The 144,179-nt window shown below is 41.8% G+C and overlaps 1 long non-coding RNA gene across 1 annotated transcript; it reads right to left on the bottom strand.

Annotated features, from left to right (window-relative positions):
* Positions 1-292: 292 nt before the first annotated feature.
* On the bottom strand, positions 293-64,197 carry LOC101154436 (uncharacterized). Its single transcript, XR_176563.3, has 3 exons — positions 64,064-64,197; positions 11,634-11,737; positions 293-2,302 (listed from the first exon to the last, which is right to left on the bottom strand). It is a non-coding gene; the product is annotated as an uncharacterized lncRNA (long non-coding RNA).
* Between the last annotated feature and the right edge of the window lie 79,982 nt (positions 64,198-144,179).

The raw sequence follows: 144,179 nt of genomic DNA on the forward strand, positions 1-144,179 counted from the left end.
ATAGTGAAAGCTATCGGTTGGCTGGCCATGAAAGTGCACACTTGCAACTACACTGAATTTCGTATAAATTTCCAGGAACTCCTCATTCCTCCCAAATATGATCCATGGACATCTAGATGAAGGACGCTTGGCACAGAAGCAGTACACACTTGATGTTTGTCTACTCTGGATGTCATTAACCTTGGGTCCACTAAGTCTTAGTATCTATAATAAACAAAACCTGGGATTATTTAACTTAGTGTTTTAGTAAGCTGACAAAACACATTCTGTGAATGAATGAACGACTCCAAGGTCAGTAATGAGAATGCATCCTTTATTCTCCATTATTAGCAACATCTCTGACCTTGTCTCCTGCAGGCACACTCCGGCCCACGTGCTGCTCCTGGCTCCCAAACCACTGCACTGACCTGCCTTTATGAACACTGTGTTCATAAAGTTGATGTTCACTGAAACTTCCTTAATTCCCTGAGTGTGCTGCCCCTTGTAGTTGCCACCTATGAGATAAGTAGGTACTATCATTATTTCCATTTTACAGATGAGGGAAGTGGGGGTTAGACAGGGTAACGAATTTTCCCAACATCACACAGCTAGCAGTATATACTGGAAAATACATACAGTGTTTCGGAGCTGATGGCCTGTCCTTCCACAGGAATGATGCAGTCCTTATCCAGGAAAGCCAAGAGAAAGGAAGAGATGCATTCTGCCCTGGTCTTCTCTGTCTTCTTCCCACTTTTGAGGCTCCATTTGTCCCATGCTGGGATCTCTGCTTCTTTATCCAGAGATTTGCAGATTTTATGTAACACTGAATTGTCTCCAAATACTTCAAGCTCACTTTAAAAACATCTTTATGGAGACTTCGCTTCCTTTCTGCAAATTTCTAGTTGCCTGTTTTACATGTCAGGAATGGCTGAGTGATGCTCCGGCTCTCTCACCTGAATTTTGTCTTGCATCTCTGTTCACTTTGCCTGTTGCATTGTCTTGCCATCTCATTCTTTCTAATGGAGAAGTAAAGGAGGGACTCTGTTCCTCCCCATACCAGGAGGGTATTGATGTTTGAGGTCCAAACTGAAAACCCATCTCCTCCTTCCCACTGCTATAGCAGCGTTAGCCCTGGGGTTCATTATCTAGCCAGTTCACACCTTCTAAAGTGGGGCTCTGAAAGTGTCTTACTTCCCTCACAGACAAAGCAATTCTCAAGCCTCCTGAGATCACCCACCAACCAGAGCAACCGCTGTCACTTGGAGGTGCAGGTGAATTCTTCTAATTGTGACACAAACTCTTGAAACTGTAAAAGCTGAAAGATTAAATGAGGTTATAACACTCAGAAGGTTTTACAAGTAAAAGTAAGTCAAATCAATAGGTCTTTATTTCATATCTGTAATGGTTTAGCTCTGCAGGAAGTGTTAGCAGCTATATGAATTAGGAAGAATTTAGAAGACAATCCCTAAACACATGAAATGTCCAAGTAAGAAGATAACATATTTATCCAAATATTTAAAGTGAAATGCTCCAGATATGGGAAGCTTACAGTTTTCAAGCAAAGCTTTTTAGAAAAAATTATGGAACTATTTTAAAGGGAGCTAAACATTTCTTTGCCTTAGGCAGAATATACAGAACATAGATTCACCTTTTCTGTACATCTCTAGATGATCACGAATGTCAAATATCACACTACACTGTGATTTGGGGATTTTCATGTGTATAGGGTGCCTGCAGCTACACTAAACGTCTTAAAGCTACCACAATGTTCACTTCATATTTTTGCTTTTTATAGGCTTTCTTGGTCTCCTCCTATGTTCCCATCATTTTCTTGCTTTGAATCTGTAAGAATCGAGTTGAATCTTCTCCATTTTAAATTTTCCATAGGCTGAGAAACTGTTTAGCCAAGTTTGGATAAAATTGTATCCAAAGTAAGAGTATACAAGCTATGGGCAAGTCCAAAATCAAGCTGTTCACAGGACCATGTTCTCTCTAAAGGTTCTAGGAGAGAATCCCTCATTTCCTTCCAGCTTCTGGGTGGCTGCTGGCATTCCTGGGCCGGTGGCTGCATCCCTCCAATCTCTGCCTCCATCTTCACATGACCTTCTTCCTTGTGTTTCTATGGGTTCTTTCCTGTTTTTTATGAAGACATTTTCATTGGATATAGATCCCATCCTAATGCAGTATGATCTCATCTCCAGTTTTACCTAACTTATATCTGCAGAGGCACTATTTCCAAATGAAATTACGTGCTGAAGTTCTAGATGGATATAACCTTGGGGGCCATGAGGAACTCTTCCACTCACTGCAGAGATCCATCACCCTAAATAGTTAAGAACAAGAGAAATGTAGAATAAAATCTCAAGCTCCCAGGATGACGTTCCAGGGTCTTCCTATTCCACCCTCAACCCGTATCTTTGACCTCCTGTCCTGCAGCCACACTCCCGCCCACATGCTGTTCCTGGCTCCCAAACTGCTGCACTGGGCTGCCTCAACACTCTCTTTATAAAGTTGACATTCACTGAAACTTCCTTCATTCCTTGAGTGTGCTGCCCCATGTAGTTGCCACATATGAGACAGGTACTATCATTACTTCCATTTTACAGATGAGGGAGGTGAGGGTTACAGAACATAAAGAATTTCCCAATATCACACAGCTAGCAATAAGTGGAACTTGAGTTCAAAAACAGATTCGGCTGGGTTCAGAGCTTGTGTTCTTGACCATGAAGAATAACTTAGCATGTTCCTATAACAGAAAAGACAGTGGAGTTCCCGAAGCAAGACAAAAAGTGGTAGGAGACAGAACGCTAAGAAGACCAGCACCTGATTAGGTGGGGCCTCATATGCATGGAAAGGTGAAAAGGAATTCTGAGTGTGGTGGGAATCCACCAAGGACAATGAGGAGGATGAGAGCTTAGAAAGGGCTATTACATTTGCTTGTTGTAAAGAGAAGTTTCACTTATTCATTCATTCAATTATTCACTTATTACATGAATATTTCTTGAGAACCTATTGTGTGCAGGGTACAGTTGTACATGGGAAGGATATGATGGTGAGCATGTCGGATGCAATCCTGGTCATTCTTGAGCTTATATTCTAGTAGAGGGAGAAAGATAATAAGCAAGTGATACAGTTTGGGTATTTGTCCTTGCAAATCTCACGTTGAAATCTGATCCTCAGTATTGGAGGTGAGGCCTAGTGGAGGTTTTTGGACCATGGGGCAGATCATGCATGAATGTCTTGGTGCCATACCTATGATTGAGTTCTTACTCTATTAGTTCAGGCAAGATCTGGGTACTAAGAAAAAGCCTAGCACCTCCTCCTCTCTGTTCTTTCCTGTCGCCATGTGATGCAGCTCCCCTTCGCCTTCCGCCATAACTGGAAGCTCCCTGAGGCCCTCACCAGAAGCAAATGCTGGCCATGCTTCATGGACAGCCTGCAGAACCATGAGCCAAATAAACTTCTTTTCTTTATAAATTACCCAACCTCAGGTATTCCTTTATAGCAACACAACAGACTAAGACACTAAGTAAGCCATTAAACAAGCCAATACAGGTAGTGATATGCACTTTTTTTTTTTTTTTTTTTTTTTTTTGAGACGGAGTCTCACTCTGTCACCAGACTGGAGTGCAGTGGCATGATCTCTGCTCACTGCAACCTCTGCCTCCTGGCTCCAAGCGATTCTCATGCCTCAGCCTCCCGAGTAGCTGGGATTACAGGCACGCATCACCAAACCCAGGTAATTTTTTTGTATTTTTAGTAGAGACAGGGTTTTACCATGTTGGCCAGGATAGTCTTTATCTACTAACCTCGTGATCCACCCCCTCAGCCTCCCAAAGTGCTGGGATTATAGGCATGAGCCACCGCACCCAGATGATATGCACTATTTTAAGAAAAAAAAAACCTACTATAGAATGGCAGAGAAGAGGGGGAGCCAAACTCCAAACTCTCCAAAGAAGAAACATTTGAACTAAGATGGAGGCAATGAAGAGGAACCAGCTGAGTGATGGTCTAGGGGCAAGATCTAGGCGAAAGTCAAGAGAAAGAGACTGAAGAGAAAGGGTTAGGGCTGATTTAGTGAGCAAAGGTCCAGGAGGGGGAGAAGTTTACAGTACCCTGAGAACAGCAATAATGCACAAACATTACTATTCCAACGGCTGCATTGAAACACCCTTGGTAGGATTGGGGAAAAGATGGATTATTGCCACTTGGACACTCCAGGACTGTCCATTAATACTCCTGACTAATGGAAGATGATAAAGATTGGGCAAGAAAAATGACTGCAGCAAACGCCTTGGCATCTTCAACTTGTCACCTTTGGCAAGAGGCCTCTTCAACAGTTCTTGGACTGTGTTTAGCAGCCAGGCACTCTCAGAACGGCAAGGAGACACAGCTAACATGATCTTTGCAATGCAACAAAACAAGCGATCTCGAAGCAACAGAGTCCAAAAGATGACAGAAAATTCATCCAACTCCTGAAGCATGTGATGCCACCAGAAAGCCTTGGCAACAGCCCTTGCAACCCCAGGCTACACCACCTCAGTCAAAGCCAACTCCTAACATATCTCCCTTCTTCTCCTGCAGCCAAGCTGGGCAAGAAGAGATTAGACTCCAGCCCCTTGCAAAAGCTTCAAGCTGCATGTGTCACCAAAAGACCTTGAGAAAGTCACAGGAAAGTTTCTAAAGTCTACATAGAAAACATTTGCCCAAGGAGACTTGTGTGACAAGGCAGGGCCCACTTTGCAGAGCTGGCAGATGTCACCATTGCTTGAGAGTTCTTCTCCTTGACTTAGTTCTGTAAACCAGATGCCCCCCAACACGCTCTAGTTTGATGACGGCATATTTTCTTTTATTCTCCAAATAAAATGTGTCGAGCTCCCATCTCATGTACTAGGAGAGGTCCTGTGACCTTTCCAGTGCCTCAGAGAGTGGGAATGGGAAGGAGGAGTGGATGGAGGAGGGCTTACCCTCCTGTGGGTCACCTCTCTTCCCTGCTGCTTCTGAACCCCACTCAGCCTCCTTCCCTCTTCCCCAGCAACTATCCCAAAGCTGTTACATTGTGTGGCAAACGTTTACTGAGGCTTTTAGGGATAATAGAAGTGGTTTCTTTACAACCATTCCTTCACAGCCAGAACGCACCTAATTTAAAACTGTGTCATTTTCACACACGTCCCATAATGTCTCCTTCATGGGGAACTTCTCATGGCCTTGGTTTCTCCCCAGAGGCTGCCTATGGCCATATTTCTGGGATCCAATTCTCACACACTGGGCCCCTCATTCTTGGGCTGCCCACATTCAGTTTCCTCATTCTTGGGCTGCCCGCAAACAGTCAAAATCCTTATTTTCTAAGCTGAAGCAGTTGAGCTCTCTCACTTACCCTTACAAATCTAGGTTTTGCCTAGAAGTAGTCAAAAAAGCAAGACAGAGGCATCTTCATGAACCACAAAGTCTCATCAAAGTATTTTACTCCATCAAAGAGCCATTCACTTCTGATAGCCATACTCTTCCTCTCTTAAAAGGCAGATTCTCTTTGTTTTTTTTTTAACTGAATACAACGTTTTCTTCCTGCCACACTGCCTCATGATCCTATTAAAAGATATCAAGATGAGGAACAGCCATGAATTCACTTCCCTCCGCAGTCCACTAACATGTTGCTTTAGTGAAAATAAACAAAACAAAAATTTACAAATTAAACTAGGGCATTTGGATTCTTAGAAGGGATAAAACTGCATGGTAGTAGCATACGGTGATGTCCTAGATTCAATTCTATGACTATTCAGTGGCTGGAGTGGATCCTCATGGCCTACACAAATTCTTTAAGATCCCTGGGCTAGTTAGCACCCATGCAGTGGTCAGCTACATTCCTAAAGCACTGCCCATCTCCCACCATTGTTACAAGCCCCAACTCTATGCCTAGAAATTAGGCAAGTCCAGTACCCCACCTTACAAGACAAGGAAGCTTCAGGTATTGCAACCTGGATCATAGCCACGGTCTTGGCTTCTCTCACTTTTCCCCTGGTTTTGGTCCTCACTTCCAGTTCTCCAAAATCTACCTGTGTCCTGACTCTGGCTGTGATTCTACTCTAAGTGCCATACACATCCCTTTCACCACTGACAGATTTTGCTTCCCTGGTTGTGACATTCAGCATTCTCTACTGCAGGGCTTCTCAACCTTGGCACTATTGGCATTTGGGTCTGGGTAATGCTTTGCTGTGGCAACTGTCCTGTGCATTGTAAGATGTTAAGCAGCATCCCTGACCTCTGTCTACTAGATGCCAGTAACACCCCATCATTGTCAAATGTCTCCTGGGGCACAATGTGGCACCTGGTTGATAAACACTGATCTACTCAACTTGCACTTGTCATTTTGCAGCTATGAAAACCACCTCTCAACAGTAAAGCTCTCCAAAGGAAACCAGTGTGGATGAGGTGTTCGCTTCATCTGAGCTCTCCTGTGAACCTGGTAAAGTTCTAACTGTCCAAGAAGTGCTCCATCAATACTTGCCTGAAGAATTCTAAGCAGTTCAAATCTAAAAATTGACCTCGTCTGGCTGGCCAAAGCCAAAACATAGGATTGAACATTCATCTATCCAATTTTTAATATGCTAGCAAGACTTGGTGATTGAATTAACTTTTTCTTCTTTACTCATATTTGGGGGCTTATACTCAACCCAACCACTGGGAAGCCAGTAGTACCCAGAGGACACAGTTGAAATGAGGCACAATTAGGAAAAACTAGGCTGTTTAATATCCATATTGAGTAGCTTTGCAAGTTACTTTCACAAACTTCCCTACAGAATTGGTTCTAACAGGACTGTTCAAGGCCAAGGATTTGTTTTTTCTGGGTCTGGGGGAGTCATCTTTATAATTTTAATATTCCATTAGAATGCCTTGCCGCTAGAAGGAGGGTCCATCTCAATCACATCAATAAATTGATCCCATCCTTTATAAAAATAAGCTTGGATAGAAAGGAAAATCAGAAGACTAAGGTAGTCTGGTACAATACTAGAAGGAGACATCTTTTAAGAGGAGGACAAGAAAAGGCGTGAAAACAGAGAACATGGTCCTACACAAGGCAACTGGCTTCAGTGCTACCCTACAATTCTTATTTCCACTCAACGTCTGTTCTAAGGTGGCCATATTTACAAATGTTTACAACCCCACAGTGAGAAAACAAGGTGTATTAGTCCGTTCCATGCTGCTGATAAAGACATACCTGAGACTGGGAAGAAAACGAGGTTTAACTGGACTTACAGTTCCACATAGCAGGGGAGGCCTCAGAATCATGGCGGGAGGCGAAAATGGCAGCAGCAAGAGAAAATGAGGAAGAAGCAAAAGCGGAAACCCCTGATAAACCCATCAGATCTTGTGAGGCTTATTAATTATAAGGAGAATAGTAGGGGAAAGACCAGCCCCCATGATTCAGTTACCTCCCCCTGAGTCCCTCCTACAACACATGGGAATTCTGGAAGATGCCATTCAAGTTGAGAGTTGGATGGGGACACAGCCAAACCATATCACAAGGGAAAGAAGACAAGAAGCTATCCTGTCTCCAACAACCAATATGTTGTGTTTACATAGCTTTGAGTTTTTCAGATGCCCCAAGATTCTAGAAGGAAGAGAGCTCAGAAAGGAATTACAAGGGGTTTGTAGAAGAAACCTCTGCTTGGTGTTATAAAAATTATTTTGTCTCCACAAATTAGAAAACTGCAAGGTTCTCATGCCCATACCTTCTTGAAATTTAAATGCACTTTTCATTCCTGAGGCGGAGAATTTGCGGTTTCTTGAGGAAAATTATTATTTAATGAAAGCATGAGAAATTAACAGTTTTCAAACAAATTTATTACATATCTAAAGTTCATTCCAACTCCCACCCCATTTTTTCATATAATTTCTGCTTTTATTTTAGATTCAGGGGGGAACACGTGCGGGTTTGTTATGTGAGTATGTTGCATGATGCTGACGTTTGGGTTAAGAAACATCCTGTCACCCGGGTAGTGAGCAGAGTACACAACAGTTCATTTTTCAACCCTTGCCCCCTCCTCCTTTCTCCCTCTAGGAGTCCCCAGTGTCTATTGTTATCACTCAAGATGAAGTATTTGTAAAGAATATAGAGTTTAGTTAGGAACTATTAGGTTGGTGCAAAAGTAGTTGCAGTTTTTGTCTTTTTTTTTTTTCTTTTTTTGAGACAGAGTCTTGCTCTGTCGCCAGGCTGGAGTGCAGTGGCATGATCTCAGCTCACTGCAACCTCTGCCTCCTTGGTAAAATCAATTCTCCTGCTCAGCCTCCTGAGAAGCTGGGATTACAGGCACGCACCACCACACCAGCTAATTTTTGTATTTTTAGTAGAGACGGGGTTTTACCATGTTGGCCAGGATGGTCTCAATCTCTTGACCTCATGATCCACCTGCCTCAGCCTCCAAAAAGGGCTGGGATTACAGGCGTGAGCCACTGCACCCGGCCTGTCATTACTTTTAATGGCAAAACTGCAATTACTTTTGCACCAACCTAATAAAACTCAGAACACCACACTGACTCAAGACGCATGAGAAATGGCATGCTAGTCACCATTAAGCCTTTCAGAACAAGGGGAAACGTCAGCAGGAGGATTGCTCAGCTCGTTCCAGGGCACGAATGCTGCCTTGGGAAGAACTATCTTGTTCTTTCAAAAAAAATGCATCAGCTTTGAAGATTTTCCTGTTTTGAAATCCTATCGGTTCTAAAAATCAAGATATTTCCTCTAGCTTATTTATGTTAGAAGAACATTCCCGATTGATATTTCTTTTACAAAGGCATTGAGCATCCTGGGACAGGGAGTTACTCCAAGCCGGCTGTTTGGGCACATGCTTTGCTATTTGCCTTTTTATTTCAGATCCTTGAAAACAAACTTTGACTCCTTGTTCTGATTGCTGGGCTACACATTTAAGCTACCAATGGCAATGTAAATGACTGCTTATATTTTCAAAGATCCTGATTATTTCTTGTGCAATTATTAGTTATTATTTGAGATTAAATAAAATTAAGGTTTGTTTTTTCCTTTGCAGTGCTCTTTGTGCATCACACTTAAATTAGCACGCTCTAATTCAAATACATCATAAATTTTTATGGAGAGATTGGTTCACAGAGAGGTTTAAGAGTGTGTCTTCATTTTAAAGGGAAATGCTTACTTTAAAGTTCTATAGACATTGAGCTTCCTGCCTCTTTGGTAAGAAAATAACGCATTGTGAAATGAGTTTTTAAAACAAGCAACTGATTCTTCGACTGTTTTTTTTTTTCAGCCTTATCTTTCCTGGTTATTTATGAGCCTGCAGTCATTCCAAGACACCATTGTAAATAACTTGTAAAATCTGGTGACATTTTTCAGGGTCAAATGCGTAAATGTAAATGAAACACGTTCTTGCCTCCGGCAGCCAATCTCCCATTCCTTAATGGAATAGAACCCAGGTGGCACATACCTATGATCATCAGGAACTCACCATTTTGTTGATCTAATCTTCCATTCAACTAATATTTATTGATGTTCTGTTACCTACTAGGTACGGAAGACACGGCAGTGAGCAAAACCATTCATGTTCCTTGTCCTCATGGGGCTTACAGTGGGGGGAGAAAATTATAAGCAAAAAGAAAATACAAAGAAATACAACACAGAAAGCACAGGCATGAGGAAGGAGGGTGTGGTTCTGGGAAGGCTTCTTGGCCGAAGCAACCAGACAGCAAAACAGGCTTGGCCAGGACAGACATGGGCCTGTTATCCAGCTGGCTAATGGTGGAGCTACAAGTGCCTTCGCTTCCAGAATCATGGAGGTGGGTAATGAGCCATTTACCCTCCAGTGAAGCCCATCCTAAAATTAAGTGCTCTCTAACTAAACAGAGAGTTGTTTACTTTTTTCTGTAAAGAAAACAGAGGCTCCACCTGTTACTCACTCTCCTACCCTCTCTCCTGTATTCTTTCAAATCACTAGTTAACCACTTTACTCAGCACACAATGACTTAGAACCGCAGTAGAATCTTATTCTCCAATGAGATTGGGGTAGAGTAACAGCTGATCACTTAAAATATTTTTAAATTAATAATCTTTTTTTTTTGAGATGGAGTCTCACTGTCGCCCTGGCTGGAGTGCAGTGGTACAATCTCCCAGATCACTGCGACCTCCACCTTCCAAGTTTGAATGATTATCCTGCCTCAGTCTCCTGAGTAGCTGGGATTCCAGGCATGCACCACCACGCCCAGCTAATTTTTGTATTTTTAGTAGAGACAGGGTTTCACCACCTTGGCCAGGTTGATCTTGAACTCCTGACTTCAAGTGATCCTCCTGTCTCAGCCTCCCATAGTGTTGGGATTACAGGCATGAGCCACTGTGCCTGGCCTAAATTCATAATATTTTAAAATGGCAACTCATAATTGTATATATTTATGGGGTACACTATAAGTTTTGATACACTTATTCAATATGAAGTGATTAGAGCAAGATAATTAATATATCCATTACCTCAATTAATTATCATGTTTGTGGTAAGACATTTAAATTTACTCTCTCGGCAATTTTGAAATATACAAATCATTTTTATTAACTATAGTCATTATGTCATGCAATAAATCTCAAAAGCATATTGGTCTTGTATGACTGAAACTTTGTACACTTGCACCAATATCTCTTCATTTCTTCTTCTCCTTCCCCCAGCCAGTCTCCAGTACCACCCTTCTACTCTCTACTTCTATGAATTTGATTTTTCAAAATTCTACCTATAAGTGAGATGATGTGATATTTGTGTTTCCGAGCCTGACTTATTTCATTCAGCATGATGTCCACCAGGTTCAAGTGCCACATTAAAACAATACATGTATGAAAAATATCATTTTGGCCAGGCGCAGTTGCTCACGCCTGTAATCCCAGCACTTTGGGAGGCCGAGGCAGGTGGATCACAAGGTCAGGAGATCGAGACCATCCTGGCTAACACAGTGAAACTCCGTCTCTACGAAAAACATACAAAAAAATTAGCCAGGCATGGTGGTGGGCGCCTGTAGTCCCAGCTACTCGGGAGGCTGAGGCAGGAGAATGGCATGAACCCAGGAGGCAGAGGTTGCAGTAAGCCGAGATCGTGCCACTGCACTCCAGCCTGGGTGACAGAGCGAGACTGTCTCAAAAAAAAAAAAGAGAAAGAAAAAAGAAAAATATCATTTTACCTCAAGATACAAACATTCAGATTGGTTAGCCAGTGTTTGTAATGGAGAGGCAAGGACCTCTCTGTGAGTATAGACAACTAATTGTAGTACTGTCCAGTAGAACCCTCCAAGATAATGAAATGTTCTATGCCTGTTGTAATACACTCATCCCAAGCCATGTGTGGCTCTAGCTACACAGCATCCTTGTTATCTTCTCTGCATAGATCACATTCATATGCCTCCTTTCTGATTTCAGTTTCGGTTGGTTTAAATGAAGTGAGAACATAAAGACAACTGTGATATATTCCAAGAGCAGAATCCTCTTACACTTTAATTTTTTTTTCGAATTTTTTTCCAGGTCTTTCACCACACCTAATCTGATTGTTGTTTCCTTTAGCAATTTGCATCTTTTGGGTATTTTGATACCTTCAGTGTCCATCTTCCCATCCGACTCCTGCCTGGTTCCTTTCCTGAGATGGTTGGTTTCTCACCTGGGAAGAGTGGAGGGTAGATGGGAACGAGTTCCAGTGGACAATGTCTATGGAGTTTCCTTATTTTGAGTTCAGGAAGAGCCATGGAACCAGCACCTGAAAACCTGGAAGCAGAGATTGCTAATGACAGATTTGCAAAAACAGTGTGATCTGTGGTAGTACAAGGACTCCTGAGGTGAGAGACAGTATCAATCCTATCTGAGTATGTGTGGGATCCATGGCTCTTAGAGGCCACAAAGACACCGAACATATAAACTTAATCTTTTGCATCTGTGAAGCTAGAAGAGCACAAAGACACTTTGGCACAGAGGGGCTCTTCTTAGGCCCTCAGCATGGGACTGCTGTCCACCTTCTACTATATACCCTCCCCCTTCCCGCTATGGGAAAAATTCCTTTATCTTCTACCAGTCAGAGGTCAGCCTCCACTTGGGGTCCCATGACAAGCAGATCTCTGACTGTTTTTAACATAACATAGTAAGGGAAACTCAGCATCCAAACAGAGAAAGACCAACCCAAACAAACAAAACACCTGGCCAGTGAACTGAAGATTTTAAAAACAACAAAGAACCAAGCAAATAAACAAGGACACTTAAGGAGAATCAAATGCATACACAAAAAGAATGTCTGGACCTCAGACATATGATTTCTCCATTGAATACGGTTGCCAGAATTAAAGCAACTACATACAAACAACTACAAGACACCCCATTAAATTTGAATTTCACATAAATAGTAAATAATTTTAGTATATTATGTCCCATGCTATAGTCAACATACTTACACTAAAAATTTCAATGTTTGTTTGAGATTCACATTTAATTAGTTGTTCTGCACTTTATCTGGCAGCTGTTCCATTGAACAATTTGGTAGATGAGTTAAAGAGAGAATGGTCATTGGAGAGATATGAACTAGTGACTAGAAATATATTGGAAAAAATTCTCACCATATGGATCAAGCAAAATGGTGGACAAATAAGAGGAAAGATGAGACTTGGGGCTGGATCCAGGAGACCTACCATGAGCAATGATACAAATTTCAGGAAAAAAGGAAACAAAGGAGAGGGAATAATTATAAAGTAATACAAAAAATTATTCCTAAACTGAAGAGACCCTGGAGTCTAGAGATTGAAATGACTCCCAGAGTTCTAGACTTGATTGATAAAGGAAAACACTCACTTGGGCATGTCCTGGTAAGATTCCTGAAAGTTTAAAACAAAAACAGAACAAAATGCTGACAAGCTAATAAATAGAAAGTACACATTATCTGCAAAGGGGAAAATTGGCATCTGACTTCTTATTGTCAACACTGGAAGCCAGTAGACAATGGAAATGACATTTGCCAATAGCTAAGCTGAAAACAACTTATGATCCTCTACTTATTCAAGATGGTATTCACCCACCAGGGCAAAAGAAGGAAACTGTTAACACAAAAGAATTTGAAGAGTATACCACCAGCAATTCCCATCTGAAGAAAATAATCAAGCAAAGATCTTCAAAAGAGAGAGTTAGATTGAGACTTCAAGATATAGGGAGATGAGAGGAAACACAATACTGATGAAAAACGAACCCAATATAGACAGGTTAAGTGGATATTCATGGCTACTGGGGGTTATGAAGTGTAAATGCTACATAAGTCCTTTGGAAACAGGAGGGACGTACAGCAAGGAAAATTCCAATAATCATCTGGGACTAAAATCCTAGAGAATTCCAGGAAAACCTAGGAGTTATAGGTGGAGAGGGAGAAGAGACGTAAAAATGTTCCAAGGATCTCACCTTAGAGAGTGGGAAGGGGTGATGAGGAGAAAAGAGGGAAAGGAATCACTTTAGAAGTCTCATCTCCTACAGGGTCAAGGTACACAGGAAAAAGAAGACCATGGTGGAGGAATAATGTGCCTTTCTGGAGGCAACACTGAAATCTCACTTGCAAAAAAAAAAAAAAAAATAGTACATAGATGTCTAATGAGCATAAGAAAAGAGAATGGAACAAAAATTTCAATAAAACATCTAAATTAACGAGAAAACAGAAGGAAAATAGAATGAATAGTAATCCAATGAAATCAGAAAAACATGAGGAAAAAACAAATAGAAATTGATAATTAAAATAATTATGAATGTAAATTTTAAAGTAATGTAAAATGTAAGATTAAGCATATCAGTCTTTATGCTAAAGAAAAGTTAAAAATAAAGGGATGGACAAGCAGACACCAGGAAAACACAGTGAAAAACAAAGGAGGAAAGGAAGCAATATTACCAGAAAAGATGGAATTTAAGGCTAAAAGCACTAAGCACTAAAACAGGGACTCTCTCACGAACACAATGATCCATATAGATTCTTGTTTTTCTGACGCTAGCTACAGAAGTGAAGGAAAGAGACGTGTTCTTGGTACATATGAGAGCTCAGGGAATGAGAATGACAAGCAGAGCCCAGGGCCAAAATGTCAGAACGAAGGTGAACAGTTAGAAATTAAAACTGACATCAGCAAAATGGTGGAATCAGAGCTTCCTACCATCACCACGCCTCACTCCACAGAAGCATTAACTTTAATAATTACCAACAGATAGGAGTATCTTTGGGAAGAGTCCAGTGGAAAAGTTTCAGCACACTATTGGCACAACAACTCTGAGGCTAGGTGCACTGAAGAGGGTAACAAGAACAGTTAACACTGTCCATGTCATCTGCCCTCCAAGACAGCACAGCTCAGTGACAAAAAGGGGTTGTCCACTTTGATCACAGTTTCTCCCACGGGAGAAAGCGAGAGCATAGTGGTGAATGTTCAGCTTCCCCAGCCATGCAGGACACAGTTCATGAAGACCACTTCTTTCTCATCTCGGCAAGAATACTGAGGTGAACTGTATGGCTCAGTGGTTGGGAGAGCATGTTCCTATGAAGAGAGGATGCAGATCCACAGACTCCATCAGGACACCCGTCCACGAGCCACTTGGGATGCCTTGCTTGTGGACCCCTCCCAACTGACCCACAGGCACCCCAAACACTGCTTACCCTCAACCCCATCTTCCCCAGACCAGTCTCCCAAGCATGCCCCTGTGGACAGCACTACAAGCATCTTACAAAAAGAGCCAGTTCGATTTTGTGAGATTGGAGGAATGCACACAATTTGAGGGTTTCAAGACACCATTCTAGGAAAAACAAACAGGAGACTCTGAGCACCTGGCCTGGCTTTGCAGAGTCAAGAGCAGGTATACAACCTTAAGAAATCCCCTTAGAGGGGCTGGGTGCAGTGTCTCACACCTGTAATCCCAGCACTTTGGGAGGCCATAACATATGGACCACTTGAGGTTAGGAGTTCAAGACCAGCTTGGCCAAAATGGTGAAACCCCATCTCTGCTAAAAATACAAAAGTTAGCTGGCTGCGGTGGCACATGCCTGTAGTCCCAGCTATTTGGGAGGCTGAGGTAGAAGAACTGCTTGAACCCAGGAGGAAGAGGTTGCAGTGACCCAAGTTCATGCAACTGCACTCCAGCCTGGGCGAAGAAGAAGGAGAAGGAGGAGAAGGAGAAGAGAAATCCCCTTAGAGGGAACAAGAGGTGTACAGTGGAGGTATCCATAGAAAGCATCTAAGAGAGCCTTGAAATTCCCAGCTGGGCTGTTTGGTGGAGGCATTTCTCTCCCAAGGACAGTCAGTAAAGACTGGAAGAGGTGACTACTCCTTCAAATGTGAAGATAGCAACACAAAATGTAGAGAAGCATGAAAAATCAAGGAAAAGGAGGACAGGGTAGGGAAAAAAAGAAATCAAGAAAACACGACACCACCAAAAGAACAGAATAACCAACTCCAAAGATAAGGAGATCTGTAATTGCCTGAAAAGATTTCAAAATAATTTCTTAAGAAAACTCAAAGAGCTGTAAAAAAAAAAAAACAACAACAAAGCAACTCAACAATATCAAAAAACAATAAATAAATGAAACAACAAGTTCAATAAAGAAATAGAAATCATTTTAAAAAAACAAAAATTCTGGAATTGAAGAAAACAATGAATAAAATGAAAAAACTGCAATAGAAGGGGACAATGGCAGATATGATTAGGCAAGTAATCTGTAAACTCAAAGACAGGTCTCTAAAAAATATTCAGACAAAGAAGGAAAAAGAAAAAAGAATGAAAAGGAATGAAGAGAGCCTATAAGATTTATATGACACCATCATAAGAACTACCATTCACATTATAGAAGTCTCAGAAGAAGGAATAAAGAAATGGGCAGAGTGTTTACTGAAAAAAATAACGGCTGAAACCTTCCTATATCTGGTGAGACATATGGACATCCAGATATATGAAGCTCAAAAGTCTCCAATCAGGGTCAATCCAAATAATTCTTTACCAAATCATATTATAATCAAACTGCCAAAAATCAAAGGCAAAAAAAAAAAAAAGATTTTGAAAGCAGGAAGTGGAAAGCGATTCCTCACATACAAGGGAACTCTCATAAGGATATCAGCAAATTTCTCAGCAGAAACTTTGCAGGTCAGGAGACAGTGGGATGACATAGTCACAGTGCTTAAAGGAAAATAAGTGTCAATCAAGAATATTACATCTGGCAAAGCTGTCCTTCAGAAATGAAGAAGAGATAAAGACTTTCCAAGATAAACGAAGCTCAGGAAGTACATCACTGCTAGACTTGCCTTACAAAAAATGCTAAATGCAGTTCTTCAAACTGGGACAAAAGAACACTAATTAGTAAGATGAAAACATAGGAAAATAGAAAACTCACTGGTAAAAGTGAGTATATAGTCAAATTCAGAATACTCTAATACTGTAATGGTGGTGTGTAAATCACTTATAACCCTAGTAAAAAGGTTAAAAGACAGAACTATTAAAATAATAATAGCGGCTGGGCACGGTGGCTCACGCCTGTAAATCCAGCACTTTGGGAGGCAGAGGTGGGCAGATCACGAGGTCAGGAGATCGAGATCATCCTGGCTAACACAGTGAAACCCCGTCTTTACTAAAAATACAAAAAATTAGCCAGGCGTGGTGACGGACACCTGTAGTCCCAGCTACTCCAGAGGCTGAGGCAGGAGAATGGCGGGAACCATGGAGGCGGAGCTTGCAGTAAGCCGAGATCGCACCACTGCACTCCAGCCTGGGCGACAGAGCAAGACTCCGTCTCAAAGAAACAAAAATTAATAATAAAAATAATAGCTTCAATAATGTGCTAATACATACAAAATATTAAAAGATGTAAATTGTGACAGCAAAAACATAAAATGTGAGGGAAAGGGAGTAACAGTGCTAAGTTTTTATATGCAATCAAAGTTAAGATGACATCAGCTTAAAATTAACTGTTATAACTATGATATGTTTTATACAGGCTTCATGATAACCACAAAGCAAAAACCTAGAATAGATACACAGCAGATGAAGAGAAAAGAATGAAATCACACCGCTATAGAAAACGATCAAATCACAAAGGAAGACAGCAAGAGAAGGAGAAAGGAACAAAACATCTTTTTAAAAACAAAAAAGAGCCAGAAAGCAATTAACAAAATGAGAACAGTAAGTCCTTACCTATCATTAATTAACTTGAATGTAAATTAATTAAATGCTCCAATCAAAAGACATACAGTGGCTGAATGGACTAAAAAAAAAAAAACAAAAAACAGAGCCAGGTGGCTCATGTCTGTAATCTTAGCACTTTGGGAGGCCAAGGCAGGAGGATCGCATGAAGCCAGGAGTTTGAGACCAGTCTAGGCAACACAATGAGACCCTTTCTCTAAAATAATAATAATAATAATAATAATAATAATAATAATAAAATAATTAGCCCGGTATGGTGGTGTATGCCTGTAGCTCTAGCTACCCGGGAGGCTGAGGCAAGAGAATTGCTTGAGTCCAGGAGTTCACGGTTACAGTAAGCTGTGATCATACCACTGCACTCCAACCTGGGTGACAGATTGAGACCCTATCAAACAAACAGCAACAATAAAAAAAAGAAGACCCCCCTCCCCTCAACTATATGCTACCTACAAGAGACTCACTTCAGCTTTAAGGACACATGTAAACTTAAAGTGAAAAAGATATTCCATGCAAAAAGAAAACAAAAGAGAGCAAGGTAGCCATATTTATATCACACAAAATAGACTAAGTCAAAAATTGACAAAGAGACAAAGTAGATCATTATATAATGATAAAGGAGTTAATTCATCAAGAGGACTAACAACTGTAAATATATATGTGCCCAACACCAGAGAACCAAAATATGTAAGGCAAATATTAACAGACACAAAGAGAGAAATAGGCAGCAATACAATAATAGCAGGGGGCTTCAGCACCCCACTTAGAACAAACAGTAGATCATCAAGACAGAAAATCAATAAGCGAACATTAGACTTGAACTATACTTTGGACCAAATGGATCTTGCTGTGTTGCCTAGACGTCTGAAACTCCTGGCCTTATGCGCCACCGTGCCTGATCCTGATTTTGTTTTTTTCCATTCAGAAGCAGAATACACATTCTTCCTGAATGCACAGAGAGCATTATCTAGGATAGATCACGTTAGGCGTCTGTCTTAGTCCATTATTCGGGCTGCTAAACAGAATACCTTAGATTGGTTAATTTATAAATAATAGAAATGTATTTCTTATAGTTCTGGAGGCTGGAAACTCCAAGATTAAGTCCCCAGCAGATTCAGTGTCTGATGAAATCTTGCACTTTGCTTCACAGACGGCTCCTCTTGCCACACCCTCACATGGCAGGAGAAGGCAGCTCCTCAACTTTTTTTTTTTTTTTCGTAATAGCACTAACCCCATTCGTGAGGGCAAAGCCCTCATGACTTGATCACCTCATAAAGGCCTCACCTCCTGATACTATCATATTGGGGATTAAGTTTCAACATATGAATTTTGACGATAGCAGCCACAAAGCAAGCCTCAACAAATTTAAGACTGACCTCTATCATACATCTTTTCCAACCACAATAGTACAAAACTAGAAATAAATAACAAGACGAAAACTGTGATACTCACAAATAGGTAGAAATTAAACAACCTACTCCTCACATGATGATATCAATAGATGCAGAAAAAGCATTTGACAAAATCCAACACCAATTTGTGATAAAAACTCTCAATAAACTAGGAATAGAGAGGAACTTCCTCAACTTGATAAAGAATAAACAACATGCTCCTTAACAACCAATGAGTCAAAGAAGAAATCAAAAGAGAAATTTAAAAATATCTTGAGACAAACAAAAATGGAAATACAATATAGCAAACTTTATGAGATGCAGCAAAAGTGTTCTAGCAGGGAAGTTTATAGCAATAAATGCCTACATGGGGGGAAAAATAAGATCTTAAATAATTCACCTAACTTTACACCTCAGGGTAAACAAAGAACAAACTAAGCCCATAGTTATTAAAAAGAAGGAAATAATAAAGATCAGAGCAAAAATAATAAGATAGAGTAGAAAAACAAGAGATCAAGAAAACTAAGAGTTTCTTTTTTGAAAAGATAAACAAAATTGACAAACCTTTATCTAGACTAAAAGAAGAGTCAAAATCAAAACTGAAAGAGGAAATATTATAACCAGTAACACAGAAATTCAAAGGATCATAATAGGCTACTATAAGCATTTATACACAAACACATCATATAACCTAGAAGAAATGAATAAATTCCTAGAAACATACAACCTATTAAGACTGAAATAGAATTTAGAAAAGAGCAATTAAAATTACATGCCCTGTTCTCATGGATAACTGGGAGCTGAACAGTGAGAACACATGGACACAGAGAGGGGAAAAACACACCCTGAGGCTTGTCGAGAGGTAAGGTCAGGGGAGGGAGAACATTAGGAAAAATAGCTAATGCGTGCTGGGCTTAATACCTTGGTGATGGGTTGATAGGTACAGCAAACCACCATGGCACACATTTACCTGTGTAACAAACCTGCACATCCTGCATATGTACTCTGGAACTTAAAGTTTAAAAATTACATGCTCTGATTAATGAAATAACAAAAAATTATAGAAAATATATAAATAACCAAAAGTAGGATAAGTAAAAATTCCAAAAACAGGAAAACCTTTTACAAGTTTGATTAAACAAAAAAAGAATAGGGAAAATATATATGCAAGATTCAGAATGATTAAAAATATTATAAGAAAATACTACCATAAATATTTTTTAAACTTTTAGTAAATGAATGATTTTCTAGAAATAAGTGTTTATTACCAAAACCACCCCCCAAAATGGAAAACTTGAATAAACCATTATGATGGAAAAATAAGATGATTAAATGTCTACCCTTGTACAAGGCTTTAGGACAACATAGGTTCATGTTTTCAAAATATATAAAACCAATATAATTTTAACTATTTCAGCCAGTAGAAAAACATAGAAAACTCTTTGATTCATTTTGGGAGTCCAACATCACATTTAACACCAAAACCCAACAAAGATTTTAAAAATTAAATATAGAACAAGATTTATCTAGAAAAACAAACCTCTTTGTTTTTGCACTCATATTCCATTAGTGTGTGTAATGTTTCATTAAATTATATGAATATAATAAACATTCAATCAGTCTAAAAAGGATTAGGAACAAACATAACTGACTCCTGATGAGTATATTACACAATTATTGCCAAAATAGCACTGCACAACAAATCACCCCAAAACTCAAAGTTTCTACAACCACAAACATTTATTCTCATGTTCTTGGGTCTGCACGTCCACTGCAGTTTGGCTTGTCTAGGCTGGGCCCAGAGAGTGGCTCTGCTTTAAGCTGTAGGTCAGCTGGGCTGGATTTCCTGCTGTGAGTTTCATTCATATCTTTACCACTTGTCTTCTTCTTGAACCAGTGGCTTCTCAGGGCTTTTTCTTTCCACGGGAGTAACAAAGTGCAAAAGCCAAGCTAAGTCACACAAGCAGATTTAAGGCCTCTCTTCACCTCAGGTCTGCTAGCCTTCCTTTGGCCAAAGCAAGTCACATGGCCAAGCCAAACTCAATGACGCAGGAAGGTGTACTCCAACCACAGGGGGAGCAAGTATATTGAATGATGGTCCCAACCACCACAATAAGTCTACAATTCAACTAATCAAAGCTGTAAACATCAAACTCAACTGTTGAAAGCCCTAGTATGTAAGTTAAAGAAAAAAAAAAAACTAGCTTATTAGCCCCAAACGTTTATCATGCTGAGGACAGACAGAATGAACAAAGATTGTGAAGACTGTGAATTGCTTAAGTGAACGGCACTATAAGGGCTGCTGAAACACTGCATATTGGGTTGGAGTGTTTCTTCCTCTTATATCACTAATTTTCAAAATGGTTATAGATTCTTATACCTTAAAATGGAATATGGGTATTCATTAAGTATAACTGTGTAAGCAATGGCCACTTCATACTGTAAATGACCATGTCTGCCTCCCTTTAAACTATAAGCTCCTTGAAGATAGAGACCATACTTTCAACTCTATGTCCTCAGCACCTAGCATTGTGCCTGGTACATAACAGGCACTTCATCAGTTCTTGAGTGAGTGAACAATGAGCCTCCTCAGCCTATCCCAGGGCTGTGATTGGCATTAAGGCTCCTGACTCCACTTGGATGGCCCTGCCTTTGGAAACTGCCTCCCCAATCCAGATTTGAGTTATTGGGAGTTTCCAGTTCTATACAGAATGGCTGTCTCTCCAGGGCCTTAAATCCTGACTCTTAAGACATCTCCTCTTAGACTGAAATCTGTTAAACCCCCAGACCCGTTCTTTCTTTTAGCAAGACAGAGTGAGGCTCACTGACTTTTCTTCTGGCCTCATTTCCTCTTCTGATGAACCTGCCTTTCTCTTATCTCTGTCAATTCAATTCAACAGTCACTGAGCACCTAATACATGCCTGACTCTTCCCTGGGAAACATGAAGATGGCACAACCAACGTCTGTTTCCAAAGAAGTTACATCCTTTTATAAGAAATCATTCCTTCAACTTCTAAATAAAATGTCTCCGTTTACATTTGCAACCCTGATTTTCCAGCTATACTTGTTTATTAGGCGGCAAAAATTGCCCAAAACTAACTTCTTAGTGGTTGTGTAACTAACATTCCTTTCTTCTAAAACAGTCCTAATAGAAATATAATACATACCACAAATGTGATTTTTAAATTTCAGTAGCCAAGATAAAAAAAAAAAAGTAAAAAGAAACAGGAGAAATTAAACTTAATAATATAGTTTATTCAACCCAGTGTATCTGAAATGTTGTCTTTTAGTAAATAATCAATATGAAATAACTTTTTCCAGCCTCTATATTCAAGATCATCGATATGAAATGATAGAGTTTACATTTTTTTCATACTAAGCCTTTGAAGTCTGATGTGTATTTTATGTTTCTAGCATATCTCAATTTGGACTACCTACATTTCAAGTGCTCAGAAACCACATGTGGTTACCATATTAGGCAGCACAGTTATAAAAAATCGGTGTATTCCTACAGAGTTGTGTTGAACAGTTGCTCCCACTCAAACTTACTGACATGGTTATTGTTTCAAATGTACGTGTCTTCATGTTAACTCTGCCACAGAGGTTTGGGTAAAGTTTTCCCATTTATTAATAATAATTTCCTGAGAGCCTTATATGGTAGATGTTTTAAATAAGTTATTTCATCTAAACCTAACTTAAAAGTAGATATAATTATTCTCATTTACAGATGGTAAAATGGAGACATACGGAGGCAAAAACTTGCCTAATGTCAGACAGCTAGAAAATATCTAGCTTAAAAACTTGTATTCTTTCCTCCACAGCAGGGTTCAGCAATTGTTTTCTGTAAAGGGCCAGCTAGCCCCTAGTCTAGCCTTTGTGGGCCACGCATTCATTGTGACAACCTCTCAACTCTGCTGTTGTGGTGAGAAAGCAGCCATAGACAATATGTGAATAGATGGGTGTAGTTGTGTTCCAATAAAACTTTATCTACAAAAGCTGGCAGCAGGCTGGATTCAGGCCTTGGGTTATTGTTTGTCAACCCTGATCTACAGCATATCTTTATTTAACTCTAGCATTTCTCAAGACACTTTGAAAGTAATTATTCTGGACAACCCAACAGTCATCATTGTATGCATAAATCTCAGAATGAGATGACAAAGGCTTAAATTTTGAGACAGCTCAGATAAATAAAAAAACTCACTGAAGTCCATTCTTTTAAATAGTATCTTACCTAATCCTTGAGGGATGTGGTGTCTTCCTATCCTCAGACCTCACCAGCAGGTGTTAGATTCTCATACCTTCACCCTGTGGTCTACACTGAGTGTTCAGTTTGTACCTATTCCATCATACATGTTCAGCACATCCTCAATCTGAGTGTTCTGGCCTCTCAGTTATCCAAATGTACAACTACCCAGAAGAACTGAAGGTCCTCCTCTGAGAGTCAAACTGTAAATCAAGATACAGGAACTGGAACAAAGATCTATGAATTCATCTTAAAGACCCACGATGACTCACAGGCCCTAACATTAAAATATGCCCGACTTGTTGGCAGGATGGATGGATGATTGAAAGATGATAAATCAATTATGACAGATTACTGGTAGATAGATGGTTGATAGATGATTGATAATCAATAGATGATAGATCAATTGATGATAGATATATGGTTGGTAGTGCATAGATGATAGATACAAAGATTAGATTAGATTAGATAGATGAAAGAGAAAGAATACTTAACACTAAACACGAGTGCTCAGCAACAGAGAGAAGAGAGTCACGGGGCAGTATTGGAGCTTTCCATCTCAGTGTCATCTAAGGAGCAGGCTGCCCTTTCAACTATCACAAAAATCTCTGCTTTGAGGCTAGACACAGCAGACCTAAGCAGTAAACTTCCAGTCATACAACCAGCTTCACTTTATTCTCATTCCCAGTCATCTTCTGATTATGCTTTGGTTTCCCATGAAGTTTTTTTGAACAAAAGAATGTCCTAATCAAGCCTTGGCAGCTGCCTTATCTCCCCAACATGTTTCTTATTATAAACCAATAAACGAGTATCTGTTCGACGCTTTGGTCTCCGACAGCCTTGTTCATATGGCCTGTGATCCTAGGTCAAGCTATCTCCGGTACAAACTCTCACTTCTTAGTCTGCAAAGATGAAGGAGAGATCCAACGGGGACTTGAAGAAATTTACCAACGTCAATGAAGAACACTTCAGTGGCCTAGCTGTTTATTTCTAGAAGGAGAGTTTTTTGGTTTCTGTACACTTTCCTTGATCCGAGAACAACTTTAGAAGCAAGAGAAAAACAAAACAAAAACCCTGTTTCTTTTCCAAGTCCCCATTTTTCTCTGCCTCTGTTCTTGGAAGACTCTAGCAAAACACTTTTCTAGAGTAGTCCTAAAAATGGGTCCACCTGCCCCCTGGTGGCAGACATAAATGGATCCCCACAGGCTTACAAACCCTCCTTCCTGAACTTTCCCTGCCAGGGGAATTGTCTTCTACCCTCCTCAGCATTGGGGGGCTCATTTATTGAATAAGATGAGCACTGGTTCCCCCAAAGATGGCTTTGGGCTTCCTGACCTGACTTAGAGGGCCTGGCTTATCTGAGATCTGCACTGAGAGCAAGCATGGGCCTTACAAAGAACCAGGAAAGTGAGAGGCTGGAATGCCTTGAGAAAAGAATGAAAGGATTTGGAGTCCACTGAGAAAAGCTTCTGGAAGACACTTCTCACATTTACCAGAAAAAAAAACATGGTCTCAGGGCAAGAATTTGGAGAAGAATGATAATCAGCATAGACCGCGTTACAATGGTGTAATGACTCATTGGGACCTTTACCAGTCCTACAATATGCGTTATCTTTATACTTCCATATCTGTGCTGATTACCTCCCATTCATCCCTGTGGGTCCAGCTTCTGTGCCTTTCTCTGTCCCATGAGGCTGACCTGTGTGGATTACATCAATGGGCTCTCTTGCTCTCTTGCTTCTTGTTGGGTACAGCCAATGAAAGTGACCAGCAGAAATCAGAGGGTAGGAGGAGAATGAATCCGGGCAGTTGTCATTTGGGCTGTCCCCCTGTGGAAGGCAGCCCTATATATACAGCCACCCTCTCTGTGTTCCTACAATGGCTTCCTCACCTCGCCCATTCAGGCCTGGGATGGTAATGCTCCAGGTTGCCACCATCCCCACTTTGGTTCCCTCAAACTCTTCCCATACCTCTATAGGTAGTCACTTTATTGATCTCTCCTCAAATTATCCAGATCACATGTGCCATCTCTTTCCCACCAGGACCCTGACGATATGCCTCTCTGCTGGAATGTCCCTCTCTGGTCACCCGTCCCTCATTAACTCTGATACTTAAAGGAGGAGCATAAATATTACCTCCTCTGTAAGCAAGTATGGTAAGGAAGAGTGTTTACTGCTTCCTACAGATGGGGGACTATGCCCAGTCTCTGCCCTGAGACCAGGGACAAGTTCTATTCTCTGAAAATGGGGGTGAGGGCACTCACCGGCAGGCTGTCTAGAGGAACATGCGTTCTGTAAATATTGTTCCCATCCCTATGACATTGGCAACGATCACGCATGTCTTTGCTCCCACAGCATTTTTAACAGCTTAATTGAGGTGTCATTCATATACCATGCAGTTCACTCATTTAAAGTGCATAACTTAATGGCTTTTAGAATATTCAGAGTTGAGCATCTATCACCACAATCCATTTAAGAACATTTCATTACTCCAAAAAGAAATCCTACTTCCCTTAGCTGTCACCCTCCCATTCTTTCTCCCTCACTTTACTGTCAGCCCTAAGCAGCCACCAATCTACTTTTTGTTTCTATAGATTTATCTATTCCGGACATCTCTTATAAATGGAATCATGCAGCATATAATCTTTGCAACTGGCTTCTTTCACTTAACCATGTGTTCAAGGTTCATTCATGGCATACCATGTATTAGTACTTTGCTCCTCTTTATTGCCAAGTATCTTCCATTGCATGGATATACCACAGTTTGTTCTACTCATCAGCTGATGGACAATTGGGTTGTTTCAACTTTTTGGCTATCATGAAATTGCTGCTCTGAACATTCGTGTATCCCACAGCACTTTGTAGAGACCTAAAGGAGAGCTCCTCCTACACTGTGTTATATCACTTGCTGACATGTCCGCTCTTTGTCCTGTTCCCCACTCACTCAACAGACAGTAAGGTTGCTTTGGGCAGTGTGCATGCAGGGACCCCTTCTGGAATGCACAAGACCTAGTACAGTGCCTGCCACATAACAGACATTCCATATTGTCTATGAAATAGTGAATCCAGTCATTCCACCATCTTTGACAGCATCAAAAATATCCATGGCCAGGCCGGGTGTGGTGGCTCACGCCTATAATCCGGCACTTTAGGAGACCAAGACGGGTGGATTACTTGAGGCCAGGAGTTCTAGACCAGTCTGTCCAACATGGTGAAATGGCATCTTTACTAAAAACACACCAATTAGCCAGGTGTGGTGGTGCACACCTATAATCCCAGCTACTTGGGAGGCTGAGGCAGGAGAATCACTTGAACTCGAGAGGTGGAAGGTGCAGTGTGCCAAGATCACGCCACTACACTCCAGCCTGGGTGACACAGCGAAACCTTGTCTGAAAAAAATGAAATAAATTAAAATCCATGGCCATATCTGTATTTGACATTTGAAGAGGCAATGGGAAAAAATTCTCTAGTTTGACATTTCCTTCAGCCATCTGTAAGTCACAACCTCAGTAATCTCACAATCATATTTTAAAAGCCACGGGCCTCACAGTTTCTCATTACCCAAAATGCAACTCTACTTACAAAGGACTTTAATCTTTCCTAGTGTGTTTGTAAGTTTGGGATATTTTGTTAAACATTTGCTATGCAACATTAACAGCAAGACAGTATAGACAAAGCCACTATGAACTTCAGATATAGAAGGGGGTATCTGTCAGTCTCTGTATCCCTTAGAATTAGAAACAATACTAATTACTCTCCAACACTGGATCTTGATATATCATTGTATATTCAAGAAGTGGAAAATAAAAATTAATGTAGAGTCTAATGGGCCACATGGATCAAGACCAAAAAAAAGACCAAAAAGTATATCCTCCTAAGATGGGAAGATATTGTGTCTGATTAAATATTACATATGGAAAATGGACTTTGTATGAGGTTCTGTATATGATGATGCACATATGCGATTATTTAGAATGTAATATTGCTGTGATTGAAACAGAATTCCTGAATCCAAATTAGACAAATGTCAGTTAAAAAAATAAAAAAAAAAGATGTCTCAGAAAAAGATTTAAGCCTGTGGATCAGATAAAGAATGTAAATATAAATGAAAAAGAGAGATGGGTAGAAACTGGGGTGGCATTTGGGAAGAGTTGTTGCAGCTGGCAAATAATAAACTCATTTTTGGAAGGATAAGGAAGATATATTGAATCAGTACACTTGAGAGCACCTCAGTGTGCTATCATCCTGCCATCTTTTTCTGTCTTTATGCTTATGAATCTGCAAGTATGAACCATCCATGTTGACTCACCGCTCTTGCTTAGAATCTGTGCTGTGTGAAGAAAATATTGGATAAGATGAAATTGTCTGACAATTTCTGAACATTGACTGCTGATGTCAACTGTTGAGACAGCAATCAATTGCTCTTCCTGTTTCTTCATACAACCAAAGATGATGGAGTCTACCTGAAGATGCCATAATGAGAAATTAAGAGAGACTACAGAACTTTCTGAAGTTGAAGAGAAAGGAGAAAAGTGCTAAGTAAAGTTCAAAGAAGATTTTCTTGTAAAATAATTTTACAATAAAGGATCACTTAGCCAGAATGTCTATGATCTGATCTCTTTCAGAATAATATATTTCCAGTTTTATATACCTTAACCTCAAACAAGCAGAATGGTTAAAAAAAAAAAGCATCATAGAACATTATGGGGGACCTACAAAATAGAAAAAAAAATTAGCGTTTTGTTTTGATTTTTCTTGAGACGGTCTCACTCTGTTGCCCAAGCAGGAGTGCAGTGGTGCAATCTCGGCTCACTGCAACCTCTGCCTCCTGGGTTCAAGCAATTTTCCTGCCTCAGCCTCCCGAGTAGCTGGGACTACAGGCATGCACCACCACACCTGGCTAATTTTTGTATTTTTAGTAGAGACAGGGTTTCTCCATGTTGGCCAGGCTGGTCTCGAACTCCTGACCTCAAGTGAACCATCCACCTCCCAAAGAGCTGGGATTACAGGCGTGAGTCACTGCGCCTGGCCAAAATTATATTAGTAAAGGCATATATATCCTACAAGAGTTTTATCTAACATAAATGTATCATGCAAACTAACTGAAGAATGTATCAAATATAAGTCATCAATTGTACCCATAAAAAATCTGGACTAACTTAAAAATGGGAAAAATATATCTAAATATTTAGCAACAGAAACACAGCAAATATATTTTACTTATCAAGTCTCATAAACACAAAGAGAATTTGCTTGCACTTGTTTCCTTTAAAGATAATACACACATAAAAATGATAAATTACTTTTTTAAATGAAGTTTTTATTTTCCAGGAAATCTTTGTTGATCTAAAGAGACAGGATTTGATGTAAAGGCAGCACAGAAACTGAAGAATGAAATGGTGCCACAGCGTTGATGAAATTTTTTTTGTTTTTTGCTCTGCTTTTCTTTTTCAGGTTTCTTTTCCAGCTTCTACATCTGAGCCATCTCCTGTTGAGTAATCAGTAATAAATGACATGTGTTCCATAAAACGTATGAGCTTTCCACGGTATAAAATAGCATCAGGTAAAGGCATCCTTCATCCATCTATTACAACTCTCACCATCACTGATACGGCCCAGTGGAGCTCACCATCACCATGGACCATTCATTTCAGGAAATTATTCTTCAATTATTACAATAAATGATTTTTAAATCTAAACAATGGTTTTTAAAAAGGACATAATATGTATATAACAATTCCATCATATACTTTTATATTTAGACTCCCAGATAAATGATCTTCTACTAAACTTCATGAAATAGGAGTTCAGGAAAGATCTACCTCTTATGTTCAGCAGGATATGAGAGAGATAATTTTTATGAAATAAGAACAATCTGACAAACTGTCAAGCCATTAAAAAACTAAAATTTAAAAAAGGTCATATAGGAAAAGGTAAAAGAAAGACTTAAAGGTGCCAAAACCTGATAAAATGATGCAGAGAATTAATTTAAGAAATAGTAACAGAATTTTTAAAAATCAATTTTAAAACAATATTGAATAAAAGTAAAACAGAAATATATTACAGAAGTTGGCAGATAAATTGGATAGATCATAAAGATTCAACAAATGAATGTTTCTGCAGAAAAAAAAGCAAATAGTTCAAACCAGTAATTAAAAGTATAATAAGAGAAAACTTATACAAATTAAGTATTTTTAATTTTTATAATTATGAGATAACCAACCATATTTCAGACAAAATTGACAAGTGAACATCCATGCCAAAGTGTATAATGCTCAATTTTTCTAAGAAAAATAAAGAATGTAAAAGTATCCTTTAGAGTAGACAACCCAGAAGTCAGGGGAAAAGTTGAACTTCTTGAAATTGCTGTCCACTCTGATGGCTTTTATTTATTTTCTCCACCTTAGTCTTCAACTACCTCATTGTAACTTCCACTTTTTCCACTGAAACTGTTCTCACCAAGAAAAATCAGAGCCTTCTTGCAACTAAATCTAAAGAACACTTTTGAACCCTTGTCTTGTTTGATCTTGCTTGTCTTGTTTATCTACAACATGTGATACCACTGACTACTCTTTTTGAAAAATACACTTTTCCCTGGGGTGAGAGCAGCCATACTTTCCTGGTTTCCTTCCCACCTTTTCTAAGTATTTTTACTTATTCTCCTTTCTTGGATCCTCCTTTGCTCCATCCTTAACATTAGACAATCTTGCGGGTTCTGTCCTTGTTCTTGACTCCATCTACACACTTTCTGTGTGCAACTCCATCTTCTTCCTCAGCTTCCACGGCCCTTGATATGCCAACGACTTCCAACTCCCATCTCCCAGCTCAGTCCTGTCCCACAAACTCCAAATCCATATGTTGTATTTCCTGATATGACTAGACCTGACCTCCAAACTTCTCCCCCTTCTTCTCCCATACTTGTCCCTGTGCCATTATCCCCTATTTCAATAAATGGCACCATTATTTATTTAGTTGCTCAAGCTAAAAAATCTCAGTTATTTTTCACTCTTCTCGCTTTCTCTTGCAAACACTCAAAAATCTAGTCCTCTTGATTCAACATGTTAAGGATTTTTCACATCTGTGTATTTCTCTGCATCCCCACTACTGTCACACTGTCACCTTTGTCTTTCAAGCCACTGTTGTCTTTTTTTTTTTTTTTTTTTGAGACGGAGTCTCACTCTATCACCCAGGCTGCAGTGCAGTGGCACCATCTCGGCTCACTGCGACCTCTCCCTCCTGGGTCCAAGCGATTCTCCTGCTTCAGCCTCCCAAGTAGCTGGGACTACAGGCACACGCCACCACACCTGGCTAATTTTTGTATTTTTAGTAGAGACGGGGTTTCGCCATGTTGGCCAAGCTGGTCTTGAGCTCCTGACCTCAAGTGGTCCACCCGCCTCTGCCTCTCAAAGTGCTGAGATTACAGGCATGAGCCACCATGCCCGGCCCACAACTGTCTTTCAACTGGGCTCCTGTAGTAGCCTCCAATGTGGCCTCCTAGATACGAATCTTGTGTCTCACCCCCAAATCCATTTACTCTACAACCAGAAAGATCTTTCAAAAATAGAAAGCTGGTCATGTACTTAGCCATGCCCACTACCCATAGCTATTTAAAACCTTTCATTTTGGCTTTTCTTTTGTAGAAGATCTTAAAACTCACATGATCTTATAGAACCCTCCTTTCTGCATACTCTAAGTATCACTCTCCTGTTTGCTTGATGTCCTCCAGTATTTCTTGATGTGGCACCTGTTTCTCAATCATTGCATTGACATGTAATTTTCGCTTTGTCTATGTGTGTTTCTTTCTCTCCCACTTTCCATCTCTCAATCTAGCCAACGTTGATTTATCATTAAAATTTCCTCTTTTGTGTTATCACTTTCTCAGGAAGGCTTCTCTTTCCTTCTTAGGCAGATAAAATTATTCTAACAGTATATCCACCATAGCCCTCTTAACCTCGTTAACATTCATCATACTCTTTTTTTTTTTTTTTTAAGAGATAGGGTCTCACTCTGTCACCTAGGCCAGAGTCCAGTGGTGCAATCATAGCTCCCTGTAACTGCCAACTGCTGGGCTCAAGCGACCCTCCCATCCCAGTCTCCCAAATAGCTGGGACCACAGGCACACACAATGCACCCAGCAAATTAATTTTTTTAGAGATAAGGTGTCACTGTGTTGCTCAGGCTGTTCTTGAACTCCTAGCCTCAAGCAATCCTACTGCCTCAGCCTCCCAAAGCACTGGGATTAGAGGTGAGAGCCACCGCACCTAGCCCATACTCTTAATTAATATTTCATTAATCAGTCATCCACTCACTAAAGTCACTGACTCAGAGCATTAGAAAGGCTTAAGCTATTACCATTTTCATTTTATTTTATTTTATTTTTTGAGACTGAGTTTTGCTCTTGTTGCCGAGGCTGGAGTGCAATGGTGCCATCTCAGCTCACTGCAACCTCCACCTCCCCAGTTCAAGTGATTCTCCTGCCTCAGCCTCCCGAGTAGCTGGGATTACAGGTGTGCACCACCATGCTGAGTTAATTTTGTATATTTTTAGTAGAGACAGGGTTTCACCACGTTGGTTAGGCTGGTCTTGAACTCCTGACCTCAGGTGATCCACCCACCTTGGCCTCATCTATATTTTAAAGATCGTTTTGCACTGCCTGGAGACTGTGGATGGGACTATACACTTAGAAGCAGAGTTGTACTAGGAACCGTTTTGGGACTCAAATCCCAAGGTGCCTCCCAGCTTCAGAACTGATATGTCTCATCTGTGAATACTCAGGTGAGCAGACACAGGAGGCTAAGGATAGTTCTCAAAAATTACCCCTTCAGTACAATTACTCAATCACTCAAGATAAGGACGTGAAAGAAAGGGAGACTTATGCGAAAAAAGTTGTGGCCAAGAAAATTCTGGCCTTGAGTATTCTTATGGGAAAACAATGTAATCTTTTCCATAATACAGGCTTATTCCATTAAAATATGAGGAAATTTTGAGGAATATATCTCATGTAGGGATGCGTTAGTCTACTAAATTGTCAAAAATTGGGCAAACTAGAGAACTAAAGAAGATAACTTATGTTTTAATGTCTAAGAATACAGTACCAAAAATTAAAATCATAGTGAAAGCAAAGTTAAAAAGTGTTTATGATGCAGCAGACAATGAAATGAGTAGAGTAGAGAACAAAGATAAGAGAATGGCTGGGCGCAGTGTGGCTCACGCCTGTAATCCCATCACTTTGGGAGGCCCAGGTGGGCAAATCACCTTAGGTCAGGGTTCAAGACCAGCCTGACCAACATGGCAAAACCCTGTCTCTACTAAACATACAAAACTTAGCCAGTTGTGGTGGCATGTGCCTGTAATCCCAGCTACTCGGGTAGCTGAGGCAGGAGAATTACTAGAACCCGGGAGACGGAGGTTGCAATGAACCAAGATCACACCACTGTGCTCCAGCCTGGGCAACACAGTGAGACGCTGTCTCAAAAAAAAAAAAAAAAAGAATGACTGTACTAAAAGCAATAATAATAGATATTACAAAAGAAAATTTTACAGACTTAATAAACCATTTAATATTGTAGGTTGGCCAGACATAGTGGCTCCCACCTGAAATCCCAGTGCATTGGGACGTGAAGGCAGGAAGACTGCTTGGGGCCAGGAGTTCAAGACCAGCCTGGGCAACATAGTGAGACTCTGTCTTCACAAAAAAAAAGAAAAAAAAATTTAATTAGCCAGAGATAGTGGCACATGCCTGTAGTTGTAGCTACTCAGGATGCTGAGGTGGGAGGATCACTTGAGTCGGGGAGTTCAAGGTTGCAATGAGGTATGGCTTGTGCCACTGCACTCCAGCCTGGGCAACGGAGGAAGACCCTGTCCCTAAAAATTAAATAAGATAAAATAAATTTTTAGATTGGAAGCGTTGACCATATCATTAGACAATTTATTGAGTAGAACACATCAGGACATTGAATTGAAGAATGGGGGGAAATTCTACAAGAATACTAGCAGAACAAAAGTATTACCTTCAAAGCAATTAAAATCATGTTTGTCTCATGTTCAATAATAAATTCTAAAAGTCGGTAGAGAAATTTTTTTTAATGTACAAAATGGGAATACTATACCATACCAAACTTACTTATGTTTAAAAGCAACAGAAATATAACCTCATTTTCAAAGATCTGAGAAAAATTTCCATCTAATTATACTATTTTAAGAACAGTGCTTTAAAAAAGGCCCTCCTGGTTGGGTATGATGGTTCATGCCTATGATCCCAGCACTTTGGAAGGTCAAGGCGAGAGGACTGCTTGAGTCCAAGAGTTTGAGACCAGCCTGGGCAACATGGCGAAACTCCATCTCTACAAAAAAATACAAAAATCGGCCGGGAGCGGTGGCTCACGCCTGTAATCCCAGCACTGTGGGAGGCCGAGGTGGGCGGATCACGAGGTCAGGAGATCGAGACCATCCTGGCTAACACGGTGAAACCCCGTCTCTACTAAAAATACAAAAAAATTAGCCGGGTGTAGTGGCGGGCGCCAGTAGTCCCAGCTACTCGGGAGGCTGAGGCAGGAGAATGGCATGAACCTGGGAGGTGGAGCTTACAGTGAGCCGAGATTGCGCCACTGCACTCCAGCATGGGCGATAGAGCCAGACTCCGTCTCAAAAAAAAAAAAAAAAAAATACAAAAATTAGCCAGGCATGGTGGCACATGCCTGTAATCCCAGCTAGTCCGGAGGCTGAGGTGGGAGGACCCCTTGAGCCCAGGAGGTCAGAGGTTGCACAGTGAGCAGTGATCGCTCCACTGCACTCCAGCCTGGGCGATGGAGCCTGACCCTGTCTCAAAAAAAACTTCTCCTGTAAATTCTACACATACATATATGTATAGTTTTATAGTATTATATATATATACACTAAAAGAATAAATAACAAAAAAAGACTGATACTGACTATGACTATATTGTTTAGCTGTAACTTCAGCTAAAGATATACAAAGGGGTTAACCACTAATGGGAAAAGTGTTATATTTATTGTCTATTTTATGTATTTAAATAATCAACACCTAAAAAAATAATGAAAGCTCCTAAAAATCCGGGAATAAAGGAAGGATTTTGCTTTGTTTGTTTTAAATTCAAAGTTAATGTTTTTACACTCTCTTGTAATGAAAGATTAAACAGTATTACCCAGTTTCACTTTAAGCCTTGTTGAAGTAATTGGTAGCAGACTTGCCCTCCCATAATAAATAGGAAACTGGAAAAGAAAATTGAACAGCTGGATACAGACATTAGACTACAGGCACTGTGAGGCTGTGATTTCTGTGGGAAGGAAAACACATGACTCCCCTACAATCACCTGGCTTTCTGTCTGAAGGCAATTCTAGACTCCAGCACAGAGAGAGGGAGAGCAAGGTGGTCCTGCTGAGCTGAGGAGAGAAAGGTGAGATTTGGGGGAGGCTAAGGCAGCTGTAACTTGAAAGACTATACCACAAAAGAGGAAGTTACACAGAGAAAGAGCTAAACAAATCTTCATAAGAATGCCAGCTCCTTTGGAGGCTGAAACAAGAGAATCACTTGAGCCCAGCTACGCAAATCCAGCCTGGGCAACATAGTGAGACACTATCTCTTTTAGAAAAGCACACACACTCACACAAAAAACCTTCGTAAGAGTCTCATTGTGTACACTGATGAGTATTAAGCTGTATATGTGTAGGGTGAAACTAGGAAACTCTAAGTTCACATATTCCTCAAATTGGAAGATTTTCAAGTTCCAATCACCAGAATGACAGACTTTGTAGAACTTCTGTATCTTTGTAGAACATCTATAAAGGATAGATATATATATATCCTTCACACACACACACACACACACACACACACATTCTTTAAGATAAAGATAAAATAAATACTTTTTCAGACATACAAAATGTGAGAGAATTCTTCTGTAAGAAACCTGTACTGCAAAAAAGGTGTAAAAATGTCATTTAAGTTGAAGAAAAATGATACCAGATGGAAAGCCAGATCTACAAAAAGAAATGAAGAGCACCAGAAATGGCAAATATGCAGATAAATGTAAGATTTGTATTTCTTATTTTTAAATTTCTTTAAAAACACAATTAATCGGGCCGGGTGTGGTGGTTCACGCCTGTAATCCCAGCACTTTGGGAGGCCGAGGTGGGCGGATCATGAGGTCAGGAGATCGAGACCATCCTAGCAAGCATGGTGAAACCCCATCTCTGCTAAAAAAATACAAAAAAAAATTAGCTGGGTGTGGTGGTGGGTGCCTGTAGTCTCAGCTACCGGGGAGACTGAGGTAGGAGAATGGCATGAACCTGGGAGGCAGAGCTTGCAGTGAGCCAAGTTCGCACCACTGCACTCCAGCCTGGGCGACAGAGCGAGACTCCGTCTCAAAAAAAAAAAAAAAAAAAACAAAGAATAAGGAGACATAGCATATAAGCTAACAGCAAAGATAAAAAGAATACTAAATAAATAAAACCCAATTAATCTAAATTAGGAAAGAAAGGTTAGAAATAAACCAAAAACAGAATTAGAAAGCAAGTACTAAAATGAAAGCTGAAAGAAAACTATATCAGTAGTTACATTAAATGTAAATGTTCTAAGTATTCCAATTAAAACAGGTATCAGATGAATAAAAAAGAAACTTCAACTATATGCTACAAGAAACTATACGCCTATAGTAAATGAATTTTAAACATAAAGACACAGATCAAAAGTAAAAGACCTACCATGCAAACATTAATTATTAGAATGCTGGAGTAACGACATCAATAATAGACAAAGTAGACTTTAGGAAAAGGTATTTCGCTAGAGATAAAAAGGGACATTTCATAATGTCAAAAAGTTCAATTCGCAAGGAAGATATAACCATTTTTTAAATGTGCAAAATTACAGAGCTTCAACATACATGAAAAAAAAAACCCGCAGGACTGAAAAAAGAAACGAATATGTATATAATGATAGTTAAAAACTGTAGTATTCCTCTCTCAGTGCTTGATAGAGCAAAAAGAATATCATCAAAGAAGTAAATGACTGGAAAAACACTATCAACCAACCTGACCTGATTGACATTTACACAAAACTACACTCAACTATAGTCAAATATACATTTTCTGCAAATGCACATGGAACATAGCCCAGTACAGACCATATGGTGGGCCATGTAAAAGAACTCAATAAATTTAGAAGAAATGAAATCATTAGAGTGCATTTCTGATCTGATCACAAGGGAATTAAAATAGAACTCAACAGAAAAAAAGTATCTGGAAAATCTCCAAATATTTGGAAATTAAACAGCATGCTTAAAAAAAAGAAAACCTAAGAATAAATCACCTAGGAAATTAGACAACACTTCGAACCGAGCAGCAATGAAAACAAAAATATATAAAAATTGTGGAATGCAAATAAAATAATACTTAGAGGAAATTTTATGGCTTTAAATGCTTATAATAGAAAATTTGTTAAAAGATCTAATATTAATTATCTAACCTTAAAAAGTTAGAAAAGAAGAGAAAATTAAACTCATTGTAGGTAGGAGAATGCAAATAATAAAGATAATAGCAGAAACAAATAAAATAGAATATGGACAAACAGTTGAAATCAATAAAACTAAAATCTAGCTATTTCAAGAGGTGAATTAAAATAATAAATTCCAGATTAACTGATGAAGAAAAAAGAGAAGAAGCAAATTCTAATATCAGTAATAAAAATGAGATATCAGGATGACAGTGCAATAAAAATAGAAATAAATACCAAGAGCTCTCAAAATTACACAAAAACCTGGAAATTAACAACCTTCTTCTGAATAACTCTTGGGAAAAATGAAATTAAGGCAGAAATAAAAAAAATTTTTGAAATTAATGAAAATAGAGACACAACTTATCAAAACCTTTAGGATGCAGCTAAAGCAGTGTTAAGAGGAAAATTTATAGCACTAAACATCTTCATCAAGAGGTAAGAAAGATCTCAAACTAACAGTCTAACATTGCAGTTACAGGTCCTACAAAAAAATAACAATCTAACTCCAAAACTACTGGAAGAAAATAACTAAAATCAGAGAAAAACTGAATGAAATTGAGACCCAAAAGTCCATACAAAAGACCAATGAAACCAAGAGTTGGTTATTTGAAAGAATAAGATTGATATACCCTTAGCTAGATTAACACAGAAAAAGAATATTCAAATAAGTGCAATCAGAAATGACAAAGATGGCATTACAACCAACCCCACAGAAATACAAAAGATCCTCAGAGACTATTATCAACACTTCTGTGCATGGAAATTAGAAAATCTAGAGGAAACGGATAAATTCCTGGAAATACACAACCTCCAAAGATTTAATCAGGAAGAAAGTGAAAACCTGAACAGAACAATAGCAAGTTCAGGAATTGAATGAGTAATCAAAAACCTACCAAACACAAAAAGCCCTGGACCAAATGGATTTACAGCCAAATTCTACCAGATGTACAAAAAAGAACTGATACCAATCCCACTAAAACTTTTCCAAAAAATCAAGGAGGTGTGGCTCCTCCCTAACTCATTCTACAAAGCCAACATCATCCGGATACCAAAATCTGGCAGAAATATAACAAAAAAAGAAAACTTCAGGCCAATATCTCTCATAAATATAGATATAAAAATCCTCAACAAAATACTAGCACACTGAATCCAGCAGCATATCAAAATGTTAAATGTGGCTGGGCATGGTGGCTCATGCCTGTAATCCCAGCACTTTGGGAGGCCAAGGCACGTGGATCACTTGAGGTCAGGAGTTCGAGACCAGCCTGGCCAACGTGGTGAAACCCCGTCTCTGCTAAAAATATAAAAATTAGCTGGGTGTGGTGGTGTCCACCTGTAATCCCAGCAACATGGGAGGCTGAGGCAGGAGAATCACTTAAACCTGGGAGGCAAAGGTTGCAGTGAACCGAGATCATACCATTGCACTCCAGCTTGGGTGACAGAGTAAGATTACATCTCAAAAAACAAACAAACAAACAAACAAAAATGTTAAATGACCATGATCAAGTAGGCTTCATTTCTGAGATGCAAGATTGGTTCAACACACACAAATCAATATATATAATTCAGCACAAAAACAGGATCAAAAACAAAAATCATATGATCATCTCAAAAGATGCAGAAAAAGCCTTCAATAATATTCCTTCATAAAAATCCTCAACAGATTAGGCATTGAAGGACCATACCTCAAAATAATGAGAGCCATTTCTGACAAACCCACAGCCAACATCACACTGAATGGGCAAAAGCTGGAACCATTCCTCTTGTGTACTAGAACAAGACAAGGATGCCCACTGTCACTGCTTCTATTCACCATAGTACTGGAAGTTTTAGCCAGGGCATATCAGGTAAAAGAAAGAAGTAAAAGGCATCCCAATAATAAAAGAAGGAAGTCAAACTATCTCTCTTTGCCAAAAATATGATTCTATACATAGAAAACCCTCAAGACTCCGCCAAAAAGCTCCTGGAACTGATAAAGAAATTTGGTAAAGTCTCGGGATAGAAAATCAATGTACAAAAGTCAGTAGCATATGTATAGACCAATAACACTCTAGCTGAGAACCAAATCAAGAACACAATATGATTTACATTAGACACAAAGAAAATGAAATACCTAGGAATTTATCTAACAAAGGAGGTGAAAGATCTCTACAATGGGAACTGCAAAACACTGCTGAAAGAAATCAGAGATAACAAAAATAAATAGAAATATATTCCATGCTCTGGGACTGGAAGAGTCAATACAGTTAAAATGGTCATACTGTGCAATGCTATCCCTATCAAAATTCCAATGTCAGTTTTCAAAGAACTAGAAAAATCTATTCCAAAATTCATTTGGAACCAAAAAAGAGCCCTAATAGCCAAAGTAATCCTAAGCAAAAAGAACAAGGCCAGAGGCATCACATTGCCCGACTTCAAACTATATGGCATAGCACTGGTATAAAAACAGGCACATAGACCAGTGGAACAGAATAGACAACCCAGAAATAAACCAGCACACTCACAACCATTTGCTCTTTAACAAAATCAACAAAAATAAGTAATGGGGAAAGAACTCCCTATTTATTGAATGGTGCTGGGATAACTGGCTAGCCATATGCAGAAGAAAGAAACTGGGCCTCTGCCTCTCACCATATATAAAAATTAACTCAAGATTGATTAAATATTTAAATGTATGACCTCAAACTATAAAAATCCTAGAAGAAAACCTAGGAAATACCCTTCTCAACATAGGCTTTGACAAAGAATTTAACTTAGCCAAGTCCCCAAAAGCAATCACAAAAAAAAAAAAAAAAAAATTGACAAGCAGAACCTAATTAAACTTAACCACTTCTGCACAGCAAAAGAAATCACCAACAGAGTAAACAGACAACCTATAGAATGGGAGAAAATATTTACAAACTATGTACTGACAAAGGACTAATATCCAGAATCTACAAGGAACTTAAACAAATGAATAAGCAACAAACAAAAAATCCAATTAAAGAAAATGGACTAAGGACACGAACAGACACTTCTCAAAAGAAGACATACAAGCAGCCAATAAACATGAAGAAATGTTCAACATCACTAATCATCAGAGAAATGTAAATGAAAACCATAGTGAGATATCATCTCACACCAGTCAAAATGGTGATTATTGAAAAGTCAAAAAAACAACAGACATTGGCGAGGTTACGGAAAAAAAAGGAAATGCTCAGACACTGTTGGTAGAAATGTAAATTAGTTCAACCACTGTGGAAAGCAGTTTGGAGATACCCAAAGAACTTAAGATATAACTATCATTTGACCCAGCAATCCCACTACTGGGTACATACCCAAAGGAAAATAACTCATCGTATCAAAAAGACACATCCATCTTTATGTTCACTGCAGTGCTATTTACAATAGTAAAGTCATATAATCAACCTAAGTGCCCATCACACTGGATTGGATAAAGAAATTGTGGTATATACACAACATAGAATACTACACAACCATAAAAGAGAATGAAATCATGTCCTTTGCAGCAACATGGATAGAGCTGGAGACCATTATCCTAAGTGACCTACCACAAGAACAGAAAACCAAATAGCACATATTCTCACTTATAAGTGGGAGATAGACATTGAATACAAATGAACATAAAGATGGGAACAATAGACGCTTGAGATCACTAGATGTGAGAGGGAAGAAGGGAGTGGGGCGTAAGCTGAAGAACCACCTGTTGGGTACTATGCTTACTACCTAGGTGACGAGATCACTGGGACTCCAAGCCTCAGCATCACACAATTTACCCATGTAACAAACCTGCATGTGTGCCCTTCAAAGCTATAACAACAGTTGAAATTTTTGTTACAAAAAATGAGGTATCACTATAGATCTTACAGGCATTAAAAGATAGTAAGAGACTATATTAACAGCTTATACCAATATGTGGTGACTTAGATAAAATAGACAAATTCCCTGAAGGACACAAATTACCAAAACTCATGCAAGAAGAAATATAAAATCTGAAAACCCCTTTATATGAAAGAAATTAAATTCACAATTTAAAATAGGTCCACAAAGGAAATACCAAGTCTAGATAGTTTCACTGATGAATTTTTGCAAATATTTAGGTAAAAACAAAAACAAAAAACAAAAAACCAACCAGGCAAAACTGTCTCAGAAAAATAATGAACAAGGGAATACTTCCCACAACATTTTGAGGCCAGCATTACTATGATATTACTCTGACAGCCAAAAAGACATTACAAAAAAAAAAAAGTACAAACCAATATTCCTCATGAACATAAAAAATAACTCCTCGACAAATATTAGCAAATCAAGTCCGACAATATTTAAATAGGGTAATACATTATGGCCGTGTGTGTGCTATCCCAGAAATACAATGTTGTCTTATCATTCAAAAATCAGGAAATAGAATTAGCCATTTTTACACATGAAAAAATAAACCACATGATCGTCTCAATAGGTGCAGAAAAAGCATTTGACAAAACTTAACACCCATGCATGAAAAAACCTGTGATAAGTCTAGGAATAGAAGAGAATTTTCTCAAAGAGATAATGATAACAAGCATTTAAAAATCACTACCTGGCTGAGTGCGGTGACTCACGCCTGTAATCCCAGCACTTTGGGAGGCCAAGGCGGGTGGATCACGAGGTTAGGAGATCGAGACCATCCTGACTAACACGGTGAAACACTGTCTCTACTAAAAAATATAAAAAATTAGCCAGGCGTGGTGGCGGGCACCTGTAGTCCCAGCTACTCAGGAGGCTGAGGCAGGAGAATGGCATAAACCTGAGAGGCGGAGCTTGCAGTGAGCCAAGATCATGCCACTGCACTCCACCCTAGGTGACAGAGCGAGACGCCATCTCAAAAAAAATAATAATAATAAATAAATAAATAAATAAAAATCACTACCTACCCTTATACGTTACAGCAAAAGGCCATAAAATTTCCCCCTATGATCAGGAAATGAGCAAGAATATCTACTTTACAACTCCCAGTCAACATTTTAATGGTGGTCCTAGCCAGTATAATAAGGAAAGAAAAAGAAATAAAGGTCATAAATCTTAGCAATAAAGTAAAACTGTATTTATCCACAGGTGATATGATCATATTCATAGACTGTCATAAGGAATATATTTTTAAACTTATTAATTTAATTAACATAATTATTAAGTAAATGTATCAATGTCAGAGGATACAAAGTCAGTTATATTTCAATCTACTATCAATCTGAACTGAAATTTTATAAAGATATAAGTGTCAAAAACCATGAAATATTTACAGATTTAACAAAATATTCACAAGACTGCTACATGAAAAACTGCTGAGAAAATGTAAAGAATAGTTTGAGATATATACCACGTTCATGTATTAAAAGATTAAATGTTGTAATAACGTCAGATCTCATAAAATTGATCTATAGATTTAAGGCAATCATCATCAAAATCGCATTAGGATTATTTGAAGAAATTAACAAGCTGATTCTGAAAGGTAGATAGCAATGCCAACAACTTAGAATAGTCAAAATTATTTTGAAAAAAGAACAAAGCTGGAAAATGCATACTACCTTTAAGACATACTATGCAGCTTCACTAATAAAAACAACTTTGTAATAAGAATAGAATAGAAGCAAATGGAACAGAATAGAGATTCTAGGAAAAGATTAACACGTATCAAGTTATTACCAAGCCAAGTCAGTTGGTTTTCCATTAAGATTCCAAAGTTCCAATTTAATTCAATGGGAAGAGATAGTCTTTTGAACAAAAGGTTCTGAAAGAACTAGAGGTCTATTGGAAATTAACCTTAACCCTTATCTCACATCAAACAATTTTATTAACTCAAGTTGGATCTTAGACCTGTATCTAAAAGATTAAAATTTCTGGAAGACAGGAGAAGTCTTTGCAAACTGTGGAGCAGACAATGGTTACTTAGAATATAGAAGACACTAAACATTTAAAACAGTTAATAAATTGGGCTTCAACAAAATTTTAAACTTTTACTCTTTGAAAAACACTTGAAATCACAAGACACAGACTGGAATAAAATATGTGCAATGCCTATATCTAAACAAATATTTGCTTTTTGGTTTTAAGTTCTTGGATACAAGCACAGAACGTGCAGGTTTGTTAACATAGGTAAACTTGTGCCATGGTGGTCTGCTGCACCTATCAACCCATCTAAGCCCCACATGCATTAACTACTCATCCTGACGCTTTCCCTCCCCCAACCCCCGACAGGCCCCAGTGTGTATTGTTCCCCTCCCTGTGTCCATGTGTTCTCATCCGAACAAATATTTGCATCCAAAAATATAAAAGGAACAATTACAAGTTAATAGAAAGAACACAGCAACCCAATTTTTGAAATGGGGAGAACATCTGAATAGACACTTTGAAAAAGTTGTACATGCAATAATTAAGTATAAGAAATAATAAGAAGAAATAAAGTATAACCTAACTACATCTTAAGAAACTAGAAAAAGAAGTGCAAACTAAACATAAAGCTAGCAGTAGGAAGACTGGAGCAGAGATGAATGAAGTCAAGAATAGAAAGATAATAGAGAAAATCACCAAACAAAGTTAGTCCTTCGAAAAGGCCAGTACAATTTACAAAACTTTAGGCTGACTCCACAAAAAAGAAAGAAGATACAAATATCTAAAAATCACAATAAAAATTGGGACTTTACTACCAACCTTAAAAAACTAAAAGAATTACAAGAGAATACTATGAACAATTGTACACCAACAAGTTAGATAACCTAGAAGAGATGGAAAAACTTTTAGAAACACAAAACTACCAAAATTGACCCAAGAAGAAATAAAAACCTGAACAGACCTATAGCAAGTAAAGAGATAAAATCAGTCATTAAAAGCTTTCCAACAGGCCGGACACAGTGCCTCACACCTGTAATCTCAGCACTTTGGAAGGCTGAGGTTGGTGCATCACCTGAGGTCAGAAGTTCAAGACCAGCCTGGCTAACATGGTGAAATGCCATCTCTATTAAAATACAAAAATCAGCTGGGCATGGTGGTGCACACCTGTAATCCCAGCTACTCAGGAGGCTAAGGCAGGAGAATCGCTTGAACCCAGGAAGCGGAGGTTGTGGTGAGCCAAGATCGTGCCATGGGCGACAAGAGCAAAACTCCGTCTCAAAAAAAAAAAAACAAAATAAGGGGGTCAATTAATCAAGAGTACAAGACAATTCCTAAACATTTATAACCTAGTAACTGATCTTCAAATTCACGAGGCAACAACTTGTTGAACCATAAAGAGAAATAGACAAATCCAAAATCAGAGTTTATTTCAAAGTCCATTTCAATTATCTATAGAAGAAAGAGAAAATCAATAAATGCGCAGAAGGTTTGAGAAACAATACAAACCAATTTGATCTAATTGACATTTATAGAGCACTCTGCCAACAAAAGAAACATCTCAAACCTTCTTTTCAACTGCAAATGGAACACTTACGACATTTACCAAAACACATCATATTCTGAGCCATGAAATATGGTTCAATAAATTTAAAATATTCAAGTCATACAAAATGTGTTCTCTGACCACAAAGGAATTAGACATCAGTAACACAAAGAACTCCGGAAAATCCCCTACATATGTGAAAACTAAATAAAACACTTTTATATAATCCATGGCTCAAAGAAGAAATCAGGGAAATTAGGAAGTGTATTGAACTGAATAAAAATAAAAACATAGCATATTAAACTTTGTGGGAACTGGGGAAGAGGAATTTCAGCTCTTACCTCACAACACACACACAAATTAGGTCCTAGACCTAAATCTAAAACCTAAACTATAAAACTTGTAGAAGAAATCTTAAAAGAAAATCTTTGTGATCTTGGGATACAGTAGGATTTCTTACACAGGACACAAAAAAGTATATATCATGAAAGAAAAAAAGATTTCATCCAAATAAAAAAATTCTGCTTTTCGGAAAGACTGTATTTTAAAAAGGAAAAGGGCTATGTGTAGTGGCTCATGCATGTAATCCCAACACTCTGGAAGGTGGAGGTGGGAGGACTGCTTAAGGCCAGAAGTTTGAGACCAGCCTGGGCAAGATAGTGAGACCCTATCTCTACAGAAAAATGAATAGAAATTAAAAGCAAAAGACAAGTCACAGACAGGGAGAAAATACTTGCTAAAAACATATTTGATAAAGGAAATATATTGAGAATATTTAAAGGATTCTCAAAATACAATATTTTAAAGACTAATTTTAAAATTGAACAAAAAATTTGAAAAAACATTTCACCAAAGAAGATATATACATATGCTCGACTTATGATGGGGTCACATCTCAATAAACCCATCTTAAGTTGAAAATACTGTAAGCCAAAAATACGTTTAATACACTTATCCTGTGGTACATCAGAGCTTAGTCTATCCTACCTCAAATGTGCTCAGAAAACTTACATTAGCCTACAGCTTGGCAAAATAATCTAACACAAAGCCTATTTTATAATAAAGTGTTGACTATCTCATGTAATTTACTGACTACTTTACCAGAATCCAATAAATGGTTGAAAATAAAAAATAGAATGGGTATATGGGTACTCAAAAGTATAGTTTCTACTGAATTCCTATCACTTTTGCACCATCGAGTTGAAAAATTGTAGTGAAACAATTGTAAATTGGGGACATCTGTAGATGGAAAAATAGGCACATGAAAAAGAAACTCAACATAATTGGTCACTAGGGAAATTAAGGCCACAATGAGATGCCACTACACTCCTATCAGAATGACAATAAAAAAAAATCTATCAATACTAAGTGATGGTAAGGGCATGGAGCAAATGGAATTCTATGCAGAGCTCGTGGAAATGCAAAGTGCTACAGCCATTTTGGAAAACAGTTTCTTCTAAAGCTACTCATGCAATTACCATATGAACCAATAATCCCAATCTTAGATATTTACTCAAAAGAAATAAAACATATGTCCCCTGAAAGACTTGAACATGAATATTTATAGCAGCCTATTCATAATCACTCAAACCAGGAAAAAGCCCAAATATTGATCAACTGGTGAACACAAATTATGGTATAGCCTTACAATGAAATACTACATGGAAATAAAAAGGAAGGAATTACTGAGTACACACAACAGTATTAATAAACCAAGTGTATTGTGCTGAGTGAAAAAAAAAGGCCAGGCACAAACATTTCATACTCCAATTCCATTTACATGATTATCTAGAAAATGCAAAACTACAGAGTCATCAACCAGATGAAGTTGTCAGGGGTTGGGGCAGAGATAGGGGACTGACTATAAAGGAGGTGACAGAACTTTTTGGGGTGATGAAAATATTCTGTATTATGGTTATAGTGGTGTTTACAATACTATAAATGTCAAAAATCACTTACCTATATGTGTAAATGAGCTGAATTTTACTGCATGTAAACTGGCCTTCAATAATCCTTACATCAGAAAAAGAATAAAGGGAAGAAGAAAACATTAAAGACATGTTGGCTAAACATTTTCTAAGCTTTAAAGAAAGTCATGAATCTTCATTTTGAATATTTGTTCTGAGACAAGAATAGAATAAACAAAAAGAAATATACATTAAATACACTGTGGTGAAACTATAGAAGGCAAAAGGCAACAAGATCATCTTCAAAGTCATGGCAGCAGCAGAGAGAGGGTACAGAAGAGGAGGGCCAACAAGATTACCTGTAAATGAACAACAACAGAAGCCAGAAGATAAGAGGATATGTCTTCAAAGTTTTGTGAAAAAAAAATCTTAAATCAGCCAGGCATGGTGGCGTGTGCCTGTAATCCCAGCTACTTGGGAGGCTGAGGCATGAGAATTACATGAACCCGGGAGGCAGAGGTTGCAGTGAGCCGAGATCATGCCGCTGCACTCCAGCCCGAGAGTGAGAGTCTGTCTCAAAAAAGAAAAAGATAAAAAAAAAAAAACAACAGCTTAAATCTAGAACCTTCCATTCATTCAAAGTAAGACAGGGGAAGGATAATTTGGGAAAAATAAAGACTGAAAAAAAATAGCACGAGCAAATACTCATGGAAACAATTACTGAAGGCTACAGTACTTTTAGGAAATCAAATTCAGAAGGAAGCACATGCAAGAAATAATAGTAAGTAGAGAAGCTGGTAAACATATCAATAAAAATGATAATGTTAATAACAGCTGTTGAGGGAATAAATACAAAATGGTGGTGTACTAGTTAGTAATAAAAAGGAACAAACTATTGATATACTCAACAACTTGGATGGATGTCAAGGGCATTATGCTGTGGGAAGAGTCAATCTCAGATGGCCACATACTGCATGATCCCATTTGTGTGACATTTATGAAATGACCCAGTGATTGAAATGGAGAATAGATAAGTTGCCAGGGGTTAGGGATGATGAAGCTGGGTGGGGGGTACAGGAATCTCTCTGTACTATCTTTACAACTTCCTGTGAGTCTACAATTTTAAAATAAAAGATTGAAAAAGAAGAGATTAAAGCTGAATTTGCTGGTATGAAAAAATAAAAAGTAACAAGATGTAACCACTAGATAACAAAAACATCAACGACGTTGGGGAGACCAGAGTTAAACCATTTTAAGGTCATCATATAGTTGGAAAGAGAATAAAGGTATTAATTTGAAGTCTTCAGTCAAATATGTGCATTAAAAATTTAAGGAAGACTAAAAGAATAGAAAAAGAATACATAGTTTCTAAATCAGTGGGGGAGAAGAAAAATAATAAGGAAAACTTTATTAATTGAATAGAAGTTATGAAAGAAAAATAAAAGCGTGCTAAAACATACACATTCAAAAAATCAGTAACATTCCTTTAATATTAGTATAACAAATTTTACAACATTTAGAAAAGTAATTCAATTCATAAATTTAACAAAGGAACTGCAGTATCTATAAAATATCTAAATGAAAACTATGTGTGACATATGAAAAAAACTACAAATATTTATTAAACATGTTCTGTTTACAGATATCTAGCCTTGAGAGATAAAGAAAGGAGAACAAGTTCCAAATGTATTCATGAACAGCGTGTGCTTAATAAGAAAGCAAAAGTAACCACGTCATGCTGGTCTGCAAGTGGGAGCTGGAAGAATGTTATAGCTCCTAACATGGGAAACGTTGACTAGCTGAGTGAAAGAAAGGATATCAGTCAATAAGTGCTCCACGTATGTACATGCCAGGAATAAAGTCTGTGCAATTTAATCCCTGTTTCTGATGGAAGGAGCTGGGCAAGGGCTGGTGAGTTGAGGGCTCCTACTTCTTTCTGGAGTAGGGATGCAGCTCAAACAAGGTCTGGAACCTGATTTAGGAGGGAAGGCTGGAGTGCTCAACCTTGCCTTCCTCTGCAACAAGCCTGGTGGTGGTACCCAGAGGTCAAGCCTAGTATAAATCACCACTGCTGACGGCCGCATCTCGTGCCAATGACAACATCCAAATCAGGGAGGGTCTTGCTGTAGGGTCACCAGAGAGAGGAAAGGTTTATACTACTTCTATCTTCTTTATTCACTACCCCCAGTAAGAGTCTTACCCTGTTTGAGACACGAGTGGGAGCATCCAGTTCAACGGTTGCATCCAGATGCATTTGGAGTGATCAGAATCTTTCTCCCCACTCAGGTCTTAATTGCTCTAGTTAATTAAGACTCCAACCTCATGTGGGTAAAACTACAAATGCTCATTGAGAAAATGTGCGATAGAAGTTGAATAAATCAAACTATGCTCCTGAAGAGAGAGTTATCAATCTTCCCCAATCAATCCATAGGTTTGGTTTAATGTGATTGAAACCAAGATCCCAATAGGATGAGTTTTGAACTTCACAAAATTGTGAGAATAACTAGCATGCTTAAAGCTTACTCTGTGCCAATTATTAATATATGAGCTGTACGTATTTTAACTATTGATTCTCACAACAACCCCCTAAAGATACTTTCTTTGTACAGATGAGGAAACTGAAGCATATACAAAGGTCAAGCAATCTGCCCAGGTGTTTCAGGGCTGGAAGGCATCAACTGAGGATTTAAAATCAGTAAATCCGGCTCCAGAGTCTATGATCTGAACTCCTCTACAACTTGTATTTTAAAATGAAACTGGAAAAATAAATACGACTATCAAAGAATAACACTAATGGAAGCAAACCAGCCCTAACCACTATCTCAAGGTGGGACAGACAGCGTGCTACTATATGAGAAGAGATCAGGGCAGTTGGTGGAACAAAACCAATCACTAAGAAACAGAATCCATTGTGTACATCAGTTTAATTAAAGGTGTTTCTGAAATCAGAGACAGACATTTTAATAAATTTTGTTAGCACAACATGCTAAAACTGCAAGGGGAATGTAAAGATTCACTTTCAATTGTGGATTTTTCTTTTCACCATCCACAAACAGAAATCCCAGCTGGATTAAACAATTAAATAAAATTATATCATAAAAATAGAATAAATATTATTAAATGTTTATCAACTCTTTGAGGGAGAAGGAAAGACTATGTAATAAATTATAAAGGGAAACGGCAACTGACTTGATAACATACAAATGTAAAACTTCCATTCACCAAATAGAAAGGCAAACAAAAAAATCATAACAGATATAACTTTTTAAGTAACATAAAATGCAAGTGCCCTATTTTGCCATGTTTCTTTACATTTGAAAGAGCAGTTGATACCTTTAAAACAGAAAGGGGGCCGTGTGCAGTGGCGCACACCTGTAATCCCAGCACTTTGGGAGGCGTAGGTGGGTGGGTTGTGTGAGCCTGGGAGGCAGAGGTTGCAGTGAGCTGAGATCACACCACTGCACTCTATCCAGCCTGGGAGGCAGAGGTTGCAGTGAGCTGAGATCACACCACTGCACTCCATCCAGCCTGGGTGACAGAGCTAGATCTTGTCTCAAAAAATAAAAATAAAAATAATAAAAATAAAATAAAAAGGATTTTTTTCAGAAATCAAGAAATAAAATACTAAAACCCAGTAGAAAAATTGGCATAAGCAGAAAACCTACAGAAGAGACACTAAAGGTTAATAAATTCATTTTTGATTTAATGAAAGATGCAAATTAAAATAATAGGTCACCTTACATATCCCCTTGTTGACAAAGATTTCTTTTAAATAATGGTAGTTGTGATATAAACTCATGCAAACTCTCTGTAATGCAGTTTAGCAAAACAGTATAGTTACATTTTGTCTGAGTTTAAATTAAGTGAATTTAAAAGTGGAATAAACATATTAAGAAAATTTTACTTTATGTGCAAAATTTGAAATAATTCAAAGCTCAGGATTTTTTTTTTTTTTTTTTTTTTTAGACAGAGTCTCGCTTTGTCACCCAGGCTGGAGTGCAGTGGCAGGATCTCGGTTCACTGCAAGCTCTGCCTCCCAGGTTTACGCCATTCTCCTGCCTCAGCCTCCCGAGTAGCAGGGACTACAGGCACCCGCCACCACGCCCAGCTAATTTTTTTCCTATTTTCAGTAGAGACGGGGTTTCATTGTGTTAGCCAGGATGGTCTCGATCTCCTGACCTCGTGATCCACCCGCCTCGGCCTCCCAAAGTGCTGGGATTACAGGCGTGAGCCACTGCACCCGGCCAAAGCTCAGCATTTTTAAAAACTGAAAAACATAGGAAAATTACAGACCTTTCTAGCCAAGTGAGTTGTAAACTGTGGAGAAGCAGCATGGCATGGTAGGTAGGGATTTGGACTCCAGGGCTAAGCTGCCTGGGTTTAAATTCCAGTTCTGCCATTTATAAACTGTATGACCTTGGACAAATTGCTTTCTCTCTCTGTGTCTTGGTTTCTTCATCTATGACGTGAGTGAGACTAATAATAACCATGTCATACGATGTCACAAGTATTAAAAGAGTTAATATATTTAAGTACTTAGAACACAGCCAAGCATACACAAATATTACCCAGTATTTGTTATGGCGAGGATGAAGATGATGATGGTGGTGATGATGATGATGGCTGATGCTGCCACATGAAGGCAACACGTTAGCAGAAAACAATCCACTAACCTTTGTCATTATCCTAAGACTCATGTTGCTGTTAAATGCCAGAACTTATGCAGATGATTTTGGTGGGCATTTGTTATTTTACTAGAGTCTACAGTAAAAATAGATTATAGTAAAAAGTATTTCTTTAATTTAAATTGTTTGTGTATTGGCCAGGCAGTGGCTCACACCTGTAATCTCAGCAATTTGGGAGGCCAAGGCAGGTGGATCATTTGAGATGAGGAGTTTGAGACCAGCCTGACCAACATGGTGAAAGCCCATCTCTACTAAAAATGCAAAAAAAAAATTAGCCAGGCATGGTGGTGCATTCCTGTAATCCCAGCTACTTGGGAGGCTAAGGCAGCAGAATTCCCTGAACCCGGGAAGTGGAGGTTGCAGTGAAACGAGATGGTGCCACTGCACTCCAGCCTGGGAGACAGAGTGAGACTCCATCTAAAAATAAAAATAAAAAATTTGTGTATTATAACAATTTTTATTAAATAATAATACTATGGCTATTGCTGAAATAGTACCCCTAAACCAATGACTTTAAAGCAGAAGTTAGATATTACACAACATTATAAGAAAGGTCAAAAGCCATCACGCTATATTAGGCCCTTTGAAAAAATATCAGAATAACGCTGAAGAATATAGAATCATTAAAGCAAAATTAGACTATAGTGGTTAATGATTTATGCACACAAGAATACACTCTCACACACATTCTACATTTATCCCAATAAGAAAATAACTCGACAAAATAAAATAAAAATAAAAAATAAAAAAATTATAAAAAAGAAAATCAGTCTTAGATTTGCAGTCTTCAGAAGTACTTCCCTCACATAAAATGCAACTGCCTGGTAAAGCCAGACCAATAAACAAACAACAGTCAAGATCCTTTATGTACTAGCATCAAAACGTATAAAGCAATTACTATAAAAATTTCAAGGAAAAACTGACCAAAAATTACAGTAACACACTTCATATTTTATAAAGTAGGTAGACACAGACACCAATCATCTGTTAGTCTTCAAAAATAGAATTTGTACAGACCATGTGATCTCACCACTCCACCACTTAGTAAAACAATAAATAGTACATCTCAAAGCATGTAGTCAAAGCTGTATTCATCCATGCTTCCATGCTTTCATTATTAAACAAACAAAAAAAAACAATAAAAATAATTCCTTTACCAGGTAGTTGCAGGAGGCTGAGGTGGGAGGATCACCCGACCCTGGGAGGTCACGGCTGCAGTGAGCGGTGATCATGCCCCTGCACTCCAGCCTGGGTGACAGAATGAGACCTTGTCTCAAAAATAAATAAATAAATAAAATTTAAAAAAGAAAAGCATTTTATAAAATACAGCATTCTTCTCGATTAATAAAAATCTCCCAATAAAATGAGAAGTATACTTCTCTAAGAAATATCAATATCAAACAGCAAGCCAGCAAGTAATAGAACACTTTTTTAAAATACTAAAGCCATTCTCTTCATTTTATTTAAATTTGCTTTAAAGTGTTGCCTCCCAAGTAGCTAGGACTACAAGTGCACACCATCATGCTCTGCTAATTTAAAAAAAAAAAATTGTAGAGACGGTGGGGGGCGGGTCTCACTATGTTGCCCATGCTGGTCTCGAACTTTTGGCCTTAAGCAATCTTCCTACTTCATCCTCCCAAACTGCTGGTAGTATGGATGTGAGCCACCACTCCCAGCCACTAAAGGCATTCTCATTAAAATACACAAGACAAGGATGCCCATAATCACTTATGTTATTTCAGATTATGGTGACAGTTCTATGTACCTTTGCAATAATGCAAGAAAAGTAAGTGAGGCACCTAGTGCAAAGGAGACAGACCACATACAATACAGGTGTACATCTATGAAACAAAAAAAATTGTCAACAACTGAAACGAACGAGAGTTTTCTAAAGTGTCTTATCATACTGGTTACTCAAAATTCAATGGCTGGTTACAGTCTGAGATTATGAAAACATTTTCCAGGTGGATAGTGGTGATGTGACTGTACCTAATTCCACTAAACTGTACACTTAAAAATTGTTGAAGTGGTTACTCTTATGTTAAATGTACTTTACCAGAGAAGAAAATCAATAACTTGGATTACCTGGAATAAGGCTGTAACTATACAAGCGTTCAATGATTATTTGTTAAATATATGACTAGTTCTGAAAAGTTCATGGAGAAAACATACTCATTCACAATAGGAAGGGAGGGCGGGCAGGCAGGCAGGCAGGCAAAGGAAGGGAGGAGGGAGGGAAGGGAGGGAAGGAAAGACAAGGATAAGAGAGAGAGAGAGGGAGGGAGAGAGAGACATGACTCACATGAAGCTAAAAATGTTTATTAAGGGACATCAAAAACAACTTGAGTTTTTTTTTTTAAGGCATGTCATTTTCCTGGATGAAAACATTCAATACTGCAAAGAACTAAAATTTCCCCAAATGAATCTGTGAATATAATTCAATTCCAGTCAAAATATCAGCAGGATTTCACTTTCAGAATTTGACACAATAATTGTAAGGTTCATCTGGAATAATAAATGACTGAGAACAGCCAAGAAGATTTTGAACATTAGTAACAAGGAAAGAGGAGCCACATCAGAAATGCATCAAGGGCTATTGATGCATTTCACAAGACTAGAAGACTCCCAGAAGACTAGAAGTTTGGATTCTTCCAGCGTACTCATGGTTGTTCAGAGAAAACAAAGAACATTACTGCAAGCTGCCACCATTTATGTTTTTCAATGGGCAATCAAAAATTTACTTTTTTATAGAAGTATCTTTTTTTTGAGACGGGGTCTTGCTCTGTTGCCCAGGCTGCAGTACAGTGGCATGATCTCAGCTCACCGCAACCTCCGCCTCCAGGGTTCAAGCAATTCTCCTCCCTCAGCCTCACAAGTAGCTGGGGCTACAGGTGTGAGCCACCATGGCCGGCTAATTTTTGTATTTTTAGTAGAGACAGGGTTTCACCATGTTTGCCAGGCTGGTCTGGAACTCCTGACCTCAGGTGATCCACCCACCTCAGCCTCCCAAAATGCTGGGATTACAGCTGTGACCCACCGCGCCAGCCAAAAATATCTTAATTTCATAAATTGTGCCAGGATATATCACTGTCTTTAAAACTCAGAACCCAAATCACAGAATATCAAAATATCAAGTTCTCCGAACACACTTTACACTTCACAGAGCACAGCTTTTCATTTCACTTCTAATTGTCAAGTATTTTTAAAATAAAATAGATATATTAAAAGTATGTTTAAAAAAACAAAATGTTTTCATAAAAACAAGAACACATAAATCAAGAAAAATGTTTTAAAGGGTGATGGTAATGGTAACAAACCAAGAGATTAATAAACAATAGAAAGTTTACAAACAGCACCTAGTGTATACATGACTGAAGTATATAGTAACTGTAATGTTTTAAGTTACTAGGAAAAGAATAAATTATTAAACATTTGCCATTGAGGGAACTAATCATTTGTGGGGAAAAATAGAGCTATTCCCTAAATCACAGCACACACTAAAATGAATTCCAAATGGATTAAAGAGTTTAATTTGGCTGGGCGTGGTTGCTCATGCTGGTAACCCCAGCACTTTGGGAGGCCGAGGTGGGCAGATCACTTGAGCCCAGAAGTTTGAGACCCAGCCTGGGTAACATGGTGAAACCCCATCTCTACATAACATACAAAAATTAGCTGGGCATGGTGCTGCACACCTGTAACCCCAGCTACTCGAGAGGCTAAGGTAGGAGGATCACCAGAGCCCAGGAGATGGAGGCTGCAGTGAGCCTTGATCACGCCACTGCACTCCACACTAGGCAACACAGCAAGACCTTGTCTCAAACAAAAGAGTTTAATTTCTTCATACATTTAACAAATATTTACCAAGTACAAAATTATTCTATTTATATTAAAATTATTATACATATTTACCAAGTACAAAATTACTAATACAAGCAGGATCACCGTGGGGCAGTAAGGACATAACCATGGAGAAAACCCCCATTTATTCCACAGTCTTGGAGTTACAGTTTAGCTGAGGCTTAACAGGATGGTCTGATGAGTTCCACAGAACTACAGTTAAGTATCAAGGGTCCCATCACAGCTCCTCCAGGATTAGGTAGGGTTTTGCTCTCCACCTTGCATTGCTTTTATCTGGCACACAGAGCCACCAGGTGACAACCCTTTCACTCTTCCCCTTTCCCTTGCTGATAGTACACTGGAGGTGGTTTCCTGCTCACCTTTAGGAAATATTGGATGGGGAGGTAATCAAACACCAGGATGTTTAAAACCCAGCTTCTTCAGCATTTATCAGCAGATACTGAAGACAGAGAGCCACAAGTTCACAAGAAGGTGAAACGGTTCTTCCAAAACAAAGGGCAAAGGTAGCAATAACGGGTAATTTATCCTGCCATGCCTGACAACATTCCCCCCAACAGGGTCAGAATCAATGAGAGGAGAGAGGAGAAATTCTGCTTAAAAATAAATGAATGCATAAGTCAGTCTCTCTGTCTGCTGTCTGTCTCTCTCTCTCCCCTTCTTGTCGGTGGTTGGACTAAGCTGTTACCTGGCAGGTATGGTCTCAGGTGTGGCATGTGGCCAATAAAACTGCCTCCAATTCTGCCTTCCAATTGTTCTTACCTTAACTGACACAGCAGCCATAATGCAGACATCAAAGGTTGAATTGCACAACCAGTTATTTAATTACCTTTGTGATAATGCCAGAGAAGTCCGGGGTCAAGGAATTCATACAACAGGGGTCAGGTGAGGCTTTCCCGAGAACATCTGAGAGCTCTGAGCAAGGAGCAGGAATTAAATACGCAGAGGGGCTCACATAGAGGGTGAGGGTGAACGTGTGCAGAGAAGACTTGGTGACTGGGCGTGTGGTTTGGGGAACTGGAGAATGGCTGATGAGGCTGAAGTTCAGAGACTGGGTGGGAGAATGAGATCAGAGGAGACTGCTATATGTGATGGGGGCTGTGACCATGAAGGGTCCCCTGGGTCATAACGAGCAGGTTCATCTTTATCCTCAGAGCAATGAGAACCCACGGACAGACAAAGCCAGAAGGTGTTGTGACTACGCTCACATTTTGAAAAGATCATTCTGGCTGTAGAGTCGATTGGAAGAAGTCAAAGGCTGGAAGCAAGAAGACCAGTAAATATTCTACTGAAGTGAGATAAAAAATGGTGGTATAGGGGACAAAAGCAAGAGCAGGAAAGAACGAGAGGAGTACAGAGAGGTCAAGGTTATTTTCGAGGTAAACCAACAGGAATTGGGAGTTGATCTTCCATGAGGGGGAGGAGGCAGAAGGCAGCAGTCCAGGTGACCTCAAGGTATCTGATGGTGCCACTCCACATCACAAACATGGGAAAGGGGCCAGGTTTGACAGTAGGAGGGCAAGGACGGAGATAGAGCATGAGCTTGGTTTTGGACTCATGGGTTTATTTGGAGGTGTCTATAAGATAGCCATGGGGAGATGAAGAAAAAGCGGTTGGGTATTTGGTCTTGAGCTCAAAAAAGCGTCGGGAAAGGAAATTTTAATTTAGGGACCATCAGCTCAAACTGGTCACTGAAGTCACACAAGTAGATGAGGTATCCTAGAGGGAATGGAGTGAGAAGATAAAAGAAACCAGAACCGAGACTTGAGGAACTACAAAATTTAAAGACTAAGTTGGAGAAAGATGTTTGTGCAAAGACAACCAAGGAGGAGAATCTGGAAAGGGTATGAGTAACAGCTACGGGGTATAGAGTTTGAGAAGCCACGGCAAGAGGCAAAGGAGGTCACCTGTCCTCAGTGCTACAGAGAGACCAGGGAAGATGAAGACCAAAAAACAAGATTATGAAAGAACCATTTTTAAATAAGGAAGAATATTATTCAACCTTTGGTTGGTATATTAGCCAGCTAGGGCTGCCATAAAATATACTGCAGATTGCATGGCTGAAACAACAGAAATTTATTTTCTCACAGTTCTGGAAGGTGGTAAGTCCAAGATGAAGGTTCCAGCAGGGCTGGGTTTCTGGAGAGGGCTCCCTTCCTGACTTGCAGATGGCTGCTTTGTCCCACCCTGGTCTTTCCTCCGAGTAAGCATGGAGAGACAGAGCAAGCTCTCAGGTAGCTCTTCTTGTAAGGGCACGAATCCTATGGATCAAGACCCCACACTTATGATCTGATTTAGCCTTAATTATCTCCTTATAGGCACTGTCTCCAAATGCAGTCACATTGAGGGTTGGGAATTCAATATATGAATTTCAGGGGGACAAAAATGAGTCCATAGCAGATGGAAAAGTCCCTTCTAATCATGAGGGGTGAATAAAAGGTAAAAATCAAAGCAGTCCCGGTGTAGTGGCTCACGCCTGTAATCCCAGCACTTTGGGAGGTAGAGGCAGGCAGATCACTTGAGGCCACGAGTTCAAGAGCAGCCTGGCCATCATGGTGAAACCCCATCTTTACTAAAAATACAAAAATTAAATGGTCATTGTGGCGTGCGCCTGTAGTCCCAGCTACTCAGGAGACTGAGACAGGGGAATTGCTTGAACCTGGGAGGCAGAGGTTGCAGTGAGCAGAGATGGTCCAGCCTGGGCGATAAAGTGAGACCCTCACTCGAAAAAAAAAAAAAAATGGGAAAACACTGAAATACATGGCCATATAAAAATGTTAATTTTCTATGTTTTATAACTTCATAACAGAATCATAACATGTTCTGGTTTTAGTGTTCTACTGTGTAACACATATCCCCCAAACTTAGTAGCTTACAAGAATTTTATTGTGAGCACACATTCTGTGGGTAATTATTTTGGACTGGGCATAACAGGATTGGCTTGTTTCGGTTCCATGACATCTGGATCCTCAGTGAGAATACTCAAAGGCTGCATATGACTCGATAGGTAGGGGCTGGAATCATGTAAAGGTGGCTTTGTTCACGTCTCGCTGGTGATGCTGCCTGTGGCTGGGATCACAGCTGGGAATGTCACAACTAGAATGCCTACACATGGTCTCTCTGTATAGCCTGGGCTCCTTACAGCATGGCCACCTCAGAATAGTCACAATTCCCATATGGCAGATTAGGGTACCACAGGAGAGTGCTCCAGCGAACAAGGCAGAAGCCGCACACATTTTCTTACCTAGGCTTAGAAATTACAAGTTGAGTCTCAGGCCTGCTCAGATTCAAATGGACGTGACATCAACTCACCTCTCTAGGGCAGAAGTGTTAAGACCATCTTTGGAAAATACAATCTGCCACGTAAGGTAAATGAAAAACATGACAATTTAAAAGGTGAAACAAATGACAAATAGGTAAATAAACCTTTTATAATATATAAAAAACCACAAAAAAAAGTTGACGTCACCAATAAAAAATTAGAAAAGGACATAAACTGGCAAGCCACTAAAGAAGAAAACAAATAATTATATGTTCATTTTGGCAATTTATCCAATGAAAATAATTATTTGCACAAGGAATTAGATACATCCGTATTTATTGTAGCAAGGCAATTAATAGCCAAAAAAATTTTTAAAGAATTTCCAACAATAACTGATGAAATAAACTTTTTCCATCCCTACAATAGGAAGGCTATCCAGCCGTTAAAATAGAAAAAAAGTCAATGTTATAGAAAGATATTCACAGTATTTTACCGAGGGAAAAATAGCAGAATATAAAATATGATTTCATAGAAGACATATGTAGAAAAAAATAAGAATTATATAAACCAAAATATAAATGGTAACATACATTGATTTTTTTCTTTTTGCTTATTGTAATTTCAAATTTTTCTACAATAAAACGTATTGCTTTTATTTTCACAACAAATAAAATTCTTCTAAAACATATTAATGAAATAAAATAAAAATAAGAGTTTTATCACAAATAAGTAATTCAAAACAAAATTGTTTAAGACTGCCAAAATATTATACAATGCTATTGGATAATTATGTTAATCAATTTTTATTGTTTTAATCCGTACAACAATAAAAAAAATAAGAGGTGTGTGTGTGTGTGTGTGCATGTGCATGGCTGAGGGTGGCAGGGGATAGAAGTTCAGAGGACAGAAAGGGGTAGGTAAAGCAAGATTGATAAGACGTGCTAATTGTTGAAGCTGGGTAATGGATTCACATGAAATTATTATATTTACCTGTATGTATTTTTGAAAAATCCCATAATAATAATGTAAAGAAACTCTAAGAGAGCTCTGGGATGAGAGAAAAACTGATAAATATTCAAAGGAAGGAATATTTCTTTTGACAGTCGAGCCAACTTTTGAGTAAAATGTTGCTTTACAATTGAAAAAAATAAAAATGAAAAACACTAGATGCAAAAAGCCTGGAAGTAAACCATACCTGTTTCAAAATAGGAACATAGTTAAGTATATTTTTGGAATTACTGTCAGCAGGCACATATTTTGCTTATGAAGAATATGAAAAAGTAAACTAATTGAACTACTCAGACTTTGTCTCCCATCCACCTAAAACTGTCATACAGCGATGGTTTTATGTGTCAACACTTCACTAGGCCATGGACTGCCCAGCTAGCTGGTTAAACATTATTTCTGGGTGTGTCTACAAGGGTGTATCTGGCAGAGATTAGCATGTTCCTCAATGTGGAGGCGGTATCATCCAATCTTTTGAGGGCGTATATAGAACAAAATGGCAGAGGAAGGTTGAATTTGCCCTCTCATGCTGACTGCTTAGCTGGGACATCAGTCTTCTCCTGCCCTCAGCACTCCTGGTCCTCCTGCCTCCAGACTAAACTGGAATCTACAGTGTTAGCACTGTCTCTCTCTGGCTCTCAGATCTTTGAACTACACTCCAGTTTGCCTGGATCTCCAACTCGTAGATGACAGATGGGATTTCTCATATAATTGGTTCTGTTTATCTAGAGAACCCTAACACAAATTTCTGTTAGATCAGGCTGCTATAACAAAATACCACAGACTAGGTGGTTTCAACAATATGAATTTTTTCTCACAGTTCTACAGGCTGCAAGTCCAAAGTCAAGGCAGATCCAGTGTGTGGAGAGGGACCTGGTTTGCAGATGGCTGTCTTGTAGAGATCTGGTTTGCAGAGATAATAATCACCCTGTTGTATCTCTTCTTATAAGAGCACTAATCCCATTCATAGGGGCTCCACCCTCATGATCTAATTACCTCCCAAAAGCCCCACCTCCAAATACCATCACACTGGGGATTAGGCTTCAACATATGAATTTGGGGGGTTACAAGCATTTAGTCCATACTACAAACCTTGTACTTTCATTACATCTAGTTTCATCTTTTTCTCTTCTGCTGAGTACTATCACATGGTTTCTCCCTCATATTTAAACCTTTACCTGTAAGTTTTCAGATAGTGTTTTTAAATACTTGAAAAAATAATGTTATTAAAGAAGAGTAATGTGTCCAGAATAAAATGCAGACCTGGCTACCCTGGAGAGTTCTATAGAATTCTCAGAATTCTGCTTTTCTTGGCCATGACCTCATTCAAACTCAGATCTGGTATCTGGAGGTAAAAACTGATTCATTAATCTCTTTTCAAAGCTCTACTTAAATTATGTTCAAACTGTCCTATTCTCATCAATTCAGAGGAAAAATGCAAATGACTAATATGAAAAAATGTTCAGCACTCAACTAATCAAAGAAATGCAAATTAAAACAAGGTAATATTTTTCATCTATCAAATTTGCAAATGTTTTTTAAATGCCAATATGAGATGTTGACAAAGGTGAGATACAACTCACATAATAGTGCTCACGGTAGCACAAACTGAAAAATGTTTTCACAAAATAGAACAAGAGCCTTAAAAATAGCCATACCCCTTTGACCCCCTAAATTTTCTGCTAGAAATATTTTGTAATAAAATAATGTGATCAAGGGTTATGTACAAGCCACCAGGTTCGGTGGCTCATACCTGTAATCCCAGCACTTTGGGAGAGTGAGATGGGAGGATCGCTGGAGCTCAGGAGTTTGAGACCAGCCTGGGCAACATAGAGAGACCTCATCTCTACTCAAAATAAATAAAATAAAATAAAAAATTAGCCAGTCATAGGGGCACCTGCCTGTATTCCCAGCTACTTGGGAGGCTGGGGAAGGAATATCACTTGAGCCCAGGAGATGGAAGCTGCAGTGAGATCTGATTGTGCTACTGCACTCCAGCCTGGACAACAGAGCAAGATCCTGTCTCAAAAAATAATTATGTATTATGCAAAAAAATTCAAAGCAGCAACATAATAACAAAAAAATGGTCAACATCCTACTGACAGTTGGGTCATGGTTTTCCAGTTCTTATCAGTAGAGCCCTACAGTTAAACACAGGAGGAACAAGTAGGGTGAGAAAGTGGTCAAGTTTTTAGGACTCTGAGCTTTTATCTATTTTATGTATTGAATTCCAGTTAAGATTCATAGCTCTTTTGTGTTTGTTTTGCTTTGTTTCTAGTAACTGTCAGTCTACCCTGACTAGAATGTAAGATCCATGAAGAACCTATCTATGAGTGATGTGCTCCCAGATTCTTGCTGTTTTTTTGTTTGGTTTTTTTTTTTGTTTTTTTTTGAGACAGGGTCTCACCCTGTCACCTAGGCTGGAGTGCAATGGTGCGATCTCGGCTCACTGCAACCTCTGCCTCCTGGGTTCAAGGGACTCTCCTGCCTCAGCTTCCCGAGTAGCTGGGATTACAGGTGAGGACCACCACGCCCAGCTAATTTTTTGTATCTCTAGTAGAGATGGGGTTTCACCATGTTGGCCAGGCTGGTCTCAAACTCCTGACCTCATGATCTGCCCATCTCTACCTCCCAAAGTGCTGGGACTACAGGCATGAGCCACCGTGCCCAGCCCAGATTCTTAAAACTAAGCACAGTGCTTGGCTCGTATGGCTCATATTAGGTATTCAATAAATAGCTGTTGTTTGCTGTAGATTTAAGTATTTTTTTCCTGATTAAAAATAAAGTTGAGCTTCATCCATTCATCCCTCCTCCCCCAACCCCTGGCAACTGCTGCTTGGATCTGATCCAGCGGAGCACAGAGGATCTTGAGGGCAGTGAAATTACTCTGTGTGACACTATAATGGTGGATATATATGAGTATATGTTTGTCCAAACCCACAAAATGTACACCACTGAAAGCGAACCCTAAAGTAAACTATCAACTCTGGGTGATAACGACCTGTCGATGTAGGCTTATCAGTGGTAACAAATGAATCACTCTGGTTGAGGGTGTTGATAGTGAGGGAAGGTATGGATTTGGGGGACAGGGGGTATGTGGGAAATCCCTGTACCTTCCACTTAGTAAACCTGAAACTGCTCTAAAATAATAATAAAGTCTATTTTAAAAAGCTGAAAAGCATTATAATTAGGAGATTGACTAAAGACCATGAATTGGCAAATGATAGCCTGTGGGCTGGCCACAGGCTGTTTTTGTAAATAAAGTTTTACTGGGACACAGCCACTCACACCCATTCATTTACATATTGTCTATGGTTGTCTCTGTGTTGCAACAGCAGAACTGGCGTAGCTGCAACAGAAATTATGTGGCTCACGAAACTGTGAACCAGCACATCTCTTCCTACCTCTATGTTCAGGAACATCTCATTGGTAACTTGAAATCAGCAGTAGGATTATTTATACCATGGGAATTGGTAAATGCTACAAGTCAGGGCTTGATTTATTGTTTTGTTAATTTTCTAGGCTTCAAAAAGTGAAGGTGAAAAATGTTAATTACACAGATTAAAATTAAGTGAATGTTGTGTCTGTAGGTATGATAGCATAAAAAAATTAAGAAAATATTCTTCTAGTATTCAAAACTATTATCCAATTAGAAAAAGGAGTCACTCCTTATTATTGGCATACATATATTTTTGGTTGTTTCACTTTCATCTTACTAATTAACATAAAAGTAAATATCAACCAACATTTATGTTGGAATTACACTTGCTGGTCAATTGCAATCATAGGTTGGCTATAGACAAGAATTGGTTACAAATCAGCAAAGGCATCCTGCGAATATCAATTGGTTATACGGAATTTACAATGAAGAGTATTGCATATTTTATCATTATTTGTAAATTGTGTGTTACACATCCTTTCAATCAGCAATATTGATAGTAAACATCAAATAAATATGCATATACATACATACATTCTCCCAGGGAACTGGTTGTTAAACATTTACCAGCACACCTCTGCTGAAAAATATTTTTCAGTAGAAGGTTATCAAAATAAACGTGATTTGCAAATCTAGCCACAGCTGAAGCCATCAAAGAGGTAAAGGGACGGAGGCACAATGCAAAAATATGAAGGTAAAGTGGAAAAGTACCTCTTTCTAAGTAGGGCTAACAGGGAGTAAGCAACTGATATTTTGTGCCCTATGTGGAGGGAAACTGTATGCTATTAATTGTTCATCTGTCACGTTCTGCCACATGCAGAGAAAGTAAGAAATTTGAGAACAAGAAGGTCAAAAGACTATCTCTATAATTAATTTAACAAGCAAATTAAGGTGCACACATTTCTAGAAGCTAAGACAGAAAGAAGTGGATTCCTACAGCATTCCCCAGATTTTCTGAACCCTCTGCTATTCATCCAATAAACTGCACTCTTTCGTCCCTAATCTGATTTCCATTTAATGTGTTAAACCTAATTCCCTTGCATGTAAACAGTGCTTTATACTTTTCAAATATAATTATATTATTATCTCCCTTGACCTCACAACAATTTTACGAAGTAGAAATGGCTAAGTTTCAAAGGGAAAAAAATTCTTAGGGAAAACTTAGGGTTTTGTGTGCTTAACCCTGGTTCTAAAGCCAAGCTGCAGAAAAACACTACTTTCAAATCGCCTGTATTTCTTTTGAGTGCACTCATATCTGGTTCCTTAAACATTTCAACATGGCTTGGTTTCTAAAGCACTTGCCCTTTATCATTCTTCCTAAGGAAGAAGACAAAATCAGCTGATTATAATTAACAAAAGCACAACCATTCGTTTTTTAAAGGCTGGCCTCTGCCTTTGTCGTGAAATCATCTGACAGGTTAAGAGATCATCTCTTTTCTAGTCCTGGATGTTAATTTTCTTCCTTAGTACAGATGCTTGTACACAGTAGGCGTGCAAGAAAATTAGGTCGGAATGGTTTTCCCAGCCTACCTGGGGTTACATGAAAAGTATGACGCTAGAGGGAAGCTCTTCAGGACTTGTCCACGACTATACAGTTCCCAAGCAACCTTATAAAGAAGGGGAGTTCTTAGTCCCTGAGAAAATGAAGTGTTTACAGTTCCTTCGCTGAGGGAGAAGGTGTAGGCAGAGAACAGAAAGAAGGAGAGAAAAACATGTATTGAATCTTTACTATACCTTCACAGGAACTTTCATAGGCTTTATCTACCAAATCTTCAAACAATCTGAAGAGGTTGTCATTTATCCCCATTTTACAGATGGAGATTCAGAGAGGTTAACTGCTTGATTAATAAGAAACTAGCTTCAGATGTATCTGTGTCTTCAGAGACCGTCCTTTACCTCTAAACCAGTGACTCTCAAAGTAGAGGACTCAACCAGCAGCAGCAGCCGCATCTGGGAACTTCTTAGAAACGCAAATTCTCAGGGCTCACCCCAGCCCTGCTGAATCAGAAACTACACGGGTAGGGTCCAACACTTGGTTTTAACAAGCCCTCCAGGTTATTCTGATAAACACTAAAATGTGAGAAATTTCCCCCTGCTCTACTGCACAGGTTGTATTAGTCGGTTTTCAGGCTGATGATAAAGACATACCCGAGACCGGGCAATTTACAAAAGAAACAAGTTTATTGGACTTACAGTTCCACATGGCTGTGGAGGCCTCACAACCATGGCAGAAGTCAAGCACGAGCAAGCCACATCTTCCACGGATGGCAGCAAGCAAAAACAAAGCTTGTACAACGCAACTCCCGTTTTTAAAACCATCAGATCTCGTGAGACCTATTCACTCTCACGAGAAACGGCTCAGGAAAGACCCGCCCCCATAATTCAGTCATCTCCCATTGGGTCCCTCCCATAACACGTGGGAATTATGGGAGCTACAAGATGAAATTTGGGTGGGGACACAGAGCCAAACCATGTCACAGGTCAACAAAGGCTTTCTGTAAAGGGCCAGATAGAAAATATTTTAGGCTTTGCGGGCCGGATGGTCTGTTTTGCAACTATTCAATGTCGCTGTTGCGCAAAAGCAGCCACCGACAATGCATAAATAAATGAGCATGGCTGTGCTCCAATAAAACTGTAATGATGGACAATGAAATCAGAATGTTATATCATTTTCATGTGTCATGAAGTGTTACCTTTCTTTTGGCCTATGTCCCCCAATCATTTAAAAAAGCAAAAAGTCATTTTAATCCCAAGGGCTATACCACACCAGGCAGCAGGCTGGATTTGGCCCTCAGGCCATAGTTTGGCAAGCACGGAAACAAGACTACGCTACCTACTAAATGGAAACTTTTAAGCAGAGCAATGACGCAAAGACAGGAAAATCTAATAGAAGGTAAAATGTTGTGAGTTACAAAATTGGCTATGGTCGGCTGGGCACAGTGGCTCACACCTGTAATCCCAGCACTTTGGGAGGCCAAGGCGGGTGGATCACCTGAGGTCCGGAGTTTGAGACCAGCCTGACCAACATGGAGAAACCCCATCTCTACTAAAAATACAAAATTAGACGGTTGTGGTGGCGCATGCCTGTAATCTCAGCTATTTGGGAGGCTGAGGCAGGAGAATCACTTTAACCCAGGAGGCAGAGTTTGCGGTAGCACCATTGCACTCCAGCCTGGGCAACAAGAGAAAAACTCTATCTTAAAAAAAAAAAAAAAAAAAAAAAAATTGGCTATGGTCCAATGGAGGCAGGCAGCCCATTTTGTTCTGACAATTAGGAAGGCTTACAATGAGGAGGTGACAATCTGTGTGGGCCTTGAATGATGAGTAGAAGTTCAACAGTAGAGACAATAGCTTGGGCAACAGGGTGAAGACTGCTGTATGCAGGGTACCCAGTCCAAAATGCCTGCTTCCACCCAAAATATTCCAACCTCTTGGGTTACAAACGCTTTGGAAAATTATATTATGTAAAAAGTATGTCAATGCTCCTATGAATACCAACCAAACTGAAGCGCTGAGAAAGGAACAAATTGCAACAACTGAAATCACAGCCTTACATGTGAAAATCATTATCGGTGATCTCGTCTCCTCTCCCTACAGACCAAGTGTTGGAGGGAAGGTGTCTTATTTCCCACAACAAATTATTTCTGGTTGCAGATCTGACTGTATGGTATATGCTCCCAAGTATCATACAATGCAAGAAATAATTCTCTTGAGATATTTCCTAGTTATACAAATTAGTTCCCTTGAGAATTGCTTGGTTTTTTTTCCTAATTCCTTACATACCATCCAATTGAGTTGGTTATTTTCAAACACAAGAAATCCCCTTTAAGAGCATAAATTTCAGAGACATTGTTTTCAAGTTACACGTTTTCATTAGATTTGCTTTGATACCAGCTATTAAAAGGAAACGCAATCTGGTCTGGCAGTATTTCCCAACTTCATATAGCAGAGCAGTAAAGAGGCCAGGTTCCGCAGTCAAAGTCTCTGGGCTCAAAGCCCTGCTCTCCCACTTAAAAAGCTATTTGACCTTGACAAATTACTCATCTCAGAGCTTCTGTTTTCTTAAAAACAAAGTGGGAAAAAGTAATAGTAGCCACATCTGGTTGTGTATGTGTTTGAAAATACAGAAAAATAGCTCAATATATTTTGTCCACCATTATTTTTTCCCAGTGATCTCTTTCCTCCAAAACTAAACAAATATGCTTTTATTTTTTAAGCTAAAATTATATTCCCTTTATGCTACCACATGATACAGCGACAAGTTTGGGACAGAACCTGACAAGTAAGATCCTTCTGCTCCCTCCCTCCGCCACCTGGGCCCTGGAGGGATCAGAAACTGCTTACCAAGCTAGGGGAGGTAAAGGCAGAGAAACAGAGGCAAAATTGACCATACAGTAGCAGGCCCGCTGTGGGGAGCAGGGCAGAAGTTGCAGCTTTAGGAAGGTCTGGGGTTTGGATCCCTACACGGATGGGACACATCAATGACTGAAATGAGGGTTCTTTGGGATGTAAAGTGAACTGGGTACTCATATTATCTGAGAGTGGCTGGAAAAGCTTCTAACCAGGGGCAAGAGAAGGACTCCTCCCACAACGTGGGTAGGAGTGTGCAGAGGGGAGAATGAAATACAGTTGATTTGATCCCACTCTATGAGGGTCAATTACATATGTATGAGCATAGATTGCATGTCTGGAGTGGGCAGGGAGATCCATGGGAAGGACTCAGGCCTTAGAGACAAAAAGACCTGAAGCCCCACCACCCGGTAATCTGGTGGAGGGGAAGTTTTCTCAACTAAATACTGAGGACAAAGATTCGTGTGGTCATACCTAAGATGAGGGACACAGAGTTCTTTGCACCGTGCCTGTCATCCTGCAGACCAAAGAAACAACAGCTGCTCTTGGCATGAGTACCCATCTCCACTCCCATTGAGTGGCCACTTGCAAAGTGACTTTAATATTCACGAACAGGCATACCAATTGCACTGAGTGCTTTGATCTGTTGAATTACAGCCCAGCACAGCCCACTGGTGTGGTCCCCCCACCCCCCAAGTGACATTGACATTGACCTTCCTTTGCTCATGACCATTCTCCCCTCAACCGACCTATTGGTCAGGAATGACAAGTTCCTAGGGCTTGGGGGTGAGATGGAGAACACACCACCCCACCCCTGCTGGGTTCGACCTCCCAATTAGGTGCTCCGCAACACCCACTACTTCTTTCTTAGAGCTACTCAGACTTTATTACAATTATCTCTTGAATTAAATGCATTCTCCATCCTGTGAATTCCTTCTGAAGATGGGCTGGATCTTTTATCCCTGGATCTTCACTGTCTAGCTTCTGGATTTCCCAAATGATTTAATGATATTATTCGTTAAGATGGGAGAATAAACACCTTTTTAAAAAAACACACCAGCACACACTCTGTATAAATCAACATTTGTCATTGTAAGAATTCCCACGGCTGGGTGCGGTGGCTCATGCCTGTAATCCCAGCACTTTGGGAGGCCAAGGCGGGCAGATCATGAGGTCAGGAGTTCGAGACCAGCCTGGCCAATATGGTGAAACCCCCGTCTCTACTAACAATACAAAAATTGGCCAGATGTGGTGGCACGCGCTTGTAGTCCCAGCTACTCAGGAGGCTGAGGCAGAAGAATCACTTGAACCCGGGAGGTGGAGGTTGCAGTGAGCCGAGATGGCGCCACTGCAGTCCAGCCTGGGTGACAAAGCAAGACCCCGTCTCAAAAAAAAAAAAAAAGAGTTCCCACAAGGCCATCACCTCTAAGCAAATGTTTCCTCCTTGATCTCTTTCATATTTGCCCAGCAATCATCACAAAACTTCTCTGCACCCAGGCACAGAGTATGGCTGCTAACATCCCATTATGTAAAACAAATACAGGAGGCTCCCTAGAATGCCCTAAGTCATGTCCCCCAGTGGCCAGAAACAAGCACCACCATGCCCTAGCACCTACCTCCTCTGGAAAAGATTTCAATGAAAGGAGGAATTGCTTGCACTCTTTTCTTTTCTTTTCTTTTCTTTTTTTCTTTTGAGATGGAGACTTGCTCTGTCGCCCAGGCTGGAGTGCAATGGTGCAATCTCGGCTCACTGCAACCTCCGCCCCCCAGGTGCAAGAGATTCTCCTGTCTCAGCCTCCTGAGTAGTTGGGATTACAGGCACACCACACCCGGCTAATTTTTGTATTTTTAGTAGAGACAGGGTTTCACCATGTTGGTCAGGATGGTCTCGAACTCCTGACCTCAGGTGATCCGCCCGCCTCGGCCTCCCAAAGTGCTAGGATTACAGGCATCAGCCACCGTGCCCGGCCTGGTTCCACTCTTTAGGCGGCAGAAAACAAAGATGCAAGAGCAAGTCACACAGCCAGTTAGTTTTCTTTTCCAGATCTGCCTTCAAATAAGGGTTTCATAACTTCCTTGAAAGAGATCTCTCCGCACCTTGCTATCCTGCAGAGCCTATGCATATTCGCCACCTAAAGGGAAGGACCCAAGAGCATGAGAGCCTCCACAACCCTGAGAGAATCACAGCCACCCAGAGTCATGTTGCGGCCTGCCACACCCCTTGTCCCCAGCTGTGGCAAGGCAAGAATCCTGTTTCCAAAGCAACTGTGCCTTCGGGCCTACTAACACTGCAGGCAGAGTCCCACGTGTACACACACATGCAAACATGTACAGGCACACACCAGCACAGGCACCATACATGCAGACACACCTAAGACACGTGCACAGACACAGACAAGATCTCCTGTCTTGTGGAAACATATAGTCTCCTAGAAATGAGAATAATGTCTTATTTCTTATTCTAGCTGGAGAAGTTAGCTTTCCAATGATATATTTAGTTGGTTTCATATCTGTCATTTAATATTTCTTACAGGAGCTTGGGGGAAAATGAAAATCCAGTGCTCTGGTGTGTTGGTGTGTGCCTGTGTCTCCAGTGCTCTCTATCTGTTTGTAGATGTCTGCTGATCTCGTTAGTCCAACTTATTTCCCACATGAGCGGCAAAGGGCCGAGAGGGCTGGAATTATTTCTGGTCTGAAACGCGCGGCCCCTTTCTCTCAAGGCTCCAGTGAGTGACCTCAAATGGGCAGTCCATCACCCACGCTAGTCTTCCTCTCTCTTCTCTTTCCCATTCTTCTTTCTTCCCTAACATTCTGCTCTTGCTGGAACCCCCTTCCAGGAAGGTCAGAAACCAGAAACCACTCCTGGTGTTAGATTCTGCCATCCAAGCGTGAGCTTGGGGTGAGCATGCAGGATGTAGGCCGAAGAGAACCATGGTGTTCCCCCAAAGTTCCCACTCGAAATGGGGCAGGCCCAGAGGCAAAAGCAGGTTCTGGAGAGCTGGGCCTGCCAGCAGGGAAACTGAGGGACAGGGGAGGTGCCACCACTCCAGGACACAGCAGAGCAGGCCAGGGCTCACCCTGAGGGTGCCTGTGCAGAATCAGAACAGGGCACCCCCTTTGGATTTGACAAAGGGAGTTGTGCTGGATGTGAGCCCCACCCACCCACTCATATCTGAGGGTTATGAACCCCATGTGCAAGAGCACAGAGGCTGTGAGGACAGGCTGGCAGCCTCGCCTACCGACCAGCGCAGCTGTGAAGCGCCAGGGCACACACAACTCTCTCTCCATGTTCTTTGCTCGTACTTTCATTCCCCAGACCAAACATTCTCTCAACCCCATGAATCAAACCAGAGGCCTTACAGCGACCTCAGTTCCCTGAGTGTGAAAAACCAAGGAACAAACGGGACCGTGGCAAGGCAGTGTGGTCAGGAGCCCAGACTCCAGAGCAAGGTGCCCTGAGTTCTCGCCCCTGCCCGGCCATTCTGGGGACACTGGGCAAATTACTCAACCTCCCATGCCTTGCCTTCCCCATCTGTACTCAAGAGAGCTTAGTTCCTACCTCACAGTACAGTTATGTGGTCAAATGCGGTCAAACAGCAAGCACTTAGCACCTGCCACAGCTTAGGCACTCAATGTTATCTACTGTTATTCACCTGAAATGACCACAAATTGAACTAAATTTTTCAAAGTTATTGGTGCTTTGTTTTCCTGTATATAAAAGAAACGGTGTTCTTTTCCCTGTCTGCCCACCCTCGCTCACTCAGCACATATATTTTTCTTTTCTTTTCTTTTTTTTTTTTTTTTTTTTGAGACAGGGTCTCCCTCTATTGCCCTGCTGTGGTGCAGCTCAGGTCACTGAAGCCTCAACCTCCCAGGGCTCAAGCAATCCTCCAACCTCAGCCTCCTGAGTAGCTGGGACCACAGGTGCACACCATCACTCCCAGCTACCTTTTTTTTTTTGAGACGGAGTCTCACTCTGTTGCCCAGGCTGGAGTGCAGTGGCGCGATCTTGGCTCACTGCAAGCTCCACCTCCTGGGTTCACGCCATTCTCCTGCCTCAGCCTCACTAGTAGCTGGGACTACAGGCACCCACCATCACGCCCAGCTAATTTTTTTGTATTTTTGGTAGAGACGGGTTTTCACCGTGTTAGCCAGGATGGTCTCGATCTCCTGACCTCACGATCCACCCGTGTCGGCCTCCCAAAGTGCTGGGTTCACAGGCGTGAGCCACCGCACCCAGCCACAACCAGCTAACTTTTTTTTTTTTTTTTTGTAGAGATGTGGGTCTCGGCATGTTGTCAGGCTGGTCTCAAACTCCTGGGCTCAAGCAATCCTCCCTCCCTGGCCTCCCAAAGTGCTGGGATTACGGGTGTCAGCCACCACATCCGGCCTAGCACATATTTTTAAGGCTTTCCTCCCATAGGAAGGCCATGGTTGGTGTCCATGAAAGGGGGCGCATAGGTGAGGTGGACCTTGCAAGCGGTTTCAGTTGGAGCTTCCCCATGGTGATATACTCATCCATCAGGACATCGAACAAAGTCTTGACTCTGCAAAGTACAGACTCTTACAAGTAAAGGAGTGAGAAGCAATTCACTGCCACCTCATTTTTTTTTTTTTACTTTAAGTTCTGGGATACATGTGCTGAACGTACAGGTTTGTCACATAGGTTTACATGTGCCATGGTGGTCTGCTGCATCTATCAACCTGTCATCTAGGTCTTAAGCCCCACGCACATTAAGTATTTGTCCTAATGCTCTCCCTCCCCTTTCCCCCCATCCTCCAACAGGCCCGGGTGTGTGATGTTCCCCCCCCGCATGTCCAAGACACTGCCACCTCATTTTTAAAGGCTGCCAATGAAGAGATTTTGTACCAAGAAATGGAAAAACCAGCAAGTCAATGCCTTCCCCATTTTCCTCATGTCTGGTGCAATTGCGGCATTTGCCCATATGACAGGCACTTGGTGCACCTTAAGGCCATGTTTAATGCCAACATCAACCAATTCCCCGCTGCCTAATGTTGACATTTTGTATGCCTTATGTGTATGGCCTTTCTTCCTGAAACTTTCCTGAATTTCCGAAGCTGGGCCGGGTGTTCCTCTTCTGTGCTCTTATCTTTTCCTCCTACCTCAGTGGGTTACACTGTTTACTTATTCCTACCCTGCACTAGACTCCAGGGATACTCCAGGCTGGCAGGGCCGTTGTCTCTTTTTCAGCACTGTGCCCTTAGCACACAGTAGATTTCAATATTCTTAGAATGAATGAATGACAGTGAGAAAGAGGATGAGTCAGAGGTTTTGGAGAATTTTAGATGGCCGCAGGCACTGAGTGGTGTGTCTAAGGGGGGAGTCTTGGCCCTGCTCCCAGCCAGTTCTGGGCAACCAGACAAGTAGCCACTTCCACTCACAGACAAGCAAAAGTGGGCTCTGGAATTTCTGAAATGGGGTGCCCATGTTAATGGATCAAACTAATCAATGTGCAAAAGAAAAATTAACTTACAGACATTTCCAGAGTCCGTATCTACAAAGCTAAGGATGCAATGTAGTAATACAAATCCCAGCTGTTAGTGTATGGTTTGGACCAAGAAACTCTGCACACACACCTTGGCCAGAGCAGGGAGAGAAGCAGAGCAGGGAGACCAGACTGGACCCACTGCAGGCGGGAGGGAGGCCCATGTGGATTTAAGACCGGTGCCAACATTCGTGGCTATGACTGGCTGCCGTCCAGCTCTGGGCCTCCATCTGATAGGATGGAGTTCTCAGCGGTGATGTGGCTGGAGGCTGGGTGCAGGCACGGCTGCCTCAAAGGCTCCTGGGAAGCACCAGTCTCCCAGCGGCAGTGGGAGGGGTTGGAGAGGCCAGTAAATAGGAGGAAGTTTAGACAGCATCATTCCCTTGGGCATTGGCCGCTTCTAGGTCACAAGTAAAAACTCCTAGCAGAACAGAAACTTGGCTGGGAGAGAACAAAATGTTTTTGAAGCTGCCGAGTGGACCTTTTATCTTTGAGTGCAGCCATTGCCTTCCTGTAGTCTCGGAGTGGCCACGGGCAATTTCTGTGCTGTCTTCGGAGCAACATTCTTGAGGCCGGCCACTGGATGGAACTGGAAGGAGTGTCATTCCGGGACTTCTGACAGGACAGCCTGTTTGGGACAATATGTCAATCAACAACTGCTTGCTGAGAGCCTCGTTGCCATGTAGGCAACTGTCTAGAAAGAGGCTTCGTAACAGAGTCCAGGCTCCTCCTCAGATTAGGGACTCATTTCCTCTCCCCTCTACAACCCCGGTGTTGTCTACCTTGAAAAGACTCACAAATGGAACCGCTCTGACCCACATCTGCACCCCAGACCTAGGTGCAAAGGTCTGCAGGGATGTCTCGGACTGGACCTGGTCACATTTCTCCCATCTTGCTCCTCTGAGAAGAGTGCCTTTGCCCCTGTTTTAGTCAAGTTTCTTACTTACAAGTGAAAAAAAAAAAAACCCTAATGTGAACCATCTAGGGGGGTAAGAGGACTTTACTGTCTCATGGTGGCAGAACTTAAGAAAAAGCAAACTTTTAGGGGGTATACTGGGTTGAACAGTATCCCCTGCGAGATTGTTGTCTGCCTGGAATTGGTGAATGTGACCTTATTTGGAAATAAGATCTTTGCAAATGTAACTACATTAAGATGAGGTCATATTGGATTCTGGTGGGCCCTAATCCAATGAGTGGTATCCTTGGAAGGAGAGGGGTATTGGGACAAAGACACACAGGGAAGAAGGACATGTGATGGCAGAGGGAGGGATTGGAGCGACGCCTCTACAAGCCGAGGAGTGACAAGGACTGCCAGCCACCACCAGACACTGGGAGAGGTATGGAACAGGTTCCTTCCCAGAGACTTTGGAGAGAACACAGCCCTGCTGATACCTTGATTTCTGACTTCTGGCCACCAGAACTGTGAAAGAACACACGCCTGCCATCTCAAGCCACCCAGTTTGGGGTTATTTGTTATGGCAGCCCCAGGACACTGATATAGTGGATGCCGTGATGGTCCCCATTTTAAAGATGAGAAAACTAAGGCACTGAAGTGATTAGTTATTTGCCCAAGGTCAGGCAACTAATAAGTGGTAGAGCTAGGATTGTTTAAAACAGCTTTATTGAGATATAATCCACATGCCATACAATTCACTCATTTGAAATGCACAATTCGGCAGGGCATGGTGGCTCACGCCTGTAATCCCAGCACTTTGGGAGGCACAGGTGGGAGGATCATTTGAGGTCAGGAGTTTAAGACCAGTCTGGCCAACATGGTGAAACCCCATCTCTACTAAAAATACAAAAATTAGCCATGTGTGGTGGTGGGCACCTGTAATCCCAGCTGCTCAGAAGGCTGAGGCAGGACAATCACTTGAACCTGGGAGGCGGAGGTTGCAGTGAGCCATGATTGCACCACTGCACTCCAGCCCGGGCAACAGAGCAAGACTCCATCTCAAAAAATAATAATAATAATTTAAAAAAGAACGTCCCCTAAAATACCAAGTTAACAGATGCATACGTACATTGAGAATGTAACTTGGAATGCAAGCCTAATAGATGTTTACTTTAATGTCTACAGAATGTCAACTGCATTTGAATCATTTGCAACTCAGTGTTTTTGTACGAATTACATGTCCCGTGGGATGTGGGTACTTTTAATTATGATCAATGTAAGAAGGGGCTTCACAAAGTAAGAGTGCCTAGGGCCTATGACCGGCCCTGACAGCTCAGGGCCTCTGTGCCAAGAGACAATTCTAACCAGAATCCTTTGTACAGGTTTTGCATGCGGTGGAGTCCAAGGTCTTTACCGAGCTGTGCCTTTGAGGGCTGCCTCCAGACTCCAGTGATAGCATTCACAGAGTCCAGTAGGCAGAAAGCCCAATTCCCCTTCACCTTGGAGGCCTTTCACGTCTATTGCCTGAGAAAATGCATCCTATTGGAGCACCCCAGGATGGAGCTGACTTACTGACCAGCAGCCAGCAGCCTGCAAGGGCAGAGGAGAGCAGGCAGTAGCTGGGGGCAAACACCTCTGTTGGAGGCAGCCGGTGGCACTTGGAAGTCACAGCTCTCACCCAGCCTCCTGGAGGGAGACAGTTGGGAAAGCTGCGATACTGCATTAGCCTGTCAGTCACGGGGAAGCAATTCTTCAGGTCATCAGTCAAAAGCCTCCTTGGAAATGAGAAACGAGCCTGAACACCAGGCCATTTAAAAAGATATTTATTGTGAAATGTGGAGGCAGCAGCGCCTTCCCTGAGACGCGACAGGCACTCAGCATGAATTACACCAGGTAAGTCTAGAGAAGCAGGTGGCGGGTACCTGGATATAAGTGACGTACAACCTTGAAACATCGCTGCAAACAATGACCCCAGGAAGAAAGCAGGGGTTGCAAGCAGGGGGTTGCCCAGGGCTGTGGGAGGGGGCAAACAGGACTCCACAGCCCGGCACAGATGACAGTCCTCGAGCCCTACAGAGAGGGTCTTCAGCCTACAGAGAGGGTCTTAGGCGTGAAGAAGAATGAGCCTAAATCCATTACCATGCAAACTGAAGATAACAGCAGAAATGACTTGTTGCCTGGAATTTGCTTCAAAATTCTACAGAAAAAAAAAAAATTGCTGAGGGCTACATTGACAAAACAGGATTGGTAAGATATTGATAACTGCTGAAGCTGGGTGATGAATATTTCGGGATTCATGACGTTATTCTTCTACTTTTGTGTATATTTGAAATTTTCAATACTGAAAATTTTCTTTGAAGAAAATAGGTCTTTTTCCCATGCTCATGGTTCTTGTCTCTCTGTAAATATATATTTTGGAGATGAGCCAGCCACATTTTCTAGGCCTGATAACCTGCAAACTGCAAAATTATATTTTGAATTATACATACACACACACACACACACACACACAAACAAACACACACACACATATATGCACGTATAAGGTAAGTGTGGACATACAACTCCAGGTGTCAGACCCACTGCTGGTCTGACTCTAGGCCTGGAATCTTACCCACTCCACTAACGCACACTCACTGATGCCACAAAAATCTCCAATGTACAATTACAAGGCCAACAGAAATGGCTCCCATCTGTCAATAAGTCAAGGTCAAAGGAATCCCAGCCTGGCCTGGCTGGCTCTAGCCTCCCTTCCCATGTCTCACACCAACACCATCACTCCCTTCTTAAGTCCCTCTGGCAAGTCTAGACGCACCTGAGGCCTCCCAAAGACAGCCATGCCGTGGCAGCTTCTGCATGAAGAGCCTGTTCAGTGACGGCCCACTCTCATATAGCTGCTGCACTTGGCTACGCAGTAGGATCCATGAACTGAGTTTGGGGGCCAAAAACGTGAAAGCGGGACAGAGTTTCCAAGTAGCCAATCCACTGTTATCTATTAAATGAAATTGGCTATGTTTAATTTTTCTGTTTATAAAGATGATTGGGTTCCACTAGAAGCAGATCTTAAGAATTTGAGTGCCAATAGTTTTTTGGTTTTTTATTGTTGTTGCTGTTTGTTTGTTTTTTGTTTTTTGTTTTTGAGATGGAGTCTCGCTCTGTTGCCTACGCTGGAGTGCAGTGGCGCGATCTGAGCTCGCTGCAACCTCCACCTCCTGGGTTCAAGCAATTCTCCTGCCTCAGCCTCTTCAGTAGCTGGGACTATAGGCGCCTGCCACCACACCTGGCTTATTTTTGTATTTTTAGTAGAGACGGGGTTTCACCATATTGGCCAGGCTGGTCTTGAACTCCTGACCTTGTGATCCTCCTGCCTCGGCCTCCCAAAGTGCTGGGATTACAGGCGTGAGCCACTGCGCCCAGCCGAGTGCTAGTAGTTTTAAGGAAGCATCAAAAGAACAGTGGAAAAATTAATCAGGGAATGGAAGGTGGCCAATAAAGGGTTCTGTTACTGAGTAGGCCACTGCCATGTACAATTGGGGCTGAGTTCTACCAGGAAAGTCTTTGAGACAACATAGAACATATGTCGGAGTCTTCCCCCTAAGAGGCAAGGATGCAGCGGTAGTATCCTCCAACTCCCACTTGCCATTGGCTGAATGTTGCTCCTGGCATTAGGAATTCTTCAGCATTTCTAGCTTGTCCCCTGTGCATGAGGTAGAGCAGGCCCTTTGGTGGAGAGGCACAGATACTGCAGAGATGCAATCTCTGCCACCACATTTCAATCTTTGCAGAGTCCTCTGCAGATATTGCATCTGCAGAGGACTCTGTTGGCACATATTAGAATAGAGACCAGAGGATCTGGGAAGGGCATCAATGCATTTGCTTCCCTGTAGAACTTTGAACCCACCCTCACCTAACCATGCTCCAGGAGAACCGGCATTCTCTATCCCTTCTGTAAATCATTCTGATGATGCCCACTGGACCCTTCAATCTAATATGGTACTTCCTGAAATGCATGGACACGTCTACCTCCATCTCAGCTTGCCAAGAGCAAGTTGCGTTGGTTCTTCACTTTAATTGCAATAAAGCAACTATTGGTTCCATGCTGATATAGTTTGGATATTGTCCCCTCCAAATATTATGTTAAAATGTGATCCCCAATGTTAGAGGTGGAGCTTAGTAGGAGGTGTTTTGGTCACGGGGTGAATCCCTTGGGAATGAGTGAGTTCTTCTGTTAGCTCATGTGAGAGCTGGTTGTTTAAAAGAACCTGACATCTCTCTTTCTCTCTCCTGTGCCATGTGACAGGCCTGCTCCCCTTCACCTTCCACCATGACTGTAAGTTTCCTAAGGACCTCACCAGAAGCAAATGCTGGCGTTATGCTTCTTGTACACTCTGTAGAACCATGAGCCAAAATAAACCTCTTTTCTTTATATATTACCCAGCCTCAGGTATTTTTTAGAGCAATCCAAAACAGACTAAAACAGGTATTGTCAGATGCTAGGGATTCTACTACTTCTCTCACACACAACTGTGTTTATTTATGCCAATGACAATGCCATTAGTTAGAGCAATGCCACTAGACTAGACTATATGCTCTATGAGCTTTTACATCACCATTGCATGTCCACACTAGAATACAGCCTGTCACCATAGAAATAATACCGAATACATGTTTAAGGAATGGGCTAAGTGATGACAAGTAAATGCTTTGGTATATAAATCTTTGCCCACAATTATTTCTTCAAGATAGATTTGTAGAAGCAGAATTACTGAGTCATCTGTCCAAGAATTACAATATTCTGTTTATATCAATGGCAAAATATTCTGTAGACCCTTCCAAAGTAACTTGTGCTGCCATAAAAACTTTCCTTAACCCCTAAAATCATTGACCCCTGTATATATGACCTTGACTTTCAATGGGTTGTTGTAAGAAAAGGTCTTGTGGCAGGGTGCAGTGGCTCACGCCTGTAATCCCATCACTTTGGGAGGCCGAGGCGGATAGATCACCTGAGCTCAGGGGTTCAAGACCCGCCTGGCCAAGATGGTGAAACCCTGTTTCTACAAAAATACAAAAATTACCCAGGCATGGTGGCAGGTGCCTGTAATCCCAGCTTCTTGGGAGGCTGAGGCGGGAGAATCGCTTGAACTCGGGAAGGAGAGGCTGCAGTGAGCGGAGATCGCACCGTTACACTCCAGCCTGGGTGACAGTGAGACCCTGTCTCAAAAATAAATAAATAAATAAATAAATAAGAAATGGTCTCGTGCAACTGATTATAACATTGTAGCAGGGATGATGTTGAAAAAAATCATTCTATTCATTGTCCCCAAATGAAGCCCATGTAAAAAATTTTCCTGTTTCCAGTTGCCCCTGTAGAAATGACATGTTTCTAAAACATTAGGTATTAAAATTATGCAGCTAACAGTGTCTTTCTTTTTACTTTGGCTAGCAGGAAGCTTAACGTCAAATCTGAGCATGATTCCCCATACTGCAGATAATTCCTCTAGGTTTGATTTTTTTTTTTTTTTTTTTTTTTTTTTTTTGTGATAGGGTCTTGCTCTGTCTCCTAGGCTGGAGTGCAGTGGCATGATCATGACTCACTGCAGCCTTGACCTCCTGGGCTTAAACCACCCTCTCACCTCAGCCTTCTGAGTAGCTGGGACCACAAGCATGTATCACCATGCCTGGCTAACTTGTTTTGTTTTTGTAGAGGCAGGGCCTCACTATATTGCCCAGAACAGACTTGAACTCCTGGGCTCAAGAGATCCTCCCGCCCCAGCCTCCCAAAGTCCTTGGATTACAGGCGTGAGCCCCCATGCCCAGCCTGGGTTGGATTTTTTTATAATTCTTTTGTACAATCTTCTGTGTTACTCTGTGTGTGGGTTTTTTGTAAGCTGATTCAAAATCCTTTGGTGTATATCCATGGCAGGATAGAAACAAAGTAAGACAAAGAGCAGTTTCTTATTCTGTATTCTGCTGGCAGAGAGAATCCCGCAGTGAGTTTTATAGTCAGCCCTGAGGAACCTGCCTGCTACCCCCACCCACAGGCTCCCAGCTCTCAGCTCTGGAGAGAAGGTGCACAGAGTAATACAAAATGTCATGGGCCGGGCGCGGTGGCTCATGCCTGTAATCCCAGCACTTTGGGAGGCCGAGGCGGGCAGATCACTAGAGGCCAGGAGTTCGAGACCAGCCTGGCCAACATGGTGAAACTCCATCTCTACTGAAAATACAAAAATAAATTAGCCAGGCATGGTGGTACATGCCTGTAATCCCAGCTACTCAAGAGGCTGATGCAGGAGATTTGCTTAAACCCAGGAGGCGGAGGTTGCAGTGAGCCAAGATCACACCACCGCACTCCAGCCTGGGTGACAGAGCAAGACTCTATCTCGAAAAATAAATACATAAATAAAAAATTAGCCAGGCATGGTGGTGCATGCCTGTAGTCCCAGCTACTAGGGAGGCTGTGGGAGGATAATCACTTGAAGCCAGGAGCTGGAGGTTGCAGTGAGCTGAGATGGCACCACTGTACTCCAGCCTGGGTAACAGAGGGCGACTCTGTCGCAAAGAAAAAAATGTCATGGACCCAGGAGTTCTCAAAGTCCTAGCCCTGTCCCTGGCCCTTTTGCTCTGTGACAAGTTGTTGCTGGATCTGACTTCAGGGACTCCACCTCCCGAAATGGACAGCAAGAAGGTCCCCATATGTCCTCAAACAGCCCTTCCAGGTGCATGCACATCTGCTCAGGTTGACTTCACAGAGCAGATGGCCAGTTAGCCTCTAACAGCTTGAGTAATGTGTGGGCAAGAAAGACCATGAGTACCTGACCAGCAACAGAAATACGCTTTCTGTCTGTCCCACAGTGGAACCAGCACCCAGGTGGCCAGGGTCGGGCTCCACAGAGCCCTCAGCCCCCTCAGCTTTGCAGGTCTCCATCAGTGACTCAGCACAGCGTTTTCCAACCTCATGTGACAAAAATACAGATTCCCAGTCTCCTCTCCTGGATTTGGATCTAGCAAGACCAGAGACGGTCCTAGAATCCTGACTGTTAACAAGCACTCCAGGCAATTCTTAAGACCAAGCACGGAGCCAGGATCGCACCACCACACTCCATCCTAGGTGACAGAAGGAGACCCTGTCTCAAAAATAAAAGACCAAACACTGAGAAACAAGGACTCAGCAGAACCGAGGATTAGGAACCTTGAGGTCTAACTACCTGGTAGCCACACAGAGCTGTTCAATTTCCATCTTGATCTAGATAAACCCACCAGTTATATACTCCCTTTTCCCTCCGCCTTCCATTGTCCTTACTAACTAGGGCAGGGTTTCTCATTCCTGGCACTATTGACATTTTAGACTGGATAATTCTTTGTGGGGGTGGGGATGGCAGGTGCCCTGTGCTCTGGAGGATGTTTAGCAGCATCCCCGGCCTCGACCCACTAGAGGTCAGGAATAGCACCTCCACCCAAGTTGTGTGGGTGTGGTGGCAGGCGCCTGTAATCCCAGCTACTCCGGAGGCTGAGGCAGGAAAATTGCTTGAATCCGGGCAACGGAGGTTGCAGTGACCGGAGATCGAGCCACTGCACTCCTGGGCAGGGGGATGGGGGGTGAACAAAAGCACCCCCCTATTGAGAACAACTGAGCTATGGTGACTCTCCACCCCAGTTTTTCCAAGACTCATGTTAGCGCTTAAAAGTCTATGTCCTGGAAGACCCCCCAGTCTCAGGCATCTGAGACAGTTGCTTACCCTAAAACGCATTCCTTTTGGAGGGCTGAGGGTGACCCATGTGCCACTGACATGCCCCATGTGCCACTGACATGCCCCAAGTTCCTGTGGGTACCAAAGTCGAGATCAAGACTGCAGAGGACCTTGAATCGGGGCTGTGGGTAAGAAGTTCTTTTTTTTTTTTTTTTTTTTGTGACAGTCTCACTCTGTCACCCAGGCTGGAGTGCTGTGCTGCAATCTTGGCTCACTGCAACCTCCGCGTCCCGGGTTCAAGCGATTCTCATACCTCAACCTCCCCAGTAGCTGGGATTACAGGCACCTGCCACCACACCCAGCTAATTTTTTGTATTTTAGTAGAGACAGGGTTTCACCATGTTGCCCAGGCTGGTCTTGAACTCCTCAGCTCAGGCAATCCACTTGCTTTGACCTCCCAAAATGTTGGAATTACAGGCGTGAGCCACTGTGCCCAGGCAGGTAAGAAGTTCTCTGGGACAACCCACCGAAGGGACCCAGGAAGGGCTGAGCACTCACCCCACTAGGCTGGGAACTCCATGAAGGCCAAAGACCAAGTGTTTCCTGCCTCGATGATACCCCAGGGCCCAGCACAGAGCACAAAAAACGTGAACAATAAGTAATTGCTGCATGGGTGCGAGACAGATGGACAGACAGATGGAAGAAAGGATGGGCCGCCAGATAAATAGGTGGATGGATGAACAGACGCATGTATGGACTCTCAGGGACTACAGTTAGTTGTTCAGGCTTGCTAAGCTTCAGCATATCAACATTCACGATGCAGATAAGAATACCTTTGTGTTAGGGGCACTGGGAGGATTAAATGAGGTGCAGAATTGCTGTGTGTGGCTTCCGGATTAAAACTAATGCAGAGCCTAGCACATAACAAATACTGGCTCCCTTCTTCCTTTTCTGGGATCTAGAAGAACTGATTAAATTTAATTAAATGATTCTGAAAGATGAGGAAAGGTAGGCGAGGCCCTCACAATGCCCACAACACAGACAAGCAGGGAAGAGGAAAATTGTAAGTGCTCTTATCATTTATTTCTATCTTGTGGTCATAATTTCAAATTGTTCCTAATTCAGATAATGGAGCCAATAAATGAGATTCCACAGTGGCCTGCCAAAGTGCAGTCTGCCTTGCACGCCCCGGCCCCTGGGAGCTTTTAATAACCAAGCTTCTGCGCACTGGGCTGGTTCTGCCTGTGAGCCATTTGGGCCATCTTGCCATGTGGTTCACAACGTGTTAATCCTCCCAGCCCTCTACAGTCCACAGGAAGACAGGAGAGCAGAAGGTGCCCCAGTCTTTACTCAGCATTTTAACCCTTGGGACTTTTCCCTTGACCCAGCCGGGGGCCCCCGAACCATGCCCTTATTAAGACCGGCAGGTGATCGTGGGCTGGAGACCTCTTTGAATCTTATTTTCTTTCTTTCTCTCTCTCTTTTCCTTTTTTGGGTTTTTTCCCCTGATTTTCTTTCCTTCCAGTTTTTTTGATGTATAAATGACAAAAACTGTATATATTAAAAGTATACAATATGATGTTTTGATATACATAAGCATTATGAAACGATTACCACATTCAAGCTAATTAATATATCCATTACTTCACATAATTACTTTTGTGTGTGTGTGATAAGAACATTTAAGATCTACTCTCTTAGCAAGTTTCAGTTATACAGCACAGTATTAACTATATTCACTGTGTTGTACACTAGATCTCCAGAGCTGATTTGTCCTGCATAACTGAACTTTGTACCCTTTGACCAACATCCTCCCCGCCCATGAAGCCTACTCTTTTGAAAAAAGACAGACAGAAGACAGATTTATATGGACTGGTCAAACATGAATTGAAAAGTAACTTTGATGACCTTCAAATTTCAGGGCTCAAGTAGAGGAGACAAGGGAATGGCCAGATGGAGATAGTGTATCTCATGAGGGGTTGGACAAGGGGACTTGGAGGGCTGAGATTCTTTTCCCATGCAGATATCTTGGCCATCTCCCGGGATAAGGTCCCCCATGGCCCCACCTGCCTCCTGAGCCTCCTCTCTGCCACTCTTCCAACCGCCACCCACAGCCTTCTTACGTTCCTAGAACACCCCAAGCTCCTTCCCACCTCAGGTCTTTCTGTGCCTGGCACATTCCTTTGGTGCCTACCAGAGAGCACATGAAATATGGCACCTCTCCGGGAGCCTTTTCTGACTGCATCTGATCCCAGACAAGGAGCACCAAGTACTTTTCCATTGTAGACTTTATTGTATTATAATTTAAAATGTTTATGGAATAATGTGTTTGATGTCTGCTATGGGCTAAATTGTATACCCCCAAAATTCATATGCTGAATCTCTAACCCCCAATGTGATATTATTTGGAGATGAGGCCTTTGGGAGATAATTAGGTACATATGAGGTCATGGGTGGAGGGTATCCTCATGACAAAATTAGTGCCCTTATAAGAAGAGACGGCCAGGCGTGGTGGCTCACGCCTGTAATCCCAGCACTTTGGGAGGCCGAGGCGGGCAGATCACGAGGTCAAGAGATCGAGACCATCCTGGCTAACATGGTGAAACCCCGTCTCCACTAAAAAAATTAAAAAAATTAGCCGGGCGTGGTGGCAGTCACCTGTAATACCAGCTACTCGGGAGGCTGAGGCAGGAGAATGGCGTGAACCCGGGAGGCAGAGCTTGCAGTGAGCCAAGATGGCGCCACTGCACGCCAACCTGGGTGACAGAGCAAGACTCCATCTCAAAAAAAAAAAAAAAAAGAAGAGACAACACAGAATTTGCTCATTCTCAATCTCTCTCCACTATGTAAAGATACAGCAAGAAGGTGGCCATCTACAAACCAGGAAGAGAGACCTCACCAGGAACCAAATTGGCCAGCACCTTGAGCTTGACAGTCCCAGCCTTCAGAACTGTGAGAAATAAGCTACCCAGTCTATGGTATGTTGTTTAAGCCTGAGAAGACTAAGACAATGTCTATCATCTCCAGACAGGCCATGTCTGTTGTATTATTGCTCCTTTATCACTCCCAGGTCTCGCCGGAGACTGATGACACACCTGAATCGGTTGAGTGAGTACAGGAGGGTTTAGTTACACAAAGGAGTGGGCGTAGGGGCAATAACCAGTACTTACTACCATAGGAGGGGTCAGTTAAGGAAGTCACAAGAGAGACAGTTGTAAAGAATCAGCCCCCTGAGAAAAATCCTGATTGCCAGTCATGTAGTCAAAGAGAAAGAGCCAGAGCAGAAGTTGACTGAGCCCACTTTCCTTCCTCCTTCCCATCTTCTGCTGGGAGACCTCCCCTCCCACTACTCGTCACCATTGGCCAATCCCAACCATAAGCCAGAAGATACTGGAGCCTGATGCTTTCCATACAAGTCAGCCTCTGGAGCCACAGCAAGATGGAGATGGGTAGAGAGCAAAGGGGGGTCTGAACAGGCAGATGGGGGCTATCTGGAACATCCCCCTGGTGCAGTCTGAGCACAAGTGTGCAATTATTATTTGTTAAATGGATGACCCTAAACTATCTCTCTACACCTGGAGTCTGGCTACAGAGGCAGACCTTGAGGACTTTGTATACCTCCTCCTTTCTCTAAAGGGGAACCTGCAGAAATGATTCCTATGCTCTTGTTTTGCTACCATGTAACCTTTGACAGTCAGCAACATGTTGTTCAACAACCACAAATCCTGCCACCCACTCCAAGCACATCTAGTTACTATTCCCGATTTAGACAAAGAAAGGCAACTAGTCTTGGGTCCCTGTCTCTAAGACAGGTATTCCGTGTCTGCTCCGTAGGAATATGTTCTAGAAAAGCCGACCTCTCCACGGAGAGGTCAAATTTCTCCACTCCCCCACCCCCATTCTCTCAACCCTTTATTTAAACACATTTCTCTATTCAAGGCATATCGGTTGAGGGCCAACCTGGGATTTAGAGTATAGTGGCCACAGAAAGGCATCACCCAGATCTCCTGCTGAAGGAACAAAGTTGACTCATGTTCGCCCTGAAGCTGTGCTTCTACCAAGCTTACTCCACTCAGTGACTGAGCACAGCACAGTACAGTGCCAACCCCTTCTTGAGGATTTAGGACTCCTCTAAGGGTAACTTTGCCTCCTTATCAACCTGGAAAAAAATGTTCTTAAACGTGTGCTGCGGTCTGAGGCTCTTTCTGCCCAATTCCCCTTCCTTTTCAACTCTCCTTTCACAGGTATTGAAGGCTCATCCTGGCTCTTCCTGCTTCTCCAAGACCTGAACTGTCACCCAGAACCTGGAAGTTTGACAAACTGGATAGGCTACTGCTGCCTACAGTCAGGTGTTTGCATGAGTTTGCATGCCTATCAATGCAAGCAGGCTTTAATCTTTTTGTTTTTATTTGATGTGATTTGTTGGTAAAAGAAGATGGTAGGATTTGGAGTTTGGAGATGGAAAAGAGCAGGTGGATGGAGGGGTTGCCATGGTGACTGTCTGCTTGCCTAGCGTTAGAAGTCAGTTTTCAGCTTGCATGGAAGAATGGCTAATGGCCAGAAGTTGAACGAGCTATGTACAAAAAAGACGATTTGAGAAACTGGGCATAAGCAGTCCCACATGACCAAAAGTGATGGTCAGGAAAAAGGACAGTCACACTCACAGTTGACCACAAACCACAACACACCAGCAGAAATGGCTATGCCCAGTGGGAATCATTTTCATGGAGGATTGTATCAGTCAGCTATTGCTGTGTAACAAATCACCTGAACACTCCAAAACTCAGTGGCTTAAAATAACAATCATTTATTATCATTCATATGTCTACAAGTCAGCTAGAGTTTGGCTGATATCGGTTGGGCTCTACTGAGGCACATCTGCTTCACATATCTCTCATCTTCTTCCTTGGACTACCTGTCCAGCCAAGGCATGTTCCTCTCATGATGCGGTGAAAGATGAGGGAGGAAGACCAAGTTGGTAACCTCTTAACTTCTGACACTACTTTCTATTAGAGACACTCTGATGTTTCCATGGCCCTTTTCCAATGGTCCAAGGAAGCCATGGAGATGGGCTTGGCGGCAAAGAGTATAAAGTGGACTCTGAGCCAATTCGACTTAACACTGCCACAAACTTTCTCATTCTGCCAGTTTGGTATGATGTGAACTACATGGAATTTTGAAATCACAGAGACCCAAATTCCAACTCTATCCCTTACCCTCATTAACTAAAGAACATGGGTGACCTATTTTAACCTCATAGAGTGGAGTTTCAATTTCCAGATCTATAAAATGGGGATTATGATACACACTTCTTGGGGTGGTTTTAACTTGGGTTGATTTGATCAGATAATGTATGTACAAATTTTTGCAAACAATAAAGAGTATAAAATGATAGTTAGTATGGTATAATTATAAGGAAAATCACCCTCTTATGAGAGTACATCTATCTAGTACATTGCTTTCTGGAAATGGCTAGTTCTATATTTACTCACTCCAAAAAAGGGAAATTGATTCTTGGGTCTTTGTTGCAATGTTACGCCCCTACAAATAGAAGGGCCAAAACCTCCCTGCGTGACTTGATGGTGAAGCCATTTCAAATGGAAGAACACAAAGCATCCTATTTTGGGGACAGTTTTTGCCACTCAGAAAACCTGTCCTTAATGACCTGTCTGTCACCTGTGTCTACGGTCCTCTTTGATAAATTACACAGGTGTTGAAACCGCAGGCGAGCAAATGTTCAATGCACACTGAGATACAAAGAGACCAAGCAAGAGGCCGGGTTTGTCCTGAGCAAAGGCCTTAACTCAAAATGGTTAAGCAAAAAAGTGACTCATTGACATAAAACAGAAAAGATCAGAGCTATGGCAGACAGAGCTGTGGCCAGATTATGGAACTTGAACAATGTCACTGGCTTTTCTCTGCCTTTTTCTTCTGCTTGTGTTGGCTACAGCTCAGAAAGATTTTCGCTCACATTTTCCCAGGTTCGAGTCCTGCATAAAAAGAGAGACATTATCTTCCGGGTAGCTCCTGGGCAAGTCCTGGGTTTCACTCTGATTTGACCAACTTGGGTCATATCCTCATCCTTCAACCAATCATTTGGCCAGGACAGGGCAATGCTGATTAGTGCAGTTCTAGGTCTCATGCCCGTCACTGGAGGAAGAGAGATGGGGCCTCAGCCAAACACCTGGCCTGGAAATGGGGGTAAGAGTTGAAGCCCAAACAAAAATCAGAGACTCCAGCCATTCCACTATAGACAGGTGCAGGGGGTCTTTGGCACTATACCAAAATCATTTACATCCCCATAATAATCATTTGCACTTCAAAGCAACTTCCTCATCCACTAGTCCCTTTGTGCTTCACACTAACCATGGGCAGAAGGATTGTGGCTTTCCAGAGAGAGCTCCTGACTTCTGAATGTTGACACTTGTTCTTATTCTGTCTGCTTTCCCACTCCATTCCCCGCCCTTCCATGTGACACCAGAAGCCAACCCTATGGACCACATCACAGGACTCCCTTATTAAATTAGTGTCCTGTGCCTGCTGTAACAAATGACCACAAACTTAGTGGCTTAAAACAACACTGATTTATTCCTAAAGTTCTGGAGGCCAAATGTCCAAAATGAGTCTTATGATTTAGCATGAACTTATGAGTCTAAAGTTAACATATTAGCAGGTCTGGCCCCTTTTAGAGGTTCCTGGGGGAGAATCTCCTGGGCAGAATACATTCCTTGCCTCTTCCAGCTTCTAGAGGCCACTGACAGTCCTTGGCCCTTGGCTACTTCCATTGTCACATCTGCATCTCTCATCCTTCCTCTCGTGATTTCTTCTTTCTCTTACAAGAGCCCTTGTGATTACACTGGGACCACCCAGATGATCTAGTTTAATCCCCTCATCTCAAGACCTGAATTCAATTACATTTGCAAAGCCCCTTTTACCATGTAAGGTAACACAGTCACAGGTTATGGGTATTTGGTCATTATTCTCTCTTCCAAATTACCCTTCTGTTGTTAGTTGGGTTCAACCAACAGGAAGCACATGCAGGTGACCACAGGGTAGAAGGAGAGAGATGGCCTCCTATGCTCCCTCCCTGCCAAGACAGATTTGGGTGTGGCTACTTCCTTTATGAACAAACCTCTTCTCTGTCTGCCCTATAACCCCAGCTTACATGAGGTTCCTTCCAGCACCCCATTCCTTCCTCTTGCCCACCACCGCGCCTGGCCAAGAACACTTTAAAACACTGTTCCTGGCAAGGCACGGTGACTCACGCCTGTAATCCCAGCAATTTGGGAGGCCGAGGCAGGTGGATCGCTTGATGTCAGGAGCTAAAGACCAGCCTGGCCAAGATGGTGAAACTCCATCTCTACTAAAAATACAAAAATTAGCTGGGCGTGGTGGCAGCCACCTGCAATCCCAGCTACTCAGGAGGAGGGTGAGGCAGAGAATTGCTTGAACCCGGGAGGTGGACGTTGCAGTGAGCCGAGATGGAGCCACTGCAGTCGAGCCTGGGCTACAGAGAGAGACTCCATCTCAAAAAAAAAAAAAAGGAAGGAGGCAATGAGAGAAACATGAAAACAGAAGCAGGGTTACAGAGATGCTTTGTTGCTGACTTTGAAGGTAAAAAGAGGCCATGAGCCAAGGAAATGTGGGCAGCCTTCAAAAGCTGGGAAAAGCAAGAAGTCTATTCTCCCCTAGAGCATCCAGCCCTGCCACGATGACCCACTTCCCATGCAAAGAATGGGACATGTCAGTTTGAGGTAGCCCGTGGATTTTCCTTTCGTCATATTCCTAGGCAAGGTACTACTTTCAGACACCCAAGCCAAGTGCCACAGTGCCTGTTCCATGCCATGTAATGTTTCTGCTTCCCAGGCCTACCACTTGCCAGATGCCTCCAGGCTTCTATCTTCATGACTGTCACTGCCCCACCTTCCTTTTTTTTTTTTTTTTTGAGACAGAGTCTTGCTCTGTCACCCAGGCTGGAGTGCAGTGGCACCATCTCAGCTCACTGCAAGCTCCGCCTCCGGGTTCACGCCATTCTCCTGCCTCAGCCTTACAAGTAGCTGGGACTACAGGCAACTGCCACCACGCCCAGCTAATTGTTTTTGTATTTTTAGTAGAGACGGGGTTTCACTGTGTTAGCCAGGATGGTCTCGATCTCCTGACCTCATGTTCTGCTCGCCTTGGCCTCCCAAAGTGCTGGTATTACAGACGTGAGCCACCGTGCCCGGCCCCTCTTCCATTTTTTAGAACACCTGTGATTACATTGGGTACACCTGGATAATCCAGGTTACTCTCCCATCTTAAGGTTAGTAACTAGCAACCTTAATTCCATCTGCAACCTTAATTTCTCCTTGCCATGTAGGATAACATATTTGCAGGTTTGGGGGATTAGGACAGGTATCTATCTTTAGGAGGCCATACTCCAGGGTTAAAGACTTGCAATTTTGTTTGCACAGCACCCAAACAACCCCAGATTGGTAAGAACAACCCCAAATTTCCTTTGGAAGGACATCTCTTTCTAATTCTTAATCCAGGGCCTTGGAAAAGGGTAACCTCCCTATCCTGCCCACCCCACTGCCCATCTCTATGTGAGTGAGCGCATGGCGCAAGTGTAATCATTTCTGTTTCTGCCCCAAGGCCCAGGGATTGAGTGAAGCAGTTCAGTCAAATGAGAATCAGCCCAAGACCTTCTCAGGAACTAATGGACAAGAATTTCTTTCTTTCTGCCAAGTTTACTATTGGATATTAGATGAGTGTTCTAAATCCTTCACTCTCTCCTGCATGTGACCTTGCAGTGCATGCGGGTAGCTGGGGTTTGTTTCCCCACCCCAAGTGACTTATTTTGGCCATTGGGATGTAGTCAGAAATGACAGTGCATGATTCCTACTCAAACTATTGAGAAGCATCCCATGTTTCCACTGGCATTCTTGAGTTCCCACCATGTGCCATGAGCAGAAGAGTCCATAGACAGATGCAGATGCCATGGAAATATAGAGACATATGGAGCAGACCTGATTCCAAACGGTAGCCCTAGAGCCAAGCCCAGCCAATCCCCTATCAGGAGCAGAGCTGTCTCAGCCAAGCAGCAGAACTGTGAAATAGAAAAATAAATGCTCAGCCAGGTGCGCTGGCTCACACCTGTAATCCCAGCTCTTTGGAAGGTTAAGGTGGGAGGATCACTTGGGCCCGGGAGTTTGAGACCAGCCTAGGCAACATTGTGAGACCTCATCTCTAAAAAAGAAAGAAAAAAGAAAAGAAAAGAAAAATCAGTGCTTCTTGTTGTAAGCCATTGAGTTTTGAGGTGTTTTGTTATGCAGCATTATTATGGTAATAGCTGATTAAGATTCTCGTCAAGCTGGTAAGATATAAACCTAGAGTTTCTGGTGGTCATCAGACCAAAATAAGAGAAGAGCCTACATGAAAAGGAAGCCAACAGAAAGAAACAAAGAGTGCTTACATTTAGATTTAAATGACATAATTTCACTAACCAAAGTAGCCCCACTCCTAGATTCTACTGAGTTCATTAATTCAAAATGTTTTCAACACATTCTTTTTTGTAAAATGTATAGTATGTCAGAAAGTGATCAGTGCTACAGAGGGACAAATAATGCTGAAAAGAAGAATATGCAATTTGATGGGAGGTGTTAAAATTTTAGACTGGGTGGCCAGGGAAGGTTTCATTGAGAAGGTAACATTTTAGAAAAGACTTGAGTGAGTCATGTGGGTGACTGCGGGAGCCTTCCAGGCAATGGGAATGCAAAATGCAAAGACCCTGAGACCTAGCCTGGCATGTCTAAAGGGCAGTGATCCGGATACGGTGGCTGAAGCAGGAAGGAGAAGGAAGGTAGAGGACCAGGACACGAGGTTAGAGAGCAGGCTGGGTGGACTAATGTCTCCCCAAAATTCATGTCTGCTAGATCCTCAGAATGTGACCTTATTTGGAAATAAGGTCATTGCAGATGTAATTAGTCAAGATGGGGTCATACTGCTGTGAACCCTGAATATCTGAGACAGGTCTCAGTTAATTCAGAAAGCTTATTTTGCCAAGGTTGAGGACGCACACCTGTGACACAGCCTCAGGAAGTTTTGACGACATGTGCCCAAGGTAGTCAGCACAGTTTGGTTTTATACAATTTAGGGAGACAAGAGACATCAATCAACATATGTAAGATGAACATTGGTTCAGTCTGGAAAAGCAGGACAACTCAAAGCAGGGAGGGGGCTTCCAGTTCATAGATACATAAGAGACAAACGGCTGCATTTCTTTGAGTTTCCGATTAGCCTCTCCAAAGCAGGCCATCAGATATGCATTTATCTCAGTGAGCAAACGGGTGACTTTGAATAGAATGGGAGGCAGGTTTGCCCTGAGCAGTTCCCAGCTTGACTTTTCCCTTTAGCTTAGTGATTTGGGGGCCCCAAGAGCTTTTTCCTTTCACACTGGAGTAGGGTGGGTGCTAAATCCAAAGACTGGTGCCCCTATAAGAAGTCTGTGTAGAGACACACACATGGAGGAGAAGGCCATGTGAGAATGCAGGCAGAGATCGGAGTGAGGATGCCACAACCCAAGGAATGCCAAGGATGGCTGGCCACCATCGGAGGCATGGGATCATTTCTCAGACTTCCAACGGGGAGCATGACATCTTGCTTTCAGACACCTAGCTTCCACAACTGGAAAAGAATAGAATTCTGTTGTTTTAAGCCATGAGTGGGTGGTCATTTGCGACATTGGTCCTGAGAAACTAACACAGAGAGGCAACGGGCAGGGGGAACATGTACTGGAGGATGTGGGGGCATAGGAGTCAGATCATCTGATTTGTATTTTAACATGATTGCCCTGAATGCTGTATAGAAATTACCTGTAGGGGGCACAGGCACTGAGGAAGCCACTACAAAAATCTAGGTGAGAGATGATGGTGACCTCTACCATTGAATTAGACTCCAGATAGATCCTGAAAGCAGAACCAACAAGACTCGCTGCCAACTGGACGTACAATATGAGAGAAAAAGAGGCAACAAGCCTGAAGCCAGCGATTTGGGCCTGAGTTACATTAACATGGAGCTGCCTTTAATTGAGATGGGAAAACTGATGGAGCGGGTTCTGGTGTGCACAGGTGCGATTGGAAGCTCTGTTTGGGACATGCTACGTTTGACAGGGCTATTAGACATCTAAGTGGAGACGCTGCAAAGGCAGTTGGATGTTCTAGAGTAGAATTCAAAAAAGAGGTCCCAGCTGGAGATATAAATTTGGAAGCTGTCAGCACACGGATGGGATTAAAACATGAAGTTAGATGAGATCATCTAGGAAGAGAGTGTGGATGGAAAAGAGAAGAGGGGCCGGGTATGGTGGCTCATGCCTGTAATCCCAGCACTTTGGGAGGCCGAGGTGGGTGGATCACTTGAGGTCAGGAGTTCGAGACCACCCTGGGCAACAGGGTGAAACCCTGTCTGTACTAAAAATACAAAAAATGAGCTGGGCGTGGTGGTACACACCTGTAATCCCAGCTACTCAGGAGGCTGTGGCGGGAGAATCACTGGAACCCAGGAGGCAGAGGTTGCAGCGAGCCAAGATCGTGCCACTGCACTCCAGCCTGGGATACAGAATGAGACTCTGCCTCAAAAAAAAAAAAAAAAAAAAAAGAAGAAGAAAAAGAAGAGGGCCACAAAATGGGATCTGGGGGACTTGAACCTTTAGAGAGCTCCAGAACAACAGAGATCAAGAAGACTCAGAAATGGGAGGACCAGGAGATGAGGGTGTCCTGGAAGCCAAGAGAAGAAAGCTTGTCAAGAAGAAAGTGATGGCTGGGGGCGGTGGCTCACGCCTGTAATCCCAGCACTTTGGGAGGCCGAAGTGGGTGGATCATGAGGTCAAGAGATCAAAACCATCCTGGCCAAATGGTGAAACCCCATCTCTACTAAAAATACAAAAATTAGCTGGGCGTGGTGGCACGCGCCTGTAGTCCCAGCTCCTCAGGAGGCTGAGGCAGGAGAATCGCTTGAACCCGGGAGATGGAGGTTGCAGTGAGCCAAGATCACGCCATTGCACTCCAGCCTGGGTGACAGAGCCAGACTCCATCTCAAAAAAAACAAAGAAGAAGAAAGTGATAAACTGTGCCAAACGCTACTGACAGCACATGCCAGATAGAGACTGAGAAAGGACCATTGGATGTAGTCACAAGGAGGTCACTGCAAACCTGGAGAAGTGAAGTTTCAGTGGAGTAGAGGTATAAAAACCTGGTGAGGGGGGTTCAAGAACAAGCGGGGTGAGAGAAATTCGAGGCAGCAAGGATGGACAGGTCTTCCCGGAATTCCCTGAACCCATAACGTTTTAATTTTTTCTTAAGTTACTGTGAATTGACTTTCTGTTGCTCATAACAAGAACAAAAGTCTGGGCTAATAGAGGAGGAAGGCAGGAGACAAAGGAAGGTATTGAGTACCTACTATGTTCCAGGAACTTCGTATACATTATCTCATTTAATTTTAACTTAACTATAATAAACTTGTACCGCAGGTATTATTTATCCCCATATTACAAATAAGAAAACTGAGGCTCAGGGAAATTAACTACTTTTGTATTCAAACTTGCATTCACACCCAGCTTGTACTCCAGATCCTACAGCACAGCTATTAGGGGACAACAAATATTGAAGAGAGCAGAAGGCCACTGTTTTTGCAACGATATATACAAGTGGTTCTCAACCTTCAGAACTACCCAGAGGGCTTGTCAAACCACAGGTTGCTGGGACCCCTGATTCAGCACTGAGTAGGAGAGGGGAGAGAATCTGCATCTCTAACAGGTCTCCAGGTAAGGCTGCAGGTCCGAGGGCCATACTTTAAGAACTACAGATCATCTATGACATCGCTCTCCCTTGCTCAGGCCCAGGGTCCCTGAAGACCCCACTGAGAACGCAAATCTCTCAGTTCAGTTTATTTCCAAGCTACTAGAGGGAACCTGCCAGCATCATATCAGAATCTCTTGGTCTCTTCTTTTTAATCCCTCCTGAGAACTGACTCTGGACAGTTAGATAGCAGTCACTTATTTTTTTATTTTTTATTTCCATAGGTTATTGGGGAACAGATGGTATTTGGTTACATGAGGAAGTTCTTTAGTAGTGATTTCTGAGTTTATTTTTTTTCTTTTTTTGAGACGGAGTTTTTGCTCTTCTTGCCCAGACTGGAGTGCAGTGGAGCGATCTTGGCTCACTGCAACCTCCGCCTCCCAGGTTCAAGCAATTCTCCAGCCTCAGCCTCCTGAGTAGCTGGGATTACAGGCATGCACCACCATGCCTGGCTAATATTTTTGTACTTTTAGTAGAAACGGGATTTCACCATGTTGGCGAGGTTGGTCTCAAACTCCTGCCCTCAGGTGATCCACATGCCTTGGCCTCCCAAAGTGCTGGGATTACAGGCATGAGCTACCACGCCTGGCCAATTTCTGAGATTTTGATGCACCCATCACCCAAGCAATACACACTGAACTCAATTTGTAGTCTTTTATCCCTCATCACCTTTCCACCCTTCCCCCCAGTCTCCAAAGTCCATTGTATCATTCTTATGTCTTTGTATCCTCGTAGTTCAGTTTCCACTTATAAGTGATAACCTACGATGTTTGATTTTCCATTCCTGAGTTACTTCACTTAGAATAATGATCTCCAATCCCATCCAGGTGGTTGTGAATGCCATTAATTGATTCCTTTTTATGGCTGAGTAGTATTCCATCGTATATATATATATATACCACAGTTTCTTTATCCACTCATTGATTGAAGGGCATTTGGGCTGGTTCCACATTTCTGCAATTGTGAATTGGAGACAACAGGCGCTTAGTTTAAAATGTCTTGTGTGACTCCCATGTTTATCATCATATCACATAGATTTATCATCATGATTACAAATATGACATGTGTTCGGCAGAAACAGTTTCTCTGGGAAATCTGATCAGCATGGAGTTTAGGGAGATTGTGCTTCCCAGTTCCCACAGACTGGGCTGCTACAGACAAGACTTCCCAAAATGCACCCCCACGTCTTCCGGTTTGCAGCCTCTGTAGCCTGGCATGGAGAACAACCAATCAGTGCTTCACCCAAAACTTACAAAGGAACCCTCCGGCTGAACAGCCTACATTCCTTTGCACTTTCTGCCTGTACCAAATGTCTCGTCCCTGGAATTGTATTACTGTTCCTCTTTGATCCTGCCTGTCCTCGCCCAGCCATGGAGGAGGGCTGGGTCTCTGTGAGGTGTTTGCATCAATAGGAGAGAATGCAGAGCTAAAGAGTGCATTGGGCTGGGTGCGGTGGCTCATGCCTGTAATCCCAGCAGTTTGGGAGGCCAAAGTGAGTGGATCACCTGAAGTCAGGAGATAGAGACCAGCCTGGCCAACATGGTGAAACCCCGTATCTACTGAAAATACAAAAATTAGGCAGGCGTGGTGGCACACACCTGTAATCCCAGCTACTAGGGAGGCTGAGGCAGGAGAACCACTTGAATCCGGGAGGTGGAGGTTGCAGTGAGCTGAGATTGTGCCACTGCACTCCAGCCTGGGTGACAGAGCAAGACGCCATCAAAAGAAAAAAAAAAAAAAGGAGCGCATTGTGCATTGATTTGAGTGTCAGCTTCATTTTAACTCTATTTCAAACTCAGCCAGGAAGTAGCTGTGTGCCCTTAGGCAACTTAATTGACCTCTCTGAGCCTGTGTTTCTTCTTCTATAAAACAGAGACAATAAGAAATATCTTACAGGTTGTTGGTATTGATTATCAAAACTGTTCTATGCCCAGAATGAAAGATGGTAATTGACAGAGTTGTTTATTCGTTCATGTAACAAATATTCATTGAGGTCCTACTATGATCCAGGCACTGTCCCAGGATATGGGGATGCAGCAGTGAAGAAAGCAGACACAAATTCCTACCCTCCTAGAGCATGACGTCTGGTGGGAACAGTCAGACAATTAGTAAAAAATCATTTTGTTTTTGTTTTTTTGAGACAGAGTCTTGCTCTGTTGCCCAGGCCTCAGCCTCGTAAGTAATTGCAAGTACAAGCACCGCCATGCCTGGCTAATTTTTGTATTTTTGGTAGAGACAGGGTTTCTGCAGGTTGGCTACACTGGTCTCATACTCGTGACCTCAAGTGATCCACCCGCCTTGGCCTCCCCAAGTGCTGAGATAACAGGCCCGGCCAATGAACACATTATTTTAAAAGGAGCTAAGTTCTTTGGAGGGGTCTGGAGCCTACCATGGCAGGGAGCTTGCAATTTTAAACAGGTTGGTCAGAGAAGGCCTTGTGGAGAAGATGTTCTTTCGGTAAAGACTTGAAGGAGAGAAGGAGGTGAGCCGTGAAAACCCCTAGGTCAAGAGCAGATGGGGACAGAAAGTGCAAAGGCCCTAATGGTGGGGCCTTCTGCATGGCTTTGAAGATCAGCAGAGACCACAGGGCCAGAGCAGAGCGAGTGAAAGAAAGATAATTAGCTGTGGGGTCACAGCATAATTATATGGGCTTTATTCATGGAAGTTATAAGCCAAAAGTAAGTCACAGTTGCCCTAAGTCAATTCACCTGGTGGCAGCCAGGGGAATGTGACCAAAAAGTCACTTTCTTAATATTTGCAACATTTTCCACTCATCTCTTTGCAAGCTTATTTGTGTGATGACATTTTTCCCTAGTTGCCAACCGTAATAAAAAGAAACCTTCACAAATACCAGTAAAACCCAGATTCCCTGAGGGTGGAAATGAATCTCAGTGAATGTCAAGGGAAAGGGCAGCTGGATCTCTAAACTCTGGTTCCCAGAGGTGTCTTCCTTTTGAGATCTGTGACAGCCACCAGCACGCTAGCCGCGAGGGGGCGTTGCTTCCCACCTAACACCCAGCCTTGACGGGCAGGGACCTCCCTTTAATGCCCTAGCACGGTTGGGTCAGGGTGAAGCATGAGATCAAGGCTGCAGATACCAGGAGAGAGCAGAAGGGAACGAAGCCCAGGGACCTTTAGGAGATGTGGTCAACTGGGGCTCCAGGCCAGCCCCAGAATCAGCTTTCAGCTGGCCTCTGTGAACTGGGCACCTTGTAACACCTATTTGTTCATGTAACACATCTCTGCTGGGTGAATATCATGTGTCAGGCACCGTGCTTTGCAATAGGCATGTATCTGGAATAAAATTGGCATACATCTTATACTTGAAAAAGAAATCAGTCTGGGCACAGCAGCTCACATCTGTAGTCCCAGCACTTTGGGAGACCAAGGCGGGCAGATCACCTGAGGTCAGGAGTTTGAGACCAGCCTGGTCAAAATGGTGAAACCCCGTCTCTACTAAAAATACAAAAATTAGCTGGGTGTGGTGGTGCGCACCTGTAATCCCAGCTACTTGGGAGGCTGAGACAGGAGAATCACATGAACCCAACAGGAGGAGGTTGCAGTAAGCTGAGATAGATCGCGCCAGTACCCTCCAGCCTGGGCAACAGAGCAAGACCCCACCTCAAAAAAGAAAAAGAATTCTGCCCCACAGAATCCATCATTTAAAAATCCTTGTTTGACAGCACGAAAATATGGGGAATGTGGTATGCAGCATTAGGTAAGTAGAACACGCGGCTGTGTCGAGAATGCATTGGCTAAGGGCAGGAGCAGTTTCCTAAACATTTCAATTCCTGGAAGTCGAGATCCAAAAGAACAAGACCCAGAGATTTAAAAAACAAAACAAAACAAAAAAAAAAACACCAGGGTGCTCTTTCTTTCCTATCTCAGATAAAACTTCCAGCATGCTTTTCCCATCTAACGACCCAACTCACACCCAGATACCTGGGCTAGGGGAGAACGTCTTCCTTCTTCAGGCAGGAGCGGGCTGGGTCGGAACTCATGTCTATGAACCCTCTAGGATGAAGAGAACCCAGCAGTCATGTGAATGGCCATGCACGGCACACAGGGGAGGCATCTCCCTCCTTCCACTCTGGAGCACTTGTGGCTTGTCTGTCCAAGGACTTGTCCACCTTAATTTCATATTTGTAACAAGTATTTGTCAAAATGCATTCATTTTTCCATGATATGTAGCATTTAGTTTCTTCAGAGTGTTTTTGCTTCCTTTTAAATGTCATTTATTATTTTGCCGAATTTTAGCCCTTGGAAGACTTTTTTTTAGCCATTTCATTCACATACATCTACCTTAATTGGCTAAAAATCCTTGAAATGCTGAGATATAGCTAAGGAAAAATACATCCAGAAGAGAGAGCTGCCACTGACCTTCAAGGAACAGCCCCCAAGGTTCAGTGTTTCATCTTTGTGATGCAAAATGCAAAATTCATTCTTTGTGGCCATAAAACGAATAAGACATTTTTTCTTACATTATTATAAAATAAATACATGCTGACTGCGTAAGTTATAGAAAATACATAAGCCAAAAGGAGGAGGGGGAGAAGGGGGAAAAGAGGAGGTAGAGAAAGGAAACGAAAAAATTAGAATTACCCATTACCTCATTAGCCAGAAAGTCATCATTTCTCATTAATACACCCTAGTAACCTATCAAGTTTTAATATGCCCATTTCATGCCAAGCCAAACTCTCTCTCTTGTTTTTGTTCACTCATTCATTTTATAAACATTTATTGACCACCTACTATGTGCCAGACTCTACACTAGGCACTGAAGCTACAACAGTGAAGAGGTAATCCCAACACAGACTGACACCTGCAGGAGGGAGGCTCCCTACCCTGACAACTTTTTTTTTTTTTTTTTTGAGACGGAGTCTCACTCTGTGGCCCAGGCCGGAGTGCAATGGCACAATGTCAGCTCACTGCAACCTCTGCCTCCCAGGTTCAAGCGATTCTCCTGCCTCAGCCTCTCAAGTAGCTGGGACCACAGGTGCGCGCCACCATGCCTGGCCAATTTTTGTATTTTTAGTAGAGACAGGATTTCGCCATGTTGGCCAGGCTGGTCTCGAACTCCTGACCTCAGTTGATCCGCCCGCCTTGGCCTCCTAAAGTGCTGGGATTACAGGCGTGAGCCACCTCTCCCGGGCCCTGACAGCTTTGGGGACCAAGCAGTGCTGTCTACCCAGACTTAAAAAAATGGGTAGTAATTAGCCAGGCAGTGGGAACAGGTTGGGGGATGGGTTGGAGGGACAGTGCAGAGAGTGGCCCATGTGTTGTGGCCCAGGCAGTGGGAACAAGGTGGGGGGACGAGTTAGAGGGACAGTGCAGAGAGCGGCCCACGTGTTGGAGGAGGTGAATGAAGGAGGTTCATCCTGGCTGGAGCCTGGGTCACCAGGAAGGGAAATATAGAGCTGGGATAACTCACCCACGTGAGGTCATGAAGTGTCTTTATCCTAAGAGAATGTGGGCCGTCAGTGGTTGTGGAATGATGGGATTTGAGGAGGGGTGATAATGAAGGCAGGGAGACAAATGCATTCCCTGTGCCTGGCTACAGATGCCAGAGGTGGGTGGAGAGGAGGAGAGAAAGGATGCTCGGAGAGGCACTCAGGAGGCAGGACCAGCAGGACACAATCACGGAATGCATGTGGAGGTGAGGAAGGGGCAGTGTCGAAGGCGATGCATGATTCTCAACACAAACAATGGTGGTGTTAGCCACTAAGAGAGGGGACCCCAGAGAATGTCATAAGTTCAATATTTGACATATTGAGGTCCAGGTTTCTGTGGGACATCCAGCGGGAGGTGATCAGTGGGGAGGTGAATGCAGATGGTGCTTCTGTCATTAGTGGCTGGTTTCCAGGTTCCCTGCAAAGCGTGTGTCCCTGTCCAAAATCTCCATGCTAGTAATCAGCTGTTTCTCTGCTTGGGTACTGGGTTTTGGATTCTGAGTCTTACCTAATTCTGAAGCAAATGGTTACAAAGAGAAAAAGCTAAACAACTTGTTGTTTTATCTACGTGGTATCAAGAATTTTAAAAAATCACCTAAAACTAAAACTAAGTTGTGGATTCACACCGGCATGTGGGCTTGAGCCGGCTCCTCCCACAGCATCTGCCAACACATAAGGCCTTCCCTCCACTCCTTATTCCAGGAACCCAAACTATCGAGGGGCCCACTTCAGCAGCTCTGCATTCCGATGGGGCTGAGGAAGTCACACTGCCCAGTTACTGTCCTCAGGTTAGGCTGAGAATACCAAATCCATGAGGACAACCCCATACTCCATAGCTAGCTTAAGACTCGGCTGCCAATGCAGGACACCAGACACCTTAACAAGGAAGATACGAAGGCCAAAGATATGAAAAGAGGCTGTCAGGGTGTATTAGTCCGTTTTCACGCAGCTGATAAAGACATACTCAAGACTGAGTAATTTATAAAGAAAAAGAGGTTTAATGGACTCACAGTTGCATGTGGCTGGGGAGGCTGCACAATCATGGCAGAAGGTGAAAGGCACGTCTTACATGGCAGCAGACAAGAGAGAATGAGAGCCAAGCAAAAGGTACTTCCCCTTATAAAACCATCAGATCTCATGAGACTTATTCACTACCATGAGAACAGTATGGGAGAAACTGCCCCCATGAGTCAATTATCTCCCACTGGGTCCCTCCCACAACACATGGGAATTATGGGAGCTGCAATTCAAGATGAGATTTGGGTGGGGACACAGCCAAACCATATCATCACGGGGCTCACAAAATACATTCAGGAGACTTGACTGTGTTTTATTCAAATAATAGCTCAGTTAGTGACACCTTCTTGTGCCAAGAACTTGTCTTATGTCTGTTCATCTGATTCTCCCTGTCCCTCCCATGAGCCCCATGTTGGGAGAGGACCCCCATCAGGCTGCGCCCAGCTTTTCTAAACCTTGACAGTCTATGTGAACCATATGCAGATGCTCCACACCTGCTGGGTTATCTCCACACCAGGTATTTGGAATTTCCAAACCCCCTTAGCTCAGGGTTGTTTGTGTTCACTTTTCCTCCAGATCTTTGGCATCTTGAGTGCTGCAGCCGAAAGCTTTTCAGGTGGCTCCATTGCCCTCAGCTCAAGGTGTTTTCCTAACTCAAATCCTGCTGCACTATGAGAGGGACATGGTCTGCTTCCTGATTTTATTTATGTGATGCATGCCTTTGTAGTTCAGAAAAATTAACCAAAACATTTTCAGTTCCTTAGTTTGTCAGTCCATCCATTCATCTGCTCATCCATCTATCCATCTATGCATCTAATAAACATTTACCAAGTACACACTCTGAGAGTACTGTGTTAATAAAAACAGCTATGGCCCCTGCCCTCATAGAGGTTATAGTCTAGTGGTGACAACAAGCATTAATGAAAACACCACACAAGGCTGGGTGCAGTGGCTCATGCCTGTAAACCCAGTGCTTTGGGAGGCCGAGGCTGAGGTCAGGAGTTAGAGACCAGCCTGGCCAATATGGTGAAATCCAGTCTCTACTAAAAACACAAAAAAACTAGCCAGTCATGGTGGTGAACGCCTGTAATCCCAGCTATTCGGGAGGTTGAGGCAGGAGAATTGCTTGAACCTGGGAGGCAGAGGTTGCAGTGAGCCAAGATCGTGCCACTGCACTCCAGCCTGAGCAACAAGAGTGAAACTCCATCTCAAAAAACAAAAAAAAACCAAAAACGCACACAAATGAATATATAATTATAAACGGAGATAGTTGCTTGCAAGAAATGGTATTTGTTCTGTGAAGCAGGAAATAAAAATATCTTGACCTAGACCAGGTGATCAGGGAAGGCTTTACTGAAGAAATATCTGACTGAAGAAGGCTAAGACCGCCCTTGGAGCCCAATCTTCTATTCAGGACCATCCTCTACAGAGGGAACCTGGTGTGCTAAGCCACAGCTCAGGACAGCTGCAGCTGAATGGAAACTAAGCCAGGTAATGGAGTCTCTAGTCTTCATAGGCAGGGGATGCAGAATGACACATTTCTTTCCTCCCAAGAAGCACCCAGGTAAGATAGGCTGGCACCTCCTTTCCCCGGTGGCAAATCCTGTGCAAGATAGAGAGTGAGCTCAGAGGAACCTGCTTCTTCTTGAGAGCCTATGATTTTCCACAGATTAACAATTTATAGATGCGGAGGTCTGATGTCCCTAATGTTAATCAAAAATAGGTCTATTATTGAAGCAGCACAGAAATGAACTCAAGGGAAGAAAACTTGAATTCTGCCTTCTTCTCCATTCTCTACCAGCGATCTTACTTAATCTCAAGAGCTGCAAATGGCCTCACATTTACATAAACACTTCTCCGTTGTTACCAATGGAGACGTTAACAACGGCCTAAGGCCGGGCGCGGTGGCTCACGCCTTTAATCCCAGCACCTTGCAAGGCCAAGGCAGGTGGATCACAAGGTCAGGATATCGAGACCATCCTGGCTAAAACGGTGAAACCCCGTCTCTATTAAAAATATAAAAAAATTAGCCAGGCATGGTGGTGGGCCCCTGTAGACCCAGCTACTCAGGAGGCTGAGGCAGAATGGCGTGAACCCAGGAGGCGGAGGTTGCAAGTGAGCTGAGATGGCGCCAGAGATGGAAAACAGAGTGAGATTCTGTCTCAAAAAAAACAAAAGTCCTAATTGCCTTGGGACACCTCTAGTCCTCTAGTCTTAGAGCTCCCATCCTTCTCATTAGAAGCCTAGTCTAACTGATTTGGAAAAGCTAGGTACTTGGATCACCATGTTGAAGTTGGTGTCTAGGTTTTTTAGGCAAGATTCCAAGTTATGTTCAATTATTTATTCATTCAATAAGTACCAGTAAGTGTCAACGATGTTACAGGCACCGTTCTAAGTACTAGGGGTACAGGCCGGGCACAGTGGTTCACTCCTGTAATCCCAGCACTTTGGGAAGCCGAGGCAGTCGGATCACCTGAGGTCAGGAGTTAGAGACCAGCCTGGGCAACATGATGAAACCCCGTCTCTACTAAAAATATCAAAAAATTAGCTGGGCGTGGCCAGGCGCGGTGGCTCACGCCTGTAATCCCAGCACTTTGAGAGGCCAAGGTGAGCGGATCACCTGACGTCAGGAGTTTGAGACCAGCCTGATCAACATGGAGAAACCCCATCTCTACTAAAAATTCAAAATTAGCTGAGCGTGGTGGCGCATGCCTGTAATCCCAGCTACTAGGGAGACTGAGGCAGGAGAATCGCTTGAACCCGGGAGGCGGAGGTTGCAGTGGGCCGAGATGGCGCCACTGCACTCCACCCTGGACGACAGAAAAAGACTCCATCCCCAAAAGAAATAATAATAAAATAATTAAAATTCAACAATTCTTTCCACTTCACTATACTGTAGTTTTTTTGTATTGAATTCAAACAAAATTAAATTAAAATGAATACTTTTAATGAAAAAGCATCTATTTGTAGTCTCATTTTTATAAAATATTTATATCCTTTAACTCTATGTATACATAAAAATATATCTGAGTAGCGTGCATCCCGTGTTAACTAAAGCTATTTCTCAGTAGTGGGATTTTTCTCTTTTTTTTTTCCACATGTAAACTTTTCTACGTCCTTTGATTTCTTTGAAACAAGCACGGTATCTCTTTAAAAAGACAACAGACTGGTTGTATTCTTAACTACTGCTACCAGAAGTGAATGGGCCAAGATGTTAAGAGGAGAGGAAATGAGAAGAAGGAGGGGAGGGTGTCAGACCGACGGAGTTGCGGGGAGCAGGAGGCGAGAGAGGGGAGAGGAGCGAGAGAGAGAAGAGGGGGGCTCAAATGACGGAGAGAGCGAAAGAGAGGGCAGGAGGCGAGTAGGAGAGGAGCCAGAGGAGAGGAGGACACTGCAGACCCAGGGGGAGGGCAAGGGCGCCGACCGCAGGCCGGGGAGGCTGCAGGAGACTGGAGGCCAGGGGTGCGGGGGAGCCGGCAGCGCCGCCTGGGACAGAGCTTGCCGCACGCTGACCTACTTTCTGGGGCCGATGTGTTTGCAGCCAGAGGTACCGCGGAGCCAAGCCCAGAGCCTCGGGGAGCCGCGAGCGAGCGCAGCCTGGGAGGGAGCCGGCCGGGCTCCCCGCCACCCCTTCCTCCGCGCGCCAAGACCTGTCAGTTTCACCCAGCCCGGCTTCCCTGGAAAGGCGGGATCCCTCTGCAGATTTCCAGGCTCTTGGAAGAGGACCGGCGCGTCTATTAAACCCGAGTCGCTCCACGGGCTCTCCGCCCAGAGCACAAGCTGCCTTCCGCCGGGAACTGGACCTCGGCAGCGGCCTGTTCAGAGCCGGGCTCCGGGGCCCTGGCCGCTCTCGGGAAGGCCCCGCGGGTTCCCACCAGGCCAGAGGGAGAACCACCAGGAGGCCGCGCGCGCGCACACGCCGGGCGCCCTCCTGGTGCCGAGGTGGAAAGAGCCTGCGACAGGCAGGCCCAGGTTGTCATTTAGGCTCCGCCACTTTCCGCTCGTGTCCTTGGGCAAGTTACTTGACGCTTCCGAGCCCTATTTTTTTTCTCATTTTTGAGATGGAGAAAATGCCATCCACATCTCAGGGTCAAGGTGAGGATTACAAATAAAATAACGTGTGTGAAAGTGCCTGGCATAGCAGCCGGCACGTGGTGCGTGCTCAATAAAAATGTTAGTTCATCCACTCGGGAGGAAGCTGCTTTGCGGGCGCGTCATGACGGATCCAGGAGCCGGCCAACCGTGCTCTACGATCGTGACCGGGTTATGGCCATCGGTGAACGCTGGTCATAAGCGATTTGTGTCATCGTAGTGCCTGACGCCGGGAGACAAGCTTGGGGAAATGCCTTTTTTCTGAAACATTTCCTATGAAATAGTTTGGCCCCACGCCCACTAACTAAAGAATGACGCTGGCAGGGCTTGGTGGCTCATGCCTGTAGTCCCAACACTTTGGGAGGCCGAGGCGGGCAGATCACCTGAGGTTGAGAGTTCTAGAACAGCCTGACCAACATGGAGAAACCCCGTCTCTACTAAAAATACAAAATTAGCCGGGCGTGATGGCGCATGCCTGTAATCCCAACTACTTACTCTTGAGGCTGACGCAGGAGAATCGCTTGAACCCGGGAGGCGGAGGTTGCCGTGAGCCAAGATTGTGCCATTGCACTCCAGCGTGGGCAACAAGAGTGAAACTCCGTCTCAAAAATTAATTAATTAATTAATTTAATAAAAATAAAAAGAAGGACGCTGTGGATTACTGGTGTAAATAAAAGTAATAAACACTTCAAAAGCGATTGCTATGATACAAACAGAGAGTGCCAGAGCTTTAGGTGAAATCACTCACGCAGCCTCTGGGCAGTGCTAGGGGCAGGTGCACTCACCATGGGGACAACTGAGGCTGAAATAAACGGTAAAGTAACAAGTGGATATTTGTCACTTCGGTGTCACTTGACACGTACTTCCTCTTCATAGGGTGAATATATTTATTTCTTCTGGAGAAATTCCTTGTCCCCACTGTGCCATCTTAGGTAGCTGAAAATCAGAGTTTCTTGCTCTCCCTGAGTCAAGAGTGGGCCCATGATCCCACAGGCCAAAGGGACCTTCCCTTCCTCAGGACTTGGAATCTTGAGGGGAACATGCAAGGACAGAATAAAACAATAACAATAATAATAACAATCATGGGGCATTTTCTTGCTAGTGGTGACACCTTGTCTAGGGTATCATTGCTTGCACACCACCACCCACAGCCTACAAGCCTCATGGGCCCCTCCAGACCCACCACCTCCAGACTCAGGAACCCAGATGAGGTCAGGACAGCTTCCATTTAATGTTCCAAGGGCACTAACAGGTGAACTGTCATCTTCCCCTCAGCTCCAAACCTGTGCCTCTCCCAGCTAGTGCAGGCCACCACCGTTCATCCAGTTTCCCAGTGGAGAAAGCTGGGAATCATCCTAGACCCTTCTTTCCTCATCCCCATCCATCTTGTCCCCAGGTCTGTCCATTTTACCCCCTAAAGAGCTTGCAAGTCCATTCCTTCTTCACCTGCCTCAGGTCAACGCATCCCTTTTCTCCTGGAAGGTGGCACTAGCTTCTCAGATGCCTCCTGCCTCTAGGGCTTTCCCCTCCAAACCCATCTTCCACATTGTAGTCAGGGTGATCTTTCTAAATGCCTACCTAGTTATGGCAGGGGCTTAAAACTCTTTAGTACCCTGCCAATTGCCCCTGAATGAAGTCCAGACTCCACATCATGATAACAAGCTTTGCATTCCTTTCCACTCTGCCCCCATTCTTTGCATCTCCCAGCACTCCTACGCAAGCACCCTCCTCTAGCTACATGAAATCTTTCACTGTTTCCTAGACACTCCTTGCCTTTTTTGCTCCTCTAAGCCTTTGCACTTGCTATTTCCTCCACTTAGAAGGACCCTTACCCTCATCTCTACCTAGAAAACTCCTCCTCATACTTCAAGAATGAGCTCAAATATCCCCCGCTGAGAGAAGCATCATCTGACTTCCACAGGCAAAACATAGCAGTCCTTCTGAGTCCCCCACTATACCTGCTCCCTATCCCTGCCACAGCACAGACTTTACCACACTGCCTTTACCCAATGACTTATGTCTCCATCTGTCCCCTCCACCCACTACACCAACTCCAACAGAGTAAGAACTCATTCAGTGATCACTAAGGAAGAATGGCTAGTACATTCTGGTTGGAGATGGGGAAGGGAGATGGTCTTAGGTTTGCTTTTCCCCAAGCAGATCACGGGAAACTGGTTTGAAATGAACTTCTTCACATTTCTGAGAGTGAATAAGGTGTAAGCCTGGAACTGCTAGGCGCAGGTTTGGAGCCGAGGGGAAGATGACAGTTCATCTGTTAGTGCCCTTGGAACATTAAATGGAAGCTGTCCTGCTTCCTGCCCCCATGAGGAAAACACTGTCTGAGAATGGAGCCAAAACAAAGGAAGACGGTGTTAGGAGCTTGAGTGAGTACAAGTTCTGATGGCATCTGAGCCCACAGAGGTGGCTGTTCCTGAAGTCAGTCATGACTCTTGAACTTTTTAGTTGTAAGCCATTCCCTGTTTTTGCCTAAGCCATTTTGTTTTTGTTTTGTTCTGTTTTGTATGGGGTTTTTTTGGTGTTTTGTTTTTTGAGACGGAGTCTCACCGTGTTGCCCAGGCTGGAATGCAATGGTGCATCTCGGTTCACTGCAACCTCCGCCTCCTGGGTTCAAGCAATTCTCCTGCCTCAGCCTCCCGAGTAGCTGGAATTACAGGCACCCGCCACCATGCCCAGCCAATTTTTATATTTTTGGTAGAGACTGGGTTTCACCATGTTGCCCAGGCTGGTCTCGAACTCCTGACCTTAGGTGATCTGCCCAACTCGGCCACCCAAAGTGCTGGGATTACAGGCGTGAGCCACCATGCCAGGCTCTGCCTATGCCATTTTGAATGCAGACTTTCCATCTATTGCGAACAACAGAATCTTCATGCTGCTAAAGGATGTTGAAATAAGAATATCCTTTTGAGAGAAAAACTTTAAAACTCATATGTCCTGCATCAAAATAGAAGTATGAGATCAACTTGAGTCAGAATAGCCCTTTGGAAGGCAAGACTGGATTGCGAAGACTTATTGAGAGCATATCTCATGCCAAGACTCTAAGTTACCTGACATAGAATGTGTCCAACAGAAGAAAGGCTGGTCAGACATGAGTGCCTGCACAAAAGAGGGTCATGGAGGAAAGAGTTGGCAAGGCCCACCAAAGCACCAGCCAGGTTAACTCTTAAGTGAACACAGGTATAGAGTCTCCACCTGGCGCCCCAGGGCTGGCTTCCTGGAGCTTTATGAACCTTCTAAAATTGTATGTGTAATTAATTCTGCATTTTTTTTTTTGAGATGACGTCTTGCTCTGTCACCCAGGCTGGAGTACAGTGGCATGATCTCAGCTCACTGCAACCTCTGCCTCCTGGGTTCAAGTGATTCTCCTGCCTCACCCTCCTGAGTAGCTGGGATTACAGTCATGTGCCACCACACCCGGCTAATTTTTGTATTTTTAGTAGAGATGGGGTTTCAGCACACTGGGCAGGCTGGTCTTGAACTCCTGACCTCAAGTGATCCACCCACCTCTGCCTCCTAAAGTGCTGGAATTACAGGCACGAGCCAGCACGCCCGACCTCTGCATCTTTCTGAGGAGAATGTCTATAACTTCATTCAGACTCTCAAAGTGGTTCATTACACCTAGTAGGTTAAGAATTGCTAATGTCACAAGTGAAAGTGTTTCAGGCATCCTAGCTGAGACAGTCTCTTAAAACCACCCAAATTCTTGCGTATATCCCAGTCTCATTGCCACCCTCTGACAATCTGGGTTCCCAGGTGGCTCACCACCAGGAAGAGAATACAGGGAGCTACCGATGGGAGCACTTAGGTCCACCTGAGAGCTGTGGTTCTCATTGCAAAGTCAGAAGCTGGGAGACAGGCGTGGGGAAATGCCTCCTTTCTGAAGCATTTCCCATGAAACAGTTTGGCCCCACGCCCACTAACTAAAGAACTATGCTGTGGATTACTGGTGTAAATGAAAATAATAAACACTTGAAAAGTGATCGCTTGGGCAGGCCTGGGTTCAAGTATAACTAATCTTGGGGAATAATAACTAGGATTTGTTTAAGCCTACACTCCAGATGTTTTCATACGTTACCTAATCTCATCATCATAAACCTGAGAGAGAGAAATTATCATCTCCATTTCTACACGAGGAAATCAAGGTATATTAAGATGAAGACATTTTCTCAGGGTCACACAGTTGACTGCTTTCCAAACCCATGCATTTTTCATGTTGCCACCAACTACCACAAGCCACGTGTAAGTTTTAGTGATCACGCACTGGTCTTTGTGGTAACCTTGAGTACTGTGCTGCTCTCTTGATGTCTCTACCAACAGACTCTGACTCTACCTTTCACAACAGGGTGTGTGAGCCCAGTCACGACTGGCTGGGATACCCTCCTGAACAGAGGGATTGACTTAGGGATGGCAATATGACCCAAGTCAGGCCCATCAGAGTTCTCCCCTGTGTTGCTGTGAACAGAGACAGCACAGAAAGCCCTTTGCCTCTGTAGCCTTGGAGGAAGCTCCTCTACAGGAGGAGGGAATAAACTCCATGAGAAACCAGAAGAGGTGACAGCTGGGCAGCAGAAGCGCCAACAGCACCGGGCCTCCAGCTCCTTTCTAGAAGTTTCCATTCTAGAACTTCCATTCTGTGAACTTCCCACACAATATCCTGGACAGTGAGAGTCCATCCATGGGCGGGAGTGAGAGAACGATAAACATCGTCGCTGCCATTTGTTACATTTATTCTTCAAGTCTAAACTCTAAGGTAGTTAGAGAATAACTAACTACCTTAGAGTTATTATTAGTAGTTATTAGAGGAATAACTAACTACCTTAGGGTTATTCTAACTACCTTGGGTATTCTTTGCCAAAATGAGGTAGGTGTTCATTGCCAAAAGGTAGGTATTCTTTGCCAAAATGAGAATAAGGAACAAAATGGTAGAGAAATTGCCCAAGGTCAAACAGAGGTGAGTGGCAGAGAACTCAGGAGGCAGGGCTCCAATTCAGCCTCCATCAACATGAGAAAATGCACGTCAATATTTGGATCCTGTCAGTGAAAGCAGGGTGAAGTTATGCCTCAGTTTGAGGAGGGAGCTGGAAGCAGTTTTGATGCCTCCACTGAGGCATGTTTGCCCCAGGAGATGTAGGGTCTCCTCCTGGCTTACGTAAAGAACCAATGTGTTAGTCAGTATTCTGTTGTAACCCAGACTCCAAAACTCTCCGTGGTTTACAGCAGAGGTTTAATTCTTGCACTCAAGTCTGCACCTCAGCTGCCTCTGCTTAGCTCTGCTCCTATCTTCTCACTCCAGGACTCAGGCTGAAAGAGCAGCATCATCTGGGAACTGTGGATCTTACAGCAGAAAGCAGTAAGGCAAGAGGCCAAGCCAAACTATGCAATCTCATTGAAAGCTTCTGCTCAGACAGCATAAATCATGTCTGCTCACATTCCATTGGAAGAAGCGAGTCACAAGGCCAAACCTGCCAACATATTCCCCTTACTGGATTGCTCCTGGAAGTCACGTGGCAAACGGTGTTGGACGTGTAATACCCTCAGACAGAGGCAGAAGATAGTTGCAAACAATAACATAATCAGTCGTACCAAGAAACAAGTGCTGGAACAATGGGACTTAATGATAAATCTACCTTTCACAGCAGGGAGCCCCCCTGTGGGGCGAATGGAAGAGAATATAAAGTTCCCAGGCTCTTGAATTGAACAAAGACAGAGTCTCAGCTGCAGACAGGCCAAATTCCAGTGGCAAAAACAATGTCCTGAGAGCCAGAGCTTCCAACATCTGGAGCCCAAACAGGGACCTAACAAAAGATCAGAATACAATGACCCCGGGGGATGCCTGACGAGTGTATCATAAGAATAATCATTGTCTCTGGGCATTGGGTTATGAGTAATATCCTCTTCTGTTTTCTATTGAGTGATTGTGCTACTTTTTAATTAGAAAAAGAAGCATTTTAAAAAAGTATATGTGTCCTCCCTGGAGCCGAAAACAGCATGGGGCAGCAGAAGTGACTGCTTTTCCGTGCCAAACCTCACACTGATGAGAAAGGTTTGTATGTCCGATGACGCACCAAAGATGTGTAATTTCAATCCCCTGGGGCAAATGGTCCTGCCATCTACTGTAACGACTGATAAATGGGAAGGCAATAATAAGCATAATCTTTTTTTCTCAGCTGTTTTCTTTTTGGCAGGGGTGGATGGGTGAATCAGTGAACAAATTAGACTTAACTTCTAAAATCCAAATGTCTCTGGGGTTTTCCACTCGCAGATTCTGTCTGAGGTTGAAGACAAAGAAAGGCCACTATGAGTTCAGTATCCAGAAGGTCCTGGATTTCTTTCCAGCTCACAAGAAGGGAAATTAGGGAACATGGGCTTAAACATGTCTTCACTGGCATTGAATCTGTGAGAAGTCAGCCCCACGGTTTTGGTAATACTAAGTTAGATACTAGTTTAAAATGAGTTTGAGCCTATTTGAACCCAATTTGATGTGATATGCACAGGGACTTAGGCCCCAGGCTTTGTGTTTTGTTGTTGTTGTTGTTGTTTGTTGTTTGTTTTTTTTTTTGAGACGGAGTCTCACTCTGCCACCCAGGCTGGAGTGCAGTGGTTTGATCTTGACTCATGGCAACCTCCATCTCCTGGGTTCAAGCGACTCTCCTGCCTCAGCCTCCTGAGTAGCTAGGATTACAGACGCCTGCCACCAAGCTAGTTTTTGTATTTTTAGTAGGGATGGGGTTTCACTGTGTTGGCGAGGCTGGTCTCAAAGTCCTGAACTCCAGTGATCTACCTGCCTCGGCCTCCCAAAGTGCTGGGATTACAGGCGTGAGCCACTGCGCCCAGCCGGCCCCTGGCTTTGGACCTTGGCCCTGTTGTTGGACAGCTCTGCAACTGTGGACGAGGAACTTAATTTCTCTGTGCTTCAATTTTGTTCTTGAAAAAGGGAATAATGATAGTATCTACCTCACTGGGATGTGTTTTAGGATTAAATATATACAAATAAAGCTCCTAGCACAGGACTTGTCATATAGTGAACAAAGAACAAAGTTTGTTATAAACACTAATGTAATGAGGATCAAAATCATTAGTATTTGGATGTTTGTAGCTTTTCCCTTTCCTCTCCTATTAAAAGCCAGTATTACTTGGTCAGCAAATCCTCCTCAGCCCCTTCTCCCACGCTGTCCTCTGCTTTGGGGTCTTATTGGGAAATGTGGTGAATGAGTGGGAGAACCAGACCGAGGGGGTGGATCACCTGAGGTCAGGAGTTTGAGACCAGCCTGACCAACGTGGTGAAAATTCATCTCTACTAAAAATACAAAAATTAGCCAGGCCCAGTGTCAGGTGACTGTAATCCCAGCTACTTGGGAGGCTGAGGCAGAAGAATTGCTAGAACCCAGAAGGCAAAGGTTGCAGTGAGCTGAGATTGCACTACTGCACTCTAGCCTGGGCCACAGAGCAAGACTCCGTCTCAAAAAATAAACAAATAAATAAAAAGGAAAGAAAAGGAAAGAGTGCAGAACAAGAAACAGGATGAGAGATCTTGGAGCCACCACATAGTGTGAGAGGTGGTGACCGAGATAAATCAGGGAAAAGACTGAATTAGTGATCTACTGCTGCCCGATAAATTACCCCAAACTTCGCAGCTAAAAGCAATCAACATTATTACATCTCACAGTTTTTATGGGTCAGCTATTTGGGAGAGGCTTAGCTGTGTTATTCTGTCTCAAGGTCACTCATCAGATTGCAGTTTAGATGTCAGCTAGGCCTGAAGTCATCTGAAAGCTCAAAAGATTGGAAGACCGTCTTTCAAGATGGCTCACTCATGAGGCTATTGGCAAGAGGCCTCAGATTCTAACCACAATGGCTCTGCACAGGGCTGTGTGAGTGCCTTCAATGACATGACAGATGGCTTCCCCCACCCGAGAGAGAACACAGAAGAAGCTGCAAGGCCTTTTATGACCTAGTCTTGGAAATCACACATTATCACTTCCACAACATTCTGTTCATTAGAAGACAGTCACTAAGCCCATTCTACACTGAAGGGGAAGGAAAATAGCTTCCATCTTTTGAAAGGAGGAGTGTCAGAATATTTGAAGACATTTAAAACCAAGACAGGGATTGCAGGGAGTGTTTCTGTGGATTGCTAATTTGATTCCCTTGAGTATTATTGGGGGACTGCATATGAGGCTTGGAATTAATTTTCATTTTGGCTACATAATTGTCGTTACTGTTGTTGCTTTAATATGGCCTGGTCCCTAGATTGGTCTATGTTGTGCCCATGGATATTTCTGGGTAACATTAATAATAAGTTTTATTTTAGAATGATTTATAGGAGGAAAGCTTTCAGGTAATTGATCATCTCTAATAATCACTGGAAACATAGAACAAGGAAGAAAATGATTGAATATTTTCTCCTGTAAGCAATGGCTGCCAAGATTTTTGGTGATGCTCATTTACCATACAGTAAGTTGTCATGTAATAAACACTGTGAATAGCTTCATGAAAACTTCAACTTTAGGCAAAACAGCATGTAATAAAACCAATTTTACCATAGGCTAACTGATATAAACAAGAGTTAAGTTCCTACAGCATATTTCTGGTCACAAAAACATCACCAAACTTCCCAATAAAGACCCAAAACACTTCTAATATTAAATATTGCAATAACTGTGAGCTATATGTACATTTAAAAAACATTAATAAAAACTTTTTGATGAGTTAGTCAGTGACAGTGATTGTAGTGGTGGTGGGTTAAATCAAGGAATAAATGTTTGTAAAATGAAAATTGTGGGAGTACCTCCTACTAACATGCAGTTCAAAAACAAACAATAACGAACATGGCAGGCTCATTGAGTGCTTTCACATTGCAACATTTATGGTAGTGCATTTGTATGATGATTGTAAACTTCTTTATTTATGCTTGCTTTTTTCATTCTTTATATCTTTTTAGTGTCAGCCTGTGCCTTAATATGTGAAATACATCTCTTGTAGACAGCATATAGTTGAGTCTTACAACAATCTCTTCTTTTTGTTTGTTTTGAGATGGAGTCTTGCTCTATTGCCCAGGCTGCAGTGCAGTGGCACAATCTTGGCTCACCCTGCAACCTCTGCCTCCTAGGTTCAAGTGATTCTCCTGCCTCAGCCTCCCAAGTAGCTGGGACTACAGGCATGCACGACCATGCCCAGCTAATTTTTGTATTTTTAATAGAGATGGGGATTCACCATGTTGGCCAGGATGGTCTCGATCTCTTGACCTCATGATCCACCTGCCTTGGCCTCCCAAATTGCTGGGGTTACAGGCGTGAGCCACCACGCCTGGCCCAATCTCTTCTTTTTATAGAGTGTTTAGTCTACTTACATTTAATATAATTGCTGATGTGAATGGTGATATACTTCGGATATTTGTCCCCAACCAAGTCTCATGTTGAATTGTAATCCCCAATGCTGGAGATGAGGCCTGGTGGGAGGTGTTTGGATCATGGGGTTGGATCCCTCATGGCTTGGTGCTGTCTTCATGATAGTGAGGTCTCGCAAGATCTGGCTGTTTAAACGTGTGTGACACCTCCCTTTCTCACTTTTGCTCCTGCTTTTGCCATGTGATGTGCCTGCTCCCCTTTTGCCTTCTGCCATGATCAGAAGCTTTCTGAGGGCTCCCCAGAAGCAGATGCCACTATGCTTCCTGGACAGCCTGCAGAACTGTGAGCCAATTAAACATTTTTAATATAAATTACATAGTCTCAGGTATTTCTCTATAACAATGCAAGAATGGCCTAATAAAAATGGGTTTAGGCTGGGCGCGGTGGCTCATGCCTGTAATCCCAGCTCTTTGGGACGCCCAGGCAGGCGGATCACCCGAAGTCAGGAGTTCAAGACCAGCCAGGCCAACATGGTGAAACCCCATCTCTACTAAAAATACAAAAATTAGCTGGGCATGGACGCACATGCCTGTAATTCCAGCTACTCAGGAGGCTGAGGCAGGGGAATCGCTTGAATCCGGGAGGTGGAGGTTGCAGTGAGCTGATATCATGCCACTGCACTCCAGGCTGCATGAAAGAGCGAGACTCAGTCTCAAAAAAAAAAAAAAAAGAAAGATTGGATATAGGTATTCCAATCTGATATCTGTTTTCCATTTGACTCTTCTGTTTCCTTTCTTTTATTGCTCTTTACCTGATTTCTTTTGGGTTAACTGAATTTTTTTTAGTGTTCCATTTTATTTTCTCTATTAGCTTCTTACCTATGTCTCTTTGAAGATTGTGGGTTTTCGTTGTTGTTGTTTTACAGTGATTGATTTGGGGCTAACAATATAAACTTTTACTTATCAAAAGCTATTTATAATTAATGCTGTACCATTTCCCACTTCATACATAGACAACAATGTAATTCAACTTATCCACTCTCCCTCATTCTTTGTACAACTGTTGCCACATCACTTACCTCTGCATAGAGTGTAAACCCCATATTGCAGTGCTGTTATTGTGCTTTAAGAAGTCAATTGTCTTTCAGAACATTACCACAAAGGAAAACATAACACCGTATATTTACCCACTTATTTACCATTTCAGTTGCTCTTCATTCTTTCCTATAGATCCAGATTTCTCTCTAGAATCATTTCTCTTACGCCTGAATGATATCTTTTAGCATTTCTTGTAACTCAGGTCTGCTAGTAGTGAATCCTCTCAACCACCTTTTTAGAAAGATACATCCGCTGGATATAAAATTCTGGGTTGAGAGTTGTTTCAACTCTTTAAAGATATTATTTTTTTGTCTTCTGATCTCATAGTTTCTGATGAAAATTCAGCAGCCATTCCAATCCTTGTTCCCCAGTAATGTACCTTTTTGCTCTGGCTGCTTTCAAGATTTTTCTCTGCATTTCTGATTGTCAGCAGTTTGACTACAGATGAGCCTAGGTGTAGTTCTCTTCATATTCATCCTGCTTGGGGTTCATTGCTACTAACACCTGTAAGTTGATGCTTTTCATCAAATTAGGATGAAAGTTTTAAGCCATTATTTATTTAAATGTTTTATTTGCCCTAATCTCACTCTTGTCTCCTTCCGGGACTCTATATACATACAGTTATACATTACACATGAATATATTTATGTATTTTTACATATTACATTTATTTACATATTTATATATAAGACTATTTGATATTTTCCCACATATCCCTAAGGCTCAGTTTGTTTTCAAAAATCTTTGGCTGGGCACAGTGGCTCATGCCTGTAATCCGAGCACTTTGAGAGGCCAAGGCATGTGGATTACCTGAGGTCAGGAGTTCAAGACCAGCCTGGCCAACATGGAGAAACCCTGTTTCTACTAAAAACACAAAAATTAGCTGGGCACGTTGGCGCACACTTGTAATCCCAGCTACTTGGGAAGCTAAGGCAGGAGAATTGCTTGAACCCGGGAGGCGGAGGTTGCAGTGAGCTGAGATTGTGCCACTGCACTATGGCCTGTCAAGCCTGGGCAACCAAGTGAGACTCTATCTCAAAAAAAAAAACAAAAAAAAACCCACAAACCTGGTACAGTGGCTTATGCCTGTAATCCCAGCACTTTGCGAGGCCGAGGCGGGTGGATCACGGGGTCAGGAGATCAAGACCATCCTGGCTAACACAATGAAACCCCATCTCTACTAAAAATACAAAAACTTAGCCAAGCGTGGTGGCACGCGCCTGTAGTCCCAGCTACTCGGGAGGCGAGGCAGCAGAATCGCTTGAACCCAGGAGGTGGAGGTTGCAGTGAGACAAGATCGTGCCACTGCACTCCAGCCTGGGTGACAGAGCGAGACTCCGTTTCAAAACAAACAAACAAACAAGCAAACAAAAAAATTGTATCTGTCTGCTCTTTAGATGGGATAATTTGTACTATTCTGCCTCCAAATTCCCCGACCTTGTCCTCTGCCATCTTGAATCTGCTGTTAAATACCTCCAGGTATTATTCATTTTTTACCTGTCACGTCTAGCATTTGCATTTTTTTTGCAGTCTCTATGTCTTTGTTAAGATTACCTCTTTTTACTTTTTTAATTCATTGAACATATTATAATTGCTGCATTTAAGCTTTTATTTTCTAAGTGCAATGCTGGGACCATCTCGGGCTTAGTTTTATTGCCTTTTTTCTTGCCTAAAAATCAAATTTTTTGTTTCTTTGTATGTCTAGTATTTCTTGTTTGAAAAATGGGCATTGTGATGAACACATAGTAGGCTATGTATTGTATGTATTACCATACACGTATCTGAATTTTCTTATTTTCTCCTGAAAGGTATTGATTCTGCACTTCATTTACGGGCTGGTCATCTTGAACTTATATAGGTTTATGAGTGGTTAGTATGGATCTCTGGAAAGCCCAGTGTTTCCCAGGCCCCTCTAACTTGAGGACTCAACTTCTAAACTCTGCCCTCACTGCTAATCTTATCAGGAGTTTATTAAGGTTTTATTAGGTAAGGTACAAAGTAGGTCTTACTTTAGGGCAGTGGTTCTCAACTGGAAGCAATTCTGCACCTAGAGGACATGTGGAGATGTCTTTTTAGTTGTCGCACGTTGGTGGGGGAGTGCTACTGGCATCTGATGAGTGGAGCCACAGATGCTGCTAAATATCCTACAATGCAAAGGATGCCCCCACTCAAAAAAGAAATCTCTTGTCCAAAATGCAATACTACCTGGGAGAAAACTCTGCTCCTTAGATGTGGCCTTTCTGGCACCTCAGCTGGGTACCAGGGGGATTAATCAGCCATTAATGACCTCTCTCCACTCTAGCAGAACTGAAAATCCACCGTGCCCCAGCACTGCTCGTCCTTAGCACTGCCTACCTTCTGGTACCTCTATTCCACTCTCACCCTTGAAGCAGCCACTCTCTGATGAGCCTCAGGTGGTCTTGTGTGCACACGTGTCTCTCAGGCACAGACTCAGAGAATCTCCACACACAGCTCCCTCTGGATAGCTCCCTCCTCTCCAATCTCCCGCCTCACAGATTCTAACCTCTTCTGTTCCCCTGAACGCTGATCTCTTCCTCCTTCAGTCAGTAGGATCACTGTCCTTTGCTCAAATTCCAGTTCTTTATTCTACGGTTGGAATAATGTCCCTAGCCAGGAAGCTGGACAATTTTGGGAATCATGAGTTTCTCTTCTCTCAAGGACCAAAGTCTTGCTATATTTACTATCCACTGTCAGGGATGGTGGAAATAAAAAGCTGCCCTACATATTTTGGCCAGGCCAAGTTGTTTGCATGAAGGATAATCCATATCAGTGACTCCATCATGGCTAGAAACTGAACTCATTTATTTATACTGACCTTTCCATTTCAAGTCAAAACCTCGTAGAAACTAGTGAATCTGAAAGAATTGTGATAACACACTCATACTTCAGGCATTTCCAACCTGTCACTCACTGAAGACATTTCTAGTTCAGATTCTAACTTGACAGAAATGTCCTAAGCCTCTACCATGGGGAAAGTACTCTCACAGAGGATCAATCAGTTTATCCTCATAACAACCCTGAGAGGTATGCGCTGTCATCTCCATTTTATAAAATAAAATTTCTACAATGTGGGGGAGATAAAATTGATTCAGGATGCATGCATTGCTTCCCCAAAATCATATGGAAGTATGTCCAAAGGGTCTATCTGATTCCAGGTTCAAAGTCCTTTACTTCCTTTCCAATGTTCACAGCTGTTCTTTTGGGATCTCTCTACTACCTCTCAGAGGAGATGAAATGGCCTTAAAACATAACTACTTTTTCCCATCTCACAGTCATCTGCTCTCTGCTAATTTTATTCATATTTTCCTTTTCTGGAACCCCCGTATTTGATGCTGAGCCTCTTTGTCCACATTTGTCCTGGGACATATTTGAGGCTGAACATGGCCTCTCTCCCAGGGAGCAAGGAACTCACACTATCAAGAACATGTTGTCCAACATTTATATTGCACAATCATAGTTCCTCTATTAAAATCTTAAAAAAATTTATCTCTCAAGTGTTAACTAATCTGTTATCCAATTTGGTTAAAGGAAGGCAATGTTTTCCATGGAGCACCAGTAAATACCGATCTATTTTTTCCTATTTTTACGAATCAGGAACCACTTTTTAAGTTGAAAATAAGATCACGTTATCTGTTTGAACTATAAAATCAAAACAAAGAACAAGTACATTGTAGTTGGTTGAATGATGATGCCCTATACAGATATGTCCATATCCTAATCCCCAGAACTTGTGAATGTGACTTTATTTGGGAAACTGGCCTTTGCAAGTGTAATTAAGTTATGGATTTTGAGATAAGATCATCCTGGATTACCCAGCTGGGGTTACATCCAATGATAAGCATCCTTATAAGAGATAGCAGTGAAGAGACACAAAGACACAAGAAGACCATGTAAAGATAGAGGCAGAGATCAGAGTGATGACAACAGCCTCCAGAAGATGGAAAAGTCAAGGAACGAATGGAATTCCCCCTAGAGTCTCTGGAGGGAGCACATCCTGCCAATCCCTTGATTTCAGATTTCTGGCCTCCGGAACTGTGAGAAAGTACATTTCTGTTGGTTTAACCACGTTTGTGGTACTTTGTTATAGCAGACACAAGTTAATACAATGGAAACTAAGACACGTGTTCTCAGAAAAAGATAAGCTGACACACTAATCACGTTGGACTCTTCACAATTGTTTCCATTAAGGTTGGTTTCTTTGTGTTCATGGGTTTCCTTAAAGGCTAACTCTTGCTAGTACTGATAGAACCAGCCAACCAAGCAGGTGCAAATGTTTAAGTAAAAATAGAGAAAAACTTAAAATTGAGTAAATTAAGAAACAATTTTCCTGCTGATTAGGAAATGATTGCTGTACGCTTCCATAGCAACCTATGTGGTGCATGTCTTGCAGACAATGGAAAACGCAAACCAAGGTAGCATTAGCCTCAAGAACAATGCCCGACTCACATTCTGAAAGAGCAACAGCCTCAGAACCAGGGTGATAGAGTTGACATGGATTTAATCGTCTCTCTACTCTACCATTTACATTGTCAGTTACTTTTTCAGGCTGCTCCTCTACTGGAGGAAGGCTGCCATGGGCAAGCAGGGCAACATGCTTCCTCTCATATTCAGCAAGCAGACAGACAGGGAGAGAGTATGGTGGGAACCAACCACAGGCAAGAATGATGGGTCATCCTTCTTTCTAATCAGGCCCTGCATGTCACACATTTTCATTGATGCATTCCACGTATGAATGTACTACAATGTATTTATTCATTCTGCTGTTCATAAACATTTTTGTTGATTTTTTCTTTCATACTACAAAAAAATGCTGTTGTAGACACTTTTGACTGTTTATCTGTAGGAGTTTCTTTCGCGTATATAAATAGGAGTGGCATGATTGAGTCATAACTTTTCTTGTTCTCAACAGAGGTTGTACCAACCTCCACAAACCACGTATGAGAGTTCTGCCCCTCTACATCCTTGCCAGTGCATACTGGGTCCAACTTTAAAATTTGTTAATCTTGTACATTTTCTTTCAACCATCTGCCACTCTAAACTAGTCTCTAAACTCCACATGGGTAAGGATTTTATTTCATTCACTCCCAAACCCTAGACAATGCTTAGCACTTGGCAGATTTCACGAGGGAGAACAGTCAAACAATAGATTTTCGAGGGCAGGGCCCCAGCCTCTCTGCTCTTGTCTGTGTCACTCCTTTGTTATGTTGTTAACAATAAGAATGGAGGGAGGGTATACTCTGTTCACTGGGAAAATCTTGCTGTTAGCTGAATCGGCACACACACGGATTCTAGAGGATAGGGAAAAGATGTCTTTGCTTTTGCCCTTAAGTTGCCTATCAGTCTTAGTGGCGAGACCTCCTCCCTCTCCTTCATCGGCCACAGTGCTCTGGGTCATTCAACCCTTCCATTCTCCCTCCCAACCAAGGTCTTCCTCAGCCTCTGCCTCGGGGTGGGAGTGGTTCAGGTCCATATAGTTTACCTTTTGATAGAGCTGGGGTAGGGGTGAGCAGGGAAGGGAGTGAAGGAAGAGATTGTGGAAGGCAGCCTCAGTGGGGAACAGCTAAACACACTAACTTTCTACTGCTGAGATCAGCCATTCTGAGTGCAGGACCCTGATAAATGGATTTGGTTTTCCTTCTCCTTTTTCAAATATCTACTTCTGCCATCCTTAGTATGGGCCAAATTCCTAGAAATAAAGACAAGTGGGTACCACACCCAAGACAGAATTGGTTGGGGACTCTATCCAAACTTGCCACTTCCCAGCAGTGGTTCTCAACCAGGGGCAGCAGCGCCCCCTGGAGGCATCTGGAAAGGTATGGTGACATCGTTGTGGTCACCCTGCTTGAGAAGTTGGTGGGTCAGGGCCAGGCTCGACGAACAGCCTGCAATAGGCAGGATACACCTGCACAACATGGCACTGTCTAGGCGAAACGGCTGGCAGTGCACTCACTGCAAATGCTGAGGCTTCTGGGAGGCCAGGGGCGTAGCCTGATATATTCACAGTGTTTCCCCGACATACGCCCAGGCCCAGCAGAGAGAGGGAGCTCAAGGAAAACTCCTTGAGTGAGAGTGCGTGAGTGAAGACAGCACCTCATGGCACCAGCTCACAGAACTCAACGGCATGAGCCCTTTCAAGTGCATGAGCACACTGAAACCCAGGGTGTTAGCTCATCAGTAGGAAAAAGCAGACTAGGAATCTGAAGAAGAAATATCCCCCTGTGAGAAAGTAAATGAAATTTTCTTTAGATGTGGGGAGATTTTCTCTATTCCCGGGAAGCTATCGAGTTCCATCTCATCTCTCATTTAGACATATGAGGGAGTTTGAAGAGATATAGTCACAGTAAAAAGAAAAAAAAATACATAAGGCTGGGCACGGTGGCTCATGCCTGTAATCTCAGCACTTTCGGAGGCTGAGGCAGGCAGATCACTTGAGGTTAGGAGTTTGAGACCAGCCTGGCCAACGTGGTGAAACTCTGTCTCTACTAAAAATGGGAAAATTAGTCAAGCGTGGTAGCACACGCCTGTAATCCCAGCTACTGAGGGGGCTGAGGCAGCAGAATTGCTTGACCCAGGAGATGGAGGTTGTAGTGAGCCGAGATCACACCACTGTACTCCAGCCTGGGCGACAGAGCAAGACTCCATCTCAAAAATATATATATATATATATATTATATATATAAGATATATATTATATATATAATAAGATATATATATTATATAATATATATCTTACATATATTATATATTATAATATATATATCTTATATATATTATATAATATATATCTTACATATCTTATATATATTATATAATATATAATATAATATTATATATTAATATAATATATATATTATATAATATATAATATTAATAATATAATATATATTATATTATATATAATAATATATAATATAATATATATTATATAATATATATCTTACTTATATTATATATTATAATATATAATATATGTAAGATATATATTATATATTTTATATATTATATATATTATATATTCATTATATATAATATATAATATATGTAAGATATATATTATATAATATATATAAGATATGTAAGATATATATTATATAATATATATAAGGTATATAAGATATATATTATATAATATATAAGATATATAAGATATATATTATATAATATATAAGATATATAAGATATATATTATATAATATATAAGATATATATTATATAATATATAAGATATATATTATATAATATATAAGATATATAAGATATATATTATATATACACACAATTTTATATATACATATTTTTAATATATACCTATTTTGTATATATGTATATATATGTATCTTTTTACATATATGTATATATATACACACACACTGGAGTGCAGTGAGCCGAGATCAATGCCCAGATGTTGCAAAAAAGTCAAAACCTTAGTATGCAAGTTAATCCCCTCTATTGATGGTGACCATGACCAAACATAGCAGAGCGGAATTTGCCAGGGGAGTTAGTTACATAGGCTTTCAAAAGAAAGTGAGGGGAGCACCCAAGCCCATCTCATTCGGGAGGGTAGGGCAAGTGACTGAGAGCTGGGCTCCAGATCAAGGGCACTGGTTCATAACTCAGCTCTGACAGCTAGTAACTCAGTGGGTTTGGGTAAGTGGCCAAGCTTCTCCAAGCCTCAGTTTCCTTATCTATCAAATGGGGACAATGATACCTACCCAACAAGGCAACATGATTAAAAGAGATGACATAAGTAAAGCACAGTGCTTGGCTTTACTGTTATTATTATCATTATCAATTCTTGGAAAAGCCACCCCAGACGAACAACCAGTAATAAAGCCACTGACCACCTCGGGGAACAGAACAGACACTCTGCCATTTAACCCAAGGACATGAGCAGACTGAAAGAATGTCGTATTCTTAAGACACATAAATGAAGTAATTTTATTCTGCCTTTAAGTCATTTTGTTCCCTGGTTGAACAAGACAGTGTTGTGACTCACACTTTAAATTATAATTGTGTTTCTATATCCCTCTAGTTATAAATATTTCATTTTTAGGCTTCTTTAGGAAAAATGAAGGTCTTCCAGCTAACTTTATTCCTCATTTAAACTTTACAAATACATATTCCCCCCACCCTCTCCCCCAACCCCACCAACTCCAGGCCTTTGCAGGTGTTTTGCTTTACCAGGAAGTAGATTTGTGTTTTATTCAAATAACTCTGAATATCGATACTAATGAAAACACTTGGCATCTGTTTTCTGTTGAAATGTGAATGCTTCAGAGCAATATTTACAAAACCCACTCCCCAACCACTGCTCTCAGATTTGATTAAATAAAAGTAAAACATGACATTCCAAAGCAGAGTCACAAGCTGTTCTTGGGCTGTGTCAGGGCCCAGCCTCTATATTTTCTAATTTGTGAAACATCGCTTACCCAGCTGATAGAACAAATGTTCTCTCCTCTCACTCAGATGCAATATAGTTTGCGTTTTCCTAACTAAAGTCCCAAAGTTCCTTCCACACGTTTTAGGAATTGGAAGTGATATGGGGAATAATTCAAATATTGGTAGAGTGTGCAGTGGGGCACATTTGTGAATTGACCAACCTTTTAGTAAGATGAGCTGCCATAAACAAAGCAAGGTAATTCATGGTAGAAGCAGGGAAGGGAGCAATCTCAAAATTTTTATCAAACTTGGGTCTCCATTCAGAACAGAGAAAATTCTCTCTGGAGATCCTGGCAGACAGGTAGCAACTTCTACACATCCCATGACATAGCCACAGCATTTCATCTAAAGGAAGTCCACTATTAATAAGTATTACTAGGTGTAGTTGGCTGAATAATGGCACCCCAAAATATCATGTCCAAATCCCTGGAATTCATACATGCTACCTTATGTGAAAAATGGATCTTAGCAGATGTAATTAAATTAAGGATCTTCTTTTCTTTGAGGTGGGGTTTCACACTGTTGCCCAGGCTGGAATGCAGTGGCAATTATACCTCACTGCAGCCTTGAACTCCTGGGATAAAGCGATCCTCCTGCCTCAGCCTCCTGAGTAGCTGGGACTACAGGTACATGCCTCCTGCCTCAGCCTCCTGAGTAGCTGGGACTACAGGTACATGCCTCCTGCCTCAGCCTCCTGAGTAGCTGGGACTACAGGTACATGCCACCACACCTGGTTGATTTTTGCATTTTTTTTAGAGATGGGGTCTTACTATGTTGCCCAGGCTGGTCTCAAACTCCTAGCTTCAGGCAATCTTCCCACCTCAGCCTCCCAAGTAGCTGGGATTAGAGGAATGGGCTACCATGCCCAGCCTAAATAAGGATCTTGAGATGAAGAGATAACCTTGAATTATCTAGCAGGGGCCCTAAATGCAATCACAAATGTCTTTATCAGAAAGAGGCAGAGAGAGACAAAACACAGAAGAGGAGAATGTCACATGACCACTGAAGGAGAGATCACAGCGATGCAGCTGCAAGCCAAAGAATGCCAGCAGCCACCAGCAGCTGGAAGAGTGAAGGAATGGATTCTTCCCTAGAGCCTCCAGTGGAGGGTGGCTCTGCTAAAACCCTGGTTTCAGCCTAACGAAACTGGTTTCAGACTTCTGGCCTCCAGAATTGAAACAGAATAAGATTCTGTTGTTTTAAGCCAATCACATTTGTAGTAATCTGTTGCAGATGGATTAAAAGATAAATCACAATAGAGTCAAGGGTTTAGCAATTAAAAAATTAATCCAATTTGCCCTCTGTTCGTGTTTTACAAATGAAAAAACTAAACAGAGAAGAAGCCAAATGGCATGAAAAATCCATACACACAATGGGAGACAGAGCAAAGGCCTGGACTCAGGACACTTCTGGGTCTCACAGCCCTTTCTTAGGAAGAGAAGTCAAGCCTTTGGCCAGATTGGGTGCCCTTCTAGCCACCTGGGGATGTTTCTAGCACTGACCAATACTGTCCAATATAATGGCCACTAGCCACATGTGACCTTTAAATTAATTGAGTTAAATTAGAAATTTAGTCCCTCATTTGCACAAACCACATTTTAAGAGCCCAACACCCATGCACGGCATATGACCACAACATTGCACAGCACAGATCTATAAACATTAACATCATTGTAGGAAGTGCTACTGGACAATGCTGGACCAGACACCTGGAAAACCCAGCAGACTTCTCCCCAGACTTATCAACTCCATGTCTGCTTTCTTCATAATATATACCAACACCTAGTACACTGGTCAGGATGCCTTGGGAATCCAGTAAAGACATATGAAGGCACCAGGGACTGTGTACGGCTTTCCTGCATGCCATGAAGGTCACTGCAATATGGGCCAAGGACCATAGCCAGTGAAACTTCCTTGGCTGAGCCCAGGAGAAGCACAAGGAGGCTGAGAGCAAGATAGAGGAGACTAACACTCTCCTTAGACCCTCCCTAGACCCAACTCATGCCTCAGGAGAGTCCAAGGAGCTCCCAAAGCCACCTAGCATTCAGAGCACCCATCAGAGGCCACTCTTGGCCTGTTCTGATGGGATGTCCTCGTGGGATCCCAAGAGAAGTCTGATACGCTCTATTACACACTCTCTAGAAAATATCAGTTAATATTTGTATGGCCTTTTATACTTCAAAAGCAATACTATGGTCTCCTTTGATGCGTGTAACTGATGAAGCACAGATCTCCATTTTACAGATGAGAAAATGGAGGTTTAAAGAGGTGAGGTGAGGTGAGTTACCAAAGGTATATGGGGAAGCCAAGATCCAGTGAAAAATTCCAACTCTAAAATTTACTTTTATATACATTTTTCTCAAGTGTCTATGGAACATTATCCAGGATAGATCACATGTTAGGCCACAAAACAAGTCTTAATCAAGGAAGACTGAAATCATATCAAGTATCTTTTCTGATCACAGTGAGATGAAACTAAAAGCAGTAACAGGAAAAATCACAGACAATTTACAAGTATATGAAAGCTAAATAATATGTTCCTGCATGACTCTTGGGTCCAAGAAAAAATTAAAGAAGAAAATATAAAAAAATATTGAGACAAAGGAAAATGGAAACACAACATATCCAAACTTATGAGATGCAGCAAAAGCAGTACTAAGAGAGACTGTATACCAATAAATACCTGTATCAAAAAAAAGGAAAGATCTCAAATAAACAACCTAATGTTATACCTCAAGGCACTAGAAAAAGAAGAACTAAGCTCAAAGTTAGCTAAAAAAAAAAAAAAAAAAAAAAAAAAAAGGAAATAATAAAGACCAGAGCAGAAATAAATGAAATAGAAACTAGAAAAACAATAGAAAAGATCAACAAAACTTAGCTAGACTGAAAAAAAAAAGAGAAGATGGCCGACTAGACCCAGTCAGGTGGAACAGCTGTCACCAAGGGACCAAGACAACGGGTGCACTCCTAACAGACCTTCAAAGGGAGGGCACCAGGAGTGGACAGAGGAAGGCTGGGCTGATGGGGAAGGAAACTGGGAACGCTGCACAGGACTACCGTGCACCAGGACTCATTCCTGGCCCCCAATGACTCTAGGGGAACAGGTGAGTTCACTTGGCCAGGAGCAACCCACTCTTACCACGGGCCTCTGGAATCCCAGCAGGAGGTGACCCCTGGACCACCACAGACACTGGAGTTGGCAAGGAGAGCTGCTTAGAGAAGTGGCAGGGGCAGCAAGCCAGCTGACATGGAGCCCAGAGGGCTTGGTAAAGGAGTGTGTGTAGCACAGCACAGCCAGGGATGGCCATCCCTGGCCGACTTGCTCCCACAGGGGACTTTAGCCCCAGGGGTACTGTCAGACCTGAACTCTACAGGGTAGTCTTGTCCATCAGATGGGACTGGTCTGACCTGAGCACCCCTTGGTCTGCTGGTCTCTCCCAGAAATCCAGCCTGACCGTGCCTGCTTGCAGGGCAGCCTCAGGTGCCCTGGGGCCTGTATCATAGCTTAGCGCTGGCAAACCATGCCTGACCTGTAGAGCACTCCAGTGGGAGGGCCCCGACAGCCGCACACCAGCCTAACACTCCCTCCCCACATGGCAGCTTCCCCCTGGACCACGGCAACCCCTCACATTGCTTTACTGGTGCATGTGTGTGAATGGTTTTGTTTTTCTTGCCCTGCCAATGTAGATGTATATATGTTCCTTGCCCTGCCACTGCTACACTGTGACTGCAGTCCACCCGCCCCTTCCCCCTACCAACTGCCATTGCAATTGAAGCCTTAGTGGGCACAGAGACAGCCAGGCCTGTCCTCACCAGCACCCTGCTCTGGACCCAACACTGTCACGGGAGTCAAACTAGGCATGAAGAACAGCAGAACCTCCCCCACTCTGAGCAACCATTCCTGCCTATGGAGAACACACAAAGGCCTGTGCCTGCTAGCACCTGTGCAAACATCACCACCAGCATGACCACAAGCATAGTCACCAGCAGGGACCTCTTGACACCCCCCAGCCATGTTGCCTCTGCCACTGTGGTGAATGCCTGCACAGGGGCAGGCATGCTGGTACCCACTATCACCCTGCCACAGCCAACTAGAGAGCACCCCACTACGCTGCTGCTGCTGCTGCTGCTGCTGCTGCTGTTGGCACATACAAGCAAGGACAGATCCCCCTGTCACTGTATTATGAAACACTTTGGCTGACACCAACTATCAAAGTGTAGTGACCAGTGGTCTGCGAGCACCTCAGCCCCGCCAGTGCAGTGGATTTCTAACCTTGAAGAGACAGAGAACAAAGTCAAGGCCAATACGAGTTCCCCAGAATTAGAACACACAGTCTAGGAGTTGGGAGCTGAGCACTAACTCCCTAAAATCTTCTAGAAATAAAGCCAGTCTGCTGAATCCACGTTATACCACAAACCCTCAAGGTCATCAAATAGGATAAAAGAGGGGAAAAAAAAAACCATCAGCAAGTTCAAAGATTGAAGGAACATAAAATGATGAGAAAGAACCAGCACAAGAACCCTGACAACTCAAACAGCCAGAGTGCCTTCCTTCCCCCAAACAACCACATCACCTCTCCAACAAGGGTTGTGAACCAGGCTGAGATGGCTGAAACGATAGAAATATAATTCAGAATATGGATAGAAACAAAGATCACTGAGATACAGGAGTACATTGAAACTCAATCCAAAGAAGCTAAGAATCACAATAAAACAATGTAGGAGCTGACAGACAAAACAACCAGCTTAGAAAAGAATGTAACTGACCTGACAGAGCTGAAAAACACACTACAATAAATTCATAATACAATCACAAGTATAATGGCAGAATAGACCAAGTGGAAGAAAGAATCTCAGAGCTTGAAGACTAGATTTGTGAAACAAGGCAGTCAGATAAGATTAAAGAAAAAAGAATGAAAAGGAACAAACAAAACCTCCAAGAAATGTGGGATTATATAAAGAGACCAAATCTACAACTCATTGGTGTCCCTGAAAGAGATGGGGAGAGTGTAAGCAACTTGGAAAACATATTTCAGGATATCATCCATGAGAACTTCTCCAATCCAACTAGAGAGGTCAACATTCAAATTCAGGAAATGTAGAAAACCCCAGTAAGATACTTCACAAGAAGATCATCACATAATCATCAGATTCTCCAAGGCCAAAATGAAAGAAAAAATGTTAAGACAGATAGAGAGAAAGGTCAGGTCACCTATGAAGGGAAGCCCATCAGACTAACAGCAGACCTCTCAGCAGAAACCCCACAAGTCAGACGAGATTGGAAGCCAATATTCAACAATCTTAAAGAAAAGAAATTCTAACCCAGAATTTCATATCTGGCCAAACTAAGCTTCATAAGCGAAGGAGAAATAAGTTTCTTTTCAGACAAGCAAATGCTGAGGGAATTCATTACCACCAGACCTGCCTTACAAGAGCTCCCGAAGGAAGCACTAAATATGAAAAGGAGAGAACATTACCAGCTACTACAAAAACACACTTAAGTACACAGACCAGTGACACTATAAACCAACCACATAAACAAGTCTGCACAAAAACCAGCTAACATCATGATGACAGGATCAAATCCACACATATCAGCATTAACCTTGAATATAAATGTCTCATTTAAAAGGCACAGAGTGGATAAAGAACAAAGACCCATTGGTATACTGTCTTCAGGAGACTTATCTCATAGGCAATGACACCCACAGGCTCAAAATAAAGGGATGAAGAAAAATCTACCCAAGTAACTGGAAAACAGAAAAAACCAGGGGTTGCAATCTGAATTTCAGACAAAACAGACTTTAAACTAACAAAGATCAAAGACAAGGGCATTACATAATGAAAAGGGTTCAATTCAACAAGAGGACCTAACTATCCAAAATATATATGCACCCAGGACAGGAGCACCCAGATTCATGAAGCAAGTTCTTAGAGACCTTCAAAGAGACTTAGGCTCCTACACAATAATAGTGGGAGACTTTAACATCCCATTCACAATATTAGACAGATCATCGAGGCAGAAAATTAACAAAAATATTCAGGACCTGAACTCGGTACTGGATCAAATGGACCTAATAGACATCTACACAACTCTCCATCCAAAAACAATAGAATATACATTCTTCTCATTGCCATATGGTACATACTTTAAAATCAATTACATAATTGCCCACAAAACACTCTTCAGCAAATGGAAAAGAACTGAAGTCATAACAACCAATCTCTTGGACCACAGATTTCTAATTTCTAATCAAATTAGAAATCAAGATTAAGAAATTCACCCAAAAACATAAAATTACATGAAAATTTAATAACCTGCTCCTGAATCACTTTTGGATAAATAATGAAACCAAGGCAGAAATCAAGAAGTTCTTTGAAACTAATGAGAACAAAGATACAACATACTAGAATCATTGGGACACAGCCAAGGCAGTGTTAAGAGGGAAATGTATAGCACTAAATGCCCACATCAAAAAGTTAGAAAGATCTCAGTTTAACCAAACATTACAACTAAAAGAACTACAGAACCAAGAGAAAACCAACCCCAAAGCTGCTAGACAAGAAATAACCAAAATCAGAGCTGAAATGAAGGAGACTGAGACACAAGAAAGCATTCAAAAGATCAACAAGTCCAAGAGTTAGGGTGGTTTTTTTTTTGAAAAAAAATAAAATAGACCACTACGAGATTAATAAGGAAGAAAACAGAGAAGGCCCAAATAAACACAATTAGAAACAACAAAGGAAAATTACCCCTGGCTCCACAGAAATACAAAAAACCATCAGAGAATATTATGAACACCTCTAGGCATACAAACTAGAAAAATCTAGAAGAAATGGATAAATTAGTGAACACATACACCCTCCCAAGACTCAGCCAGAAAGAAGCTGAATCCCTGAACAGACCAATAACAAGCTCTGAAATTGAATCAGTAATAAATAGCCTACCAACCAAAAAAAGCTCAGGACCAGATGGATTCACATCTGAATTCTACCAGATGTACAAAGCAGAGCTAGTACCATTTCTGCTGAAACTATTCTTAAAAATTGAGGAAAAGGGACTCCTCCCTAACTCATTCTATGAGGCCACTATCACCCTGATATCAAAACCTGGCAAAGACATAACAAAAAAAAGAAAACTTCAAGCCAATATCCTTGATGAAGACTGATGCAAAAATCTTCAAGAAAATAGTGGCAAACCAAATTCAGCAGCACATCAAAAAGCTATCTGCCACAATGAAGTATGCTTTACCCCTGGAATGCAAGGTTGGTTCAATATACACAAATCAATAAGTGTGATTCACTGCATAAACAGAACTAAAGACAAAAACCACACGATTACTTCAATAGATGTAGAAAAGGTTTTCAATGAAATTCAACATCCCTTCATGTTAAAAACTCTCAATAAACTAGGTAATGAAGGAACATACCTCAAAACAGTAAGAGCCATCTACAACAAATCCACAGCCGACATCATACTGAACAGGCAAAAGCTGGAAGCATTCCCCTTAAAAACCAGTACAAGACAAGGATGCCCTCTCTTACCACTCCTATTCAACATAGATTGGAAGTCCTGGCCAGAGCAATCAGTCAAGAGAAAGAAAGAAAGGGCATCTAAATAGGAAGAAAGGAAGTCAAATTATCCCTGTTTACAGATGACAAGATTCTGTATCTAGAAAGCCCCATAGTCTTGGCCCAAAAGCTCCGTAAGCTGATAAACAACTTCAGTAAACTCTCAGGATATAAAATCAATGTACAAAAGGGATGTTGTTGGTGTATGGCATTTCCTATACACCAACAACAGTCAAGTCAAGAGATAAATCAGGAATACAATCCCATTCACATCTGCCACAAAAAGTATAAAATACCTAGGAATACAGCTAACCAGGCAGGTGAAAGATCTCTAAAAGGAGAGCTACAAAACACTGCTCAAAGAAATCAGAGATGACACAAACAAATGGGAAAACATTCCATGCTCATGGCTAGGAATAATCAATATCATTAAAATGGCCATATCGCTCAAAGTAATTTATAGATTCAATGCTATTCTTATTCAACTACCAGTGACATTCTTTAGAGAACTAGAAAAAAGTATTTTAAAATTCATATGGAACCAAAAGAGAACCCAAATAGCCAAGGCAATCCTAAGCAAAAAGAACAAAGGTGGAGGCATCATGCTACCTGACTTCAAGCTATACTACAGGGCTACAGTAACCAAAACAGCATGGTTCAAAAATAGACACATAGGCCAATGGAAAAGAATAAACAACACATAAATAAGCCTGCGCAACTACAGCTATCAGACACTGGGGCCTATCAAGGGATGGAGGATGGGAGGAGGGAGAAGATCAGGAAAAATAAGGAATAGGTACTAGGCTTAATACCTGAGTATTGAAATAATCTGTATAACAAACCCCCGTAACACAAATTTACCTATCTAAATACATGCACGTGTACCCCTGAACTTAAAAAACACAAGAAGAATAAAACATGAGAGAAATGAGGAAACTATGTACCTCAACACAATAAAAGCCATATATGATAAGCCCACAGCAAACATCATAGTCAGAAGTGAAAAGTTGAAGACTTTTCCTCCAGAATCAAGAACAAGACAAGGAGGTCCACTCTCAAAACTTCTGTTCAACACAGTACTGGAAGCCCTAGCCACAGCAATTACACAAGCGAAAGAAATAAAGCATACAAATAGGAAAGGATGACATGAGATGGTCTCTGTGGACAACATGCTGTTATATATGGAATATCCTAAAGACTCCCTGAAAAATCCGCTAGAACAGAAAAATTCAGTAAAGTTGCAGGATACAAAATCAACTTAACAAAAATCAGTCGTGTTTCTACACACCAACAATAAATCGTCTGAAAACAATCCCATTTACAATAGCATAAACACAGGAGTAAATTTAACCAAGGAAGTGAAAGATCTGTGTACTGAAAACTATAAAACATTGGTGAAAGAAATTGAAAATAACACAAATAAATGAAAAGATACCCCTATTCATGGATTGGAATAAATTAATATGGTTAAGATGTCCATATTACCCACAGTGATCTACGGATTCAGTGCAATCTCTATCAAACTTTCAAAGCCATTCTCAACAGGAATAGAAAAAACCATCCTAAAATTCATAAAGAACCACAGAAGACCCTGAATAGCCAAAGCATTATCAACCAAAAAGAACGAAACTGGAGGTATCACACTACTAGATTTCAAAAGATATCACAAAGCTACAGCAATCAAAACAGCATGGTACGGACATAAAAACAGACACATCAACCAATGGAATAGGATAGAGAGATGAGAAATAAACCCAAACACCAAAAGCCAATTAATTTTTGACAAAGGTGTCAAGAATACACAATGAGGAAAAGATGGTCTCATCAATAAACGGTGTTGGGAAAATTGCATATCCACATACAGAAGAATGAAAATGAACCCATGTTTCACCCCTTATACAAGAACCAACTCAAAATGGATTAAATACTTCAATGTAAGACCTGAAACTGTAAAACTACTAGGAAAAAACAGGGAGAGAGTTCCAGGACATTGATCTAGGCAAAGATTTCTTAGATACGACCTTAAAAACACAAGCAACAAAATCAAAAATATATAAATGAGATTGCATCAAACTAGAAAACTTCTGCACAGCAGAAAGAACAATAGAATGAAGAGGCAACCTACGAATTGGGATAAAATACTTGCAAATCATACATTGAATCAGAAGCTAGTATCCAAAATGTACAAGGAATTCACACTACTCAATAACAACAAAACAAATAACTCTCTTAAAAAATAGGCAGACTGGACGCAGTGGTACACATCTGTAGTTCCAGCTACTCAGGAGACTGAGGCAAGAGGATCACTTGACACTAGAAGTTCAAGGCTGTAGTGTGCTATAATCATGCATGTGAACAGCCACTGCACTCCATCCTGGGCAACATAGCAAGACCCCATCTCTAAAAAAAAGTAAAATGAAAAATTTTACATGGGCAAAGGACTTGAATAGACATTTCTCAGAAGAAGACATACAAACGTTCAACAGATACATTTTTTAAATGCTAAGCATTTCTGATCATCAGAGAAATGTGAAATAAAACCACAATGAGAAATCACCTTACAACTGTTAGAATGCCTGTTATCAAAAAGATGAACAATACCAAGTGTGGGTGAGAATGTGGAGAAAGGGGAATCCTTATACACTCTTGGTGGTGTTGGAAATTTGTATAACCATTTTGGAAAACAGTATGGAGTTTTCTCAAAAATTAAAAATAGAATTACCATACATTACAGCAATCCCACTATTGGTATATATCTAAAGGAATTGAAATCAATATGTCAAAGAGATGTCTGCACTCTAATGTTCACTGCAGCATTATTCACAAGAGCCAAGATACAGAAACAACCTAAGTGTCTATCAATGGATATATTGACTTTAAGTGTGGTAAATACAATTGGAATACTATTCAGCCTTAGAAAAAGAAACAGAAAATTCTGTCATTTGTGAAGTATCAGTGATCCTACAGGGCATTATGTTAAGTGAAACAAGTCGGGCCCAGGGAGACAAATACCATATTATCTCACCTACACGTAAAATCTAAAAAAGTTGAACTCACAGAAGTAGAGAGTAGAATAGTGGTTACCAGAGGCTGAGGGTGGGAGTAGGTGGAAAGTGAAAAGGACAATGTTGGGCAAATGGATACAAGGTTACAGTTACATAGAAGGAACACATTTTGGTGTTCTACTGCACAGCAAGGGAACTACAGTTAATAACGGATATTTCAAAATAGCTAAAAAAGAGGATTTTAAATGTTCTCGCCCAGGGCTAGGTGCAGTGGCTCATGCCTGTAATCCCAGCACTTTGGGAGGCAAAGACAGGCAGATCACTTGAGCTCAGGAGTTCAAGACTGGCCCGGGCAAGATAGTGAAACCCTGCCTCTACAAAAAAACACAAAAATTAACCAAGTGTGGTGGCATGTGTCCATAATCCCAGCTACTCAGGAGGCTGAGGCAGGAAGATCGCTTGAGCCTGGGAGGCAGAGGTTGCAATGAGCCAAGATTGTGCCACTGTACTCCAACCTGGGCAACAGAGCCAAACTCTGTCTCCAAAAAAGTAAAATAAAAAAATAAAAATAAAAAATAAATGTTGTCACCACAAAGATATGGTAAATATTCGAGGTGACATATGCTAATCACCTTGATGTGATCATTCCATAATGTACATGTGTCAAAACATTATATACCCCATAAATATATATAATTGTCAATTAAAAATAAAACTTAAAGAAATTAAAAAGTAAAATTTGCATTCTACACCACCACTTGTTCTTCCATCTTCCTTTAAGATATACAGACATGCCCCAAGTCTTCTTGCAGGTATAGCTGGGGCTTGCTCATCTTTGTAGTCAGGTGGCAGCTAGCAGTGCCTGTCTCAACCAGTCCATAGCCAGGTTTTCAAATCTCACACTCTTTCCTTGGGAGAGGCTGAGAAGATCAATGGAGTCCAAACAGAAATGAGACAAATATTTGGAATTGCACTTCTGAGTTCTTAACTCCAGAAATACAGGAATTTTGTGCAAATTTACTTCATTGATTCCTTATACTGAAACACAAGGCTGTGTTATCTCTATTGAGAAAAGGCTGTAAAGGCAGACAAAAGGCATTTGTGTCCATATGGCCATGTGCTTTAGTTTCTAGTTTTCTCACACACACACACCAGCTAGGACTCCATGGACACTCATGGTATTCCAAACATATGATAACTTAAACCACATCATATGTCAAAAGGGATAATTTAATCATCATTTCAACTCTATGAAGTAAATACTGTCATGATTCCCATTTCACAGATGAAAAAACTGAGGTTTGAGGATTGTAAGTAAATTTGCCCTCCATCACAACTCATAGGTGACAAGAGTTGGAATTTGAATATAGGTCTGTCTGATTTCAAACTTCTAACCATGGCAGTATTCTGCCTCTCGAGAAAGATTAAAATAGACAGTTTAGATTCATAGAAATTTCTCATAGAAAATGCGGCCCTGGGGAGAAGAAGCCTTCAAAATAGTCGTAAGTTTCTCTGTGGGCCTATATTTCTTATTTTGACCATATTCCTATCCCACTCTTGGCATCTCCACTGCCAACATTTCTCTTTCTTTTGAAAGGCTGCCCTTTATTTAACAGAAAAACCCAGAACTCTTCAGAATCAAAAAGACCAAAATAAATGTTAAGCATTTAAAAAAAACAGAAGTTCTGAGTCCTTTTCTCAGAAAAGCACATATTCTGACAAGTTATATTCTAGATGAAATTGCTTCTTGACTCTAAGCATCTAGGACTCTTTAAAAAAATTATTATAAAAATTTTCAAGCATTCATTAAAGAAGAGAAAAATGTAAAAAAAAAAATCTTTATGAATCTATCATCCAGTTTCAACAGTTACCAACACATAGCCAATCTTGTTTCTTTAATCCCCTACACCCACTCTGTTTGCTGGTAATTTAAAGTAAATCCCACACATCTATCATTTTCCCTGAAAATACTTCAAGGCATCTTTAACTAGTAAGGATTTTTTTAAAACATAATCACAATGCCATTACTATGCTTAACAAAATGACAGCAATTTCTTAACATCATCTGAAACCCAATCATACTCAAATTTCTCCAACTGTCTCAAAGATGTCTTTTTTCAGTTGGTTTGTTCCCATCAGAATCCACACAAGATTCACACATTGCATTTGGTTATGTTCTTAAATCTCTTAATCTAAAGCATACATTGAATCCCTCTCCCTCTTCTTTTTTATGCTACTTATTTGCTAAGACAATTGAGTCATTTGTCCTATAGAATATCACACACGTTTTGCATTTCTGTGGTAACGTGTTTCTCTAGCCTTCAGAAAGTGAAAGTTAATTCTAGAAGTTTGATTAGTTTCAAAAATAATATGGTAGTCATTTCATTTAAAAAAATAAGAGGAGGCATGCAATATGTAGCAGTCTTTGAATGATTTAATAATTTTAAGATTTATCACTGAGTTCAGGGTTCACTGGTGTGATTCATCCAATTTTATACCTTCCTACTATCCACTTTCTCTTTCACCTAATGGTTTCAAACACCCACTGATAATTTTAAACATCACTCACCCATTATTGTATTAGGAGCTGAAAATGATGCTTTGTAACTTTTGCTTTTTTTTTTTTTTTTTAGCCAGGGTCTCACTCTGTCACCCAGATTGGAGTGCAGTGGTGCGATCTTGGCTGACTGCAACCTCCGCCTCCCAGGTTCAAGTGATTCTCACACATCAGCCTACCTAGTAGCTAGGACTACAGGTGCTCACCACCACGCTCAGCTAATTTTTGTATTTTTAGTAGAGACGGGGTTTCACCATGTTGGCCAGGCTGAGAACTTTATTTTTATTATTCATCATAAGAAGGTATAAAGTACTGATCATGTTGCAATCCGGATGAACCTTGAAAATATTATGCTTGGTGAAAGAAGCCAATCACAAAAGAGCACATATTTAACTAAAGCTTCCGTTTATATAAAATGTCTGGAAGATAGGCAAATCCATAGAGATAGAAAACATATTAGTATTTGCCTAGGGCTGTGAAGGTGAAAGAGAATGGGGTGTGATTGCTAAGGAGAACAGGGCTTCTTTTGGAGTTAATGAAAAAAATATATATAATTTTTTTTTTTTTTTAGACGGAGTCTTGCTCTGTCGGCCAGGCTGGAGTGCAGTGGCGCGATCTCTGCTCACTGCAAGCTCTGCCTCCCGGGTTCACACCATTCTCCTGCCTCAGCCTCCTGAGTAGCTGGGACTACAGGCGCCTGCCACCATGCCTGGCTAATTTTTTTGTATTTTTAGTAGAGACGGGGTTTCACCGTGTTAGCCAGGATAGTCTTGATCTCCTGACCTTGTATATTTTAAGCTTGGGTTGTGGTGATGTTTGGACAATTTTGTGAATATAATAAAAACCATTTATTAAATGATTGAGTTTTATGGTATATGAATTATATCTCAAGAAATATGTTAAAAAGAACTTTATGGGCTGGGCGCAGTGGCTCACGCCTGTAATCCCAGCGCTTTGGGAGGCCGAGGTGGGTGGATCATTTGAGGTCAGGAGTTCGAGACCAGCCTGGCCAACATGGTGAAAACCCTGCCTCTACTAAAAATACAAAAAAATTAGCTGGGCAGCAGTGGCATGCACCTGTAATCCCAGCTACTTGGTGGGGCTGAAGCAGGAGAATCGCTTGAGCTTGGGAAGCGGAGGTTGCGGTGAGCCAAGATCATGCCACAGCACTCCAGTCTGGGCAACAGAGTGAGACCCTGTCTCAAAATAAATAAATAAATAAATAAATAACTTTCTCTCAGTCATCCATTTGGTTATGGTTATTTTCAATAGTTTATGCCAGAAAGTTTGGACAAATATTTTGCTTTCCTTTCACAGTAATGAGTTGGATACCCTAACAACCTTCAGTGATGTTAACGCCTTTCAAAGCATTTTTATGAACTCATGGATATTTGCGTATTCAATGCGTATAAATCTATTGCATTCACTATTCTTTTCGATGTGAGCATTGTTTCACCTGTGGCCACTGGGCACTCCTTCAAGGCAGCTCCTGGGTCTTACTGACAGGATCCCAGCAGTCTTTGATGCTTCCCCTGCTTTCTGGCATAAGATAGCTCAGGTTCAACGTGACATTTACTGCCCAAGAGCTGGAATCAGCCACTTCTCCAAAGAGACCTGGTTTTTAGTGGGCAATGGTATTAGGAAGCATGATCTGAGTGCTAAGGATGCTAATTGCTACTGAGGTGTCATTGCTTCAAAGACCTTTTCAGTGGACAGAATTAGGAAATACTTCTTAAAAAAAATAATGAATTCAAAGTACTATTTCCAATTCAAATTTAATGCATGTTTTGACTTGAATTTTACACTTGTATCTTGTTTTGGTCTTAGGTTGAAAATCTTGGTTTCTACTGACACTAACATCATAACTTTAAAACGTGATATTTTATAATACCAATTTCACAACAATATTATTTTTATTATAAAGTTTTACTTTTTTTGCAGTTCTCTTTATCTTCAGGATGTATCACCTTCTGGAGATGTAAAGTCAAAATACTGTATTTGAACAACACTTACAATCATTTCCTTTCTGTGGTTATAAAATCAACTTGACATGTACTTGAGTTATTTGTTTCAGCTTGTTTTCAAGTTTTAGGAATTTCTTTTTTTTCTTTATATAATCACCATATAGTCATACATACAGACACACGAAATCTTCATTCCTTTGTATAGATTCATGGTATACCTTTGTGTAAATGCATCACTGTTTATTTAACTAGTGTCCTATTGGTAGACATATAGAGCCCTTATTTTAATTACATCCAACAATGTACCTATCAAGTGATCTACAGAAAAAGAAAATGTAAATTTTAAAGTCCTTTGGGCTACTTCAACACTTTATTTATTCTTTATTCACTAAAAATTCATTCATTCAGTCAAAAGGTATTTATTGAATACCAATTATGTGTTAACCACTGTCCTAAGAGCTGCAGATACAGGAATAATGTGGTGTCTGCCCAGAGAGGTGTCAGCCCAGAGAGATTTCAGTCTACACATAACCTGAATTCCATGTATCATGAACTTGCTCATAAATTATCTGCTAGCTTAACTAAAATTTTAGCAGATGAAGCCATCACAGCAACTTGAACTATCCCTAGAGAATTTTCCTTTAATTGTATCTACTTTGAAAAGATATCCTCGTTTTTTGTTGTGTTTTGTTTTGTTTTTTGAGACGGAGCTCGCCGTGTCGCCCAGGCTGGAGTGCAGTGGCGCGATCTCGGCTCACCGCAAGCTCCGCCTCCCGGGTTCACGCCATTCTCCCGCCTCAGCCTCCCAAGTAGCTGGGACTACAGGCGCCCGCTACCACGTCCGGCTTATTTTTTGTATTTTTAGTAGAGACGGGGTTTCACCGTGTTAGCCAGGATGGTCTCGATCTCCTGACCTTGTGATCCGCCCGCCTCGGCCTCCCAAAGTGCTGGGTTTACAGGCGTGAGCCACCTCGCCCAGCCTTCCTCGTATTTTTGAGTATTTGTAGCAAGCCCAATCATTAGCTCAATAATCCAATCATAGCATTTTAGGAAATAGGGATGCTCTGTAAGCAAATACTCCAGTGAAAAATAGCCAGGTCTAAATTTCTGTATGCAGAATTGCAGAATGCTTTACTTTCTTAGCCCTCTACTTGCCAGAGTTGAGGAAAAAGTAAATGCCCTGAGAATTTCATAACAGCTTTGCCCTTAAGATTTTGCTGTCATATTCAATGACAACATACCATATTAACGCTTCCTATTTTTTTTTCAAATCACATTCTCAACATAATATAGCACCAATAAGAACTTTTCTCAAAAACTTAAAAACAAAAGTTATTTGAGGAAACTGCTTAAAAATTAACTGGAGAAAAAAGAGTAAGCTAGAAGTGATGACAAGAGTGGATGAAGGTCATTAACCCCAAAGAAGTAGGCATTTTATGGAAGGTAGTTACATCAGAAAGAGTCTAAGTCAATGCTTCTCCAATTTTTATATGCATGCGAATCATCTGGGGATTTTATTAAAATGCAGATTCTCAGTTAGTAGGTCAGGGTGGGGTCTAAAACTCTCCATTTCTTTTTTTTATTTTTATTTTTGTAGAGACAGGGTCTTACTATGTTGCCCAAGCTGGTCTTGAACTCCCTGGCCTCAGGCAATTCTCCCACCTCGACCTTCCAAAGTACTGGGATTACAGGCGCAAGCCACCATACACGGCTGAGATTCTGCGTTGCTAACAAACTTTCTCAGGTTACGCTAAAGCTGCTGGCCCATGGGCCACAGTCTAATGGCCCAAATGCAGATGAAGATGAAGGTCTCTGAACAGAAGATGCTCTTTCAACTCCCCTCTTTGCCATGCCCTCCCCAACTCCCATCCTCCCCCCATCTCCTAGGAATGAGTTAGTTCTCTAACTGTTGAAAATATAATCATTCCTAGTGGGCAGTCTTTCCAAGGTAAAATTTTATGTACAGGGTATCTGTTTCTGGTAAAATGGCTCATTAGGTAATCTGAAAACACTCCTGCTAAAAAGCTATCTACAAATACTAGATAGCATATATCGAATATAGTTTTTAAAGGTGTAGTTGAGCTCACAAGAAAGGAAAGAAAATCCTTGGGGGTTGAAATCAGAGAGAACTGTAAACCAGAAAGTAAGTGCATCAGCACATGCTATGCAGCCTAGACCAGTGCCAGGGACCAGGAAGTGAGGTTTTCATAAACACAATGGAAAAAGATGGAAGATACTGAGTCTCTACGAGGAATGGTGTGAGAAACAAGAATATCACATAAAGCCGGGAGATGGTAATCCTCTAAGAAAACATTAACTAGAAAACATACACTTGCCAGCATAGGGAGGTAAGAGTAAGGCCAGTGTGACTCACCTTGGGCTCTGAGCAGAAAAAATATGTTTCCCATTGGTAAGTTAAGTGTGTGTGTCAGAAAGTTACTGGTGGGAAATTCTGGAAAGATAGTTGTGACTGTGGAAGCAACTATCTTTTTTATGATATAAAAAGGGCAGGAGGAGAGACAGTATTTACAACAAAATTAGGTTAAAATGTAACCCCCATATCCCAAAATACAAATGAGTGAGGTGAGGACACAGCATCAAGAGCCGGAGGAGTCCTGGGAGGTCTCAGCATCGATGTGGAAAGCAGCACAGGGAGGCACAAGGTACCTGAACCAACTAAGGACCGAAGAACCCAAAACAACAGATATTCACTGCAAAGCCCGGAGGGCCAATTTGAGAACAGCAATTGGTATTGGGAAGGTTCTTGCCCACTTCAGTAAATGGGGCCCACGGGAAGGTCTGAAGGGGCTGGAACAATTTAGCATTAATGAACTCTCAAAACTGATCCCCTAGGGTTCCCTCCCAGGACAAGACTCCAAAGTGAGGAGGAACTGCAGGGAGCAGAAAAAAAATTGAACAGGATAGGGACAACAGAAATGATGAAAAGAGCCAGGCGCGGTGGTTCAGGCCTGTAATCCCAGCACTTCGGGAGGCCGAGGCAGGTGGATTACTTGAGGTCGGGAGTTCAAGACCAGCCTGGGCAACATAGTGAAACCCCGTCTCTACTAAAAGGACAAAAAAATTAGCCGGGCATGATGGTGCATGCCTGTAATCCCAGCTACTTGGGAGGCTGAGGCACAAGAATCGCTTGAACCCAGGCAGCGGAGGTTGCAGGGAGCCAAGATCACACCACTGCACTCCAGCCTGGGTGACACAGCAAGACTCCGTCTCAATTAGAAAAGAAAAAAACCCATGGAATATTGTTCCCATGAGAACTTCCTTAGGAATCTGCTGGAAAATGAGGCTCAGACAACCAAAATGACTAGGGAGACATTAACACAAGACTAGCGGTGAGCATTAAGTATGTCTTTATTGTTTATATAATGAAGATTAAAAGGACAGTGTAGTAAGCAATGACAGACAGGTATTTAAATAACTTACCTGACCATTGGGAGAGATGAAGAAACTTCAGAGCCACATTGCAATTAAAAAGCTGCCTAGCAAAAAAGAAAACTGCGGCTACAGTTGCAGGCTCTATAACCCCACCATTTCTGCTCTGATCCATACCAGAAAATGGATGCTTCATGGACCGTCTCTCTCTCAATTTAAGTCAATTCCAAATCCAAATCTCACCGATTAATGGACATTAATTCCTATCTGGAATCCTAACTGTAAAGGAATTGGAGAAAATGCAGTATTTAGCTTTTGAGTTTCACAAATATGGGAAGACACACTAGAAGGAGGTGCAGTCGAGGCTGAGCAAGTCTATCTACAATTACCAAAAGGAACTTCCTTAGGGAGGAACAGACATCTTCCAAAAACCTACTATAAATTTGCTACTTGTCAGTGAAATGTAAGGATTTAACATCAGTCACAAGAGAAGTCTGATGTATCTATTAAACATTATACTGAATGTTCTAAGTACAATCAAATAAGGAAGTATAAACATTGGAAAGAAACAAATGATTCAATACTGTTACTATTCAAAAGTGATGTGACTGTCTACATAGAAAAATCTAAAATAATTTATAGGCCCCAGAATTATTAAGAAAGTTTGGCAAGCCTTCTGAATGTAAGATAAATATACAGAAGTCAATTATACTCCAATATATCAGTAATAGGAAACTAGAATAAATTGGATGCAGGGGCTCATGCCTATAATCCTGGCTTTATAAAAAAATTTTAAGAGATATTAGAATAAGTAATTTTAAAAATACCCCTTAGAAACAAATCTAGCAAAAGATGTATAAGAACACTATTTTAAAAATCATAAAATTTTCCAGCCTGGACATGGTGAAGCCCTATCTCTACTAAAAAATACAAAAATTAGCAGGGCATGGTGGCACATGCCTGTAGTCCCAGCCACTCAGGAGGCTGAGGCACGAGAATTGCTTGAAGCCAGGAGGTGGAAGTTGCAGAGAGCTGAGATCATACCACTGCACTCCAGCCTGGGTGACAGGGTGAGACTCTGTCTCAAAAAACAACAACAAAAATACAAATCATAAAATCTTAAAAACATTTGGGGTGTAATTTAGCAACTTCTAGTAAGTTTGAAAATGCATACCTTACAGCCCAATAATTAAAATCCTAGGTTTATACCTAAAAACACTCTCCAAGATTGGACAAGAAGGTAAGTAAGAACGTTCATTGAAGTTTACAATAGCAAAGACTGGATATCTAAGTGACCATCTACGGGGAAATACATAAACCGTGGTATAGGCCTACAACGAAATGCTATATAGCAGGCAAAACAAATAAACAAGAGCCTCATTTATCAACATAGTATTTTTTTTTTAAAAAGGTACGCTACCAAAGGCTACACACATCATGACGCCTCCTAAGTAAAATGACTAAACATGCAAAATAAAATATGGCTATGGATACTGACATACATACATACATATATATATATATATAAATAAGTATGAAATCATGCATGGGAATGAAATACATCAAAGTCAGGGTAGTAGTTACCACTAATAAAGAAATAAGTGGAACTGGCTTGGGGTGACAAACACAGGAGGCTTTACCCACTTTTGTATTATTATTTTTTTAAACCTGTATTTTTTAAAAGTATGACTTAGATAGCAGCTATGTGAGTGTTCATATTAGTCTGTATAGTTTTCTGTAAACCTGAAATATTTTGTCATAAAAAAGAATAGCATTAATACCACAAAAAAGGTCCTTTACAGGATTTGGGCAATATTCCTTTTCGCTCATTTCAGACGTGGTATACCCTCAGCCAGTTTCTTTTCTCTAAGTGAGAGAAACTCAGCCACCTGTCTCTGCTCTCCCCTCCCTACTGTCAGCCTTGTTCTCCATCTCCTGTCCTCCCATGTGACCAGCTGCCGGTGAGATCAGACTAGAGCTTAGAGGACGGAAATGGCCCCACAGGCCTCTAGCCTAGGCCACCTGCTCCATGTGATACCAGAGGCAGGAGACCGGTAACAATAAAGCATCCCTTTGCTTTCCCTTCACCACTTTCTGCTATGTATTTATCTCCTTCAGTGACCTCTCTAGGGGAGGCAGGGATGTCTATGGATTAAGGTAGATTCCGGTATAGCTGGTTCGCTGAATATGATATCATTTAAGGGGCACAAATTTCAATATCAGGGTATAGTGAAAGGAGCAACTCCCTTGGGACAGTGAGGGTTTTTTGTTTTTCGTTTTGTTTTTTTTTTTTGTTTGTTTTTTCTAAGAACAGAATGATTTGTATGTCTACCAGGCAGATCAATGGCATAATTTGGTTCAGCCCAAGCCCTTTCTATAGAAAACTAATTGTGCTTTGAGCTAAAAACTCCATGGAGACTAATCTGATCTTAAACTTCATTTATAAAAGATCAGAAACAGCTCAACTTTCTATCCTCACTCCTAAGTAAAATTGTGTAGTGCTTCCTAAAATAAACCATTAATTCACTGTCACCAGAGCATCAAGGTTCACAACATTCTGCAAAACTAGATTTCTCAGGAAAACCTTGGCCTAAGTTCTTCAGCTTCCAAGAGATGGTCTCTTATGACCCAAAAGTTTACTTATCGTCTGCAAGTCCACAGTAAGGAAATCTCTTACTTCACTTGGTATCCTGCACAGACCCTACAATGCCTTCCTGTTGCCCTTAGCAGGAAAGCCAGATTCCCTAAGAGGACAAAGATGGTCCTTCGTGATGTGAACCGTCACTAGGACCACATCCATCTTATTCCATGGTATCACCTGCACCCAGCACAATGCCAGAAGCTTCATAAAGGCAGGAAGACATGGAACCTCTGCACCTCCCAACCCCACTCTCCCTCCAGCTTCTTCGGCTTCCACTGCTTATGGGAATTTAAAATATTTGGAAATCCTCAGGAAAAAGTGCGCTTGCTCTAGACAGGAGAAACAGATTTCACTCTGATCTACAGTAGGCTGGGGAAAGTCAGCAAGGCTGATGAGATGTAAAGCATGGAATAAGATGCAGCCACC

The sequence above is a fragment of the Gorilla gorilla genome, chromosome 18 (genome assembly GCF_029281585.2).
Source record: "Gorilla gorilla gorilla isolate KB3781 chromosome 18, NHGRI_mGorGor1-v2.1_pri, whole genome shotgun sequence".
Classification (NCBI taxonomy): domain Eukaryota; kingdom Metazoa; phylum Chordata; class Mammalia; order Primates; family Hominidae; genus Gorilla; species Gorilla gorilla.